Here is a 144,179-nt window from a genome sequence, read left to right on the forward strand (position 1 = left end):
CTAGTCTGGTTGTACGTCATCACGTTCGAATCCGTCGGACTTTGGTGTGATTGTGTGTGGCCAAGTCAGTTCATTCCGTTAGTCTGTCGGAACTGTCCGAAAGACCGTCGGACCTAGTCCCTCGAAAAAAACGGTCATTTGTACGCAGCATTAGACTTACCGGTAACTTACCGGTAACTCTTTTTCTAAGAGTCTTCCAGGACAGCCTCTGAGACATAGGGCTCCTCCCTCCGGGACAGAAAACACATTCACCCAAAAGGTTAAAAGGCAGTCCTCCAGGCCTTCCTCTTCAGTTTCCACAGGAACCGCCGGAAGGCTCTGAAAGACATAACACACTGGCACAACATTAGTATATCCCCTTATACTCCAGCTAAAAAACAATGGGTGGGAAACCAGGCTCCTAGAAAAAGAGTTACCGGTAAGTCTAGGGCGGGACCACTGCCTGGAGGACCTTTCTCCCGAATGTTTGATCCTTATCAGCAGCCAGGTCCAAGCGGTAATGCTTTGCAAACGTGGAGTAGCTGGACTACGTCGCCACTCTGCAGATCTCCTCCGGAGTGGCACCGGCCCTCTCTGTCCACAAAGCTGACACCGCCCTAGTTGAATGTGCCTTAACTAGAGGTGCTTTCCTCCCTGCCAACCTGTATACCTCTAAAACCGTCATTCTAATCCATCTGGCGATGGTGGATTTAGATGCCTTAACTCCTTTGCGCGACCCCTCAAAATTCACAAACAAAGATTCCGACTTCCTGAATTCTTTGCTAATTTTTAAATAAACTAAAAGGCTACGCCTAACATCAAATAAACTAAATCCTCCTTCCTCATCACCCTCTGAGGAGGAGTAAAATGTTGGCAGGATAATGTCTTGCGTTCTGTTAAAAGCAGAAGCAACCTTGGGGAGGAAACTAGGATCTGTTTTAAGCACAACCCTATCCTCCAAAACCAACAAAAAAGGCTCTCTAAGAGAGCGCCTGCAACTCACTCACTCTCCTGGCTGAGGTAATTGCAAACAAAAGGGCTGTTTTTAAGGATACCCATTTAACAGCAGATTTCTCCAGAGGTTCGAAGGGACTTCTTGTGAGCGCACCAAGCACCAAGGTTAAATCCCAGGAGGGACAGGCTCTGACCTTCACTGGCCTGGACCTGAAGAGGGCTTTAAAGAAATTATTTACGAAATAATCTTGCTGCAGGGGGACCTGAAGAAAGACGCTTAAAGCGGCAACCTGGACCTTCAAGGTGCTGACAGAAAGCCCTAATTCCACCTCTGCCTGGAAGAAGTCCAGCACTGCTGGAATACCTGGATCTTCCTGCCTCTGTTCCATCAGCCAGGAATTTACCTCTTCCACACCTTGGTATGAAATGGCCCTGTTCACTGGCTTATGGCATTCTAAAAGATTCTTAATGACCCTTTCTGAAAAACCTTGGGCCCTCAACAGCTGTTCCTCAGATACCACGCTGCAAGCCTGAGGGTCTCTATTTGAGGATGCCAGATAGGACCCTGTGTAACTAGATCCTCCCTCCTCGGAAGATGAATCGGAGGATATATTGCCAATTTCTGTAGGACTGCAAACCAAGCCATTCTTGGCCAAAATGGGGCTATCAGAATGAGATCCGTTGCCTGGGTCTGAAATTTCTGAAGGACTGCCGCCTCCAGTCTTACTGGGGGAAAGGCATAGCATAGGTTGAAGTGCCACGCACTGGCGAAGGCATCTATCCCTTTGGCTTGATTCTGCGAGTGCAGGGAAAAGAACTGAGAAACCTTCTTGTTGCTTTCTGAGGCAAACAAATCCACCTCTGGTATGCCCCAAGTCCTCACCACCTGCTCGAACACATCCTGGTTGAGAGACTATTCGTCCTGTTTCACACACTGGCGACTGAGAAAGTCTGCCAGCAAATTCTGAGCCCCCTTTAAATGCACCGCTGATAGCGAAGCTAGATTCATCTCGGCCCAAGAGAAATTTTCACCCGCTATTTTCTGCAAAGCAGGGCTCCTTGTCCCCCCCCCCTGCTTGTTTATATAAGCGACAACAGCTGCATTGTCTGATCTTACTTGGAGGTGTTGTCCCCTATTATTTTTTGCTGGAAGGCTGCCATTGCCCTCTGTACTGCCAGCAATTCCCTCTGATTCGAGGTCCATCTGGCTTCCACCTGAGACCAGGATCCTTGAGCCTGATCTTTTTCCAGATGTGCACCCCAGCCGAAAGAGCTGGCATCTGTTGTCAGCACCAGAGCTGTTGGTCTGAACCACAACAGATCCCTGTCTAAGTTGTGACTGGTTCGCCACCACCACAAAGTCCTCTTGACCCTTGTGGGTATCGGCATGGGACGATCCAAACTCTGTTGACTACCATCCCAGTAATGCAGCAAAAGAGCCTGCAGCGGGCGCTGGTGGATCCCTGCCCAAGGGACTGCTGGGAAACAGGATGTCATTAAGCCTATCACTCTCATGGCATCTCTGACCTGGGCTTCCTGATTGGTCTGAAGCCGCGCTAGTGCCAGACCTACCTTCTCTATCTTCTCTGATGGGAGAAACACCTTACCCTCTACAGAGGAAATTCTGTAACCCAGATACAGTACTTCCTGGGTTGGGATCAACTGTGACTTGTCCTGATTGATCAGCCAACCAAGAGAACGCAGGAAGAGTAGCTCCTCCTGTAGATCCTCTTCTAGCCGCAGATAGGGCCGGGCGACAAACAGAAGATCGTCCAAGTAGGGGATCACTGCAATGGCTCTGACACGTAGCGGAGCTAGAGCTTCTGCCAGGACTTTCGTAAAGATCCTGGGAGAGGACGCTAGGCCAAACGGAAGAGCCCTGAACTGGAGGTGGAGAATTTCTGAGTTCACCCTTACAGCCAGATGACGTCCGTGTGACGAAACGCGTAGGGCGTGGCCAGGCAGCGTACACCTCGAGCTCAGACGGAGATTGCAGAGCGGGAATTTTAAAGCTGTACACACTACCGCACTTTTAAACTACTTGTTTGTGAGTATTTTTTACCTATTTGCTGCAATAAACAAATTTTTAAAACGGTATCACACTATGGATGTGCCTCTTCTCTACTCTATATAAACGTGGCATATTGCACTCACGGAGGAACGAGGGATCCCTAACCTTTACAGCTGAAGGAAGCCAGAGAGCCGCACAATAGCTAATATTGTGAAAGTTGATCCACCCCGGATGGGGTCCTCCTTCCGGTGAGAGCATAATAATTTAATACCCTTTTAAGCCACCGAATGTGAAGAACACGATTGGAAAACATCACTCCCCTCCTTTTTGCACCTGCGGATTTTTCCGCCACCTAATAGAGACTTGCTTCATCACGTCTAATGTTTACAATTTGCCTGCATTTTTTGCACATCTTTTGCACTATTTTTTGCACGTTTTTTGCATATTTCTATCTCTATTTTTCTAATCCTTTGCATTATATTATTTTATTATTTTATTACATTTATGCTTTATGTGTATGGTATTTAGGTTTCATATTAATTTTATTAATTTTTTATATAGCATCACTAGCAGACTTAATACCAGTTTATACTACCACTGTGATATTTTATTATTTTGTGGCACTTTACTATATTTTTCTCACGGTCATTTTACCAGGTACCACACCTAGTCCCAACTTTCTGTTTCATATGAATTTATTCGCACCTGCACTTTAGCATTGCATATTGCTATAGAGATAAGTATAGCATAAGAAAGTCACAGGATTTGCCATACCGTGATCTATTGCAACTGTTGTGCATTATTGTGTGTTTATTATTTTTTGGATATTTTTTATATATTTTTTGTATTTTTGTTTTTTGTTTTTTCATAATTTTGGTTTTTGAACCAGCACGCTGGTAAATATATATTATCTCTGCCCAAAACTAACCAGCACGTTAGGAATTACTCTCACACATGTGAAAATTGACTAACACATTTAGCACACTTTTGTTCACATATTTTATATACCAACTTAATGGTAACCCCCACATATAGGTATAGCGCCACATCTATTATTTCCCTTTGTTTCTTCACCCTTACAGCCAACCTGAGGAATTTCTGGAATTCTTGGTGTATCAGTACATGCAAATATGCGTCCCTGAGGTTGACTGTTGCTATAAAGCATTCGGGAAACGGGAGGTTCGTTATTGTAAAAATCGACTCCATGCTGAACTGTTTGTACATGATAAACCTGTTCAGGGGCCTGAGATTGAGGATCAACCTGAATTTGCCTGATGGCTTTCGAACCACAAACACGTGGGAATATACCCCCTGTCCTTGTTCTGCCTCTGGTACCCGGCTGATGACTTGATCCAACAGCTCTCCCAACATCAGACTCAGGGCCTCTGCCTTCCCTCAGTCTCTGGGTAACTTGGTTACTAGGAAGGTAGGTGGGGGAATGGCACTGAACTCCAACTTGTAACCGTTTTTTATTATTTCTAATATAAATGAACTTGAAGTTGTCAGGTCACCTTGAGGCGAGGTGACAGGTGCACACCGAAGGATCAGGAGTGCACCGCAAGGTTGTGGACCCTACGGCTGACTGCTGCAGACAGGGGACAGATCCCACTGGGGATAGAGCGTAAGATTCCCCGGGGCGCGGAGTCTAAGAGCCAGCACGTGTTCACCAGAGCCTCCAGTGGTGAGGATGGACTTGGCTGCAACTGGCTCCAGGTCACGACCCCCAGGGTCCCCCAGCTCACACCCACAGTAGGCAACAGGAGGATAGGGATGAGGGACAAAGCCAAGGTCGGGGCCACAAGCAGACAAGAGAATAGTCGGGTACACGCCAAAAGGTCAGGATCACAGGCAAACAAGGATAGTCAAGACACGCCAAAGTCGTTAACGGAAAACAGTAGCAGAGCACACGGCAGGAAACAGGAAGCAGGAAGCTAACACACAAAGAATACACAATGGTTGATCAGCACTGAGGCCTGCAGTGCACAGGTTTATATAGGGCTCCCTGATAGGGCCTGGGGTGGAGCCATGCTTAGAGGAGAGGTTATAAAAACCACCAGGTGGAAGTAGCTGGCTTCTTAGTCTGAAGACATGAGGGAAGGTAAGCAAACACAGGAAGATCACTGCATAACCATGACAGTACCCTCCTTCTTACGAGGCCTCCCCCTTCCCTGCCTGGGTCCAGGCTTAAAGGGAAACTCCAGATGGAACCTCCTTAACAGACAGGGAGCAAAGACCTCAGATGCAGTGATCCAAGACTTCTCCTCAGGACCCAACCCTTTCCAAAGTACGAGGTATTGAAGAATGCCTTTACGGAGCCGGGAAAAAACTTGACTAACCTCGTATTTTAGATTATCCTCAGAGACCGAAACAGAGGTAGGGAGAGGACGAGGGGTCTTGAGGACTAAAGGCTTTTTAGGAATGGGTAGGGGCAATAGAAGATCAGGAGTCTGAGCAGGGTCCCCCAGACCCTTAAAGATGAGTTGGGCATCCATAACCGGACCACCAGACTGGGCAGAGGTCAGTGGATCCCTGAGGTCAGGTTGGTTAGAAAGTGACATGCCACAAGAGTCAAGCTGGGTAGCTGAAACAGAAACAGAATGCAGAGAACCCTGAGAAAAAGATTGAAAACCCCTCCTGGCTGAATGAGGTATTCTATTCAAAGGATGGATTGAGCCTCTTAAATGGGTTTGAACGGACATAGTAGCAGTAGGGTGAGGCTGAATCACAGAAGGTCCTGAACAAGAAGCAGGAAGCTCATTGGGCATGGGCTGGACTGGCATAAGTGGTGCAGAGGCCGACTCAATAGTATAGTCAGATGTAGCGACCATCTCAATCGCATCACAAGGCATAGCGACTCTGGAACTTGCAGACAAGTTAGCCTGGCTGTGTGTCCAAGGGAGATTAGGGACAGGCAAAGGTAAATGGTTATGCGAACTGGAGTGAATGATCGACTCAGGTTCATAGGTGGGCTCCTCATCCAGAGTACCACATGACCCAGAGACTGCACCAGTCCGACTATTGCAGGACGTATCGCAGGGATCGCTATATACAGCAGGAAAATCAGAAGATACTGGGATGGTGGAAACAGGAAGTTTCTCCTTTGGGGTACCCTTGAGTAGGCAGGAAGAGGAACAGGAGGAACCCCAAGCCAGGATCTGTCCAGCAGACCAGTCAACGTGTGGAGAATGGAGCCGAAACCAAGGAAGACCTAATATGATAGGAGATGAAGCCTTAGGTAAGACAAGGAAGGATATCCACTCCTGGTGGAGTGTCCCTACTGACATCTTAACAGGAATAGTCTGGAAGCGGATAGGGCCCTCTGGGAGAACCGTGCCATCAATCGCCAAGACCACCAATGGTGTTGTAAGGGGCAAAAGGGTAAGTCTCATGGAGGATGCAGTTTCCCAATCCATGAAATTGGCAGCGGCTCCGGAATCCAGATGTGCTGAGACCGAACGAGAGGAAGCACCGACATGAAGCAACACAGAAAGGAGAAGACGAGAAGGTGAAGGTGATATTTCAGGGTCTAATACTCCACCTTCCCGATGTATTAGCCCTGAGCGTTTTTCCGGACGAAGAGAACAAGTGTCACGGAAATGACCTTTGGCCCCACAATAGAGGCATAGGCCCAGAGTTCTGCGCCTAGCGCGTTCTTCGGGAGATAACTTAGTCCAGCCCAACTGCATAGGTTCCTCGGTAGGCAGGGGGTGCTCCTCGGATCGAGGAGAAGGGACTGGGGACTCAGGCTGCCTAAAGAACGGGGAGTGCTGGCGTCTTTTTTCCAGGGCCCTCTCCTGAAAGCGAATATCGATCTGGTTACACAAGGTGATGACACTGTCCAGATCAGCAGGAAGGGATCTTCCTGCTAATTCATCCTTCACTCTATCAGAGAGGCCATGTAAAAAGGTTGCAACTAGGGCCTCATTATTCCAGCTCAATTCAGCTGTGAGGATACGGAACTGAAGAGCATACTGTCCCACAGAAGCAGACTCTTGACGGAGATGTAAAAGAGCGCTAGCCGCTGAGGAGATACGACCCAGTTCCTCGAAGATATTCCGAAAAAGTTTCAAGAAATCAGACAGGTTAGAAACCACTGGATCATTCAGTTCCCACAGAGGGGCGGCCCAGGCTAACGCCTAGCCGGACAGGAGGGATATGATATATGGGACTTTTGCCCGATCGGACAGGAAGTTTTGGGGCTGAAGTTCAAAATGAATTTTGCACTGGCTAAGGAACCCCCTGCAAGCCTTGGAGTCCCCAGAGAAACGGACCGGAGCTGGTAGTTGTAATGAATGTGTGGCTGCGACTGATGCAATAGGTGCAGCGGCAGATAGCGGTTGAGGTTGTTGAACCGGGGGTCCTAATGAGGCCTGAACCTGTTCAAAACGGGATGCCAAATCCTGAAGGAATTGCATCACCTGGGTCTGATGCGATTCTTGGGTCTCAAGTCGCCGAACTAAGCTCTGCAATGGATCATCTGCAGGAAGCGGCACGTCAGCCGGGTCCATGGCTGATCAAACTGTCAGGTCACCTTGAGGCGAGGTGACAGGTGCACACCGAAGGATCAGGAGTGCACCGCAAGGTTGTGGACCCTACGGCTGACTGCTGCAGACAGGGGACAGATCCCACTGTGGATAGAGCGTAAGATTCCCCGGGGCGCGGAGTCTAAGAGCCAGCACGTGTTCACCAGAGCCTCCAGTGGTGAGGATGGACTTGGCTGCAACTGGCTCCAGGTCACGACCCCCAGGGTCCCCCAGCTCACACCCACAGTAGGCAACAGGAGGATAGGGATGAGGGACAAAGCCAAGGTCGGGGCCACAAGCAGACAAGAGAATAGTCGGGTACACGCCAAAAGGTCAGGATCACAGGCAAACAAGGATAGTCAAGACACGCCAAAGTCGGTAACGGAAAACAGTAGCAGAGCACACGGCAGGAAACAGGAAGCAGGAAGCTAACACACAAAGAATACACAATGGTTGATCAGCACTGAGGCCTGCAGTGCACAGGTTTATATAGGGCTCCCTGATAGGGCCTGGGGTGGAGCCATGCTTAGAGGAGAGGTTATAAAAACCACCAGGTGGAAGTAGCTGGCTTCTTAGTCTGAAGACATGAGGGAAGGTAAGCAAACACAGGAAGATCACTGCATAACCATGACAGAAGTTGTGTTTGTCCATTGTGGGAGGAAATCCCCCAACCTTCCTCCCACTGGAACACAGGAGTCACTGGGACTTTGAGGTGGTATGAGGAGGATTGAATAATATTCCTCCTCTGCCACGCCCCTTGTGACCCGACCAGTGTTTCTTAGGCTGACCCTCTCTCTCCTGCTCGGACTGTTGCCTAAGGCCTCGAAAAAGATGCTTGCTCTCAGGCTGCTTCTTTTTCTCAGGATAGGCTTTCATTTTGTCCTGGGTACGTTCCAGGGCCTCCTGGAGTCCAGGACCAAAAAGGTGGTCACCTGAGAAAGGCAATCCCCAAAGCCTGAGTTTAGATTCTGCATCTCCCAACCAGGCCTTTAGCCATACGGCCCTTCTCGCCACGTTAACCAAAGCCGCAGACCTAGCCGCAAGCTTTACTGACTCCGCAGAAGCATCGGCTAAGAACCCAACTGCCTTAAACAATAAGGGAAAGGACTTTAACAGCTGCTGTCGGGATGTGCCTGCAGAAATATTTGTCTGTAACTGGGTTAACCAGCACTCCAAATTTCTAGCCACACAGGTGGCTGCAAGGGCAGGCTTGAGTGCAATAGACGAGGCATCTCAAGCCCTCTTCAACAGCACATCACCCCTCTTGTCCATTGGTTCCTTTAGGGATCCTAGGTGATCCAAGGCCAGATCAGTCTTCTTAGAGAGCTTTGCTAGTGGCGCATCCAACTTAGGAACCTTGTTCCAAGGCTGCGCCGCGTCTTTCTTGAAGGAAAATCTACGTTTGAGACTGCTCGAAAAGAACGGTCTCCTCTCAGGGTGCTCCCACTCCAGCAAGATCACTTCCACTAGAGATTTGTGCACCGGGAAAACTCTGGATTTCTGAGCAGACACCCCCTGATACATGAAGTCATGCTTAGAAAGCTGTACCAACTCCTCTCTGATCTCTAGGGTGTCATAGATCGCTTTTAACAGATCCCCCACATCGTCCAATGTCAATTTGTACCTGGACCCTCTGGAGTAATCTTCCTCTTCCTCAGAGTCAGACCCTGAGTCCACCTGGGAAGAGGCCAGTGACTTGGGCTCCCTCTCCCTGTCTTCCCTATCCTCCTGACTGGGCTCAGACAGGGAGGGCAAACTTGCTGCCCTAGATAAGGGCACAGAGGGACCCTGTATCCTATCCATCATTCCTCTAAATGATTTGAAGGTGGATGCAATCTCATCTTTAACTGATGAAAGGATCTTCTGACACTCAGTCATGGAGTCATCCTTAGATAAATTACTAACACATTCGGGGCAAACCGGCTTCTCCCAATTAGGCCCAAGTTTTTTCCCACAGACAGCACACTTTCTCCTTGGAGGCTGTATCTGAGCTCTGTCCTGTGCATTACCCTGAAAGCAAGAGAAAAGACAGAAAACAAACCATGAAAGCCTGCTCCCAACCGTTGCCACCACTGTGCTCGGGGGAAGGAGAGAAGTGCCCAGCCCTTCACCTGTGGTTCCCCACCCAGGGAAAGGCCTTGGCCACAAGGACATTATTCCCTCCCAGAGTAAGCCATGGTCTGCCCTCACTACGCTTACCTGAAATGTGCCAGGGCCAGAAGAACCGGAGTCGACCGCCTGAACTGCTGCAGTGCCCTCCATGGCTCCTCAGTGTCTGTCACAGCCTCTGCTGGATCTACACAGGCTCCGGATGCCCACCAAACCACACATGCTGCTCCTGGAAACTGGAACCTTTTGTTTCCTGGCACCCTCTGAAGAAGCGGTTCTGCCGGAAGTAACGTCACTTCCGTTTGTTGGAACGTGGAAGCCCCTCCTCGGACGCACGCACGTTTGTAACCATATCCGGAACGGACGTCCCGCATGCCTCGTGGACGCCGTTTGTTCTTGGGCGCAGTATGTTCCTTTCCGATATCACCGACCGGACTGTGCGAAAAATGGAGTTAGGGAATCCGCCGATTTTTAGAGGTCCAACTCTCCCCAAGCTTATAGGCAGCGGTGTATAAGCAGCCCTCTCTTCACTGCTCCTAGACAGAGGGGCGCTTTGACTTTATAAAGGTTCACGCATCCATCAACCTGCTCACTGGGCTAATCAACATATGGGCTTTTCAGCTATTACAGGAGAGGAGTCAAGTCTTGGACAGCTGGGAAGCTTTCATGTTTGCTCTGGACGATTATATTACAGTTTCTAAGAAGACCAGTGTTCCCAAGTCTGCTCCTAGTTCACGTGGCCTATGGGTACCCAAGGACAGGAATACTACTCCATGCCATTACAGTATGCCATTACAGTATGTTCCAAGCCATGAAGCCAAAGCCCTTACCCCACAAAGCCTAGACGCTCCTAAGGTCACACACACACCCTCCCCGGGAGACGTGGAACCTATGGAGATCGGGGCCATCTGGCCCAAGCTGTCTCAAGGTGAAAGACAGTGGAGGAGAGGCTGCGGACTCTGTTTCAATTGTGAAATAAGAGGGCATCTTATCTCTCTCTGCCCAACTCGTCCTCCTCAACCAAAGTTTCAGCAAGTGGATACTTCTAGGATCCTTCACGCCACTCCTGAATCTTTGCCTGCTATCCAGCTTGAAGTTCCTGTGCCCCAGTCTGACGTCTCAGTGCCTGCTACCCAGTCTGATGTTCCGGTGCCTGCTGCCCGGTCTGATGTTCCTGTGCTGGTGTCCCGATTGACGTTGACATCCCTGTGCTTGCGTCCCCACTACCTCCTCATTGTATGTATGCCACCATAGTCCATAAGCAGGGCTGGTGCAAGGATCTTTGACACCCTAGGCGAAACCTAATTTTGCCGCCCCCCCCCCCCCCCGCTGCGCCCGACTCCACTTTACCCTGCCCTTGCTACACATGTGACCTATCTGACCCCTACACTGACCCCCTGACACATACACTAATCCACCTGACTCCTACTTCCTGCACTACTCACATCACACTGACCCCTACACTGACCTACCTGATAATTACACCGACCTACCTGGCACCTACACTAACCCACCTGACACCTACACTGACACCTACACTGACCATCACACTGACACCTACACTGACCATCACACTGACACCTACATTGACACTGACACCTACACTGACCATCACACTGACCATCACACTGACACATACACTGACACTGGCCATCACACTGACCATCACACTGACACATACACTGACACTGACCATCACACTGACACATACACTGACACTGACCATCACACTGACACATACACTGACAATCACACTGACACATACACTGACCATCACACTGACACATACACTGACACATACACTGACCATTACACTGACATCTACACTGACCATCACACTGACACCTACACTGACCATCAAACTGACACCTACACTGACCATCAAACTGACACCTACATTGACATTGACACCCACACTGACCATCACACTGACCATCACACTGACACAGGCCATCACACTGACACATACACTGATACATACACTGACCATCACACTGACACCTACACTGACCATCACACTGACACTTACACTGACCATCACACTGACACCTACATTGACATTGACACCTACACTGACCATCACACTGACCATCACACTGACACAGGCCATCACACTGACACATACACTGACACTGACAATCACACTGACACATACACTGACACATACACTGACCATCACACTGACACATACGCTGACCATCACACTGACACGTACACTGACCATCACACTGACACATACGCTGACCATCACACTGACCATCACACTGACCATCACACTGACACATACACTGACCATCACACTGACACATACACTGACCACCACACTGACACATACACTGACCATCACATTGACACATACACTGACCATCACACTGACACATACGCTGACCATCACACTGACACATACGCTGACCATCACACTGACACATACGCTGACCTTCACACTGACACATACGCTGACCATCACACTGACACATACGCTGACCATCACACTGACACATACACTGACCATCACACTGACACATACACTGACCATCACACTGACACCTACGCTGACCATCACACTGACACATACGCTGACCATCACACTGACCATCACACTGACCCATACGCTGACACATACGCTGACACATACGCTGACACATACACTGACACATATACTGACACTGACCATCACGCTGACACATACGCTAACACATACGCTGACACATACACTGACACATACACTGACCTACCTGACTCCTAGTTCCTGCATTACTCACACACAAACTCCCTCCATACAGCTCAATGTAGATCAGGGAAGAACCACCCTCCTCCTTACCTCTGCTCTTTGATGCTTCAGCGACCATAATCAGGGCCTCTCCTCAGCACTTGGTGTGCAGAATTGTTCAGGAGTCCACGCCAGCGCCGTCCACCCGCTCCGCCTCCACGATGTCCCGCCAGGGCCAGGCCAGCGCCGTCCACCCGCTCCACGATGTCCCTCCAGGCCAGCGCCGTCCACCCGCTCCACGGTGTCCCTCCAGGCCAGCGCCATTCATCCACTCAATGATGTCCCCGCCGGGCGGGAGGTCAGCTGACAGACCTCTTAATGCTCCCATCTCCACCGAGCCCCGCCCCATCCGCTGCACTCATAGAGACACACAGCGCCGCTCCACAGGGACAGGCTGGAGCAAAGGAGTCCCTGAGCGGCGCTGTGAGATAAACCCATGTGAGCTTTTGGATTGGATTGGTGGAGCCGGCGGCACACCACAGGGAGCAAGCGATCAGGAGAGGAGAGCTGAGCTCACACTGGACAGAGGCCGTGGTTGCGCCCTAGGTAGTAGTGCGCCCTAGGCGGCTGCCTACTTCGCCTAGTGGTAGCGCCGGCCCTGTCCATAAGCAGGACCTGAAGATTTTTGAAAGAGCCTTACGAGCGACGAAATTCTCTCCAGCTGGAACTTCTAAAATGAAGAAAGCTCAAAGGAACTGAGGTTGTTCCATGCTCTGAGGGAATTCCTCAGTTCTATTCAGCCTGCTTTCCAGTCATGCCTAATTTAGCATGAAGTACTGTGGGTGATACTCCTTTTGTACCTGTCACTACTGGATCAGCTGAGGCAGGTTACCTAATTAGCTGGGTATAAAACCCTGTCTCACTCTGATGGTTTTGGCAGTTCATTTTCTCACGTTTGCCAAGTGTGCCTCTGTCTTCTGTTCTAATGTTCCAAGACTGACCTTGGGTTCAGTCCCTGGCTTTGTTTATCGTTTATTCTGACTTCTGGAATCCCTGACTACGGCTTTACTTCGACTATTCTTTGGAAAATTCCTGTCATGCCCCGTGCACAGTTTCACAGCCCAGGTAGCTTATCTCTTTGTTACTGTGGGCTGTATGTATTTTCAAAGGTGAGCATACATCTCTGCTCCATGGACTACAACCTACGTAAGCCCTTGCAGGTATACAAGGGCAATGCAAAGGGGGTGGAGTCAGGGGTGGAGCCAAATGGGGGGCAAAATTAGGTTTTGCCTAGGATGTCAAAAATCCTTGCACCAGCCCTGCTTGTCCCCAGGCCACCACCTAGTCCAGTCAAATGTAGATCCACCACTCTATTGGCTTCAACTTCTGCCCAAGTCAAGAATAAACCTAAACCCTATAACCATTCTGATTTTCTCCTTATGTCACAGCATCGCTTGTTGATTTGAAATCTGAATGGTAAGGGAAAACTGATCTGGGGTCTGAATGTCCGGGGGGGCTGACTTAAGGTCTGAATGTGAAAGACAGCCTGATCTGTAGTCCGAATTTTCAGTGGGGATGCTCATAAAAATGAACCTAGCCTAGGACAATGAGAGCTCCCTCAAGTGACCTCCAGCAGTCATCAAACCTGTCCTCAGGGCCCACTAACAGGCCAGGTTTTATGTATTACCTTGGGGAGATGCAGACTAGAATACTGCAATCACTGAGCAGCAAATGATATCACCTGTGATGTATTTCAGTTATCTTGCAAACCTGGCCTGTTAGTGGGCCCTGAGGACAGGGTTGATGACCACTTGACTAAAAGCTGCAGATGGATACCGGTGGCAAGAAAGCGCCCTGAGGCGATTCAGTTCGCATAGGTAGCGCTATACAAGTCACTCACTCACTAATCTATAAATCTCTATAGCCTATACTATGACATATTGTTAAAGGAAGAACACAGGAAGCAGGAGGGAGAGCCGACTCTGCCCTCACTAAATTACTAGATTATTACAGAGTTGCAGAGGGGTTTGTGACATACTGATCCTGAACAGAGCAGGTTCACTTTACAAAGTGAGTTTGCAATTTGCAAGAGTAGTTTCACTAAGCTTAAGGAATGTGAAGAAAAATTCTCTTGCGAAGTGAAAATTAATTAAGGGAACATACTCAAATTTTTTTGTTGGCAAAGCTTACCATACACTTTCAGATTCACTCGATTCCCCTATCCTTGCTCCTAAGTAGGTGTTACTAACCTTTTTTAGGGAAACCCTGCCCCTAGGTGGGTACTGTGGACTGGGCTAGTCTATTCCTTTATAGGCCAGGGCAGAAGAACTAGAAAAGAGAGGTTAATGGGAAGTGGTAACCTTCATTTTGTAGGTTGCAGTCTTATGTTGCCTATGCCCTTTGAGGTAGGCCTGGTATGGCCCCAAGGAAAAAGACCTCATCTCAGTTAACCTACAGCAGAGGAAAATTGAAGTGTTGGTCAGAATCCCCGTGTTAAACTTGAGTATAACAGTTTTGCAGATGTCTCGTGGAAAGAGGAAGTGGTGTACTTCTGTACAGGGAAAAAACTTTGTTCATGTTACAGTAAAAGCATTAAAAAGCCTGTGGACATTTCTTTATCTCTGTAGGTGGGCCTTTGGCAGAGAGTAATCAAGATGGTGAAGTTCCTCCATGCAACAGGTGCATGGGATCATGTCTCGTTTCTGTTGCAGGAGAATGATGGGAGGCGCCCCGGGTGGCATGACTGTTGCTGGTGGCAAACTTTGGATCTGCTTACATGCTAAACAGCATGGATGGCTAAATCTGCATTGCCAGCTATTGTGGTCTGACAGCAGCTGACACCAGCGGCTGTCAGAATATCCCAACAGTGCCCAAATCTGATTGAATGCAGGTGCTGTTTGGCCAAGACATTTTCTGCAAAAATGTACTTTTGTTGGGTCAGGTGGTGCCAACAGGGACACCCACAAAACAAATGTCAACCAATTAAACAGGGTTTAGCCTAAATTTCAATCCATATATGGTCAGGTTATGGTCATTGTGTCCTTGGCAATATGGAGATGAAGGGTGCTGTTAAAGGCAAAAATAAAACAAAGGTCTAAATAGACCTCTGATGTTTTCAGCAGCTATAGATTAGGGAGAAAGATTAAGCTGTCAAGTACCTTGTTGGAGATCGAGCTGGAGAGGGGGCTTCTCTTGCATCTGTTGTCAAAAAGAGATGTTAATGGTAACAGGAGATGTAAGGACACAGAGTGCCACGAGGGCTGATGTGGCAGGCAGTCCCAACTTTTGGATGCAGGACACAGATGACCGTGGACCACCAGACAAGGACCAAATGCCAGAACACAGGGACACTTGATAAGAAGATAGGAAAGAAGCCAGGGCACAAGGCAAAGGTCATCAACAGCTGGACAATGAGGTACAGGAACATGATGCAGAAGCATAGTCAGGATACAAGCTGAGGTCAGTTCACAGCCAGGCAGCAAGGTGAATCAGGAAGCAGGATACAGAGTCCAAACATGGGCCCAGGGCACAACAGGAATCCAAAGACAGGTCAAAGGCAGGCTGTATTGTACACAGCAAGGGAAATGTAGCAAGCCAGGTCACAGGTAAATCAGGAACTAGCTGAAGGCCACTCAGAATGTGTACATGTCACAATCCAGCTTAAGGCTGTTTAGCGCCAATAGAAGTGCTGAGGGTGCATGTGTGCACACCAATATGTTTGCACATGCATGCAAATATGCATCTGGCGTAAGCCTTTGTTCAGAACTGTGAGTATGCATGTTATAGTCTTCTTGTTCTAGCACTGGACTTTTCTTACATCGGTGCTTCCATTTATCTAATGACATGCTTTCTTAAGACAAAATTTGTATATTCTGAGTGAGCATGCAGTCTGCCTGATTATTCAGGCCTGCTCATTGTCTAACAGGCTGCTGCTTCTCCCTGTATTCTAAAGTATTCTAGAATTATTGTGGGAGGAAGAGCAGAGTAAGCAGCCTCAATATTTATGGATATCGGGTACCAAAGTGCTGGAGTACAATGGAGAGAGGGCTTCCCTTGCAGCTCAGTTCCAGACTCCCCTGGTGGTAACAGGAGGAGTCTGGCCCAAAGTCACACAGGTTGCCTGCAGAGTTTCTTGCAGAAAAGCCTTTAATGAATCTCCAGTAGAAGTTGGCAAAGCCTACAAATCTTTGGACACCCTTTCTGTCTGAAGGTGCGGCCAGTCTAGTATTGCTGAGACCTTCTCGGGATCCATGGAAATCCCTTCAACGGAGATAATGAGCCCCAAGAATTGAATGGATCGTTTCTCAAAATCGCACTTCTTTGCTTTGGCGTACAAACCGTACCTGCGGAGGGTATTTAGATACCTTTTTGACATTGTCAAAGTTCGAGAGAGGCAGAGAAGATCAGGATATTGTCCAGGTAGATGATTAGGAAAAAGTCAAATTACTCTCAGAAGATATCATTGACCAGCTGTTGAAATGTTGCGGGGTATTGCATAGCCCAAAGGGCATCACAAGGTATTCAAAGTGGCCAAAGTGTTTTTTGAAGGCCGTTTTCCACTCGCACCCCTCTCTAATGCGCACCAGATTATATGCCCCTTCTCAAGTCCAGTTTTGTAGATACCCGGGCTGCTTGGAACCTCTGGAACAACTCCAGAACGAGGGGAAGAGGGTACCTATTCTTGATGGTGACCTTGTTGAGCTCCCGGTAGTTGATGCATGGCCTGAGGGAGTGGTCTTTCTTTTCAACAAAGAAGTTGCCTGCTCTGACAGGTGAGGAGGAGGGACGAATGAAGCCTTTGGCTAGGATCTCATCAATGTACTGTCTTAGGGCCTCCAATTCCACCTTGGACAAAGGGAAGATGCACCCAGGGAGAAGCTCAATAGGACAGTCATATGACTGGTGTGGAGGCAGGGCATTGGCTTTCCTTTTGTCAAAGACATCAAGGTAGTCGGGGTAGACAGAAGGGACTACTTGACTGGTGTCTGTTGCTGGTTGTATGGTCAGGCAAGTAAGGGAGTTGGTTTGACATGGGGATGGCACAATGCTGGTGGCAGTAGTTGGATGAGAAGGTGACCTCCCCTCTGGGAAAATGGGAGATCTGATCACATCAAAATTGAGTTTTGGTGCCCTGTGTCGGTGGTTGTGAGAATAGGGACCGATTCTTGTGAAATAGGTCCTGAACTGGAGTGGACCAATCTGCATTGGTTCTATATCGGTGGAATTCGGAGGAGTAGCGGCAGGAACTGTTGGAGATGGGACTTTGGGCAGTACCCAGGTTGGACGAAAGGTCTGAAAACGCTCAGAGCATCAGTCTCACAGACACCTATGCAGCTGGAAGCTTGGACAAGAGCCTCTAGCGTGGCGGGAGCTGCAGACCTGGCCAGCTCAACCTTGATGGTTTCGGGGAGGCCTATACGGAATTGGTAGTTCAAAGCTGTGTCATTCCATCCGGTATCAGTCAACATGGTAACTGAGTTCAACACCTCATCCTTTCATTCTAGGAGGTTATGGGTCCAGGATTGTTTTCATCAGACAAGAGAGAGATGATGAACCCCACTCGGACAGTCTCTATAGCAAAGGTCCATCAAGCTAGAAATAACCCTCCTGCAGATTCTTGACTGCTTGCGTCAGTGCTGCCATCTGCTGACAGAGGCTTTCAAGCATAGAAGCACCCCTCTCTGCTACAGACATCTTGGCTGTTTGATACCATCAGGTACCAAAGTGCTAGAGGGGAATGGAGAGAGGGCCTCCCTTGCAGCTCAGTTCCAGACTCCTCACTGGAGGTGAAACAGGAGGAGTCAGGCTCAAAGTTGCACAGGATGCCTGCAGAGTTGCTTGCAGAAAAGGCTCAGGAACAAAGCTGATGTGCTGCGGGGCTGCTGCAGGCAGGTGGCACCTGTGAGATGTAGCAGGTAAACAGGGTCATAGAGAGAGGGTAGTCAATACAAGCCAAGGTTCGGTGCCAGGTGGATAGCAGAGGAGACGAGGTTAGGTGGGAGCCGAGGATCACGACAGGTTCCAGGCCAAGGAGATCTGTTAAACAAGCCGAGGTCAAGGTCAAGAGGCAGGCAGGAGACAGGTCGGGAACAAGCCGGGTCGGTAATCAAGAATCACTAGAAACAGGTGTAGAGGGGATATAGTTGTGTATTAAAGAGGAAGTAAACCCTGATGAGTTTACTTCCTCTTTGATTCCCTGCAAAGGTAAAGCATAATGGACTACTATGCATCGCATAGTAGTCCATTATGTGTCACTTACCTGACACAGGAGCCAGCGAAGTCACCGCTGTCCCCTGTAGTCCGGCGCATCCAACTTCTCCTGGGGTCTCGCAGCTCCGCCGCTGTCATTCAGCGAAGCCGCAATGACGTCACTCTTGCGCATGTGCATAGGAGCCGACATGCGCGGCATCTTCGTCGTTGACGATGCTACGCTCAGTGCGCCTGCGCGCCGCTGTCTACGGAGCATGCGCCGTAGACATTGGTGCCTGTCTTCGGGCAAATATCTCCTAAACCGAATAGGTTTAGGAGATATTTCTTGGACCTACAGGTAAGCCTTAATCTAGGCTTACCTGTAGGTCAAAGTGTGTGGTAAGGGTTTACAACCACTTTAATGCAATTAATGTGAAGTACAATGTAAATCTATGGACAATGTTATTCACTAGTATTGGATGCCATCTAGTGACCAAAACTGGAAATGGACTTTAGCTATTTTTCTTTTTTTATGGTGTTGGAAAGATAACAGGAAGTGACTGTGTTTACTTTGGTCATTTGACCTCATCTACCCAGGAGTCTGTGTGACCTACCCACGAACACTTTGATATGCAGTGCATGCTGGGTAGCGTATAAAAGCCATAGCCATATTTGGTCTCTTGGAACCACATTGCCTGCCTGTGCGGAACTGTGTGTAAGGTTATCGGACGCATCGGTAGATATTCACCGCGGAGTGCAAACCAGACTGTTTGCTGGGTGACTTGACGGAGCCAAGAGCTGGTGATCAGACCGATGGGGATCGGAGACGCTTGTTGGAGCAGCAGAGAGCCGGATCTAGTCGGTGGAGTGACACGGAGCATCTGGCCTAATCAGCGGATAGTTGTAGGACTCAAGCCATCACTCAGAACTCTGATCTGATTGGTGAGCGGGTTGCGGCCCACTGTTTAATCTATTACACGTACTTAGACTTACTAATAGGCCTTGCTGGGACCTGTTGTTCCACGGTAGCATAATTTAGCAACTGACACTTAATAGGCTTGAAGCCTGTTTCACTTTAGTACCTAAGTGTGATTACAAGTTTCTGGAGTTATACCTGGAGTGTCCTAAGTTAACTTTCTCTACTTACCCCTTTGGATTACAATTATTTGAGGAACTATTTAAACTAGCGAAGAAAGAAGATAAAGGAAGAAATACAAGTGAGGCCTCACATAGACTTTAAATAAGGGGAGCTCCCAGGTTTAGATAGTAACATACTTGCATGTTATTTATTGTATTTGCCTGTTGACTTATGTTGTGCTGACGTTCTACGTTGGAACGACAGTGCAAACTCTGTACCCACCTATTTGCTATATTCTCAGTAAAAGTATTCCTGTTTAAGAGTACAAGTGTGTGGTTTACTGTCTTTCCCCACCAGGTGGAGCCAGAGGATGCAGAGGGATAGACACAGCTACATGTTTACACTGTACTGTATTATTATTGTACCACATCTGTGCCAAGGGGACAAAGTCATTCAGAAGGGGGGGGGGGGGGTTTCTCAGTAGAGTGCAGGCCCAATTCAAATGAGCAGCTCCTTCGGGGGTCAGTGCTACACAAGAACATCGGTAACAGCTGAGATCAAACAGCACTTCAGCCAAGGGCTGACTTCCTTATAAAGGCCCATGTCTTGTACTGGCGGAGGTGCTGGGTCCTAAATCCCTTCTCATGCTCTGACCGATGCTGGGTCGTAGAGACCTCCTGCTATTGGTACCCTGACAATGGAACTCCAGCCAATCTCTGGGGAGGTGTGCCCAGAAGGTGGTGGAAGAGCCCATAAATAGTCTGAGGCAGGAGGTGCAGAGTTCCTGGGGCCAGTCCTGCAGGAGGAGACCCATTAGCAGGGGTTCTGCCCCTGGGGCAGGACTTCTAGAGGTGCCATCCAGAAGACATTGAGGTCCCAGCTAAGGTGTCAGCTGGGAGGGCAATTTGCAAAAGTTTAGTCCTGGAGTTTGTTTAGATCTGGAGAAGCTGGGGAAAGGTGTACCACGAGAAAGTTGGGAAAAAGGTGTTTCCGCTGTCCTACGTTGGTGTGAGTTTGTATCTCCCTCACTGGAGAATGCCTGGTGGATATCGGAAAGAGGCAACCAATGATCCTGTGGCTGTGTGAGTTATTGACCTGCTGCTAGATGTTAGTGACTGTGTGCAGTATTTGATCCTTTTTCAAAACGTCCTAGTTACCTGTCAGTATTAGAGGCTCTGTGGGACATTTTTGCCTAGTTCAGCAAGCTAGAGAAGAGACCTTAACGTGTTCAGTTGCCATGTTCCCTTCACGCTATGCAAGTCTTAACTAAGGGAAAAGGAAAAAAGTTCACCAGCGGCTCTTTAGGGGGTGAGCTATACTTGACTGTAGAGTTTCTCTATTGACTTTATGTAGACCATGTAGTATATTTAGCTCCCCTTCACAACAGCTTCTAAGAATACAGGATGAACCTCAGTTAAAATATAGTAAATATATAAATTTATCAGTTTAAATAGACTGATGGACCCTCTCTATAAATGAGGAACAGCAAAGCACAATCAGTATGCAGTAACAGCAAGCAGGAAGCACAATGTGCAGACACAGATGCCCCCATGTACTTTCAAAAACGACACTGATACATGTATTAGAATGCAGCACATTCACATGCGCATTTGAAAAGACAGAGGATTCCCTTTAAGATGAACCAGATGGTGTGCGCATTCACGTAGTTCACTGGACATGACAGAGAGCCACCTTACATTGCAATGCTCTTATTTTTGCAAAGTACCATTTTCCTCTTGAAAACTCCTCATTCATGCCCTCCTGTTTCAGGGGCTTCAGTGCCTCCCACTGTGCTTTGTTTTTAAGAAGAATTGAACAGAAGCTTGAAGATCAGTGGGTCACTTGTACATAATGGTCCGGTGGGGGAGGGGACAAAAGGGCCAAGTTCCAAGGAACTCATTTCAGTCTTCATCTAATTTCCTAAAGCAGTTTGCCCAGAGGAAAACACTCATAACAAAATGTTTCTACGAAAGTCAACACGCACAAAGGATTGGCGTAGAAACATTATAGAAATCACATACAGACAGTGTTGCATTCAGAGTCACTGGTGGCCCCGGATTTATAGTGGCAGCACCTATGCTTCACAATGTCTATCCTTCTTATATTTTATCATTCAATGGTAATTTCTGTGCACATTGATGGAAAACCAACTCCTCAGCTGTAGAGGAGGTCGTACAAGGTCTTTATAGGATATTATAGACGTCTCTCAAGACTTTCTGCAGCTTACTGTAGATGCTGCTTAGTCATCATTTTCTCCACTAACTCTTGACAAATGAATTTATGATCCAATGTTGGTCTGAATATAAGGCCTCGTTCTCATGGGTGTACTAAAAGCAGAACTCCACCCAAATGGGTAAGCTCTGCTTATCTGCCCCCCTCCCCCCCCTGTGCCACATTTGGGAGACCTGGTTGTGGCGAGTTTCCCCAGAGGTTTTTTATTGGATGTGTTTTATAGCAGAAAGTAAAACATTTTTTTTTTTTTTTTCAAAATAGTTTTTTGTTTATAGCAGAAAAAATAAAAAGAGGTGATCAAATATCACCAAAAAAAAGCTTTATTTGTGGGAAAAAAAACATCAATTTTATTTGGGTACAGCGTTGCACAACTACCCAAGTGTCAGTTAAAATAACACAGTGCCGTATCGTAAAAAAACCTTCTGTGTGCTGCCCCCAATACTCACCTGAGCTCCTTGTCAATCCAGCGATGTGCATAAGAGCCTCGGCTGTGCCAGGACTCCCTCTCCTCATTGGCTGAGACAGCAGTGGAGGCTGTCAATCACAGCCAGTGAGCCAATGAGGATAGAGCAGAGGATGGGGCTGAGCTGCAGTTCTATGTGTCTTATGGACGCATAGAGCAGGGCTCGGGCGCAAGCATGCACCAGTGCCCCCATAGCAAGTGGCATGCGCAGGTATGTGAAAAACAGTGCAGCGCTTAATGTATAACATGTGACTGAATATAATGAAACAATAAATCAGGAAAAAAAAACTTTCAAAGATAATGTTTCCAAAAAGTAAAACATCAATGATAAACAATACACATGTGCATATTGTGCAATAAACAAAAAATGGATTATTAAACCAAAAGAAGGGTCAAAAAAACACTTTTAGAAGGACAAATAATTATTTAAACTACAGCTTAATGCTGTGAAGCACAAACTTGTGATTAAGTGAAAAAAAATAAACAACAAAATTGAAAAACAAATCAAAACAAATCCCATGCTTTGGATAAATGAAGTGATTTACAAGGCCCCATAAATGTGAGGATATAAGTTCATTAGGTGGAACGTGAATGGAACTTTATAGTTGAACGTGAATGAAACTTTAAAATTGGTCCCAGGTATCACTGGTATAGGTGCTTGACCACGTAAATTCTTTCAATGTACTGTTTAAGTAAGTAGTAAAGGCTTACCAGAGCCACCTTTAGTGTGCGCAGATACGAACTCCCCAACTGTTGGGATCGGACAAGATCGTTCCTCCGACACTCCTCGTGTGAATGGATGACTCGAATCACCTTTCCGGATAGGAAGGTAAAGAATGACCCACACCTTCGGGTGTTCCTTGAACGTTGTCCGTTCCGGTCCGTTCGAAAAATGTTGGCGTGTCACCAAATGGATGAAAAAGGAAAAAAGCGCCCAATCGTGTGATAAAGTCTAAAACACGTGTACTTTATTTTCCAACCAAATAGACGTTGAAAGATACAGATGACTCAATGGAGTCGTATAAAATTGAACGAAGAAAATTGCTAGCAAAAATATAAAATAAAACGGATAAAATTAGCACGAGATGTAGACGTATCTACCCGACGATCGTTTTGTCAAAGATTGACGTCATCAGGGGTACGCCCACACCCTCGTGCTTAAGGTTTAAATAGCCTATGGGTGAGGTAGGGAGCCCTGCCATAGGTGCAGACCAAAACGTCCGTGCATAATGGGTTTAACCCACAAATGACCAGTCCCTTCGGAATGGTTACCACACATGGAAAAGAAGAAAAAGGGAAAAAAACGGTCAACAACCAGTTAATTCAAATAAAGTTCGAGTACCATCATGACTAAATGGTGGGACTCAAATATACAATAGACTAGTAAAAGTGACCACTGAAAAATACAAACAATGAGTCCTATGACAAATCACCTTTGTTTGACAGATGGCCAAATACAATAATGGTGGCTGTCTAACTGTATGCATGTCCCAAAAAGGGTAACCTAGTTCAAAAAAATATACAAAATGTATATGTATGCAATACATGCGTATAGATTACCCTAAAAAAAGAGAGAGGAAAATGACCATAATATTGAGGTGGGGGCCTAAACAGCATTAGCTGCCCACCATCACCCATAGTCCAGTTAAAGAAATACATGGATGAGACATAACCAACAGGTTTAGAAAGAACATTACAATCACTCTATTATCATAAAATATAGTTTACATAAAAGATCATGTAAACTACCTAGCAAACATTGCTTACAAAAATACAAATAATAATAGTGAAAATAGTGTATGAGACCCAGACTGAATACAAAATCAGTACAAAAAAAGGAAAAAGGGGAATATTAAATCAACTGTTGTTAATAAAACAATTAATGTCCCATTCGACGTTGAGCCCCCCAGGGATATGTGTCCCTAATTTATGGATCCAGTTTGTTTCTGCCCTGGAAATAGTGCGCTTAGCGTTACTGCCGCGCCAGTGTGGGGTATATTTTTCTAAGGCCAGAAAGGTGGTACCTCTTGGGTCCCGATTATGTTTAAGATCGTAATGTTTACTAACGTTATGTTTGTCAAATCCTTTACAAATGTTAGTGATATGTTCCCCCAGGCGCACATGTAGCATGCGTACTGTGCGTCCCACATACTCCAAACCACATGGACATCTAAGTAAGTACACAACGCACTTAGTGGTGCATGTGATGAATGTTCGTATGGGGTATGTAAGTCCATTGCTAGACGAGGTGAACTCAGTAAATCTCCTGCCTCGTAGAGCATTTAGCTTACAAGCTCTACATTTCCCACAGGGGTAGAAGCCCTTCAAATCACCAAAAAAAGTGGGTCTAGTTGGGGGGTCCGGGACATTTGGAGCAATCATATTTCGCAAGTTAGTTGCACCCCTAAAGATCACATTTGGTCTATCAGGAAGTTCGGGGCCCAAGATTCAGTCATTTTTGATGACCGACCAATGTTTCTGTAAAATTCTTTTCACAGCCCAATGCTGGCTGGAAAACGTTGTGAGTAAAGAAACTCCATAGTTGTCCATGTTATCAGTCCTGGGTGGTCTCTCAGCTAACAATGTTTGACGTTCCCTACTGTTGACCTCCATTATAATGGAGTCAAGGGACTCACTGTTGTAACCTTTAGCTAGGAATCTCTCTTTTAAGATTAGTACCTCCTTAAGAAAATCCTCATTAAAAGTGCAATTGCGTTTTAAGCAAAGAAACTGGCCCTTAGGGACCGCTGAGAGCCATGACCTATGATGGCAGGAGTCGAGTGGAATATAGCTATTCCTGTCAGTTTTCTTGAAAAACGTTGTGGTAGTTATATTATTATCCCGGATGGAAATATTCAAATCCAAAAATTGGATATTGATGGGGCTTGAGACATAGCTAAGAACTATCCCACGGTTGTTGTTGTTTAAATGGGACAGGAAGAGCTCTGCCGATGAACTGTCACCATCCCAGATAAACAAGATGTCATCGATAAACCTTTTCCAGGTGACTAGTTCCGGAGGTTTGTCACTAAAGACTATATCCTCCTCCCACTTTGCCATGAAGAGATTGGCCATACTGGGAGCAAATTTTGCTCCCATGGCCACTCCCTTCACTTGCAAAAAATGGGTCCCATCATGCCAAAAGTGATTGTGCGTCATGGCAAACAGAAGTAATTCAAGAATATAGTTGCACTGAGTCACCGAAATACTACCATCCTGGGCCAGAAAGTGATGGACCGCTTCATAGCCCAGTTGATGGGAGATAGCGGTGTACAGTGAAGCTACATCCGCGGTAACTAGGAGATAGGTGGGTTTCCATTCAATCAATTGCAGAATGTTGATCACATGTTTGGTATCTCTCAAAAAGGATGGCGTGCCCATCACCAGTGGTTGCAGATATTTGTCAATGTATTTCCCTATACGCGAGGTTACAGAGTCAATTCCACTGATGATGGGCCGCCCTGGTGGATTTTCTAAAGATTTGTGTATCTTGGGTAGAGAGTACATAACCGGTAAACGCGGCGCCAAAGGTACCAGGAAGTCCCTTTCTTTTTTATTTAAAATACCCATATTGAACCCTTTCTCAACCAACTCTTTTAGTTCACCTTTGAATTGGGTGGTGGGGTCTAAAAGTAATGGAGAGTAGGTCTCAGAGTCTGACAGAATCCTAGTCATCTCTTTGGAATATGCGGTTTTGTCAAGTATTACAATGGCACCGCCTTTGTCAGCCGACCGAACTACTATGTCTTTCCTGTTAAGCAATGAGTCTAAACCGGCCCTAAATTCCCGTGTGGGTTGAGCTGGTCTCAATTTCAAACTATTGAGATCCTTTAATACCAGATCACGGAAAATATTGATGTTAGGTGCTGTATTACCAGGAGGATTGAACAAGGAGGCATTCGATAAACCAGAATGCATAATTGTTGAATCCCTAACTAATTGGCGGGAGGGGTTGCTCATAATATATCTCTTAATGTTCAACTTGCGTGTAAACTTTTGAATATCTATAAATGTCTGGAATTTATTTAGATTCTGAGGGGGCACAAACTTGAGACCCTTTCCGAGAGTCTGCAATTCTTCATTAGATAGCTTTTTATTACTTAAGTTAATGACACCACTAATATCTAAGTCCTTCTTCTTTTTGGTGTGAAGACGTTTCCCCCCTCTGCACCCTCTCTTGTGTCTCCGTTTCTCTTGTGTCCCCCCCGAGTGCCCTCCTGAAAACCCTGTTGGTAAAAACTGCCAGCTGAGGGTTGACTATATGATGGACGAAAACCACCCTGACCCCTAGGGGCTTCAGAATGCCCATTCCTGTCATCCCCAAGGGGGCCATATCTATTAAAGGTCTCAACCCTGTAATTGGATCCCAAATCTCTTACATCCGGAGGGGGTCTCCTATCCCTGCTGCCACCTCTACCTTGAGAGAGGGATTTGTTTCCCTGGGAAAAAGATTTACCACCTCTGGATCGCCAGGGTGGAGGGGGCGCCATTGAAGTGGGATATTGGTGATGATTAAATGGAGTTGGATGATGGTGATGATTAAGATTACGTTTATCGACCCTTCCTCTGAAGGACTGGGGATATGGTTGTGATGATGGACCCATTACTCTTTCAGTGTATACTGGAGAGGCCTGACTCATGGGGCCCCAAAAAAGGTTAGAATCACCAACGCCGCCTCCTCTGATTCCCTCAATATGCCCTGGGGGATGTAGACCTGGATCACCCATGGGGGGTGAGGGGGCCAAGTTCTCAGTAGAGACCTGCCATTTAAAGACAACATTGTCTTTATAATCTTTTTTATCCCTATTGTATTTTTTCTTTTTCTTAGTTTTTTGTTCAGTTTCCTCTTTGGTCAGGATAGTTTTTAGGGATTCAGATCTTTGCATATACTCAGGATCATTTTTAAAGGGGACAAGCTTAGTTTTAATCAGACCAATCTCATAATCCAATGAGGCAAGTTTCCTCGATTTCTTAGCAATCAGGAATTTTAAAAACTGAACCCCTGCCTCATTGAAGTATTTAAACCATTCGGCTATTTCCGTGTCCTCCTTTTGTGGGTTAACCTCCCATCTCAAACTCCTGGGAACCATATTTTCCCTTACATATTCCTCCAGATAGGCTATATCCCATTTTGTGTGTAGTTCAGAAATGGTTAAATTCTTCAACCTCAAAAAACAACCGGACAGGTCATCCCTGGAATTCTCATTCCCATCAAAGACTCCTGTGGTGTCAATGACAGCTTGGGATCTATATTCAAAAACATCCATTACGGATGTACCAGCAGCAAATTAGTGTATCGTATAACAGTAAAAAACAAAAGGAGTGAAACTTGCGCTTGGTAAAAAAATTTGTTGATATGGGAAAAATCAATTAAGAAAATAGCAGCTGAGCACAAAAAACCAGATACTAGGTCCAACTAACAGAAATGTGAAAAACAGTGCAGCGCTTAATGTATAACATGTGACTGAATATAATGAAACAATAAATCAGGAAAAAAAACTTTCAAAGATAATGTTTCCAAAAAGTAAAACATCAATGATAAACAATACACATGTGCATATTGTGCAATAAACAAAAAATGGATTATTAAACCAAAAGAAGGGTCAAAAAAACACTTTTAGAAGGACAAATAATTATTTAAACTACAGCTTAATGCTGTGAAGCACAAACTTGTGATTAAGTGAAAAAAATAAACAACAAAATTGAAAAACAAATCAAAACAAATCCCATGCTTTGGATAAATGAAGTGATTTACAAGGCCCCATAAATGTGAGGATATAAGTTCATTAGGTGGAACGTGAATGGAACTTTATAGTTGAACGTGAATGAAACTTTAAAATTGGTCCCAGGTATCACTGGTATAGGTGCTTGACCACGTAAATTCTTTCAATGTACTGTTTAAGTAAGTAGTAAAGGCTTACCAGAGCCACCTTTAGTGTGCGCAGATACGAACTCCCCAACTGTTGGGATCGGACAAGATCGTTCCTCCGACACTCCTCGTGTGAATGGATGACTCGAATCACCTTTCCGGATAGGAAGGTAAAGAATGACCCACACCTTCGGGTGTTCCTTGAACGTTGTCCGTTCCGGTCCGTTCGAAAAATGTTGGCGTGTCACCAAATGGATGAAAAAGGAAAAAAGCGCCCAATCGTGTGATAAAGTCTAAAACACGTGTACTTTATTTTCCAACCAAATAGACGTTGAAAGATACAGATGACTCAATGGAGTCGTATAAAATTGAACGAAGAAAATTGCTAGCAAAAATATAAAATAAAACGGATAAAATTAGCACGACATGTAGACGTATCTACCCGACGATCGTTTCGTCACAGATTGACGTCATCAGGGGTACGCCCACACCCTCGTGCTTAAGGTTTAAATAGCCTATGGGTGAGGTAGGGAGCCCTGCCATAGGTGCAGACCAAAACGTCCGTGCATAATGGGTTTAACCCACAAATGACCAGTCCCTTCGGAATGGTTACCACACATGGAAAAGAAGAAAAAGGGAAAAAAACGGTCAACGACCAGTTAATTCAAATAAAGTTCGAGTACCATCATGACTAAATGGTGGGACTCAAATATACAATAGACTAGTAAAAGTGACCACTGAAAAATACAAACAATGAGTCCTATGACAAATCACCTTTGTTTGACAGATGGCCAAATACAATAATGGTGGCTGTCTAACTGTATGCATGTCCCAAAAAGGGTAACCTAGTTCAAAAAAATATACGAAATGTATATGTATGCAATACATGCGTATAGATTACCCTAAAAAAAGAGAGAGGAAAATGACCATAATATTGAGGTGGGGGCCTAAACAGCATTAGCTGCCCACCATCACCCATAGTCCAGTTAAAGAAATACATGGATGAGACATAACCAACAGGTTTAGAAAGAACATTACAATCACTCTATTATCATAAAATATAGTTTACATAAAAGATCATGTAAACTACCTAGCAAACATTGCTTACAAAAATACAAATAATAATAGTGAAAATAGTGTATGAGACCCAGACTGAATACAAAATCAGTACAAAAAAAGGAAAAAGGGGAATATTAAATCAACTGTTGTTAATAAAACAATTAATGTCCCATTCGACGTTGAGCCCCCCAGGGATATGTGTCCCTAATTTATGGATCCAGTTTGTTTCTGCCCTGGAAATAGTGCGCTTAGCGTTACTGCCGCGCCAGTGTGGGGTATATTTTTCTAAGGCCAGAAAGGTGGTACCTCTTGGGTCCCGATTATGTTTAAGATCGTAATGTTTACTAACGTTATGTTTGTCAAATCCTTTACAAATGTTAGTGATATGTTCCCCCAGGCGCACATGTAGCATGCGTACTGTGCGTCCCACATACTCCAAACCACATGGACATCTAAGTAAGTACACAACGCACTTAGTGGTGCATGTGATGAATGTTCGTATGGGGTATGTAAGTCCATTGCTAGACGAGGTGAACTCAGTAAATCTCCTGCCTCGTAGAGCATTTAGCTTACAAGCTCTACATTTCCCACAGGGGTAGAAGCCCTTCAAATCACCAAAAAAAGTGGGTCTAGTTGGGGGGTCCGGGACATTTGGAGCAATCATATTTCGCAAGTTAGTTGCACCCCTAAAGATCACATTTGGTCTATCAGGAAGTTCGGGGCCCAAGATTCGGTCATTTTTGATGACCGACCAATGTTTCTGTAAAATTCTTTTCACAGCCCAATGCTGGCTGGAAAACGTTGTGAGTAAAGAAACTCCATAGTTGTCCATGTTATCAGTCCTGGGTGGTCTCTCAGCTAACAATGTTTGACGTTCCCTACTGTTGACCTCCATTATAATGGAGTCAAGGGACTCACTGTTGTAACCTTTAGCTAGGAATCTCTCTTTTAAGATTAGTGCCTCCTTAAGAAAATCCTCATTAAAAGTGCAATTGCGTTTTAAGCGAAGAAACTGGCCCTTAGGGACCGCTGAGAGCCATGACCTATGATGGCAGGAGTCGAGTGGAATATAGCTATTCCTGTCAGTTTTCTTGAAAAACTTTGTGGTAGTTATATTATTATCCCGGATGGAAATATTCAAATCCAAAAATTGGATATTGATGGGGCTTGAGACATAGCTAAGAACTATCCCACGGTTGTTGTTGTTTAAATGGGACAGGAAGAGCTCTGCCGATGAACTGTCACCATCCCAGATAAACAAGATGTCATCGATAAACCTTTTCCAGGTGACTAGTTCCGGAGGTTTGTCACTAAAGACTATATCCTCCTCCCACTTTGCCATGAAGAGATTGGCCATACTGGGAGCAAATTTTGCTCCCATGGCCACTCCCTTCACTTGCAAAAAATGGGTCCCATCATGCCAAAAGTGATTGTGCGTCATGGCAAACAGAAGTAATTCAAGAATATAGTTGCACTGAGTCACCGAAATACTACCATCCTGGGCCAGAAAGTGATGGACCGCTTCATAGCCCAGTTGATGGGAGATAGCGGTGTACAGTGAAGCTACATCCGCGGTAACTAGGAGATAGGTGGGTTTCCATTCAATCAATTGCAGAATGTTGATCACATGTTTGGTATCTCTCAAAAATGCGCAGGTATGCTCTGCATTCAGGGCACACAGTACCCTGTGGAATACATAGCCCTGTGCCCCAGCCTGGGCTCCTGCAGGCATTGGCGGGAGTGACATCATTTGCGCCTGTGAACACGGAAGGAAGACTGGGCAAAGATGGAAGCACTGGAGGAGCCATGACAGTGTTGCTCTGGAGAGCTCTGTTTGCAGGTCAGTCTGTCATAATATTAGTCTAGTATATTTTTGGATTAACCTGCATGGGGCCCCAATTTTTTTTGTGCTACTTTATTACCACTTTATCTTTTGCCCCGGACAGCCTTAGGTCTTGTGAGAACAGGATCCTGCATAAAAAGTGATCCATGGTGCATGAGCTATAACCCATTGTTCATGTCTTCATGCAGCATAGTATGTTACATTGCAGTTTGGTGACATCCAGTGTGTTGTGTAAAAATACAGGCATGCTACGTTTTTCTGCACTGCACCACAAATCACACCAGAATTATGGTGTAGGATAGGGCACATAGAAAACAGTTGTTTTCTATGTGTCCCGGTGATGACCTGTGTTTATCCAGCGCAGAAAACTGCAGGTCACTGCAAATAGTGTTAATGAGCCGCGAAAAGTTTCAAACTGCAGTTGACCTTCTGACACGTGCATTTGATCTCTTTAAGTGGGTTTTGCATTTTCATAGACTTGTACAGGAATGAAAAATGATCATCAAACAAACAAAAATCATGACACCGACCCTAAGGAACTCGCCGACTGCGTACAACGATATAGTCATTGTGGCTGATGTAAAAAAAATTGGGAACTTTTTGTTGTAGCACCAACTTAGATCCTAGGCCAACCTTCATCGGAGTATGGTGATAGGAAGTTATAGTTTTCAAATATTTATTGGTTGAAAACAAACAGAATCTCATTCAATGAAATATAAATATCAATATCTCATTCAATGAAATATCAGCAGTGGAAAGTAAGCAGAGTAACAGTTCCTTACAATGGAAGAGTGCTCCCTCTAGTGGTGAATTCTTAGTATGACATAAAAAAGAACATTTAATCTCTGACATTATGTTACATAATAAAACAAAAAGTACAGTTTAAGGTCAAACATGGGAATTGAGTGAGGAGAAGGAGGAATGGAGACATAACCTTTCCAGAGCAGATATTGCAGGTGAATAATACCAGCTGCCAGCTAAATAAAGAAGATTGCTGCTGGAGAGACTCAGACAGATTGTATTTCCATGTAGTAGTGTTTTTTCTATTTGAGCATCTTCACATATCTGGTAATACTGGATGGCAGCTCAGCCGCCAGAGCTTTAGCTCAAAGCCCAAAGTGGACCTTCCTTCACCATAAAAAGCAAAAAGCTTCACCCCCTTTCTCTCCCACAATTGTTTAGTTTGCATATTTTAGATTTTTTTTCAACTTAAAAAAAAAAAAATGTTGTGTGCTGCAGGACAGCACTTCCTCCTCGTCCACTTGAGCAAGAATGAGATTGCCCACCCATGCTGAAGGGATCCGCTGGGCATTGGGACTTGCAGAGTCCTCCAACACATGTGTGGCTTTTCCTGCATACGCACGCAAGGACGCTGCAGTAAAAGGAGGCCTGGGACGTTTCACACATTTCAGAATGTGGGCAGCTGGTGTGTTTTTTTTTTGGAGGGGGGGGGGCGGCAAGCCCCCACCCCTCTGCTGTTTGCCGGTCGGTCCGGCACTTACCCCATGGTGGCACTGATGACAGATGGTACTAATATGTGGCACTGATGACACGTGACACTGATATGGCACTGATGACAGATGGCACTATGTGGCACTGATGACATGTGGAACGATGTGGCACTGATGACAGATGGCACTTATACGTGGCACTGATGACAGATGGCACTGGGGACAAATGGCACTGGGAACAGGTGGCACTGGGGACAGATGGTACTGACAGTTGGCACTGGGGACAGATGGCACTGACAACAGGTGGCACTGGGGATAGATGGCACTAACTGGTGGCACTGGGGACAGGTGGGAGCGGGGACAGATGGCACTGGGGACAAATGGCACTGGGGACAGATGGCACTGGGGACAGATGGCACTAACTGGTGGCACTGGGGCCAGGTGGCAGTGGGGGAAGATGGCAGTGGGGGGCAGATAGCAGCGGGGGCAGGTGGCAGTGGGGACAGATGGCAGTTTATTTTACGTTTTTTTTTTTACTTACGGCCGCTGCAGCCGTTCATCACTCCCTCCTCACATGTCTCTGTGTGAGGAGGGAGAGCGGTGCTGAGAGATGATCTCATATGTTTACATATTAGATCATCTCTCATTGGACATGCCAATCGCGCTGTAAACGGCCGCTGTGATTGGCCGTTTACAGTGATCTGTGATTGGCTGTGTCCAAGGGACACGGCGTACACAGAACTTCCCAATGCACACTCTCAGGAGCGCGCATTGCGGAAGTAAACAGGAGGACGTCTTTCGGCTATAGCGTGGGTGCGAAGCGGTTAACAGAAGCCGGGTTATCGGCTTTCTTCTTCTCTCCTCACGCTGTCAGTACGAGGACCAGCTTGTGTTTGTATCCTGTGATCAGCTGTCATCACATGGATCGCTGCTGTGATTGGTCCTTTACACAAGTCTGGGATCGGATGAGTCCGAAGTACTCTACGATCACAGGGCGAGTTGCCCGTGCGATCACGGGGGGACATCTATATAAGCCCTCCTGGCAAAGTAAGCCCACGCTGAAGCTGTCTTTTGGCTATAACACGGGCGTGAAGTGGTTAAAGTCTAATCCCAAAAATAAAAATATATTCAGTTACAGTTTACAGATTCTTAGATGTGATGACGCATCAGTTTTCTCTTTTTAGACTTTTCCCTTTATTTTCACCTGGTGATCCAGCCAGTAAAGTCTGTTGTTTTTCTATTTCTTTTAACAGACCAAGCTGTCCAGCAAGAGTGGCAGATAGAGGGTTGAGACAAACCGTTTACAACTGATAGGTATTTACAATGGTCAGCTTTTATTTATTTTTGAAAAAATTTTATCCCAAAAGGGAAAAAAAAATCTGTTGCTGCAACTGCTTAAACTCTGGTTTAAAAAACTTATTTTTTTTTCATTTTGCATAGGGTAAGAGAAGGCTTATGACCTGTTTTTTGTTTTTTTTCTGCCATTTGTGTCCCCACTGGGAAGATTTCACCTCATTTCCTGTCCCATAGCTAAAATAGGAAGTGAAAGGAAATCCCCCCAAAGTAAGGGAATCCTTGGTTGTCACTGGAACCGGCATCCCCATTGGAAAATGTCCCCTCTCTTCCTGTTCTGGTGACAACCAAAGTGTGGGATTTTCTTTCACTCTCTGTGATAACGGTAAATCGGACAGATAACTGAAGGTAAAACTTTTTTTTTTGTTTTGGATAGAGTGGAGAGGGATTAAAATGACTGTCGGGTTTTAATACTGTCTGTGCCCCCCCCCCCCCCAATTAAGGATATTCACCCTCTCTATTTGTCCTATTTACTGTAATCACTAAGAGAAAAATAAAAGTCCAAATTTTGGGTTGTCACCAGAACAGCAAGAGGGGAAATCTGCCATGGGGGACACTAATTCTGGTGACAATCAGGTATTCCCTCACTTTGGAGTATTTCCTTCCACTTCCTGTTGTGGCAGTGGGACAGGAAGTGAAGGGAAATCTCAATGGGGACACTGATGGCTAAAAAAAAACAAAAAAAAAAAAACAAAGACAAAACCTGGGTTATAGCCCTCACTTTCTCTATCCAAAATTAAAAAATGTTTTTGCCTATAGTCCTACTTTAACAGTGACGTCCTGTCATCTGTGGTGGCCTTAGTAACCTTCAATATTTAGTAGGATGATTTGATATACAGTTAACTTCCTTCATAAAATCATTACATGGATTTTTGCTTGGAAATCATATGTACATTTCTACACAGGCCCTGTTTGGCATTCATAGCTGTAATTAGAGGGTGGAATGGCGGGCCTGTCCTCTCCTGGGTGATATGAGTCACAGGGGAGTTACCAATCTCTACATGGAACAATTATCTGCAATGTCACAGCTCTCGCCTCTTCCCACTACCAAGATGGCCGCCGCTAATCCTGCGTCCTCTAACGTCATCGCCATTCATCAAAATGGCCGTCCGTGTTCTATGAATGGTTGGCTCAGGCGGCGGATCCTTTGCCAATAGCCATCATGGACGCTGTTAGTGGGTCACCCGAATGTACGTCACGTCGTGACTCCGCCCCGTAACCGGCACTTGGCTACCAGTGAGGAGATGGAGGAGGAGTGAGAGCCGCTTGGCGGAGGGACATGGGGCAACATAGAGAAGAGGACACGGCGCAGCTGATCATCTGTTACCATGGCGGCCCTGCTACTGAGAGCAGGCCTGAGCCGAGGACCTGTACTGCGAGGAGACGGAGTGAGGGGTAAGTCACCTTCTCTGTATGTGTGTGTCTACAGGCCTGTACTTTCCTACACACGAGCGATCACTCCTATACACCCCTACCTACACAGGGGGGGCACAGTCCTATACCTACCTACCTACCTACACAGGGGGGCACAGTCCTATACCTACCTACCTACACAGGGGGGCACAGTCCTATACCTACCTACCTACACAGGGGGGCACAGTCCTATACCTACCTACCTACACAGGGGGGCACAGTCCTATACCTACCTACCTAGGGGGGCACAGTCCTATACATCCCTACACAGGGGGCACAGTCCTATACATCCCTACACAGGGGGGCACAGTCCTATACATCCCTACACAGGGGGGCACAGTCCTATACATCCCTACACAGGGGGCACAGTCCTATACATCCCTACACAGGGGGCACAGTCCTATACATCCCTACACAGGGGGGCACAGTCCTATACATCCCACCTACACAGGGGGCACAGTCCTACACGTACCTACACAGGGGGGCACAGTCCTACACGTACCTACACAGGGGGGGCACAGTCCTACACGTACCTACACAGGGGGGCACAGTCCTACACGTACCTACACAGGGGGGGCACAGTCCTACACGTACCTACACAGGGGGGGCACAGTCCTACACGTACCTACACAGGGGGGGCACAGTCCTACACGTACCTACACAGGGGGCACAGTCCTACACGTACCTACACGGGGGGCACAGTCTACACGTACCTACACAGGGGGGGCACAGTCCTACACGTACCTACACAGGGGGGGGCACAGTCCTACACGTACCTACACAGGGGGGGCACAGTCCTACACGTACCTACACAGGGGGGGCACAGTCCTACACGTACCTACACAGGGGGGGGCACAGTCCTACACGTACCTACACAGGGGGGGCACAGTCCTACACGTACCTACACAGGGGGGGGCACAGTCCTACACGTACCTACACAGGGGGGGGCACAGTCCTGCACGTACCTACACAGGGGGGGCACAGTCCTGCACTTACCTACACAGGGGGGGGGCACAGTCCTGCACGTACCTACACAGGGGGGGGCACAGTCCTGCACGTACCTAGACAGGGGGGGGGCACAGTCCTACACGTACCTAGACAGGGGGGGGGCACAGTCCTGCACGTACCTAGACAGGGGGGGGGCACAGTCCTACACGTACCTAGACAGGGGGGGGGCACAGTCCTACACGTACCTAGACAGGGGGGGGGCACAGTCCTACACGTACCTAGACAGGGGGGGGGCACAGTCCTACACGTACCTAGACAGGGGGGGGCACAGTCCTACACGTACCTAGACAGGGGGGGGCACAGTCCTACACGTACCTAGACAGGGGGGGCACAGTCCTACACGTACCTAGACAGGGGGGGGCACAGTCCTACACGTACCTAGACAGGGGGGGGGCACAGTCCTACACGTACCTAGACAGGGGGGGGGCACAGTCCTACACGTACCTAGACAGGGGGGGGCACAGTCCTACACGTACCTAGACAGGGGGGGGCACAGTCCTACACGTACCTAGACAGGGGGGGGGCACAGTCCTACACGTACCTAGACAGGGGGGGGGCACAGTCCTACACGTACCTAGACAGGGGGGGGGCACAGTCCTACACGTACCTAGACAGGGGGGGGCACAGTCCTACACGTACCTAGACAGGGGGGGGGCACAGTCCTACACGTACCTAGACAGGGGGGGGGCACAGTCCTACACGTACCTAGACAGGGGGGGGCACAGTCCTACACGTACCTAGACAGGGGGGGGGCACAGTCCTACACGTACCTAGACAGGGGGGGGCACAGTCCTACACGTACCTAGACAGGGGGGGGCACAGTCCTACACGTACCTAGACAGGGGGGGGCACAGTCCTACACGTACCTAGACAGGGGGGGGCACAGTCCTACACGTACCTAGACAGGGGGGGGCACAGTCCTACACGTACCTAGACAGGGGGGGGCACAGTCCTACACGTACCTAGACAGGGGGGGGCACAGTCCTACACGTACCTACACACACAAGATAGGTCAGTCCTATACCACTCACCGTCTATACCAGAGAACACAGCCGTGTACATAGAGAGGCACAGGTCCATGCCTACACTTAGAGGTACTTTCTAGGTCTACAGTAGCGAGAGCACAGCCGGTCTATACTGGAGAGAAGATGACTGATGCACACGGCTGTGCCGCTCCAGGTGGGAATGATTGCTCCCTTCAACCTTGTGGTGTGGGTCCAGTCTGTAGCCTGAATAAGAGCCAATGGTTCAAGAAAGGCTGACCGCACTCCCAGGTATGAAGTGGTGATGATTACTTTATTGAAGAAAAAAATCCATCCAGACACATCATAAGACATCATGAGACCTCTATGAAGGCACGGCAAGATTAACGCGTTTCACAAATCAAGGTTCACTTAATCATAAGACTTAGTCACATGACTGAGCGAACCTTGATTCGTGAAATGCGTTAAACTTGCAATGCCTTCATAGGTCTCATGATGTGTCTGGATGGATTTCTTTCTTCAATAAGGTAATCATCATCACAGCATCATACCTGGGAGTGCGGTCAGCCTTTCTTGAACCATTGCTATACTGGGGAGAACACGGCCGTGTACGCGGGTCTGTACTGGGGAGAACACGGCCGTGTACGCGGGTCTGTACTGGGGAGAACACGGCCGTGTACGCGGGTCTGTACTGGGGAGAACACGGCCGTGTACGCGGGTCTGTACTGGGGAGAACACGGCCGTGTACGCGGGTCTGTACTGGGGAGAACACGGCCGTGTACGCGGGTCTGTACTGGGGAGAACGCGGCCGTGTACGCGGGTCTGTACTGGGGAGAACACGGCCGTGTACGCGGGTCTGTACTGGGGAGAACGCGGCCGTGTACGCGGGTCTGTACTGGGGAGAACACGGCCGTGTACGCGGGTCTGTCTCGGGGACAACGCGGCTGTGTATGCTGGTCTGTCCCGGGGAGAACCGGACAGGCTCTGAGGTCATCAGATGTAAATGGAAGCATGCCTATAAATTTACATGAAACATCCAATCGGATCCACACAAGACTGACAGGCAGGCCTGACTGGGACACCCGGGGACAACACGGCCGTGAACGCGGGTCTGTCCCGTGGACAACACTGCTTCATTCCTCCTGAAAAGTGAAAGTAAAGCAGTTGCCTCGGGTATACTTGCATGCCTTGGATATATTATAGAGTACAGTAAAGTTTAGGAAATACATTTTTCTCATTCTATATGTACATTCTGAATGCTCTGGATTGTTGGTCCTCCTAGAAATTATTCTATAGAATTAGATCATAGTGTTATCTCCTTCCACACGGGTGTCCCAGTCAGGTCTGCCTGTCAGTCTTTTGTGTGGATCTGATTGGATGTTCCATGTAAATTTATAGGCATGCGTCCATTTACATCCGATGACCTCAGAGCCTGTCCAGGGAAAAGTCCCTGTTGTCCTCCATTTTTCCAGCCCTAGTGTGACGGGTCAGAGGTCCTCCCATAGACCTAATATGGGTCCAGAAAGTTTTGACAGCAAACGGCTGAACAGACGGATGTCACAAAATTGGTTTCCGTTCTTCTGTGATATATCCGGAGATCTGTTCATGGATTCTGTCTGTCTGGACTGAACACGACTGTTAGGCAGTTGTTCATGCTACTCCCTGCAACAATGTTTCATTCGTTGTGGAAGGTGATGAAATCAGAAGCCATTGTCTCCAGGGTGGATTTGATTTAAATCAAGTCGATTTTAAATCCTTTTTAAACAGCAACTGTCATCTCTGTCCTGCAGTGGCTCCTCCTCTGACCCGCTGTTGACTCACCAACAGTCCCATTCACTTTAATGGAACGGCTGGTGACGCGACAGTGACCTAACAAGGCGAGGGACGTGGCGGCAGTAGGTGAGTGGATGCCCGCTAACAGGCGCTGCCATGATGGATCTGAAATGACAGGTGCTCTATAAATGTAAGGCCCTATTCTCACTGGTAGTACAATCTATAATGTTTACAAAAAAAAAAAAAATGAAGGTTTCCTATTTAGAATAATAAGCTGTCAGGTTAGTAAAACGGCGATATCAGAACCGATTCAGTCATACAGTTTGTAATGTACATCATTTTGAAAAACAATGGGATTAAGGAATGTTCCTGAACTTTGGTTTATTTCAGGGTTACTGTGAAATTGTGTGAATGCATCAATGCGATGCATGCTGTCTCAGCTTGCAGACCTTGGATTCATTGAATGAGTTTACCAAAAAAAAAAAAGTAAATATTGCAGAATATACAGCCTCGTGCTACATAACTAAGCTCAATTCCATGCTGAATAAACTAAGCTATTAATATACACTAAAGAGGAGAGAATATCTCATAAGATTTAGTGACAACAGTTTACTGGCATACAGGAGCGCTGGGTTCATGTTTTGATGTGATATATTGTATACATTCCTGAAATTTTGATTAATATATCCTAAATATAAAATTATCTTTATATTGGGGCCAAAACAACTAATCGATTATGAAATTAATCGATTAATCGGCCACTAATATAATGGGGTTAAAAAAAACTAAAATGAGCCCTTTATAGTACAAAAAGAGCAAATAACCGCTACTGTAAATATTACTTTCACTGCCCCATAGTAAAAAACGAACCCTTACAGTAGCCATCATTTGCTCTTTTTGTACAAATTTTTAACCCCATTATGTTACTAAACACCTCAGGCCTGGGTCACACCTCTGTGTTTTGGTGCAGTGGTCTTGGCTAAGCTGATTGGAAGCTCCATGTTGGGTCTATTGGTGTCCGAATGTAAACAGCATTGGCCTGTGTACATCCAATTACCTTTCATTTCAACCAGATCCAGAAAAAAAATGATTGTGTACTTTTCCTTTTTATTTTTTTTTCTGCCCTATATGTGATGGATCGGAGTTTTTCGAATGTAAACGGAGCCACACCTCCTTACAGCTGGCCCTGCATAGACTTATGAGTCGGGAAAGCTCAGCTTTTTAAATGTATCAAAAAACTAAACGGACACTGATGTCACAAAAGTGACAGCGGTTCTGTTCTGCCAATAGACTGGAGGACTGCTGTATGAAGGGGGGGTTACAGTAGAACTATAGGCAAAAACTTTATTATTTATTTTTTTTCATTTTGGATAGAGCAAGGGAGGATTATAACTTAATTTTTCACAATCTGTGTCCCATTGCAGAGATTTCCCTTCACTTCACTTACTTCCTGTCCCATAGCCAAACAGGAAGTAAGAATAAATCCCACCAGATCTAGTGTCCCCATTGGAAGATTTCCCCTCTATTACTTTTCTGGGGACAACCCAAAATTTGGGAGTTTCTTTTATGTTTACTTTCAATGATAATGGTAAACAGAAAAAAAAAATAGCGAGGGTGAATCTCCCTAATGGGGAACAGACGGCAATAAAAATGGACAGGTGTTCTAATCCTTCTCCACTCCATCCAAAACTGAGAAAAAAAGTTTTGCCTTTTTAGATTTTTTTTTTTTTTTTTCTGTTTATTAACCACTTCAGCGCCGGAAGATTTACCTCCCCTTCCTGACCAGAGCACTTTTTGGGATTCAGCACTGCGTCGCTTTAATTGACAATTGCGCGGTCGTGAAACGCTGTACCCAAATAAAATTGACGTCTCCCCCCCCCCCACAAATGGAGCTTTCTTTTGGTGATATTTGATCACCTCTGCGGTTTTTATTTTTTTGCGCTATTAACAAAAAGAGTGTCAATTTTGAAAAACGTGCATTATTTTTTACTTTTTAACCACTTGCTTACTGGGCACTTAAACCCCCCTCAGTCCCAGACCAACTTTCAGCTTTCAGCGCTGATGCACTTTGAATGATAATTGCGCGGGCATACAACACTGTACCCAAATGAAATTTTTATCATTTTTTTCCCACAAATAGAGCTTTCTTTTTGGTGGTATTTAATTACAGCTGGGAGTTTTATTTTGCTAAACAAACAAAAAAAGATGCAAAAAATAAATAAAAATCATGTTTAATAGTTTGTTATAAAATTTTGCAAACAGGTAATTTTTCTCCTTCATCGAAGTGCGCTGATGAGGCAGCACTGATAGGCTGCATTGGTGGGCACTGATAGGCACAGATAAGGTGGCACCGGTGGGCACTGATAGGCTGCATTGTTGGGCACGGATGGGTGGCACGGATGGGCACTGGTAGATGACACTGATGGGCACAGATATGTGGCACTGGGGTGCAGCACCTTTGAGGCAGATTGTGGGCACTGCTGGGTGGCACTGCTGCGTGGCACTTATTTTTTAATTGTGTTTAGTGATGAGGGGGCAGGTGGGCACTGGCAGGGGGCAGGTGGGCACTGGCCGGTGATCGGCTCTTTTTTTTTATTTTTTTTATTTTTTTTCTCCTTGCGCTGTCAGCGCGAGGAGGAATAATGGCCGATTACCGGCTCCATTATATCACATGATCAGCTGTCATTGGCTGACAGCTGATCACGTGATAAGGGGTCGGGATCGACCCCTTGCTCGGATCGGTGATCAGGCGAGTCTTAGACTCGCCGATCACAGGGGGCGCGCAGGCCGCTCGTGCACGGGACTACGTCAATAGACGTAGTCCCGGCAAAGGAGATCCGCGCTGTAGCCGTCATTCGGCTATAGCGCGGGTCTCAAGTGGTGAAATAAATATCCCCCAAAAATATATAACAAAAAAAACAATTTTTATCCGCAGTTTAGACCGATATGTATTCTACATATTTTTGGTTAAAAAAAAAATTGCAATAAGTGTATATTGATTGGTTTGGGCAAAAGTTATAGCGTCTACAAAATAGGGGATAGTTTTATAGCATTTTTATTATTATTATTATTATTATTATTATTATTATTTTTTTTTTTTTTTACTAGTAATGGCGGCGATCTGCGATTTTTTTTTTTTTATTTTGGACTGTGACATTATGGCGGATACATAGGACAATTTTGACAAATTTTTGGGACCATTGGCATTAATACAGCGTTCTGTGCTATAAAATTGCATTACTGTAAAAATGACACTGACGGTGAAGGGGTTAACACTAGGGGGTGCTCAAGGGGTCAACTGTGTTGCCTGGGAGGTAATTCTAACTGAAGGGGGAGGGGACTGACTGGAGGAAGTGACGGATCGTAGCTAATAGGAACACACTATCTCTCACTCCTGTCAGAACAGGGAAGTGTGTGTTTACACACACTCGTCCCTCTTCCGTCTCTCCTGGTCATGATCGTCTGCGTTTATTGCGATCATTGGCCACAAGCAGCAGCACCCCGCTGCTCCCCCATTGCTCCGGGCACTAAATTACCTTGTCTTGGCACTGGGAGTAGAAATTGGGGTGATGCAAGGTGCGAAGGTGCGGGAATTGGGATGGTCTGAGGTGCGAAGGTGCAGGAATTGGCATGGTCTGAAGGGTGAATGCGCAGGAATTGGCATGGTCTGAAGGTGCAAAGCTTAATATTTAACTTCTTACTATTTGTTTTATAGCATTTCTTTTATTCAAATTTCTTTTCATGATTGAGTGTGAGAAGTTGACTTTTTTTTTTTTTTAATGTAGCTGGCACTTTAAGTTTTTTGCTAACATTTTTCGGCACACTATGCTCCAAAAGGTTGCCTACCCCTGAGCTAGATCAAGGTTTGATCCAGGTCACTGCCAATGTTCATGTTTGGGTCAAAAGTCAGGGACAGTATATATTTTGAGCAGGATTTTTTTTTTTTTGTAGGATAGATTAAAAAAGTAAAATGCACACCATTGTTTCTATGCTGTACTACGGGTACAAACAACTATCATACACATATGTGGTATTGCTGCTATTTGTCAGGAGCAGGAGAATTTTTATTTTGGGTTGTTCTTTCATAGGTTATGATGTTAGCAAAAATATACAGCTAAATTTAAAAAAAAAATACATATTTTTTTTTTTTATCAAAGGAAAACCAAAAATAAAATAAAAAAATCAGAAGATCTTAATTACCATTTACCACCAAAATAAATTTATCCTGAAAAAAACAGTACGTTCCACCCGGTTGTACAAAGTAATGTACAGTTTTACTAACACATGTCAGGGTTGCAAAATTGTGCTTGGGCATTAACATTTGTTTTACCCTTAGGCACAAAGGGGTTAACACTGACCAGGGTGCTTACAATGGTCATCTTTTTATGTAAAACCTTTTTCTACCGTTTGATGCAGTTACAACAATTTGTTAGTCAAGTCCATTTATATCTGCTAATGCCACCTACTCCCCAGATTGACAATGCTGCTTTCCAAAGGTGTCTGCTTTACTACGTCATGTGTGATGCAGGAATGGGTGAAAGATTATGCATGTTCCTGTAACACACAAAAAACATGAATCATTTTTTCAGGTGCATGGTGGTGCCATTAATTCTTAATGACACTCTAATGCACTTTGCTAACTTGTTTGTGAAATCCCAATTAGAGTAAAAAAAACCTCCAGAGACACACGCTGAACTCAAGGGTCAAGGTACATCAGCGTCTGATAGCACCAGACTAATGGGAACAAGACCATAACCGCCAGACCTGTGGCCTGACTGAAGTCTCATTCAGAATTCCTTAGCATCCCTCCCTACCTTTTTAAAGGGGAAGTAAAATCTTCCTTTTTAATTGTACCTACAGGTAAGACTATAATAAGGTTTACCTGTAGGTACTGTAACTATCTCCTAAACTTGCACCGTTTAGGAGATATTTACTAATATTCGCTGAGGTTGTTGGGGCATGAGCACTGAAGGAACGGGGCCAGTTCATGACGTTTCTTCAGGGCTTGTGCCGTGACCAGTGGCACCCATGTGCGTGCGCTGGAGTGCCGTAATCATGGCTCCGGTCAATCAGTGCCGGAGCCCACAAACCCAGAAGTAACTCTGGGAAACGTGGGCCGTGTGCTAGCACCGATCCATGGCTTTGTTTTGAGGCAAGTATTTCATAATGAGCTAGTATGTGATGCATACTGGCTCATTATGCTTTTTTGTCTTGTATGTTTTTTTCTTTTATTGGAGGTTTACAACCTCTTATAAGTATACTCTTACTAATGCAAAAAATAAAACCAAATGGTGATTAAATACCACCAAAAAAAAAGCTCGATCTGTCAAGAAGAAAAAAAATAAAAAATCAGTGACAGCGCTGTGTTAGGATTATTCTTCTCCTGTGATCAGTCAAACTCCAGATGTATTGAAAAGCAGAGCATTTATTTTCAGATGCGCCGACACAAAAGGATGATGCTTACAAGTCAAAAGTTACAGTAAGAATCATACAAAGGGATGTACACCCCACCCCCCTCCACCCCCTCCCCCCACCCCCTCCTAATACCTACAAAATTATACGGTAGCTATAATGCTTCCATTGGCTGAGGAAACACTGATAGCGTGTCTGGTACAAAATGGTACTTTATTGGCTAATTGGTGTTTCCTGTAACTCCGTATATGGTTAAGCCTAATCATCCTACAACTTACTATGGAGTTTGTTAAAACAAATGATAGAGCAAGTTAATACAACAACGTGCTCAGAAGTCATCTTAAAAATCAGTCCCAGGGTTTTTTGTTTTTCTAATCGCATAAACATTTAAAACTTTTCTACCATAACAGCTGAAAGCTGAAAATTGGCCTGGGCAGGAAGGGGGTGAAAGTGCCCAGTAGACAAATGGGCCACAGAAGCGTTGGAAGATAGTAAGGCCTTCCTCTATACACATGGCAAGTATTCCATACGGTTACCCATGGAATCAAAAGGGAGCTATTTTAAGGTGCTTCTTCCACATAGGAAATAAATATTATCTGTAGGGACCAAAAATCTAAACATTCTGAGAGTTATGTTAAAAAAGATTCATTACCTTTTACTAGCCTTTGTGCCAAGTACGCTCTCATTTATGGCAACGCCCCCTTCAGTGCCGTTAATAAAACAAGAAACCATGTGAAATGTTTCTCCCAAAGCCAAAAAGGTGAACTGTACTTGTCCTAACCTGAATGTTTTGTTTGTGTTACTACAACAACTTTTGACAATTGTTTTATCTACACAGTGAGTGTTAGGGCAGCAAATAACAGAATGCAATTCCAAGGTAAAAGCCTGAAAACTTTTTGATGTTTACAGGAAGGAGAAGGTTTCTGCCCCATACATCCCATGGAAAGATATTGGTCCACTCAGAGTCCATGGGGGGGGGGGGGGGGGAGGGAAAGATAATGCGATTCATTCTTCAACCAATGGAGGGACTATTTCAGACAGTTCAGTTCCAGGCAAATCAAAAAGGGCCAGCTGGGTCTACTTGACAATTTAAAAAGGCAACCAAATATAAAAAAATAAAAATAATCCCTGATGTAAGGCTTCATCAGTCTTGGTGTGGCTTTCTCCTTATACACTGACTTCTCCTTGCCTGGAACTGTTGACCTCACAAAAGGGAAATAAGAGATGCATGGACTAGTTGGGTCTACCCTAAGCTTGACTGATGTAGGATTGGTCAGCTGAACCTGGAAGTCCTCATCTCGTCCTTAGTTTATCCACTTAAAGACCAGGCCTTTTTATGACACTTGTTGCTTAAAAGTTAAAATCCATATTTTTTCCTAGAAAATTACATTATATTTTTTAGCAGAGATCCTAGAGAATAAAATGGCCGTTGCTGAAATATTTAATGTCACACTGTGCTCAGCAGTCTTTGAAACGCAAATTTTTTGGAAAAAGTACACTTGAGTGGAATGAATGGGGGGGGGGGGGGGGGGGAGACAGTAAAGGTTAATTTTTTATTTTCTACATAGGTTCCTCTAAGCTAGTGCATTGTTGGTTCACTTACCTTTTCCTTCGATTTCCCTTATAAATGTTGTTTTTCTTTGTTTTCTTTGTCTGAATTTCTCACTTCCTGTTCCTCCTCAGTAAGCTGTTCTGGCTGACTAACCACCAGTTCGGATGATGGTGAGAAGTTTACTGAGGAGAAACAGGAAGTGAGATATTCAGACAAAGAAAAAAAAAAAACATTTAGAAGGGAAATCGAAGGAAAAGGCAAGTGAACCAACAATGCACTAGCTTAGAGGAACCTATGTAGAAAATAAAAAACGAACCTTTACAACCCCTTTAAAGGGATTGTAAAGGTTTGTTGTTTTAAAAAATAACAAACATGTTATACTTGCCTACTCTGTGCAAGGGTTTTGCACAGGGTGCCCCCTCGAGTCGGTGATGTGACGCTGGTGTATACTGTATGTGTGTGTGTGTGTGTGTGTGTGTGTGTGTGTGTGTGTGTATATATGTGTTTGTTTTATTTTTATATATTTAATTTATACCTATAGGTAAGGCTTACCTGTAGGTGCAGTAAATATCTTCTAAAACGTGCACCATTTAGAAGATATTTACTTTTGCATCGCCAGTGATGTCGCCAGCACAAGAGCACTGCGTTCTCGGTGGACCTGTACCTTCCATAGAGGGAGCTATGCTATGGCTCCCGCACATCCTTGCGGTTTGGCCGTGAACCCGGAATCAATGTTGGGTGAAGATTGAAGCCCTGTCAGCAGTGACTGCATTTTCAGGATAAGTCTTTTGTATTGTGCTAGTGTGCAATGCATACTCGTATATTATGACATACATTTGCAAGCAGAAGATTATTTTTTTTTTTTTGTTGATTTACTGTTTTAAAGAGTAATTCCACTTTTGAGAAAAAACATTCCCTCTGGGTGATCTCTATACATTGCAAGGATTTTAACTAACTATTAGATTCCTACCTTTTTGTTCGGCTGTCCATACATTATATAATTTTCATATTCAATTATCTTTAGATTTACCCTCAACTATCTAGTGCAAGGGCCTGTCTGATTGCATAAAGATGGAAAGTGTTTGTTTAGGTTTGACCTCTTAATATTACATGGTTTTGGTAAATCTCTAAGGCAAAGTTAAACAGGAAGATTATATAATGTATGGACAGCCTTATTCTGATTAAAGTGGTTCTGCACCTTTTAAAAAAAAAAAAAAAAAATTTAAAGCCAGCAGCTACAAATATTGCAGCTGCTGACTTTTAATAAATTCACACTTACCTGTCCCAGGGTCCAGCGATGTCGGCTGCAGATGACAAGCGATCGCTCGTCTCTCTGCTGCCCCCGCCACCATCCTCTCTCAGGGAATCGGGAAGTGAAGCATTGCAGCTTCACCGCCCGGTTCCCTACTGCGCATGCGTGAGTCGCGCTGCGCATCTTTGCTGGTCCCCGCTGTGTCCTGGGAACTGTTTGTTTCCCACAACACAACGGGGGGGGGGGGGGGGGCGTCGGTCTGCGGCGGTCTTGTCCCGGAAGTGGGTGCAGATACCTGGGTTATCCGGGTAACTGCACCCCCTCCCCCCTGAAAGTTGCTGATTGTGGCACCGAAGGGGGGGGAGGGATCAGATAAGCGGAACTTCCACTTCAGGGTGGAGGACCGCTTTAAATTCAATTAGCCTTAGGTGCTTCGACTGTCTCTATATGCAATAGATGACAGAGAATAATTCTCCAGCTAACTGAAGCATGTATGGCTAGTTTTTGAATTGGAGAGTTTTACTGTTTATATGGTTGGGAAGATTTTCCCTTCACTTCCTGTACCAGACACTGTGGTTTCTAGGAGACTGAGATTTTCCCAGCAGGAACACAGATGGTAGTATGAGCCCGCGTTCCGTCAGATTAGGCGACCCATCAGAATGTGTAACGGAAGTGACGTTTCCTCGCCGCCATCTTGCTATACCCCACACCCGTCCACAGTAAAGATTCAGTGAGAAGGGAGCAAGCAGACATTGCTACACCCACCAGAGTTTTGCATTTTACACTTATAACAGTAAACTGAGGTTATATAGTGAATTACAGTACTTAGAACTCTGTATGAATGTTTAGATGTTGAATTTTATAAGCAGCAGCGATCCTGCTCATCTCACAGGTTTGCTAATCTGATTTGTGCTTGCCCCTTCCCGCTCTATCCTTACTGTGGGCGAGTGCAGGGTGTAGCAAGATGGCTGTGACGGAACGTCACTTCTGTTAATGCTGACAGGTCGCCTAATCTGACAGAACACTGAACAGAAGTTCTAATCTTCCTCCCCTCTATCCAATGACATTTGTTTTTTATTTTGTGACACTACATGTAGACCCCTTTCACTCTGCCTGTGTTTTTCAGGCACTACAGTGCTAAAAATAGAGCCTGAAAAAAGCTGCTCCATTCACTCCAGTGTGAACACTGGAGCGGTGCGCTGGCCGGGCGTCGGAAAAGTCCTGCCAGCAGCTTCTTTGGAGAACTCGCCTCTCCAACACCGCTGCTCCCCATTGAAATTATTAGGGCAGTGCTGTGATACTGTCAGCTAAAAGCCCCTCCAGCGGCGTTTTGCAGGTGGATTTACCCCTTTTTTCGGCTGCTAGTGGGGAGTTAAAACCGCCCCGCTGGCGGCCGAATAGTGCCTCTAAAATAACGGTAAAACTGCCCTCAAAATAGCGACGCTTTACTGCCAACGCCCGTGGCAGCTCGATGTGGAGGCCCTCTTAGTGTTTGTTAGATTACGTCAATATACTGTATTGCTACAAGAAACCAGTTGGAGCAACAAATGAGATCTGGCTTGGCTTTGCCAGGAGCCTTCTCATACAGGTTTACACGATCGCCTTCCCCGATGACCTTGGTTTAAGGACTTGCAATCCAGTGTGCAGAGTGTGATCATTTGCAATATGAATATTTTCTATATACAGCCAGAGCTTTTATCTGAAAGTTCCCAAAGGTCACCAGACCTCATGGCCAGTGATGTATATCTACCGGTATGGAAGTGTGTGTGTGTGTGTGTGTGTGTGGATTTATTTTATTTTATTTTTTTACATTTTGTTTCTCATTGAGAAAGCTGTTAAAAGAAAAATACTTTTGGGAGATGCCACTCTGATTTCCTGAAAATACTGGTGCCCTGGCCTTGTGAGCTATCACTTCAGTACTTTAAAGTGGTATTAAAGGAGTTCAGCCTGAGGCTGTTTGGCTGTACTTCTCATATGGATCACAGGAGTGCAGTTCGTTTGGCACTTCTGTGACCCATTTTCATCAGAGCCGGCTGAATCTGCTCTCTGCTGAAGTCACAAAATCGGTCCGGGCTTGGCATCATCATGACCATGGAGTCGGGATCCACCCAGGTCCCTGGACTGACACCCGGCTCAGTCTTTCAGCGAGCCGATGAGCCGGCCGCTCCACCCCCTCCCGGGCCCAGCACTCCAGTGAATGAGGAGGGAGCTGAGCGATGTGACCGACAGTCAGCAGCTCTCTGCTCAGGGAACTGTGAGAACTGAGCGATTGGCAGTGATTGGTTTTCAGTGTTAAAGGCGCCGGAGGACAGATGCAGCATCGGACTGATGCTACAACCACCTAAGTAAGTAAAACTTATATTATACCTTATTTTATACTTTTTTTTTATTTTTTTTTTTATTATAGACTTGCCTATAGTTAAAAGTCAACCAAGGGAGTTTACTCCCACCTTAAAGGTAACAGCATTTCAAAAACACCTGAAGGCATGCAGCATTCTTCTGGCTCTGCCTTAGCCCTAATACCCCATTGATCAACTTCATAAAGAAATGCCCTGTGTACCCAAGCCCTAACATCACTCCATAGAAAAGTTATTAAAATACTACAGCCAGTCATTTTAATAACAATGTGATGTCTATGTCAGGAACACAAAGGGAGGATTTACTACTACTGGAGAGCGCAAAATCTGTGTGCAGCTCTGCATAGAAACCAATCGGCTCCCAGGTTTTATTGTCACTGCTTAAAGAGGAAGTAAACCCTGATGAGTTTACTTCCTCTTTCATTCCCTGCAAAGCATAATGGACTACTATGCATCGCATAGTAGCCCATTATGTGTCACTTACCTGACACAGGAGCCAGCGAAGTCGTCGCTGTCCCCTGTAGTCCGCATCATCCATCGTCTCGGTGGGGTCTCGCAGCTCTGCCGCTGTCATTCGGGCGTTGATTTTGTTTGGGTACAATGTCACATGACTGCTTAATTGCCAGTTAAAGCGACGCAGTGCCGTATTGCACAAAATGCCCTGGCCACATCTAATTATGGGGTATCTTTTACTCATTGGATCTGAAGAAGTGTTAGAGCTCTTCCATACGGACGTGTCCATGTTCGGAGCCCATTCTGCTCTGCTGGGATTGCTCCGTCGATGCCCGCTGAGCAGGAAGATGACGGGTCCGTCTCTCCACACTGTGCAGGGACAGACCTGTCAGTGCCGCTCTCCCCTATGGGAGATCGGATGACGGATGGAAAAGTTTATTTTTTTTTTTTTTTTTTTTTTTCCTCCGCCACACTTTTTTGGATCGGAGCGCGTTGGATGTCAGCGGACATGTTGCCGCTAACATCCAACGCTCCATAGAGGTCTATGGAGCGTCCCTTCAGGTCCGCCTAAAAAAAACACAGGCAGACCTGAACGGACAGTTCTTGTGAAAGAGGCCTTAAAAAAAAAAATAATAATTTGTGAAGCACCTCCAGATGTGTGTTTTGTGCGGTGTTTTTTTTTTTTTTTTTTTTTTGAATGTTTCAAAAGATTGTGCTAGACTATAGCCTTTGAAATGACTAGAGCTTTTGTGTTATTGAAAGTAACAATATAGTCACAAAGCATTGCTGTATAGGGAAGTCACATAGTCAGTGGTTCAACCTATGCATTTGTTATTGAGGGCTCTTTCATTGTCATGTTGTCTATTTTTGCTAACGAGTTACTACTAGCAGTATCCACCAGTGGGACACCCTATTATTGGAGATACATTTTTACATAGCAAATTTATTTTTATTTTTTTGTCAGACTTCATTTTTAATATTTCTATATGTTCCCTAGAGCATCAAACAACATATCACATGCTCAATTAACAAAGTGATTCCTGAAATCGGATGCAGCATCCTAGCTTGTGATGGCTCAATAAATGAATTCCCACACTGTGCTTGAATAGAAAAATCTCCGACTAGGGTCGGCTGACATCAGTATTCCTTCAATGTCGGCTTATCTCTCCTTAGTATTCAGTTAGGTTTGGTTTTATTCAGGGGGTCTGATTCATAGCAGGTGGCACAGTTGGCAGATCTTTTTCCTCAATTGATAGTTTACAGTGTATGTCACGGTTTAAAAAGCATTTTCAGTATATCTCTGTAATATATACACACTTCTCCGTTTTATCGCATTTAAAAAAAAAAGCTACAAGCACAGAAAAAATCCTTGGTGTGCCAGAAATGGAGGGCACTCCTAACTCCCGTCACCCCATGTGCATACCTTTTATTTTATTACAGCAAAACCGTGCTGCTGCCCTGAATCCTAATGCCGTGTACACACGGTCGGACTTTCCGGCAGAAAAATTCAGACAGGATCTTTTCATTGGATATTCCGATTGTGTGTGTCTCATCGGACTTTAATAAATACATACATACATACATACATACATACATACATACATACATAAATGTCGCATGACAACGCACCTGTATTATGTTTTTGATGCAGCTTTTGAGTCACATGACCTATAAAAATGCACAGTAAAATCGTGGTAAAAAAAATCACATGCATTTTCGGCACCTTTTTCTCTACCGGCAAGAGGTCAAACACCATTTTCGGCCAAAATTTCAGTGCATCTCTAATGTGAATAAGTTTAACTTTTTTACCAATAGCAGCCAATGGGTGGCACTTGAGACTGCTCTCCATCTTTTATCTCCTGAATGTGAATAACCTAGATTCTGAACAGCTCGGTCAGTGTGGACACAACTTTTGCATTCATTGATCTCCAAATAAAGTGTCTGGCTTTTCATTTGGACTGATACAGCTGTAAAATGAGCTGCTAGTGCTGGGCTTTCCATTTTAGAAAGTGTACTACCAGGCGAGTAATATGGGCGCATCCTGTCTATTTGTAAGATAAAGATGTTAGAAAAATACTGAAAATAATTATATAAAACATCTGTTCAGAAATTCGCAAACATGAGAACAAAACATTTGCCCAAAAAACATAAAAGCTAAAAAAATAATCTCAGTGGGAGGAGCTTTATTTGCATATTAAGATCTTGTGGCTTTGTTATAAATGACGGCAGAGCTCCCAGGATTCTTGGTGTTCTGGCTCTTATACGAGTCATTGGGGGATTGAATTGTTGGCAGAATTCGAAACAGTTTTAGGTTGTGGGAAATCGTTACCGACACATATTTTCTCCTTAGTGCTCAGTGCTCATTCTAGAAACTCAAAATTGTTAACATTTTGCAATCTAATTTACTGACTATTCCTATTTTATTTTTTATTTTTATTTTTTTTAGGTCTCTTTACTGAACGTGTATGTCTTGGTTGCACTTCTCTACGGTTGGTTAATCACAGGTAGGAAACGCTTGTTACATTTTTATGTTTAAGGGTATTGGCTCTTGTACACTATTTTGTTAGAAGGTTAGACCATAAATCCCCTTTCACACTGAAGGCGTTTTGCAGGGGCTATAGCGTTAAAAATAGCACCTGCCAAATGCCCTAAAACAGCTGTTCAATGCACTCCAGTGTGAAAGCCCTCGTCCTGCCAGCGGCTTCTTTGGAGTGGTGAACTCACTGCTCCTCCACCGCTGCCCCCCTTTGAAATCAATGGGGCAGCGATACGTGCTTTGTGGGCAGATTTAACTCCTTTTTGGCTGCCAGCAAGGGCTTAAACCCGCCCAGCTATCGGCCAAATAGCACAGCTAAAACTACGGTAAAGCAGTGTTAAAAATCGCGCCCTTTACCGCTGACACCTTAGGTGGCGCAGTGTGAAAGGGGTCTTAAAAGGGGCCAGTCTGGGCAAAGTAAGTTTCTTGCTTGCTCACTAACCCCCGATCAATTCAAAATCACTCTCCATGCTCTTTGCCATTCCTCTTCTCTGGGAGTTAAACCTTGGGTAAGCTTCATGTTCAAGTTGTCATTATCCTCCTAACCTAATGGTGTTCAGGTCTGGTGATTGGCTGCTCGAGCCCTGTATCAGTGGAGGAGAGGACACATGTTCCCCATACCTGGAATTCACTTCAGTTGCAACGGAGCAACAGAATGGAAAGGAAGTAGCTAGCAAGACGGTCACTCTGCGTAGAATGGGGAAAGGAGCAGGGTCTCCTTAAGCCCTAGTTCACACCAGTGTGACTTTGAAATTGTGCTACTTCAGCATGATTTCAAAGCCGCACATCAGTGCAATTTGCACTGCCTATTTCATTGCTGCTTGCAAATTCATTTATCAGATATCTATGTAAGTTGCAATGAAATCAGTAAAAAGTAGTGCAGGAACCTTTCATAATGTCCGATATGAACAGTTCCATTGCCAGCAATGTGGTGCGACTTGTCATGTAATTTGAAACTGTCAAATCATATGACAAGTCACACTGGTGTGAACAGGGGCTAAACGGAATAAATGCTTGGGTGTGTCCATTCGAATTCTTAATTTTTTATTTTGAGTAGTGTTTTATGAGGGTTTTTTGATCAAGGTGATTATTCCATTCCAAGCCAGGGTAATGGTTGAAAGGCCACTTTTTTTTACTGGAACAAACCTGAATTGGCATATGTAGAATACATTGTTAAAAACATATTATTTAAATGCTTTAATTTCTTTTAAATTGATAGTAAAGGTAAAAATTTAGGTTAAACTTGCTCTGTGTAATGTTTTTGCATAGAATGGCCTCGATCCTCCTCTTGTCGGGCTTGATATGGGGACACTTGTATGTGTGCTCTGTCCTGAGCCCCGCTCCGTAAGACAAAAACAGCAGGGCTTGGCCTCACCCTTGCTCCCTCCTCACTGACACTGATTGACAGCAGTGTTGGCCAATGGCCCCCACTGCCGTGTCTGAGGCAATAAGCAGGGAGAGATCCAGGAGAGCTGCTGCTCTCGTGCATATCGTGGGGGGGGGGGGGGGGGGGGCGAGCTGCACACTGAAAGAATGCATGAAGGTAAAAAATCTTCACCATTTTAAACCATTTTATTTTTTAAACGACCACAGCTAAATGGCATGCAGAATTGGGCTTTGATCTATAACATTGTAAAAGTGCCCATCAACAAATACACCAATATGTGCAATGACCTGGTCTTTCCAATACTGAAAAGACCTTCCAGCTAGAAACTATACTCCAGTACCATTTTTTGGAATAAATGTCCTTCTAAAGAGCTTTTTTGGGGGTTGAGAGACTATCCTACATTTTCTTTATAAATATATCTTTAAGATGAATGTCGGGCAGGGCAAAGCTATCTCTCTGCAATGCAGAAAGGGCACTTGGTTTTCTATAATAGCCCAAAGCATTGGGCTGTCACCATGTTGGGGAAGATTTAGGGGAGTGCTTGGAGTTGGTTCTTCAGATGCTCAGTTATGGATTTTTCAGAGGTGGTGGGTGCACAGCTCCAGTCCTAATGCCTGGGCCTGGCACCATATGCGAGCAATTCCTATTGCCCGACACCCCGTACTGGGCAGCTGATTTAAAATCACTGGCTCCTAACTTTTAGCTGGCTCCTAAATTAAAAAGCCATTTTGCCAAGTCCTGATTCTCAGAAATCTTAGTACTTACTGTAGACATTTACTTTGTATGTTGCTCTTGGCTGTGGTTGGGGTTCTTGCTTAAACATGTATTGGTAACCTTTATGTTCATTTAACTTAATTATTTATTCATTTTTGTGTTTTTCATAAAGGAGTTCTCATATTCGAAATTGCACTGCTGCCCACCCTGTTTACATTTCATTAAGAGACAGGAGTAATGTCTGTTCATGGACTAATAGACCTGAAAGAACATATTACAAAGTCCACAGTCCTTCGCCTGCATGGAGTGTCTTGGCCGGAAGTGGCTCTCTGGCCCCCAAGTACCTGTCTGTCAGAAGTCTTCACTCTTCAAGACCACTTTTTGATGACTCTGTGGTTGAGAAATCCTTGAAATCTTTGAAGGACAAAAAGAAAAAGCTGGAAGAAGGTGGCCCAGTCTATAGTCCAAGCACAGAGGTGGAGACTGTAAAGAAGTCTTTGAGACAGAAGGTCGTAGATGAGTTAAAGCACTACTATCATGGCTTCCGCCTTCTGTGGATCGATACCAAAATTGCTGCAAGAATGATGTGGCAGATTCTGAATGGAGCTATCCTGTCTCGAAGGGAAAGGAGGCAGGTAAGGGAAAAATGAATGAGCTCCGTAATGGTGATTGAAGTTTTACTTGTTATAAAAGTTTGCACTTCATATTAATTAGACTAAGCCTTGCACAGAATAGAAATACTGGCCTGCACCATATTAAAGGGATTCTGTACTAAGTTTTAAAGTATAACCAATGTGTTTAAAGCGGAGGTCCACCCTAAAGTGGACCGTCCGCTCAATGGAATCCTCCCCCCCCCCCCCCTCCGGCGCCACAATTGGCACCTTTCAGGGGGGAGGGGGGTGCAGGTACCTGTACAGTACAGGTATCTGCACCCACTTCCGGGATAGCTCTCTGCGGAAAGGGGCGTAGATTTACGCCCCTTTCCGAAAGTCCCCCGCTGCCTGCTGGGAAACGCACAGATCCCAGAGGCAGCAGGTCCATCCTTATTGCGCAGCACGACTTCCGCATGCGCAGTAGGGAACCGGGAAATTCCCTGATTCCCATACCCAAGATGGGGGCGGCAGCACCCGAGAGACTATCGAGAGATCGGCTTCGGGTGCTGACATCGCGGGCACGTTGGGCGGGTAAACGTCCTTATTTTAAAAGTCAGCAGCTGCAGTATTTGTAGCTGCTGGCTTTTAAAAAAAAAAAAAAAACGGCGGACTCCCGCTTTAATGTAAGAAAACATGCGTTTTACTTTTTTAACCTCTTCCCGCCCAAGGTACGTTATGACGTCCTAGATTTTGCGGTGGGTGCATCTGAATGATGGGTGCAGCTACAGGCATCATTCAGATATCGTCTTGTTTAGCCGGCTATTCCCTACACCATAAGAATGATCATAGCGGCTGTTCCACCGCTTGATCGTTCTTATGGGCAGCGAGAGGGGACGCCGCCCTCTGGTGCTTCTACTGACTCACCACTTCCGTTGGCGAGTCAGAGACCGGATCCGTCGGCCCTGTGACATCATAACATTGTGCCCAGCCTCCGAACAATCATGGAGACTCCAGCGACCATTTTGTCTGCCGGAAATCTCTATGGTCACCATCCGGGGGCCGGCGGATCCTGTCTCCAGCTCACTGATGGAAGCTGGTGACTCTATGATCGTTCGGAGGCCGGTCGCGATATTGTGACGTCATACCCAGCCTCTGCATTCAAACGATTGGCGCTGCTTCGGCTGGGAAGCCGAGATCATTTATTTTTTGATTTCAGGCTTCCCAGCCTAGAGGTAAGATGTGTGGGGTCTTAATGACCCCATATCTCACTGTAAAGCGGACCGATCATGCCATATTCCTATTACAAGGGATGTTTACAAGTGATCAAACTTATATATTTTTTTTTTCTAAATCAACCAAAAAAATATTTAAATCGCCCCTGTCCCATGTGCTCACACGCAGACTCGAACACATACGCAAGTTGCGCCCACATATGAAAATTGTGTTCAAACCACACGTGGGGAATTGCCGCAAATGGAGTGTTAGAGCAATAATTCTAGCCCTACACCTCTGTAACTAAAAACATGTAACCAGTAAAAAAAAAATTATAAGCGTCACCTATGGGGATTTTTAATTACTGAACTTTGGCGCCATTCCACAAGTGTGTGCAATTTTAAAGGGTGACATGTTAGGTATCTATTTACTCAGCGTAACTTATGCAAAAAATTGGGCTAACTTTTAATGTTGTGTTTTTTTTTTTTTTTTTTTTTTAAAGTGTTTGAAAAATTGTTGCACAAATACCGTGCAAGATAAAAAGTTGCAACAACCACCATTGTATTCTCTAAGGTCTTGCTAAAAATAACATATATAATGTTTGGGGGTTCTATGTAAATTTCTAGCAAAAAAAAGATGAATTTTTACATGTAGGAGAGAAATGTCAGAATTGGCCTGCTTGGGAAGTGGTTAATCTCTCTTGTCAAAAAACGTTTTGCAGCCCCTCTCTAAACTTGGTTTCACTTTGTTACAGGATCCTGTCTTTTCTTTGTCTCTTGAATTATGATCCAGATCCCCAATTATCAATTTTCCGTCTTTTTTTTTTTTTTCCAGCTGCATTTTCTCTGTAATTTATTGAAATAGGCCTTTTTTTTTTATTTAAAGTGGTTGTAAAAGATCACCTTGTAAAACAATCCACTCAGTTTTAAATAAAAACGAAAGGAAAAACATTGGTCAATAGATTTAAAAAAACAAAAATTATAAATAACTTTTTTTTTGATGAGTGATCACCTTCCATCTGTTCCCTCTGTTCTCAGCTGCATAAGAGCTAGGGAAAGGAGAAACCGCACAGTGAGCTTCCCAGTGAATGGCTGTGCAGCTGGGGTGTGTCAGGACAAGTCTGATCATTGGAGAAGAGCACACGGAGTTCCCAACATACCTAGGGAACTGACCATGGTGTGCTCTGCTTAGTGTGGTCAGTTTTTAATAGAAAAGCTGAGGGACAGACAGGAAAACAGTGGATTTCACACAAAGGAAACAATAAAAAACAGGAGACTTTCTCATACAAGTACATGGTACAGCAGGCACATATCGGGAATATGAAATGTTGGGGTAGCAAGAAAAGAAAAAAGTTATAAATGAATGTTGAAGAAAGTTGGCATTGATTAGTAGTAGGGCAGTTTCCCTCTTCCTACTCCTAAAAGTACTTTGCAAGGAAAAACTCATCACAATTTCATTGCGTCCCTTCATTATATAGATCAATTTCTTTTGACTCTTGACCATGCTATGGCCAGCTCCTCACTATGGTCTGAGCGGTTGTACGAGCCATGCAGACAGTGAGGAGCTGAGAATAGTTCACTAGCTGAGAGCTTTCTGCTGGATTTAATTGGATGTTTGTGGATTTGGATGATTTTCTGCCTCTGAGCTGTACAGTGATATATGAAAGTGACTCACTGGCACAGATTAGACGTACATGATGAGCCCGGCGCCTTGGATCTAGTGCATACGCCTTTGTTTTGCTGTTGCAGCATTGGTAATATTGTACCACTCATCCGACATGTCTGCACACAGTAGATGAGATGAAATACAACCTCATTGCTTTCTGCAGTAAGCACTTTTGGCTGCCAGACTGTAACAAGATGCCAGCTGTCTGGTGCCATATCAGTCGGCTCAACATTTAAAACTGAGTTTCTGAGTCGCTGCAGATCCGAGGGGGACAGGCAAGGAAAATGGCATTTTAGCTTGCACATGATTGGATGATAAAATTTAGCAGAGCTTCCCCTCACTTCAGATCTACCCCTTAGATTTAGGGCGACTGCACTTCCAAGTACACTTACAGTGCGAAGTGGATTTGCCTTTTGTAAATAACCATCCATGTGTGCATGGACACATAGAATAACATGATGGGGTGTTTATTGACTGTATAAAAAAAAAAAAGTCTGAAGCCAAAAACGGCAACTGTAAAAACGTCCAGTGTGCATGAAGCCTAACGCCCATGAGTGACGCCATCACTGGCTTGGCCAATCAGATAGCCGAAGCCCATGAACCCGCAAAGAATACTGAATGAAGATGGAAGCGCCTTTAGCTGTGACAGCGTGCCGTTGGAGGGCTTAGTTTTCAGGCAAGTTTGTCATAATGTGCTAATATGTGATGTATACTAGCACATTATGACTTAAAGGGATTGTAAAGTAAAACTTTTTTTTTTTTTCTTAAAATAACAAACATGTTTTACTTCCACTGTGCAGCTCGTTTTGCACAGAGTGGCCCCGAACCTGCTCTTCTAGGGTCCCTCGGCGTCTGTCTCTGCTTCTTCCCGCAGGTACTTCTCACGTTCATGCGAGCTCCCTCGCATGGTGAGAAGCACCTACGGACGTGCTCCCGTGATGCAGCCGCCGGCTATAGCCCCCGGCGCGCTGCATTATTGGATGTGATTGACAGCAGCGCAAGCTAATGGCTGCGCTGCCTTCAATCCATCCACTCCAGCCAATCGGCGGCCAGTCTGAGCGGTGAAGAGGACGGCGGGGGCGAGCGCGGGACTTTTGAGGGGTGAGCTAAGTAAAACGGGGTGGGCTGGGGGCGCCGGCACTGTGAGATGTTTTTTCACCTTAATGCATAGATTTACCTTTACAACCCCTTTAAACTGCATGTGGCCCAATTGTGTGTTTTATTTTATTTATTTATTTTTTTTGGATGCAGTTTACTACCGCTTTTAAACCTTGATTTTTAGTTCCACTGAGCATTAAGGAAGTACGTTTTTGGTGCAGGAAAATATAAAATATGTCAATCTTGTATTAGGTTTAAGCTCAAAGGCCAGTAAAAATAAAAATCATCCGCCTGGGGCATTAGCCTGAAGATTACACAGAGCTAATACTCCCTCCCTGCCCCACAGAGCTAGGCCAGTCACACAAATCGCAGCACTCCTAAAGAGTGTGTCTCATACGCCTTTTTATATTTGGAAGTATCTCTGCACATGGCTGCTGCACGGAGTGGCAGGGGGGAGTAAGGGATAGTTATGTGTTGCTGGCGAGGGGTTAATAAAGTAAGCCAGTTGATTTGCCTTTCTACAAATTAGAAATCCACAGGCATGCTAAAAGCGACATATTAATGAGGAATGATGCAACGTAAAGTGAAGCCCTTTTTCTTTTATCATTGTCGTGGACTTGTACCTCTCTGTAATGTGGCTCATGTCTTGCAGTTCCTGAGGATATGCGCTGACCTCTTCCGACTGGTCCCCTTCCTTGTCTTCGTCATTGTCCCCTTCATGGAGTTTCTTCTGCCAGTTGCACTGAAGCTGTTTCCAGAAATGCTGCCTTCCACATTTGAGACCACTTCTAAGAAGGTAAGCTACAGTCAGCATAATTATCCATTCAGCATGTACCCTGTGCTCATTCATTAAATCTATCACTTGAACCTCTTTGTAATAAATATTGTCATATGTACAAGAGATACTTCTTTCCATAAAGCAGTCTAAACAAAAGTAAGGCGCTGTTCTTATGTAAAAAAAAAGTGGTAACCATACCATATGCTCAATAATTAGCCCCTCATACAAACCATGCTCAAAAAAATCAATATTGGTAATGGCATGTGACCATTGAAATCAAAAAGTAAGTAAATTACATTTGTAATGGAAATTTGTAAGTTCTGTATATAATTTATATTCTATTTTATATGTATTGCATAATGCCCTCACTGTGTGCACATGGCACTAATAATGTTTTCAGTACATGTTTGCATTCTTTCGAGTCCTGATTAGAATTGGCCTGCCTATGTTACGCCCCTTGTTAACATAAACGTACAATTGTAATATTAATGTAATACCTACGTAATCCTTGTATATAAAAACCTTCAATTGCGTCATAATAAAGCGGAACAGTTATTTGGAAAGATGCTGAGCATATCTTTTGTGTCTGTTCCCTACTGCAGTAGTAATTATTGATTTGGAACCACTGATCAATATGAGGATAAGAGTTGCCTATCTACAAAATGTCCAACTCACATTCATATGCAAAATAATACAGATCATGTAATACTGCACTAATGCTTTGTAAAACAACCGCAATACAATATTATACAAAAACATATGCATAATGTGATGTGTCCCAAAAATATTCAATTCCAAATTTAAAATCCACTGTGATGGATCAATCTTTATAGCTCATCCTCCATACTATGTGTAAAGAAATCCTGGAAAAGGGGCTAGTGCCCTTCTCCCAAAACAAAGAGGTGCTCCACCATATTTGACAATATACAGTTAGGTCCATATATATTTGGACACTGGCACAATTCTCATACTTTTGGCTATGTATGCCACCAGAATAAAATTTTAAAATGAGACAATACTAATTTATTTGAGGTGCAGACTTTCAGCTTTAATTCAAGGGGTTGAACACAAATATGAAGTACAAATTTTAGGAACTGCAACCATTTTTATACACCGGCTCTAACTGCAGCTGTCATCAGTAGTTTTTTTGTTTGTGGCTCTTTCTGCTCCTTTTTTTTTTTTTTTTGCCTACAGCAAGTGAAATGCATGCTCAATTGGGTTGAGATCAGGTGATTGCCTCGGCCATTGCAGAATATTCCACTTCTTCTTTTCCTTCAAAAGCTCCTGGAATGCTTTTACAGTGTGTTTTGGATCATTGTCTATCTGTACTGTGAAGCGCTGTCCAATCGACTTTGCTGCATTTGGCTTAATCTGGGCTGATGGTATATCTCCAAACACTGCAGAATTCATCCGGCTGCTTCCGTCGCACCAGCATTAAACACCAGTGACCCGGTGCCACTGGAATCCATGCATTGTGCCATAGCACTGCCTCCACCATGTTTTACAGATGACTTGTGCTCAAAGATCATGAGCCGTTTCAAGCCTTCTCCACGCTTTTTTTTTTTTCATATCATTCTGCTACAGATTAGTGCTAGTTTCATCCGTCCAAAGAATGCTTTTCCTGAACTGGTTTGGCTTTTTTAGATATTTTTTGACAAAGTCTAAACTGGCTTTTCAATTCTTCAGGCTTATGAATGGTTTGCACCTTGTGGGGAACCCTCTGTATTTGCTCTGATGATTGTAGACTTTGACAATGATACACCCACCTCCTGGAGAGTGTCCTTCACTTGTCTGTATGTTGTGAATGGGTTTTTCTTCACCTGCGATCATCCACCACTGTTGTCTTCCATGGACGTCCAGGCATTTTGTTTTTTCTGAGCTCACCAGTGCATCGATCTTTCTTCAGAATGTACCAAACTGTAATGTGGCTGCCATCTCTCTGATGGATTGGTTTAATTTTTGAAGCCTTACAATGGCCTGTTTCACCTGCATGGATAGCTCCTTTGAACACATGATGTAGCTTCACAGCAATAGATTCCAGACGCAAATACCACACTTAGAATCAACTCCAGACCTTTTTCTTAATTGATGAAGAAATGCCACTACATGGAGCTGTTCGCCCCGCAGTTAGCTAATGGAGCCTGACATGCATTCCACCAAAAATCGGACGAGACGTCACTGATTATCCACTGCAATAGACAGCGACCTGACCTCTATGCATTTTTCCTACTGGGCATCATCAGGAAGGCTGCCTAGGCATCATCCTCTCTGTAAAAATCTGTCTTGAGTCTGCAGCATCTTTCCCTGAGGCTTTTTATATGAAAAATATCAGAAAAATACATTTTACTAAAAATGTAAAGCAATTTTTCTCGATCTGATAATTTGTATTCCTAATTTGTATTGAGTAGAAAGGTGTAAGGTTGGAAGCTTTTAGGTTTTTATTGCTGTTAGATTTTCTGTTTGGGTAAATTCAGCCTCACTGTTTTTCCTTCTGACTGTTATCACCAAAAGAGAAAAGTGAGGGGGTAATCAAAATTGTTTTTATTTTTACAAAGAACAGGAGGTGAGGGTAAATCTTTTAATGGGAACACCTGTACTCTCCACAACTGCCAAAGAGGGGATGTCCTCTCTCACTTTTGGTGATTCTTCTTCCTTGTTTGGGATACTCCAAATAGCAATAGGAACTAACTGGGTTATAATGGTTCCCTAATCTATCACGAGCTGAAAAATAGTTTTGACTTTATTCCATCATTTTCTATCCTCTGGTCAAAAATATCAGGCCTGCAGAGTTATTTTTATTTATTCTTTACTTTCCTGTGTATGCAGTGAAAGTTTTCCTGATCAGCCTTTTAGGCTTAACTGAAGGCATGTGAAGGTGCGTGTTTTAAGCTATACCACACTCCCTGTGTGCGTTTGGGGCCGTGCACACGTATGGATGTCAACTTGGGAGCAGCGTCTATGTCTATCCAGTTGCTGTGCCCCAATTTACATCAATGGGGATGCACAGAGAATACCTGTGGCTATGTATGTGAGTAAACGCAGCCTTCTATGTGTGTATGCTTTTGTACATCTCATGTGAACGAGGCCTTATTATAACAATTACGTTTTTTTTCTCTTTTCCGGAACATGTGCTTTTCTGTTAATGCAATTCAATGAACTTCTTATTAGTTGGTAGGCTTTTGTACTAATACTGATGGTTTTTACCCTCAGGATGAGCGATTGAAGAAGGAGCTGAGAGTGAAGTTGGAAGTGGCCAAGTTCTTGCAGGATACCATTGAGGAGATGGCACTGCGGAACAAAGCTGCCAAAGGAGATGTGACCATCGAGTTTTCCTCTTTTTTCCAGAAGGTAAGAATATTTTATGGGGGAGATGAGTAGAAATACTATAATAACTGCAGTAGAAAATGTTTTCTAGTTTTGAGGCTTTAGGCCAGTGCAGTTTTGTTGAACCGAATGTATACTGTATATACAGTGCCTTGAAAAAGTATTCATGCCCTTTGAAATTTTCCATATTTTGTCAGCTTAAAACCAAAAATGTAAATGGTATTGGTATTTTATGTGATCAACCAACACAAAATACATAATTCTGAAGAGAAAGGAATTGATAAATGGTTTTCCAAATTTTTTACAAATATGTGAAAAGTGTGACATGCATTTTGTGTTCAGCCCCCTGAGTCAATAGTTTGTAGAACCACTTTTTGCTGCAATTGCAGCTGCCACGTTCACAGCATGGAAGACTCGCTTGGGTCTGTCCCTTTGAATAGATTGCTGCACTGCCTGTCTTATTCACACAAGACGTGCAGCGCAGCCGCTCTGGACAAAGGACTTTTTAAGTTAAGAAGCAATTGCTACACAGTGGGGTGGTCCCAGCAATCAATCACCCAGCTTTAACGTGTATACACCGATCCTGCAGCGCCGATGTGCGGACACTTTTAATCCTTCATTTGGCCACTAGCGTGGGCTAAAAGTGCCCTGCTAGCGCTTGAAAAGTGCCTCTAAAACTAGCAGCACTTTACCGCTAGCGCGGCTGCGCTGTCGGTGTGAAAGAGCTCTTACATTTTGGTTGTAACGTGGCAAAATGTGGAAAATTTCAATTAGATAGCGACTGAAACCTTTGGCTTCCACTGATGTCAATCAAATACCTTGATTGGGGGGGGTTATTGAGCTGCCCTGTCTATAGAAGTCTATCATGGGAGCGAGCCTAGACAAGTGCCCCCATAGAAAGCGGCTTTCTATGGGGGCACTTGCTAAAGAGAAGTAGCCAAGAGCGCAAGCGGGTGACCCCAGACTGGGATGAGGGCTGAGCTGTGTAAAACCATTGCACAAAGCAGATAAGTATGCAATGTTTATTTTAAGTAAAAAATAAATAAATGAAAAATCCGAAGCAATAGGCCCCTTGTACAATTGTGCAAACTGAAAGTCGTGTGACTTTATGCAATGCCTGTGTATTTTTGAGGTCTATGGACCTCAAGTTGCATCAAAGTTGGACCAAAGTAGTGTAGGGACTACTGTAAAGTCACACAGATATTAACATTACTCATTGGAAATCATGGGGTACGACTTGTCATGAGACTTTGCAGTCCAAAGTCGCAGAAGTGTAAAAGGGGCCTAAATATCACTTTTAGACCTCGGGCACACAAAATGTTTAACTCTCCTAGAAGCCAGCATAATTTTTGCAGAAAGTGAGTGTCTGAAACATTTAGAAGCTTGTACAGGAGTCAAGCGTGGGTGTTAATACATTTCATTTGGCCAGAATAAATCTGGCCAATGAAATTAATGCTTGAGCACTAGCTTATAGTAGCATCAAGCATTTAATCGGCCCAAACTCTGCTGCTCCTGGACACACTGGCAGTTTTTTTTTTTTTTTTTTCAGGTTCTAAAAGCTCCTGCCACTAAATACTGCTAAAAGCCTATGTGTACATGGACACATAGAGCCCTTTCAGGCGGGCTGTCTGATCACGTCCACCTTTAATTTTTTTTTATTTCTGGTGGACCTGATCGGACCCCCCATTCATTCCTATGGAGCGGCAGATGTCAGTGGTGACATCTACTAACACCCACCTCTAACTGATCTGATCCTGTCTGCAAAATCCAGACTGATGGTCCTATTTTCCATCAGTCTATCGGATTGGATATGATCGCATTAAAAAGGACAGGTGGCCCATTTTCATCAGATCTCCCCTTTAGAGAATGGGAGTAGGTCTGTATCCACTCTCCAGAGTGAGCTGAGAGGGACCTGTCATATGTGGAGCGGTGTGAAAAGGGGCCTCAGGCTAACGTACGGGGGAGTTTAGAGGCAGGGAAAAAAAAACTCCAGACGCTTCTAGGAGCAGCTGTAAAAACATCCAGTGTGCATGAGGCCTAAAGCTCTGAGCCAAAGGACACTTGATAGTTCTCTTCACTTCTTCCTGGCAGCTACATAAAAGGTTATGTAGGGAGCTGAAGGGAGGGCCGGAGAGGCTGGCCCAGCACAGACAGTAATTAGACACTGTGAGCATGAGAGGGCTATGATGTACAAGGAGGGGACAGTGCTGGGGAATTAAAGCTGCTTACACACGATCGGATTTTCCAATGGAAATGTGTAATGACAGGCTGTTGGCGGAAAATCCGACTGCTTGTACGCCCCATCGCACAGTTGTTGGATTTTCCTCAGACAAATGTAGGATGGCAGGCTTTAGAATTTTCCGTGGGCAAATGTCTGTCAGGTTTTCTGATCGTGTGTACAAAAGTCCAAAGTATAAACACGCATGCTCGGAAGCAAGGACGAGCCAGAAGCGCTTGGTCATGTAAACTAGCGCTCGTAATGAAGAATTAACATTTGTGACGTGGCAAATTATGAAATCTCAAAATGCAGCACATTTTCTCTTCTTTAATGGGATAATAATGAAGCTGCTTTGCTGGTTATATTGATGGAGTTATTGCATTTTAAAAGGCTTTTTTTTTTCCTGGTGATATCAAGAAGATAATTATGCTTGTTGGTATCGTGTAGTTTTTAAGATCAAAGATACAACTATGTTGGTGTCCCTTGTCAATTTTACATTGTATTTTTTTTAAATGTAACCTCCTACTCGCAAACTGTCATTTGAAGTAAAACACTTAGCCAAGTAGTATTCTCCAATTTTTTTTTTTTATTGTGCATAAAAAAAAATTAAAAATAAAATTGGACATGCTATCTGCCAATAGAACTTAACCAAAGTGCATTCTGTGCATCCAAAAATATAACAAATCAAATCTTTATAATTCAACCAAAAAATAAATAAAAGCATGTGTCCTGCTTCTTAATGACTTAAGGGGTCACCAATGCCAAGAGTTGGTAAAAGCAATGGTCCTTCATCCAGAGAATTCCAAAAATCATCCAGATTATTCTCCTGGAGCTCCTGCAGCAAAGGCATATGACATAATTTGTCACAATTTAATAAAGCAACCGATTTTTGATCCAAGAACTCTTCCAATCCGTCCCCCCCCCCCCCCTCCTCTCTTCCTTCCTTCCCCCCTCCTCTCTCCTTCCTTCCCCCCTCCTCTCTTCCTTCCTTCCCCCCTCCTCCCTTCCTTCCCCCCTCCTCTCTTCCTTCCTTCCCCCCCCTCCTCTTCCTTCCTCCCCTCCTCCTCTCCTTCCTTCCTTCCCCCCCCTCCTCTCTTCCTTCCTTCCCCTCCTCCTCTCTTCCTTCCTTCCCCCCCTCCTCCTCTCTTCCTTCCTTCCCCCCCTCCTCTCTTCCTTCCTTCCCCCCCCTCCCTCTCTTTCCTTCCTTCCCCCCTCCTCTCTTCCCTTCCTTCCCCCACCTCCTCTCTTCCTTCCTTCCTTCCTTCCTTCCTTCCTTCCTTCCTTCCTTCCTCCTCCTCTCTCCTTCCTTCCCCCCCTCCTCTCTTCCTTCCTTCCCTTCCCCCCTCCTCCTCTTCCTTCCTTCCTTCCCCCCCCTCCTCTCTTCCTTCCTTCCTTCCCCCCCCTCCTCCTCTCTCCTTCCTTCCTTCCCCCCCCTCCTCCTCTCTTCCTTCCTTCCTTCCCCCCCTCCTCCTCTCTTCCTTCCTTCCTTCCCCTCCCCCCCCTCCCTCCTCTCTTCCTTCCTTCCTTTCCCCCCCCCTCCTCCTCTCTTCCTTCCTTCCTTCCTTCCCCCCCCTCCTCCTCCCTCTTCCTTCCTTCCTTCCCCCCCCTCCCTCCTCTCTTCCTTCCTTCCTTCCCCCCCTCCTCCTCTCTTCCTTCCTTCCTTCCCCCCCCTCCTCCTCTCTCCTTCCTTCCTTCCTTCCCCCCCCTCCTCCTCTCTTCCTTCCTTCCTTCCCCCCCCCTCCTCCTCTCTTCCTTCCTTCCTTCCCCCCCCTCCTCCTCTCTTCCTTCCTTCCTTCCCCCCCCCCCTCCTCCTCTCTTCCTTCCTTCCTTCCCCCCCCCCTCCTCCTCTCTTCCTTCCTTCCTTCCCCCCCCCTCCTCCTCTCTTCCTTCCTTCCTTCCCCCCCCTCCTCCTCTCTTCCTTCCTTCCCCCCCCTCCTCCTCTCTTCCTTCCTTCCCCCCCTCCTCCTCTCTTCCTTCCTTCCCCCCCTCTCTTCCCTTTCCCTTCCTTCCCCCCCCCCCCCCTCCTCTCTTCCTTCCTTCCTTCCCCCCCTCCTCTCTTCCTTTCCCTTCCTTCCCCCCCCCCTCCTCCTCTCTTCCTTTCCCTTCCTTCCCCCCCCCCCCCTCCTCTCTTCCTTTCCCTTCCTTCCCCCCCCCCCCCCCTCCTCTCTTCCTTTCCCTTCCTTCCCCCCCCCCCCCCTCCTCTCTTCCTTTCCCTTCCTCCTTTCAAAAACAAACTGAAATGCCCCAAACTTCTCACTCAAAATTAGCAGGAGCTGCCTAAAGGATGGCTTTTAAAAGCTGAAAAACCACGTAGTACGTTACTACATTCATATTTGTTGGCCGACAATTCCTTGAAGTTTTTGTATGCAAGACGAAATCCAGGCACATGCATTCGGACATAAGTCGAGGTTTTGTCTGCGAGATCCGATCCTGTGTGTACAAGGTTTTAGACCCCATAAACACTTAGATTTTCTGCAGATTTTTGTCTTCAGATTTACCTAAACCATGTAATATGAGGCAAAAGTTTTAATTGGTATACAATCAGGCAGTCACCTGCACTACATGGTTTTGGTAAATCCTGAAGACAAAAATCTGCAGAAAATCGAATGGTGTGTATGGGGTCTTAGGCAGGCAATACATGGCGCAAATTTCTTTCCTGTAACTACGGGTTGTAGGATAGAAGTTTGCACGATTCCCCCATCAACACAAACAGTGCTGACAGGAATCGGCAGTTGTCCTGGCGCGGGTGAGTGAAGCTGTCCCTGCCGGGAGAAGACCGTGAATATCGCTAGCGGCTATAGTCAAATGTTCAAACGCACATTGCAGGTATCTACTACTTCTTTTTTTTTTTTTTTTTTTATATATATATATATAGCCTGTTTTTGGTTTTTTAATGGAATGGAAAAACACTAAGCTTTTTAAAATACTTGATTTTTCTGTGCTTTTACCTGCATTTTTATGTTAAAGTTAACCACTTGGGATCCGCGCTATTGCAAAATGACGGCAATAGCGCGGACCCACATTTTCGGGACTACGTCTATTGACGTAGTCCCGGTTACGAGCGGCCTGCGCGCCCCCTGAGGGGCGCGCGCGGCGCGCTCTGTGATCGGCGAGTCCGTGAGACTCGCCTGATCACCGATCCGTGTAAGGGGTCGATCCCGACCCCTTATCACGTGATCAGCTGTCAGCCAATGACAGCTGATCATGTGATAAAACGGAGCCGGTAATCGGCTAGTATTCCTCCTCGCGCTGACAGCGCGAGGAGAAAAAAAAAAAGCCGATCGCCGGCGGCCGTGTTCGGGACATCAGTCCCGATCACGGCCAGCAATATAAAAGGACACCTGCCCCCTGCCAGTGCCCACCTGCCACCCGCAGTGCCATCCTGAATAAAGTAAGTGCCCCCCTGTCAGTGCCACCCAGCAGTGCCCATAGTGCCCACAGTGCCACCCACAGTGCCACCCAGCAGTGCCACCCACAGTGCCACCCAAAATCTGCCTCAGGTGCTGCACCCCAGTGCCGCCCATCAGTGCCCAGCAGTGCCGCCCATCAGTGCCCAGCAGTGCCGCCCATCAGTGCCCAGCAGTGCCACCTATCAGAGCCACCTATCAGTGCCACCTATCAGTGCCCATCAGTCCCATCTATCTGTGGTACCTATCAGTGCCCATCCGTGCCACCCATCCGTGCCACCCATCCGTGCCATCTTATCTGTGCCCATCTTTGCCCATCAGTGCCGCCTTATCTGTGCCCATCGGTGCCGCCTTATCTGTGCCTATTAGTGCCGCCTTAACTATGCCTATCAGTGCCCACCAATGCAGCCCATCAGTGCCCACCAATGCAGCCCATCAGTGCCCACCAATGCAGCCTATCAGTGCCGCCTAATCAGCGCACTTCAATGAAGGAGAAAAATGACCCGTTTGCAAAATTTTATAACAAACTATTAAAACATGATTTTTTTTTTTTTTTTTTTTTGCATCTTTTTTTGTTTGTTTAGCAAAAAATAAAACTCCGAGCTGTAACTAAATACCACCAAAAGAAAGCTCTATTTGTGGGAAAAAAATGATAAAAATTTCATTTGGGTACAGTGTTGTATGACCGCGTAATTGTCACTCAAAGTGCATCAGCGCTGAAAGCTGAAAATTGGTCTGGGACTGAGGGGGGTTTAAGTGCCCAGTAAGCAAGTGGTTAAGTAAATGGCAAGGCCTTTTTATAATATTCAACTGTAATATAGAGGTTATAAACCTTTACCGCCTGCTTTTGCCTCAGTGGATACAATTTCTTTGTTAGTTCAGTAAACCAGAGGTCACAGAGCACTGTAAGCATGTGAGGATCTTAAGATTAGAAATGATTTCCAAGTAGTCTTGCGTAAACCAGCTGCATTAATCATTTATTTTTGTCTTCCTTTCTGTTTATTCATTTTGTTGTGAAAGAAAGTTCTGCTGTTTTGAAAATGTATTTGCTTCCTGTTTTAAAGAATATTTTCAAGAGCCACTAATCACAGAAAGCGTGTGTGTGTTTTTTTTTTTTTTCCTAAAGTGGGATTAACCTCCCTTGGTTGATATCTATTATAATAAGGCTTACCTACAGGTAGTGCAAATATATCCTAAACATTCACTGTTTTTAGGAGACATTTACTGTACATGCAGCCAGGGACTTCACTGGCCCATGCCCTCTGAAGGAATGGCCACCCGGACCGTTCCAGTGCCCTGTGCCGGACCGAGCCCTGTGCCGTGAACTGTAGCTACTGTGCTCATGCACGGGACTGACATAATTGTGGCGTCAGTCACACAACTGGCATTCACGGCCCAGGAAGGTAGACGGGTGAAGAAAGGACTGCTTGCACCTCTGCCATTTTGATGCTAGAAGGGCTTCGTTTTAGGCCTCATGCACACGAGACGCTGTTAAAGAGGCAGTTGGACACTTTTTTTTTTTTTTTTTTTCAACTGCCCCTGAACTCATTCAATGTTATCCTATGTGTCCATGTACACAGTCTCGGTTTTTGCCGTTTTTATGCAGTTGCGTTGAACCTAGTTTTTCCAGAAGCAAAAAAATAGGTTCAGACGCATAAATTGCCACGTTTCAGATGCTAAACGCGGCACCCACGTTTAGCCGCGTTTGCGTTTATAAGCGTTTTAATGGAACCCAATTTTTTGGTCCTGAAAACTCAGAAATATGATGGAAAACCATAGAAAACAATAAAAAAAAGTTTAAAAAAATGTTGTAATTACTTTATATAATTCATAGAGCGTATTTACTTTGTGATACAATCCCATAAAATCTCTAGTGTTTCCAGTAGCTTGGACAATGAGGAATGCCTCCACTTCTTTGCCCCAAACCCTCATCCAATTTCTAATCTAATCAGTGACTCCACCTAGTCTGGCCAAACCATTGCATTGTCTTTTTCACATAGAAAAAACCTACATACCAATGTCTAGTCAGCCCCAACCCCCCACCATGTTTCCATGTTGAACACCCATCCGTCATGAAACTGAAACTTTTTTCCACAAGCCACCCCCCTTCTCCCAAGCTAGGCTTGTCCACACCTTGGATTGTGATTAGCAAATTGATCATCTTGGAAGACACGTCTCTGAAAATGACTTCCGATGTTACCCAAAACCTATTAATTGAAGTAATTCAGAATCGCATGCAATTATGGGACAAATCCCATATGGCAGAAATAGTTAAAAAAAACATGCTTTGAGAGCTTGGGGAGGGTCTACATGATATCTTTATAAATGCAAACTCGGCATGCAAATGTGGCAAAACGGGCGTTTCAGCTTTTTTTTTGAGCAGAGTTTTCACCGGCGTCTCGTGTGCATGAAGCCTTAAGGCAAGTTTAGGGCTGCTTTGACACTGAGGCGCTTTACAGGCGCTATAGCGCTAAACATAGCGCCTGCATAGTGCCTGTAAAAAGCCTCTCCTCTCATTCCAGTGTGAAAGCCCGAGTGCTTTGAAATCAGTGGGCAGCACCAGCATAGCTGCGCTTTGCGGTCGTGTTAAAAGCGCCCCGCTAGCGGGCGAAAACCTCTGCAAAAACAATGGTAAAGCGCTCCTAAAAATAGCGGAACTTTACCGCCAACGCCCCAGTTTGAAATTAGCCTAACGTGCTAAAACCATTGCACAGAGTAGGGAAAGTATAACATGTTTGTTTGTGTTTTTTTTTAACTGCAGTGTGTAATATAAATGTGTGTGTGTGTGTGTGTATATATATATAATATATATTTGCAAGTGGTTTACCTGGATTATGGCTGAAAATATTAGCCATAACCCCAGTATTCTTTTTTTGCAGCTGGCCTTGTCATTTAAAGCAGTCCGGGAGCTTCATGAGCTGCTAGAATGCTTTCCAAAGTGGGGATAGATACTCGTATGGCCTTGGAGGACCGGAGTGATGTCATGACATTACTTCCAGTCCAAGCCGGAAGTCATTTTTTTAAAATTTATTTATGTTTAAAGAGATTTGGGGTCTTTTTGACCCCAGATCTCTACATAAAGAGGACCTGTCCTCCTTATTTCTGCTACAAGGGATGTTTTAAATTCCTTGTAATAGGAATAAAAGTGATAAAAAAAATAATAATCATTAAAAGGACAGTGTAAAACTAAAAAATACAAAGCAAAATAAATAAGAAAAAATATAAAAGCACTCCCCCTGCCATCCTTTCGTGCTCACATGCAAACGCATATGTAAGTCATGCATGCATATGTAAATGGTGTTCACGCACCACACAAGCGGGGTATTGCCACGAACGTTGGAGCAAAAGCAATAATTCTAGCGCTAGACAACCTCTAACACTAAACCGATAACCTGTAAAAGGCGTTTTAAAACGTCACCTATGAATATTTCTGAGTACCGTGCTTTGTTGCCATTCCATGAGCATGCACAATTTTGCATGACATGTGGAGTGACATGTTGGGTATCCATTTACTTGCCGTAACGGCACCAAAAATGGTGTGTGTGTGTGTGTGTGTGTGTGTGTGTGTGTGGTTTTTTTTTTTTTCATTTAAAAAAAAAAATGGTAACGATTGCCATTTTATTCCCTAGGGTGTCTGCTAAAAAAAAAAAAAAAAAAAGTTTTAAGTAATTTTCTAGCAAAAAATACTGTTTTAAACTTGTAAACAAAGTACCAGAAAAGGCCTAGTCTTCAAGTGATTAACTCAAGTTGCCTACAGACATGTTAGGTTATGTGTGTTTTTTTTTTTTTTTTTTGTTGTTATTAATGTAGGTTTTCCTTTTTTAAATGTTAGGACAGTAATACGATAGCTGCTATTGCTGAGTTGGCTGCTTGACATCCGTCTTTATCCTTTACTTCACGACCTGTGTGAAGGAAAATTGTCTGACAGGCTGATTTCTATAGAACAATATAACCTGATTGAAGCTTTCGTTCTCTAGTCCTCAAACAAGCAACGTTGTTTCTAAAATTTTAGAATGTACTCCTAAAAAAAAAAAAAAAAAAAAAGTCAGAAACAATGCCACTATGAGCAGATGTATGTGCCCCCTCCCTCAGCAGACTCATGCACAGCACTCTTTAGCCTGTGCACTATAGTAGACAGAGTTCAGCTTTCCCGACTCCAAGCGCTGGTGTAATCAATGGTGCAGTTTTTATTTATGGCAATGTTTAATGGTGGCCGGGCATAACAATCAGTGAATGCTCCCCCAAGCAGACCTGCTTGTCAGATACACATCCTGTGACACTGAGAAGTTGGGCCCAACTTCCACTCTGCACAGCATCATGCCACAGGAATGTCACCTTAGGAAACAACTCTACTATCTTATAGGCCCATGTGTATTTTTTTTTTTTATTTCCATAGAGGCACTCGAGTTAAAAAGCAGTGTCAGGGTTTATTTTATAAATTGGATATTTATATCACACTGACAATGTATGCAGTGCTTCACATATTGTACATTCACCTCAATCCCTGCCCTCTAGGAGCTTGCTCTCTAAGATCACTATCTCACATACTATTGCCAATTTAGGAGCCAAATGACCCTACCAGCTTGTTTTTGGATAGTGGGAGGAAATGAGCTCCTGGGGGAAACCCATGCAAGCACAGGGAGAACATACAAACTCAATGCAGGTAGTGTCCTGGTTAGTATTCTAACCAAGGACCCAGTGCTGCAAGGCAGGTGCGCTAACTAAGCTACTGTTTTAGACCTACATATTCTAAAAGCCATATGTCATTGAAGCACTCCTTGTTAAATTGCTTAAGTTACTAAACCCACAACAGTAAAATCAGTCTGTATATGCAGTAAAGCATGCTTGTTATACTCACTGTGGAACTTAAGAGGTTAATTCTCCACATGTGAAAAGACTGTTTGATACTGTCTTCTCTAATCCTCCCCTTTTACTGTCATCAATCAATCTGCTGATAGAACAGAACCATAGGAGGCACTTTGCACATGCTCAGCTTTGTGTATTGCTTGATTTTTGGGAGGGTGCATGTGATCAGCACAGGGCCAAATTCAGGGGTTGTTCAGCCTCATAGGACAGTCAGAGGAGGATCCAAACTCCCTCCTACAAGCTTTAACCAGACACTGATACAGTGAGGGGGGAAAAAGTATTTCATCCCCTGCTGATTTTGTACCTTTGCTTACTGACAAAGAAATTATCAGTTTATTATTTTAACGGTAGGTTTATTTTAATAATGAGAGACAGAATAACAAAAATATCCAGAAAAACCATCCGTTTCCATAAAGTTATAAATTGATTTTCATGAGTGAAATAAGTATATGATCCACTATCAATCGACACAATTTCTGGCTCCCAGGTGCCTTCTATACAGGTAACAAGCTGAGATTAGGAGCACTCACTTAAAGGGAGTGCTCCTAATCTTGGCTTGTTAGCTGTGTAAAAGACACCTGTCAATCAGATTCCAATCTCTCCATCATGGCTAAGACCAGTTGGCTATCCATGGATGTCAGGGACAAGATTGTAGACCTACATAAGGCTGGAATGGACTACAAGACCATCGCCTAGCAGCTTGGTGAGAGGGTGAAAACAATTGGTGTGATTATTCACAAATGGAAGAAACAAAATAACTGCCAATCTCTCTCGGTCTGGGGCTCCATGCAAGATCTCACCTCGTGGAATTTCAATGCTCATGAGAATGGTGAGGAATCGGCCCAGAACTACACAGGAGAATCTTGTCAATGATCTCGAAACTGCTGGGACCATAGTCGCCAAGAAAACAATTGGTAATACACTATGCCATGAAGGACTGAAATCCTGCAGCACCCGCAATCTCCCCCTGCTCAAGAAAGTGGTACAGGCCCATCTGACGTTTGCTAATGAACATCTGAATGATTCAGAGGAGAACTGGGTGAAAGTGTTGTAGTCAGAGGAGACCAAAATCAAGTTCTTTGGCATCAACTCAACTCGCTGTGTTTGGAGGAGGAGCATTGCTGCTTATGAAGAACACCATCCCCATTGTCAAATATGGAGATGGAAAACGACATGCTTTGGGGGTGTTTTTCTGTTAAGCGGACAGGTCAACTTCACCACATCAAGGGGACGATGGATGGGGCCATCTACCGTCAAATCTTGAGTGAGAACCTCCTTCCCTCAGCCAGGCCATTGAAAATGGGTCGTGGATGGGTATTCCAGTATGACAATGACGCAGAACACATGGCCAAGGCAACAAAGGAGTTGGTCAAGAAGAAGAACATTAATCACTTAAGGACAGAGCCTCTTTCTGAAATTTTGGTGTTTTACAGGTTTTTTTCCTAGAAAAGTACTTAGAACCCGCAAACATATATATTTTTCCTAACACCCTAGAGAATACAATGGCGGTTGTTGCAATACTTTGTCACACCGTATTTGTGCAGTGTTCTTACAAGCGCACTTTTTTTTTAAAGAAAAAATACTTATTACTTACTTGTTACGACAAGTAAATTGATATCCAATATGTCGCACTTCAAAATTGCACCCGCTCGTGGAATGGTGACAAATTTTTACTTTTAAAAATCTCCATAGGCGACTTTTAAAAAATTCTACAGGTTACATGTTTTGCGTTAGAGGAGGTCTAGGGCTAGAATTATTGACACAGCCACATGTGTGGTTTGAACACCGTTTTCATATACGGGCTTTGCTCAGGTCTCGGGTATGCTTTCGCTTCTGCATGTGAGCTCGGTGGGACGGGGCGTGGTTTTAAAATTATATATTTTTTGTTTTTAACACTTCTGGGGCAGACCAGATATAGTGAATACAGGGTCCTGAGTTTAGTAACTAAGTGTGTATGTGTGTGTGTATATATAATTTATTAGATTATAGGAGGGACGGACACCTAATTTACCTAACTACCTGATTGATGATTAACTTTATGAAAGGCAACAACCCATTTTCAGTAGAGCTGACCTTTAATAGTATATGACAGCATTATAGACCTCGGGTTCTTCCCTCCTTGCCATGTTACAAACACAAAATGTAGTATCTACGTTCAGACATTATGTGTAACCTTCCTATCCTGACATACTTTCATAGCTTTTTCTTTTCCTGTAGATCCGTAGCTCTGGAGAAAGGCCAAGCAATGAAGAGATTCTGCGGTTCTCCAAGCTGTTTGAGGATGAACTGACTCTGGATAATCTGACTAGGCCACAGCTTGTAGCTCTGTGTAAACTTCTAGAGCTCCAGTCTATTGGGACAAACAACTTTTTGCGTTTCCAGCTCACCATGAAGCTGCGATCCATTAAAGCCGATGACAAGGTAAAGCACTTGTAGTAATACATGATTCTCAGTGATGGGAATTCAATGTCTACACGCTTTGAGAACAGAATCTTAACTGTCACATTTGTATATTTTCTCTGTGTACAATAGCTTATTGCAGATGAAGGCGTGGACACACTGAATGTAAAAGAGCTACAAGCGGCATGTCGTGCCAGGGGAATGAGAGCGCTCGGTGTCACAGAAGAACGGTTACGAGATCAACTGAAGCAGGTCTGAGATAGTTGAAGTTGCATTTGTTTTGCTTGGCGAGATTTCCCCTCCCTCCCCATCCAAACTTTACCTGCTGAAAAAAAATTCTGAGATTCCACTTTAACCACTTGAGTGTGAGGCTATAGATACACCTTCCTTTCCAGAGCTTTTTTCAGATTTCAGTGCGATGATAGTTCCACTGCCAATTTACTCATGCAACAGTACAGCTAAATTAATGTTATATCCTTCTTTTGTTTAAAAAAATAAAAATAAAAATCACTGGTGGTCAGCTGTGTACCTTAACCACTTGCTGCCCCGCCACAGTACATTTACTGTGATAGCTGCAGGCTAAGCCGTGTGTGTATTTATACATGATTGCACCTTTTCTGTGTTCAGAGCGCTCAGTGAGCTCTACCTGTGACAACTGTTACTGTTAAAGCGGGATTCCACTGCCATTTTTTTTTTTTTTACCTGTGTCACTGGTGGGCAATTCCTACAGTGTCTTTGCAGCCACGATCGGCGTCTTTTTAACCCCCGGCGTGGCGATTTCATTGCTAAGGAAAACTTTAAAAAAAGCAGTCCCGCGGTTTCCATTTTCACTGTGGGCGTTTGAAGCCCACAGGCATTTACTTCCTGGATGCAATGACGCTGAGCTCCCAGAATCCACTGCTCCATCTCGCACATGCTCATTGAGTGTCCTCTTTGTTTTCCTTCCTTTTGTCTCGTGTGCTATAGTGGTAATGGCTGATAGAGCTGCCTGCCCACTTTCAAAATGGCAATTTCGGCTTGACTGTGTCCCCCACGGATTCCTGGGAAATAGCAAAAAAAGTTCCCAGGGACCATTGCGAAGCCGATAAACACGCCTACTCCCACGGGAGGAGAGCCTGGAAGTCGGCATAAACATTAAAAATAAAAGGTAAATACTGCATATTATTTTATTTCAATGGTCATAACTGCATCTATGTTCCAAAGCCATTTGAATAAGATGAACTTACAATTTTCTGTACAAAACCGCTTTATCATGTGATCTCTATGATTGGTCACAGCGATCACATAACCATGTAAACAACCTATCATAAATGGCTTTACATTAAACCGCTAGCTGTTGTGCTCTATGCTTGGCCCACAGCCATCACATGGTACCCGGCTACCTGTAACATGTGCTTAGCTGTAGCCAGTCACAGATTACAACCATAAGCGCGATGTTCATGAGTGGGTAACCCATTCATAACAGCAAAAACTTTTGTTTGTAATGTGATTATCGCTGTATTAGCAATGACTGTAAAAAAAAAATCCAATTCCCTCCACCCCACCCCACCAGAGTATTAGTGTCATTACAGTGACAATGAGCTACTCTGATGACAGAATGTAAAAAATGTAATTTAAAAATGTAAAACACTTTTTTGTTTTTCTTACTGTTAACAGTCAGTATCCCTGATCACCGGCTCACCAGTCTTATGATAAAGCTGTACTGCATTGGTGACAGTATGTATAAAATTAAATTTTATTAAATTGTGACAAAAAATTACTTCAAAACTCCTTGCATCCACATCGCTTGTGCGGATGTAGGGATACTCTATGCATGTATATACCCTGCTTACAATTCTATCCTGATGGTAACAGTGGTGCTACAGTCAAGAAGGCCATAGATGATGAAGTTTTCTTTCCTGCAACCTGAAAATCACTAAATTTCCTCACAAACACAGTCAAAATCCTTCCTGTGGAGCCATAGCCGCTGGCAATATTCATATACTATAAATCCGACATGCTGGTTGTAGCCAAGTGGAACAATGGCTCAAGTTGGGTACAATCAGCCTGCCCATAGATGGTATGAATCTCTGCTGAAGCCGAGATTTGAACCAATTATGGCCAGCTTTAATCCTTCATTCTTCTGTACAGAAGAGTTGGAGCTTCAGCTCTGCTAGGCAGATTTCATGGCAAGATAATAAAAATCTCTGATGATAAAGAATAACCAACACTGATTATCTCAAGCAATGCTTGACATCAGGAGAATCCTACTACTATTAATATCAGGCTGTTTTTATGTGCTTAATGAGACTTGCTTTGTTCTAGGAAGATAACTTCTTGTTTTATCTGTCATTACAGTGGTTGGAACTACATTTGAACCAGCAAATCCCCACATCATTACTTCTATTGTCCAGAGCTTTGTATCTCCCTGAAACACTCTCCCCAGCTGATCAGCTCAAAACAACTCTGCAGACTTTACCCGAAAGCATGGTACGTACATCATCAGCCTTTCATGTCAGCAGGGTGCATGTAGATGCTTGGAGTGCTGCTGTCAGTTCAGTCACATGACGAGAACAGGGAAGGTTCTAATAGGAGCCCAAATAACAGCACTTTGGTGATACTTTTATGTAGTTTTCACTTGGTAAAAATGAATTGCCTCAGGACTTTATATGTAAAAGGATTGCTTGTCACCCAGGGGGCTCCGAGTCTGGCCACATAAACAGTGTTGCCACCTGTACCTCCATAATTACCTACAATAAATTGCAGAGATGCCGCATGTTTGTTTATGGAGCTTCAGGATACCTTATTCTACTTGCTGCCTAGTACACACAGGCTGAATGTCGGGATACTTCGCCCGGATTAATAAAAACCTTCCGACAGTCGGCATGTGTGTATGTCAAGCCAGCAGCTGACCGGCTCCCGATCAGTGCTCTCGGCCAATGACTGAGAGTGCTGATCAGAGTGTTCTGGTGGGGGGGGCCGTCCCCCTGTCAGAACATAAAAGCTCAGTGGGGGGTTGCTGTACCAACATCGGATTGTTAGTACAGTGGCTCCAACTTGAGCTGTCAATTTTTAGTGTGTACTAGGCTTTAACAAGGTCATTAAATGGAATCTGTAAGGATGGCAATCTATTGCTGCCTTTTTTTTCCAGTTTTGCATCTGTTACCCACATGCTTAAAGTAGAATTCAAGCTTAAACCTAAATAGCCTTAAAAATATCCCCCACCCAACTCCTTTGCTGACTAACCTGTGTAAGGGCCAGTTCACACCATATGCAGTCCAGTGTGTTGTGGTTTTTTTGTTTTGTTTTTCCCCGCATCAAAAATTCATAGAAAGTACTTGTTTGTTTGTTTTTATGATTTTCAACCAGTTCAACATACTTCGCACCAGTGCTTGCCGTTCCAGAAAATTAGAATATACTGCATTTTTCCTGCACTGGAATGCTCTAAAACGCATGGAACGTACCTAAACTTACAAACGCACAGGAACGCATCAAAAAGTGCCAAACGTGCATGCATAAAAGCACCTGGAATGCATTTTGGACTGCGTTTCTATGGTGTGAACTGGCACTAAAAAATATACAGTATACTTAACCCATTTTCAGCCCAGTCCGGCCACGTGATCCCTGTGTCAGTAAGCAGCAGCTGCAGGGTAGAGGAGAGGGTGTTCGACAAAATCTGGTAAAGCCTGGAGTGTTGACTTCACCTATAGGCGTTGGTGTCCCAGCCATTGTTGACAATCCCTCTCCCCTGCAGCTGCTGCTAACTGACACAAGGGAGCTAGTTCATGTGACCGGACCAGAGTTAGCGGAAACCAGGTAAATATGTACATTTTACAAAGGTAAGTCAACCTAGCTGTGTGGTAGGGGGGAGGGGACATTTTCAATACTTGTTAGTTTTAGCGTGGAATTGCTTTAAAGTATTTAACCGATTTTTATAAGTCACTGCCAGCCCCTCTATTGGAGGCTGCCATAGCACACTATGTAAGTTGTTTTAAAAAAAAAACGAGGCTTGTAAATACTGAATTTAAGCAGTCTTCAGGCCTGTCACCGGCCTGAGCAATCTTCAACGCCAAAAAGGATCACTTCTCATATACAATCTCAATGGCCGCAAACCAACCACGGGAACTGTTTAATCTTGTCAATCAATCAATGAATCCGGTGTGCCTAGAACCCCCAAAAAATGAATCCCAGGATTACTGTGACAAACTGTCGGATTTTTGAATCGATAAAGTCAAAACCATCAGGGAAACAATTTTTCAGAAGAAAACATCCAACCTCAGCCAGGAAATACATAAAGAGGATGTCTGCGCCAATATTCCGTAACCGCCGAAATTTTCACTATCCCCAATTACCGCAGACACCACAAAAAACATCATTAATAAACTTTGTGACAGTACCTCAGCAATTGACATCTTCCCCACAAAACTACTGAAAGAATGCTCAGACATCGTGGCTCCAACCATAACCCACCTCAAAAAACCGATCATTCCACGAAGGGATTGTTCCCAGCATCCTCAAACAAGGCATCAAACTTCTACTCAAGAAACCAAACCTGGACCCACAGGACCCAAACAACCGTAGGCCAATTACAAGCCTCAACACCATTTCTAAGATCATGGAGAAAGCAGTAGTACATCAGCTACAACTCCACCTGGATACTCACAAACTCCTGGACCCGCTGCAATCAGGCCTCCGCCCGGGTCATGGAACAGAAACAGCTCTCAAGATTTGGGATGACGCCCTCGAAGCAGCAGATGACGGAGAGCCGTGTCTCCTCATACTGTTAGACCTAAGCGCAGCGTTTGATACAGTAGATCACAATACTCTACTCGTCCGCCTCACCGAAGTAGCCGGAGTCCAAGACGTAGATCTCCATTGGTTCGCGTCCTTCCTAGGAAATCATTCACAGACAGTGAAACTAGGAAAATTCCTCTCTGAATTTTCGGGCAGTCACCTGCGGAGTCCCTCAAGGATCTCCTTTGTCACCCGTTCTCTTCAACATTTACATTCGCCCACTCCTCCAAATCATCAGATGCTCAGATCTCTGCTTCCACTCTTACACTGACGACATGCAACTTTATTTCCGTATCAATGGAAAAAAAGATCACCAACAACAACATGAAAACTGCCTCAAATCAATAGAGGACTGGATGACCACTAACTCCCTCCAACTCAACGAATCAAAGACAGAGCTTCTTATCTTGCACCCAAATCATAATCCCGTAACCAAAACCATCTGGTCTTTGGGCAGATCATCTCCCCAAAGACCAAAGACAAGAGTCTTGGGGTTATTTTAGACGCACAAATGTCAATGGATGCGCAAATGGGAGCAGTAGTCAGTGGATCTGTAGTTGGAATAATCGTTAATTCACAACTGGACTACACAAACTCGCTTTACATAGGATTACCACAATATCAACTTGCGCGATTACAACTGATCCAAAACACAGCGGCAAGGCTGATAACAGGGAAAAAAAACTGGGAATCCATCTCTCCTTCGCTGAGGAGCTTACATTGGCTAACCGTAAAATATCGGATCACGTTCAAGACCCTTTGCCTCACCCACAAATGCGTGCATAGAGAAGCTCCGCAATACCTAATGGAGAAAATAAATCCTTACACCCCAAACCGCAGTCTTCGATCAGCCAACAAAAACCTCCTCCTCGTGCCCAAAGCCCGGTATAAATCCAAGGGAGATCAGAGATTCGCTGTCCAAGGGCCTCGGCTATGGAATGCTCTACCAATCAACATCCGCCTAGAAGAAAATCACCTGGCTTTTAGGAAAAAAGTCAAGACCTTCCTCTTCTAGCTGATGATCAAAGCTTGTCACAGCGCCTTGAGGCGATTCAGTTCGCATTGTGCGCTATACAAGTATTTCATTCATTCACCTGACTCGCAGTCGATTTACTGCTCTGATGGATGGCTTCTGGGGCGATGACGTGGCCACTCGTCTCCTCCCGCAGAAGCGCTGTCTCGTAGATGTAAAGCAGCTGCGAGTCACGTGACTGGCCTAAAGACAGCTCAAAATCTGTATTTACAATGCTCCTTTTCTTTTTTTTTTTAAAACAACGTGCATAGTGTGTGTGTGTGTGTGTGTGCGTGTGTGTGTATAAAAAAAAAATTTGAGCCAATAAGTGTTCAGACTTCACTGTCTCCATGCTTGTTTTAAATTAAGTGGTTCTAAAGGTAGCAGGTTTTTCTTTTCCCCCTAATGCAGAAAGTGTACCAAGATAAAAAACGTTCTGTGTACAATCCCCCCAAAATACTCCCCTGAGCCCGATCTCAATCCAGTGATGTGCATGAGAGCAGAGGCTCCCTCATTGGCTCACACAAAACGGGGAGGGGGCGAGCCCCGCTCTGTGTCCCTTATGGAAACGGAGCGGGGCTGAGGAATGAGCATTAAGGAGTGCCCTCATCGCAAGCTGCTTGCTATAGGGGAACTCTGCGAGGAGGATCAGGGTTGGTCTGTGCAAATCCATTCCACAGAGCGAGCAAGTATAACATGTTTGATATAAAAAAAAAAAAAAAAAAAAATGTAAACCTTTTTTCAGTCATTTGAACAAGTACTTTAGCATGTATGAGGATAGCAGTGCTGAAGTTTGCGGTTTTTAAAGCTAGCCAACAATGGCTTCTCCTAAGATATCTTCTTGACAGATTCCCTTTAAAGAGACATGCTCAGTAAAAAGCCACATGTAGCCTTTCTATTGGCTAGCATTAATTGAGGGCTTTAGCCTAGACTGTCAAGCTTTTGTTGTGGACTGCTTCAGATTCAGTTCTTCCCCTCCTCTGAAAGGAAGTCATGGTGTATCTTGATAAAAAAAAAATCAATGCTAAGATTTCCCAACCTGCTACCCAGCAATAATAGTCTTAAGACCAATATTGTAAAGTGTGGTTCTACTGTAATCTATAGACGCATCTAACTTGGCTATATTATGATGGACGCATTGAATAGATGTGAGGTTGGTGCTTGCCTGTCATTTCAGTTCTATAGAACATAATTAATAATGACATGTATATTGTAGTATGATGCCAAATGAGGGCTATGTTTGGCACAAAAATGTTTAAAACTATCAGCATTACACTGCAGGAGTTGACCAATTTCCAAAATCTGTAGTGAAATGACAGCTTTTCCATGTTGATGCTTCTTTCTTGATCATACTCTTGACTATCCTGTGGTTTGACTTGTTCATAGACACTGTATGGTTCTATAATGCTCTCTCTCTCTCTCTCAGGCTAAAGAGGCCCAGGTGAAGGTGGCAGAAGTAGAGGGTGAAAAGGTGGATAACAAGACCAAGCTGGAAGCCACTTTGCAAGAGGAAGAGGCGATTAGGAAGGAGAAGGAGATGGATAGGTTGGCCGAGGTTGCCAAGGAAAGCTTACAGACCGCAGCCAAGGTAAAAGCTTACTCTGCTTATTGGATTGTGAAAATCTGTGTTTGCGAGCGACTTGGACACTTAAAATAGTAGATGGGTCATGTAGAACCTCAGTGTACATTTACTGCTCACTAGATGCCTAATACAGGTTTTTATCTATCAGCGGGCTTTAAGATCTAGCATATGTTGAAGTGAGGGCTACTTGTATACACTGTATGTAAACACAACCACAACACTCTTAGTCTTTAACCACTACAGATCCGCGCTATTGCCAAATGACGGCATCAGCGCGGACCTACATTTCCGGGACTACGTCTATTGACGTCGTCCCGGATACGAGCGGCCTGCGCGCCCCCTGAGGGGCGCGCGCGGCGCGCTCTGTGATCGGCGAGTCCGTGAGACTCGCCTGATCACCGATCCGTGCAAGGGGTCGATCCCGACCCCTTATCACGTGATCAGCTGTCAGCCAATGACAGCTGATCATGTGATAGAACGGAGCCGGTAATCGGCTATTATTCCTCCTCACGCTGACAGCGCGAGGAGAGAAAAAAAAAGCCGATCACCGGCGGCCGTGATCGGGACATCAGTCCCGATCACGGCCAGCAATACAGCTGACCACCTGCCCCCTGCCAGTGCCCACCGCCGTGCCATCCTGAATAAAAGTGCCCCCCATCAGTGCCCATAGTGCCACCTACAGTGCCACCCACAATGCCACCAACAGTGCCACCCACAGTGCCCACAATCTGCCTCAAAGGTGCTGCGACCCAGTGCCGCCCATCAGTGCCCAGCAGTGCCGCCCATCAGTGCCCAGCAGTGCCACCTATCAGAGCCACCTATCAGAGCCACCTATCAGTGCCCATCAGTCCCATCTATCAGTGGTACCTATCAGTGCCCATCCGTGCCACCCATCCGTGCCACTTATCCATGCCATCTTATCTGTGCCCATCTTTGCCCATCAGTGCCGCCTTATCTGTGCCCATCGGTGCCGCCTTAACTATGCCTATCAGTGCCCACCAGTGCAGCCCATCAGTGCCCACCAATGCAGCCATCAGTGCCGCCTAATCAGCGCACTTCAATGAAGGAGAAAAATGACCCGTTTGCAAAATTTTATAACAAACTATTAAAACATGATTTATTATTTTTTATTTTTTTGTTTGTTTAGCAAAAAATAAAACTCCGAGCTGTAACTAAATACCACCAAAAGAAAGCTCTATTTGTGGGAAAAAAATGATAAAAATTTCATTTGGGTACAGTGTTGTATGCCCGCGCAATTGTCATTCAAAGTGCATCAGCGCTGAAAGCTGAAAATTGGTCTGGGACTGAGGGGGGTTTAAGTGCCCAGTAAGCAAGTGGTTAAAGAGGGATTCCACCAAAAAAAAAAAATATTAAAAGCCAGCAGCTATAAATACTACAGCTGCTGACTTTTAATAAATGGACACTCACCTGTCCTGGGTTCCAGCGATGCCGAGGCCGATCGATCGCTCAGCCCTCGGCTGCTGCCGCCACCATTCTAGGTGAGGGAATCAGGAAGTGAAGTGAATCGGCTTCACTTCCCGGTTCCCTAATGCGCATGCGCGAGTCGCGCAGCGCAATAGGAATTCTCCGCGCTGTCTCTGAGACCCGTGTGTGTCCTAGCAGACAGCGCGGCAGGACAGGAAATGGCGTAGACTCCCACGGGAGTCTATGCTCGGAAGTGGGAGTAAATACCTGTCTTTGACGGGTATCTCCACCCCCCTCCCCCCTGAAAGGTGCCAATTGTGACACCGGAGGGGGGGAGGGATCCGATCAGCGGAGGTTCCACTTTAGGGTGGAACCCCGTTTTAACATTTCAGGTAATTTCAGCTTATTTCCACTTTTTTTTTTATTTTATTTATCTATAGCTTTAATTGGGCACTTCAGCTGCGGAAGGTTTACCGGCCACTTTTTGCGGCACTGTTACATTTAGCTGACAATTGCGCGGTTGTGCGACGCTGTACTTAAACTTTATCCTTTTGTTTTTTTTCCCCCACAAATAGAGCTTTGTTTTTGGAGGTATTTCATCACCTCTGCATTTTTTTTATTATTTTTTTTTTTTTATGCGCTATAAACAAAAAAAAAAATTGACCGTTTTGAAAAAAATATTTTTTACATTCTGCTATAAAACATACCCAATAATAAAAAATAAAAAAAATCTAATTTGTTGAACAGTTTAGGCCAATGTGTATTCAGCTACATATTTTTGGTAGAAATTTTTTTTTATGACCGAAAATTTTAAAAGTAAAAAATGCACAGGGGAGATTAACAAAAATTCCTTTTTTTTTGTTTATGTAACTGAACACTTCTGATCTGTCATACATGCAGCAGGATAGCATGAGAAGGCTACATTCCTCAGGAGAAAAAGGATCGATCCTGAGGGTGGAGCTTCGCAGTGATTTTGTGCCATCACACTGGCACCAAAGTTTACGTCCCCCCCCCCATGAATTGTGTTTAAATCTGTACTAGTGTGAATAAATCTATTGGTTTGAATTGGAACACGGATACTATTTATTTTGTATAGACTGATGGGGTAGTTGATGATGATCATGATTTTTTTTTTCAGGCGGAGGCACAGGCAGCTGCTGAACTGGAACCTACACAGACGGCTTCAGCATCCGGGCCAGAAGTGGCACCAAGTGCAGCTGACCAAGCTGAAGTGTTAATGGATGCTGCTCCAGTGTTGGAGGGCATTAAGGTACCCATTATTTCTGAAACTTGCATATTCTGTAGCCCATCTTAATGGCGTTTCCTCTGTAGAATTTTTATATGCCTATTTCTTGCTCTCATTGCCGACCTCTTTTCTAAAAATGCTACTTGCCTGGTATTCATACTGACCCAATTTTGTTTATTTTTTTTGGACACTGAGCCAAGTATGCAGAGCAGGACTTCACTTGTTGCTTGGCTGTTCTGGGTCAGAAGCTCAGCAAGTATTGATGTTAATGACATTCAGACAAATGTCTTTCTTAAAATAAGTTCAACGTTGCCTCCATATTTCTCTTGGTAGCAGTTTCCTTTTAAAGGGAGCCTGTATTTCTCTTTAAATCCCCAGAAGGTTTTACCCCCTTAATGACCTGGCTGTCTTTTGCGATACAGCACTGCGTTACTTTAACTGACAATTGGGGGGTCATGTAACGCTTTACCCAAATAAAATTGATGTCCATTTTTTTTCCCCACAAATCGAGCTTTGTTTTGGTGGTATTTGATCACCTCCTTTTTTTTTTTTTTTTTTTTTTTTTTTTTTTTTGCGTTGTAAACAAAAAAGCATACATTTTGAAGAAGAAAAAAACCCAATATTTTTTACTTTCTGCTTTAAAACCTACCCAATAAAAAGTAAAAAAAACAAATTTCTTCATCAGTTTAGGCCAATGTGTATTCTGCTACATATTTTTGGTAAAAAAACAATCCCAAAACATGTATATTGTTTGGTTTGCGCAAAAGTTAGTGTCTACAAACTATGGTATATTTTAATGGCTTGTTTTTCTTTTACTAGTAATGGCGTCGATCGGCGATTGTTAGCGGGATTGTGGCAGACAGATCAGACACCTAACTGACACTTTTGGGACTTTTTTGGGAACCAGTGACTTTACAGTGATCAGTGCTAAAAACATGCACTGTTACTTTACTAATGACATTGGCAGGGAAGGGGTTAACATCAGGAGCGATCAAACGGTTAAGTATGTCCCTAGGGGGTGTTTGCTAACACTGTGGGGGATGGTCTGACTGGATTAAGACAGTCAGTTTGGCAGGAACACAAGATCTTTATCTTCCCTGGCAGAACAGCAATCTGTCTTGTTTACATAGGCGGATCGCCGTTCTGCCTCTTTGGGGAACCATCGCGGTTGGCTGACAGACATCGGGCCCACCGGACCTGCTGATTAGCTCTCCCTTTGTCCATTCAGCACGCCCTCATGCACCCCCAGTGTCTATTGCACAGAATGACGTACAGGTACATTGTTTGTTGCAATAGAGCTGACCTCCCGCAGTAAATCTGTGGTAGGCGTTCGCCAAGTGGTTAGTGGTTTTCACTTTCCTTCACCACCACATTTACCTACCTGAGCCCTCTCAACTATTCGGCTATCGGGAGCATGTGACATGCTCTTCTATACAAGCAGTGCTGAGTGTACTTTCACATTGAGGTTAATCGCCCTCTGACAATTTAGTGGGGTAAGGGGAGTATGGATGGACAGTGGAAGGATGTAGCGATCAGTCCTCCTCCTTTTTATACCTGATTATGAGTCACTTTTCTAAACGGCACATCACAGAGAAAATGATTTCTATCGATTTTTGTGACCGCTCACCCTGTTTAATAGAAAACGTAAGCCGTATGACCACCAAACATTTTTACTGCTATCCATGGCTCTGATATAAAGATATATCCTCACTTCCTGTTCTGCTGAAAACTCTTAGCCAGATGAGAAGTGAGTATAAATAATAAACAGAAAGGCAAGAATAGAAATGCTTTTCTTTAACCGCTTATCCATCGTATAACGTATATGGTCACAAGGCAAGTCTGCTGCGTCAGATCTGTGATTTTACACAGCAGATACTGATCGTCCGGAGCGCACACGGGACCAGTGTTAATTTTGTCTAAAATACGACTATAACTAAAATTACATTTTAGTCAAAAGACTATGATTAAATTTATGAATAAAAGTGGTGTTGTGCTCCGGCTAAATAAATGTGATATACTAAAATAAACTAGCTAATACCTTAGTAGCAGCAGGAAAGTAAGAGATAAATGTTAAACTACGTGTTTAAATAAACTCAGACAATGTGCGTAACCTCTTGGGTGCAATACATCGAATAGTGCTTTTGACAAAAAAAAAACAAAAAAAAAAAAAAACTTAAATCAGGTGATGTACAAAATCCTCCATATAGAATCCAAAATATCAGTGAATCAACGTGCAATCCACATAAATTAGTAAATTATACAGTGTAAAAAATACCTATATTAGTAGAAATAATGCTAAAAATAACGAATGAGATTTATAAGTGCTAGAAGTGCAACTTGAGGGGGTGCAGTGAACAATGGTGATAAATCAAAAAAATGCACAAAGTGCTAATAATAATATTTGGACTCCAAACACAGTGAAGATGTGCTCTAAAACACGGCTCCAATGTAGCTATTAACATAAAAGTTCACTATAATCATGCAAAAAAATGTCCATTCAGTGATAAGCAGAGCGATATCCTGCGTGCCCGGAGAAAAACGGGGAGTAAGTTCCACCAGTGCTCCTGTGCGTATTGTATCCTCACAATAGGTGCAGTAATTACCTTACCTTACTGCTGTAAGGTAAACAGCATTCCCAAAACAACACTTGTTATCCGCTGGTGTGGGTTCAATAAATAGCACAACTCTGGACACTCATTCCACCGTAGGCACGATGTATCATGCAGAGAAAACAAGGGGAACACTCCAATGGTGAAGTACGTATTCACAATTTTATTTAGATACAAAACGAAGCTTGGGTACTCACATTTAAAACGAATAAAAATAAGCACAGTAAAAACGCCACGTTCGTACTTCCGGACGTCACTTCCGGTGTCCTCACTAACCAATTGCGTTCCTACGCGTATCGTCATGTGACTTCATCAGGGAAGTCACATGACGATACGCGTAGGAACGCAATTGGTTAGTGAGGACACCGGAAGTGACGTCCGGAAGTACGAACGTGGCGTTTTTACTGTGCTTATTTTTATTCGTTTTAAATGTGAGTACCCAAGCTTCGTTTTGTATCTAAATAAAATTGTGAATACGTACTTCACCATTGGAGTGTTCCCCTTGTTTTCTCTGCATGATACATCGTGCCTACGGTGGAATGAGTGTCCAGAGTTGTGCTATTTATTGAACCCACACCAGCGGATAACAAGTGTTGTTTTGGGAATGCTGTTTACCTTACAGCAGTAAGGTAAGGTAATTACTGCACCTATTGTGAGGATACAATACGCACAGGAGCACTGGTGGAACTTACTCCCCGTTTTTCTCCGGGCACGCAGGATATCGCTCTGCTTATCACTGAATGGACATTTTTTTGCATGATTATAGTGAACTTTTATGTTAATAGCTACATTGGAGCCGTGTTTTAGAGCACATCTTCACTGTGTTTGGAGTCCAAATATTATTATTAGCACTTTGTGCATTTTTTTGATTTATCACCATTGTTCACTGCACCCCCTCAAGTTGCACTTCTAGCACTTATAAATCTCATTCGTTATTTTTAGCATTATTTCTACTAATATAGGTATTTTTTACACTGTATAATTTACTAATTTATGTGGATTGCACGTTGATTCACTGATATTTTGGATTCTATATGGAGGATTTTGTACATCACCTGATTTAAGTTTTTTTTTTTTGTCAAAAGCACTATTTGATGTATTGCACCCAAGAGGTTACGCACATTGTCTGTCTGAGTTTATTTAAACACGTAGTTTAACATTTATCTTACTTTCCTGCTGCTACTAAGGTATTAGCTAGTTTATTTTAGTATTTTACATTTATTTAGCCGGAGCGCAACACCACTTTTATTCATTATCACTTACTTTGGGGAGGGTTAGTACCCCTGCCGGTGTTTTGCTGCAACCACAATTTTCTTTTGTAGGGCACATAGGTTGGCGCGAGAATATCTTTACTCCCATTCATGATTACATTTATATCACAACAGCTAAATCTGTGTCTGTAGTGCATATTCAAACTTTAAAAGTTTTTTTTTTTTTTTTTTTTTTTTTTTTTTCTATGTGGATGCAGCATCAGAAAGATGCTGCAGCTGTCCCCCACCATCTCGAGCCACCAAACATTGTCAATGGCTCTGTTTTCACAGATCCCCGAGAGGAGAGCTGCTGCCTGTCAGTCATCGTCTCTCCTCTCTGCTTCTCCACGCTCACTGGAGTGCTGAGCTGTGGAGGGGTGGGGAGCAGCCGTCTCAGCGGCTCACTGAGACTGCCATCAATCAAAGCAGCTGGCGGATCCAGATTTGGGAAGTCAGGATGATGCGCTGCCTCGTCTGATTGAAGTGACGTCAGCGGAGAGCAAACTTTAGACTGTTCTCCACTGAAAACAGGTCACGGGAGTGCAAAACAAATCGCACTCCAGTGACCGAGGAAATTCCCAGCCTACAAAGGTCAGGCTGTACTTCTCCTTTTTAATACCATAAATAATGTTATTAGATTTTTACTGTTTGGCTTTTCTCAAGCTATAATGCATTTAAATTGAACTAAACCAGTTAGATTTTAGTGGACTAAAATGTACTGGAGATTTTAGTTGACTAAAATAAATCTAAAATGGCATTTTAGTCAAGACTATAAATTGAAATTTGTCAAAATTAACACTACACATTACAGGGCTCTGCTATGTAAATGCAGAACTCTGTCCTGTCAGCGGGGACAGAGTACACACTGTACTCCTAAACATTTTTCTAGGCTGACGTTTAACCCTTTGATCTTCATAAGGATTAAAGCTTTGCCCTTCTGTCACTTAAAAATAACCATGACCTAGTGATAAAACCAGCAGATGAGGGAGGTGGAATGGTGATCCTAGAGAAAACCGACTACATGAAGGCAGACCAAGATACTTATACAAATCTGCAAAGAGATCCCTCTGCCTCATTTGGTGAAGACCTTCAAACACTTGTCAACAAGGCCAGCACGGATGGTATCCTGAACAAGAAAGAAAAAGCCTTCCTTCTCCGATTTCTACCAGATACAACCACCGGGCCTGTACCAATACATTGATCAGTTTCTCCAATCGTTCAAGAACTACCCTCCTATATCTGTGATTCATCATACCTCCTAGAAATTTTGGCTAACTACTCCTGGGAATCTTCTTAGTTGGCTTTCACTGTATGTCTCTTCTCTTTTTATACTTCCATCCCTCGTCCACCTTTAAAGAAGTTGAGCACTTTCTATCACAACGTTCCCAGGTTAATCATAAGCAAGCTGCTGTGATTTCAGAAGCCATCAAATTTTGCCTAGGAACATGCTTTTTTTTTTTTTTCAATTCGGTCATTTTTACCTACAAACCAAAAGCACCACCATGGGTGCTTGTTTTGCCCCTAGTTACGCTAACCTGATGATGGGATTGTGGGAACAACAACATATTTATCATCATAACCCTTTTGCTAAATACATATCTATTTTTTTGGAAGGTACATAGAGGATATCGTGCTCCTCTGCATTGGCCCCGCTTCGTCTGTTACAGAATTTGTTGAATATTGCAACAATAACGACTATTGCCTATCCTTCACCTATGTCCTCGATAAAGACTTTTTTTAATCTTAAACCCCTGTTCCTTGGCCTGCTTGGGATGTTCCAGTGTCAAAAAAAAAAATCTCTCTGCTCTTTTGTGCAACATGGACAAAAATCCTTCATAACCAATGGAAAAACCTACCCCATCTCCAGTTTCTACCGTTGGTCCACTGACTACATGATCTACTGTCTACAATGCCCTTGCCAATTACTATATGTGGGGCACACTATTTGAAAGCAAGATTTGGCGAGCATGGTCGCGCTATAGAAGAAGGAAAAACCAACTATAGTGTCCCTAGACACCTCAAAGATGCCCATGGCAAATTCACCAAGATACTACAAGTTTGGATCATTGAAAGCATCTCTGCTAACTTTACCGCGGCCGAATGTTTTACGAAACTGTGTGAGAGACCTACTGCATTTTCTTTTTTTCCCTAAACACCCTGACTCCTCATGGACTCAACGAGGAAATATAATTAAACACTGTAATTTAAATCTCTCTTCAAATCATGACCAGCATGAATTTAGCATTCATAAACATCCACAAATCATGCGTCCTTGCAACTATATACACCTCCCAAGTTTCTCATCTGAGAAAATCCACCTTCTACTTTTCGCTGCACGTCCACTATTTGTTAGAGCAACTATAGACCTCCTTCGATATCAACCTGATTCCCCACACATATGCGTTTACACATGACTTAAGATCCATTCCAAAGGAACCCTTGGGGCATTCCATTTTTGAGTCTTTACATACATAGTTTACATGCGTTTATGTACGGGTTTTGACATGCGTTTTTATGCATGGTTCTTCACATGTGTTTACATCTTCTTTGTTGAAAAAAAATAAAAAATGTTTCTATTTTTATTATAACTTCTCACATGCCTCTTATATGCTGTTTTAATCCTTTCACTGCATCTTATGTTTTTCGTCCTTTTTTTGGATCTACTTGGACTCGTCTAAATTAAAGTTTTTCGATTAATTACATTTTTTTTTCCCAATCCATTTTATTATTTCTCCTAAAACTTGTTCATTAGTTGTATTGTTTTATATTTTATGATCCACTTCGTGTGTGTGTGTGTGTGTGTGTGTGTGTGTGTATGTGTGTGTATATATATATATATATATAAATAATATACACACCTCCATTTCTACTGCATGGTGGAGTCCCCTTTCATTTTTGGGTGATATCTGACCATTATTTGTAAATTTTTGTATGATCGAGCCAATCCAGCCATCCGCTCTACATCTCTCCTCCACCATATTGGCCATCTTAGAGCTGCCACCCCAGAACCGCTTGCCTTCTGGTAAGCGTGCAATTTGGTGTTCGGTGCACAAGTGGTGGTGGTGCAATACGCATTAACCCCAGGATCTCCTCTATTCATGCTCTTATGTGTGACTTATAGGACTATATATATATATTTAATTTTATTCACTGTTCATTGGGCTTCTCATCATTTTGTTCATCACACTTATGATCCATTTTTTTGGAACAGACCTATAACAATTTACACTTATTTTTGGATCATTATTTTTGTGTTTCACTTAGTAATTCTTGTCATTTCGTATTCAGTTTGACATGCAGCTGTATAGCGTGGCTACATTTTTCTTACTATATAACGCCCTCTGGAGTGTTTATCCAGTTAATAGTTGGGGTAACATCCCTTTTTTTTTATTTTATTTTTTTTTTTGAATAGAACAACTTCTAGATTTATACACTCCTCATTGATGGGATCATTTCCCCATCTGACAGTGTAAGCTCCGATCTGTGTAGTGATGCATACAGAGGAAGACCTGTCAGTCAAACACCAAGAGGCAATACTCCACTAAGAATCCCGCTCAGGTTCTCTTTAAATCAATTGCACTCAGGATCTCCCTTCATGCTAATGGTTTGATAAAGGGGCGAAACCGTAAACCTTTTTTTTTTTTTTTTTTTTTTTTTTTTTGTAGAATTTTATTTATTTTCATACACAACAAACAATAAAGAAAAACAAAACAACGCAAAAACAGAAAACTGTATATGGCGTGAACATCGCTCAAACCATTGCACAATCTGGTAATCTGGTATACATGTAATGGATATGTGACACATTAAAGGTTAAATGTCTATTCTGCTTAATTGGAACTGATCAATGAACAAAGGGCTCCATTTAGTCTTTCAAGGAGACGGTGGTATGGTACTTTCGGAGCATACCCAAGAGCCCTAAATCTTAAGGAATTTTTTTGGGCATCCTCTGGCTTCATACGTCAACTTATATAATGGTAATGCATGGTTAACGGTAGTGATCCAAAAGCTATAGTGGGTGAGGATTGAGACTTCCAATGGATGCCGAAACCGTAACCCTGCCCACTCCCCCACCGATGTTCTGACATCATCCTCATGGACCAGCTGGGTGGACTGGACCTGGACACCATTACACTGCAAGGTAGGCTGCGTTCCAGCTCCCAGAAACACCAGAGCCTCCATCGAAACAATCGCAGACCGAAGGTTACATGCATGGAAGCCTCTTGCGTCCCAGCTTCCCCCCCGCCAACACTCCATCTTAGCTGTCCTGAAACCCTTCAGATGCTACTGCTTTGCCTCCAACACGCTCCGTTACTTGCCGCCAGCATTGGATGTCACAGATACTCCCCAACACACACTACAGCCATCTCCATTCAAGTAAGTGCATTTTTATTTTTATTTCATTTATTTTTTTATTTTTTCATTCCTCTTCATCCAAAAATGACAATTGACCTCAGATGGAGGCGCCCTCTTTGTATAAACCCTTTGATCGCCCCTGATTAACCTCTTCCCAGCCAGTCATTACAGTGACAGTGCATATTTTTAGCATGGATCACTTTAATGTCACTGGTTCCCAGTAAGTGTCCGTGTCAGAATGTGCACCACAATATTGCAGTCCTGCTATAAGTTGCTGATCGCCGTCATTGCTAGTAAAAAATAAAAATATTCCATTGATTAAATGCTATAACTTTTGTGCAAATCAATGTACGCTGGTTGGGATATACATATTGATCTAAATGTATTTCTTTTTTTTTTTGTTGTATTTGTATTACAGCAGAAAGTAATACCCCCTTTTTTTTTTTTTTTTTTTTTTGGTTTAAAAAAATGGAGATGATCAAAAGAAAAAAGGACATACATTTTATTAGTGTGCAACATTGCATGACCGCACAATTGCCAGTTTTGTGCTGAGCTCCACTGGAGCAATCCTTGCTAGGGCCAGCCATGCAGCCGGATCCATTCAAAGTGTCTTTTTGGCCGAATTGAATGGTACCTGGGCCTTGTATCCGAAGAAACAAGGTCTTTCCTGTAGCGCTTCTCATTTTAGACAGCTGGACCCCGGGATCCAGTACTTTTTGTTAAGGCCATATAGTTTTACTGGTGGAGGTGCTATTACAGGTCCAGGATTGTGGGTTTCCTCGAGGATCCCCAGCTCCTGAGGGTTTAACGGAACCCACTGTGAAGTGTGAAGACTGGGTCTGTTGGTTTACCACAGAAAACCCTGCAGCGGGAAAGTTAAATGGAGTTTTTCTAAGAAATTTTCTTATGAATGTCTCCTTTTTAATTAGTAAATGTTGTCATGCCTATCACCACTGGGGGCTGTATAGAGCACTTACGTCTCATGCTTCTCAGAGAGCCCACGATGTGTCCAGGAAACGGCAGTTTTCTCTTCAGCCGGCAGCAGACCTCTGGTAAGTCAGGGTGTTTTGCCTACTCACCAGATCCCCACCCCCCGCCCCCATGCTGTTTTTTTCTTCAGGGAAAGAGCGCTTAGCAAAAAGCGTGAACGGCATGCTGCTCAGTGGCTTCCAGGCCCCCCTCCCGCCATTTCTGTTCCCATAGGATCGGAGCCCGTTCTCGCGCCAGAAAAGCTTTCTTTTGAAAAGACAGAGGAAGGGCTGTAGTGACGGGGGGGCAGGACGGGGCTTGCCGCATAATTGGTGTCCTCCATCGACCAGTGCGGGGTATGTGTATTTTATAGGCACCATTTTTGCTGTTTCAAGCTGCGGAGGGACATGAGCAAAGGTATATATGAGGTTTGGTGACACAGGCATTGCTTTGACACATTTACTACTGCATCAGGCTGAGCATGAATACCAGCAGCAGAGCTGGACTATTGCTCAAACAATGCATTTATTTAGGGGCCCCCGAGCTCCGCATCCTCTCACAATCTCGATGAGGACGGTGCTGAGGGCGTGGTCTGGGGTGTGTGGCCACCGGCTGACTGGGCCCCGAGTGCTCTCTCTTAATACTCCATTGTGGCTCAATCCCTCCCTACCTGAATTCTACTCTATTCCGGATCCGATTGTGTGGGCGTCGAGGGGCGTTCGGTGTCTACACCACGTTTGTGAGAATGGTGCATTGCTGACATTTGACCAGCTTAAATCTAGGTTTAATTTGCCCAATGTGTACTTCTTCCGATTCCTGCAGCTTCGTCATGCGTTTGGGACTCAGTTTGGTGGTTCACCCCTGACCTTATACCAGTCTAGTATGGAGACGCTTCTACGTCAGGAGTCGCTGCTTAAACCACTGTCCATGATCTACAAGGCTTTGCAGCCCTCGGTTCATAGTGGATTGGAAAAACTTAGGGAATTCTGGGTGGAGGAGCTGCCGGGATTGGATGGGGAGGACTGGGAGGACATTTGGGACTCCCCCTTTAGACATTTGATTTCCTCAAGAGATCGGCTAATTCAATTTAAAATACTGCATAAATTTTATTACACCCCATGTAGACTTCATAGGATTTACCCTGACTCTTCGTCACAGTGCTGGCGCTGTGGAGCGGATTTGGCGGGGTACATTCATATGATTTGGGCTTGCCCCGTGGTTCAACGTTATTGGTCAAGCATACTCTTTTATTACTGAGCTGACAACGATCCCTATACCTCAGACGGCGGAGATATGTCTGCTGGGGTTGGTGGATGCTTTGGTTCCCTCGCGGGCAGTCCGCACATTGCTGGGGCTGCTACTCTACTATGCGAGGAAACTTGTTGTGCTTCGGTGGAGGGCCCCTACAGCGACCCTCACCCTGAGTGCATGGAAGTCATTAGTTAACCTTGCAATACCACTGTACAAAGAAGCATATTCCATTCGGGGTTGCCCACAGAAGTTTCAGAAGGTTTGGAATATCTGGTTGGAGTCTGAGACAACGATTGGGGAGCGGGACAGCCCTGTTGGGTTATCAACCTAATCTATCCAGTAGACAACTCCGGTAAGCTCTCTCTAGGGTAGCGTTTGGGATGCCTGAGTATCCGATTGATGCCCACTTGTAGATCTCTGTTGGTAGACTGCCTATAGTGCATCATTACGCTTAATGTTAATTACTGAGACTTGCATTGCTCCTGTCAATTTTAGCAGCAAGCTATGGGGTTTGGTTGTTGTATGTTCTTTGGGTTAGGCGGATAGTTTTTTAGGTGTTCTGCCTTACCTGTTGTGTTGTATTGTTTGAGCCGGGGAATGCCCCGAGGCTATGTTCTGTACTTTTTCTTTTAAAACGAATAAAAAGAATTTATAAAAAAAAAACAATGCATGCATTCCTTCTGGTAGTACCTCTGCTTTGTGCATTGGGCTATGGTCGGAAGGGAGGTTAAAATCGCCTCAAAAAAGGGCTCTAGAAAGACTACAGTCACTAGGGAGCCTAGACCATCTCAAAAAAGATGGCATCCTCCCCTGAGAGTAATATGGCTGGTCAGAATGAGCTATCAGGAGGGTAAAGGTTTGGAGCTGCTTTTAGCATTACAGCCCCTGTATATATGACTAAGGAGGTTTTTATTTTTTATTTTTATTTTTTTATTTTTTTTTTCTCCAACCATTCTAACTTTGGAGCAAAAAAACAAAACAAAATTGAAGCTTTAATCTCATCCCAGAGTGGGACCAAGCATAACAGGTCCCCATCCATTGCTCAGGACCCTCATGATTAGGAACAAGGGGTGAGAGATGACACATTTTTCTCAAGGGACCAAGATGAGGCTGATGCCTATAGAACCTAGTACGAAAGGATCAGGTTCATAGGAAAGATGGTTGGTACAGTCTCTCACTGAATTGGTCTACTCCACGTTTTTACTGCCAATAAGTGCAGTCAATCGATGAGCCCACTTCTGGTTTGGGTTCACTAAAGCCTCCTCAATCTGTTCATGCTTTTCCTATCCATTCATGGCCAGAAAAGCTTGTGTTCTGAGTGGGAGCACCCAGATAGTTTTTTTTTTTTATTTATATTTTCTTCCAAAAAAGTTTTCAATACTTTATCCTATGGAGGAAAAGTTCTATAGACAATGCTCATATGCTAAAGGATTCAACAGATGAGAAGTTGGAATTCCTTTTTAAAAGCTATATTTCGCTTGCAGCCGCTGGCAGCATATCTCAGTCCTTAAAGGACCGATTTTATGTGGTTACTCAAGATTATTCCTGATCAGCAGGCCGAAGGTTTGGCTGGGATATCAGAAGCATTGTGTTTTACAGTAGACGCTATGAAAGATTCTATTCTCTAGGCCTCACGGCTCATGCTAGGGATGTTACATATGCATAGAATCCTATGGTTGAAAAATTGGTCGGCCAAAGCGCCATGCAAAAGCTCTTGGCCAGTTTCCTATTTTATGGCGAACGGTTATTTGGAGACCATCTGGATAGGTATATCCAAAGAGTTTCTAATGGGAAAAGTTCCCTTTTACCGGTTAACCACTTCAGGACCGCCGTATTGCCAATGTACGTCAACACAATGGCACAGGCAGGCACAATCACGTAAATCTACGTGATTGCCTTCCAGCGGGTGGGGGGTCCGATCGGACCCCCTCCTGCTGGTTACGGCGGTCCGGTTCGCTCCAGGAGCGCTCCGTGATGAGGGGATGGTTTTCGGCCACCCCCTCTGGATCGCTCCTGGCCAATGAGAAGCTTCCTCCCACTGTGTATTGTTTACACAGGAAGGAGGAAGTGATGTCATTCTCCTCGGGGCGGTCTTTTTGACCGGACTACGAGGAGAAGACTAATAGTAAGTGTGCACCAACACTACACTGACATGTAGGTACACACAGGCACACAAACCCCCCCCCCCCCCCCGCCCCCCCTCCCCCCCAGTCACAGTGTCACTGATTGCATTGATCATTTCTTTACTGATCAATGCATTCAGTGTCAGTTGTGACAGTAAAAACTGTCAGGACAGTTAGTGTTAGGTCCAGGGTAGCCCCCTATCACCCCCCAATAAAGATTTAACCCCCTGATTGCCCCTAGAGTTAACCCTTTCACCCCCTTTTGCCAGTGTCACTAAGCGATCATTTTTCTGATCGCTGCATGTGTCGCTAGGTAGCTAGTTATTATTTTAGGTTCACCGCCAGGTTTTTATATCGCTAGGTACCCCGATATACTACCCAATAATGGTTTTAACCCCCTGATTGCCGCTAGTTAACCCCTTTCACCCCCTTTTGCCAGTGTCACTAAGCGATCGTTTTTCTGATCGCTGCATTAGTGTCGCTACAGTCGCTAGGTAGCTAGTTATTTTTTTAGGTTCACCGCCAGGTTTTTATAGCGCTAGGTACCCCGATATACTACCCAATAATGGTTTTAACCCCCTGATTGCTGCTAGTTAACCCTTTCACCCCCTTTCACCAGCGATCACAGTATAAGTGTCACTGGTGACGCTGGTTAGCCAGTTAGTTATTTAGGTTCCCCGTCAGGTTTTTATATAGCGCCAGGGACCCCCATATACTACCTAATAAAAATTTGAACCCCCTGATTGCCCCTAGTTAACCCTTTCACCACTGATCACCGTATAAGTGTTACGGGTGACTCTGGTTAGTTTGTTTTTTATAGCATCAGGGCACCCACCATTTATTACCCAATAAAGGTTTAACCCCCTGATCACCTGGCGGGTGATATCAATTAGGTTTTAGGGTCAGGGTCTGCGTCGCCCCAGGCAGCGCTAGGTTAGTGCCAGTACCGCTAACACCCACACGCAAAGCATACACCTCCTGTAGTGGTATAGAATCTGATCAGATCTATACTAGCGTCCCCAGCAGTTTAGGGTTCCAAAAAAAAAGCATTGTTAGCGGGATCAGCCCAAATACCTGCTAGCACCTGCGTTTTGCCCCTCTGCCCAGCCCACCCAAGTGCAGTATCGATTGATCACTGTCACTTACAAAACACTAAACACATAACTGCAGCGATCGCAGAGTCAGGCCTGATCCCTGCCATCGCTAACGGGTTTTTTGGTAGCATTTTATATTCAAATCCGGAAGGCAGTGCTTGGTTTTCGGGGTCCCGTATGTGGCTAGGCTCCCAAAAAGTCCCCCACATGTGGTATCCCCGTACTCGGGAGAAGCAGCAGAATGTATTTTGGGGTGTCATTTCACATATGCCCATAGCATGTGTGAGCAATATATCATTTAGTGACAACTTGGTGCAAAAAAAAAAAAGTTTGTAATATTCCCGCAACTTGTGGCAAAATATAAAATATTCCATGGACTCAACATGCCTCTCAGTAAATAGCTTGGGGTGTCTACTTTCCAAAATGGGGTCATTTTGGGGGGTTTTGTGCTATTTTGGCATTTTATGGCCTTCGAAACTGTGATAGGTAGTGAGGAGTTAAATCAAAAATTTGCACCCTTAGAAATCCTGAAGGTGGTGATTGGTTTTCGGGGTGCCGTGCGCGACTAGACTCCCAAAAAGTCCCACACATGTGGTATCCCCATACTCGGGAGAAGTAGCGGAATATATTTTGGGGTGCAATTCCACATATAACCATGGCATGTGTGAGCAATATATCATTTAGTGACAACTTTTTGTAAAAAAAAATCTTTTTTTTTTTTTTTTTGTCATTATTCAATCCCTTAGGACAAAAAAATAAATATTCAATGGGCTCAACATACCCATCAGCAATTTCCTTGGGGTGTCTACTTTCCAAAATGAGGTCATTTGGGGGGGGTTTGTACTGCCCTGCCATTTTAGCACCTCAAGAAATGAGATCGGCAGTCATAAATTAAAAGCTGTGTAAATTCCAGAAAATGTACTCTAGTTTGTAGACGCTATAACTTTTGCGCAAACCAAAAAATATACGCTTATTGACATTTTTTTTACTAAAGACATGTGGCTGAATAAATTTTGCCCTCAATGTTTGACTAAAATTTAGTTTATTCGATTTTTCTTATAACAAAAAGAAGAAAATATCTTTTTTTTTTTCAAAATTTTCGCTCTTTTTCCATTTATATCGCAAAAAAAAAAAAACGCAGAGGCAATCAAATACCATCAAAAGAAAGCTCTATTTGTGGGAAGAAAAGGACGCAAATTTCGTTTGGGTGCAATATTGCATGACCGCGCAATTACCAGTTAAAGCAGCGCAGTGCGAAATTGCAAAAAGACCTCTGGTCCTTAAGGTGTTTATTGGTCCGGAGCTGAAGTGGTTAAAGTTTAAGCATTTTTTCATTTAAAACGTGCTTTTTTTCCGTGCTTTTTCTCCGGTGCCAGGGGCATCAGCCTCCAGGCAGTCATGACAGCCTCCACCATCAAGGTAAACCTCGGTTAGTCCTGGGGCCAAAAGAGGACCTGGGGGAGGAAACGCACAAAACAAAATGCTAAAGCCTGCTTGCTTGAGTGGGAGTAAGGCTTCTACAGTTTTCAAGGATCTGGCAGGAACAATGTCAAAACTGATGGGTGGCTTACTCAAATCTCTCTAGGTTACAAACTAGAGATCTGAGGGTTCCCATCTCCTCGTTTTCTCAGATCAAACGTTCCCAGAGGTCCAGTGGAAAAGTCTGTTTTTTTTTTTTTTTTTTTTTTTTTTGTTGTTTTTTTTTTTAGCTTTGGATCATCCCTTGTCTCAGAGTGATATCAATGGTCCCCTTGGAAGAGCAAGGATTAGGGTTGTTATGCAGACCTTTTCACGATTCCAAAACCTAACGGGGATGTCAGACCCATTTCAGATCTTAAAGAGCTTAACTGGTTTTTGAATACAGTTCTTTTCGAATGGAGTCAATCGATCAGTAGTCTCCATCCTACAAGGGGGAGAACTTCTGGCGTCAATCGACATCAAGGATGCTTTTCTCCATGTGCCGATTTTCCCTGCTCACCTGAAATGTCTACGCTTCGAGGTAGAAAATCTTAATTTCCAGTTTGTAGCTCTGTCTTCGGTCTAGCTACTGCACCTCGAGTGTTTACAAGGGTCCTGGCTCCTCTAACCAGGTTAGGGGCTCAAGGTATAATAATACTAGCCAACTTAGACGATCTACTCTTGATAGATCAATTGGTAGCCTGCTTAAAACCAAAGCCTCCTTCATAGATACAGCTCAGAAGAGGATGTTTTTTGCCCCAGGAAAGTATCAATTCCATAAGTTAACTAATTCAGTTGATCAAAACAAAGAAACCTTCTATTTGACTTTTTGAAAAGTTGGAAACTGCGCATTTCTTATGCGCAGTTTCATTCAAGACTGCTGCAAAACAATATCCTGTCAACATGGAACAAGAAGGTCCAAGCTCTGGACTTCCCAATGCGTTTATCCCCCAAAGTACGTCAGAACCTCAATTGGTGGTTGATATCCAAGAATCTTCAAAAAGGAAAATCCTTTCTACTAGTTACCTGGAAGGTGGTAACTACGGATGCCAGCCTTCTGGGCTAAGGAGCCGTCCTGGAAGAAGCGTCCGTCCAAGGGAAATGGTCCAAATCAGAGATGACCTTGCCCATCAGTATTCTAGAGATTCAGGCAGTATGCCTGGCCCTGGAGGCCTGGACACCCAGACTGCACAATTGTCCTGTCACGATCCAATCTGGCAATGCCACAGCTGTGGCCTATATCAATCACCAAGGGGACACGAGAAGTTGTGCAGTCCAGAGAAAGGTGACTCATGTTCTATCTTGGGAAAACAACATTCCTTGCCTATCAGCAATTTTCATTCCAGGGATAGTGAATTGGCAGGTGAACTACTTGAGTCGCCAACAATTGTTCCTGGGAGAATGGTCCCTTCACCTCGACGACATCTTTCTGTCATTATGCCAAAAATGGGGCATTCCAGACGTGGATCTGTTTGCATCCAGGTTCAACAAGATTGACAACTTTGTGTCTAGGACAAGGGATCCGATGGCATATAGAACAGATGCCTTGGTTTTTTCCGTGGGATCAGTTTTTTAATGATCTATGCGTTCCCTCCTCTTCTGCTGCTTCTGCTCCTTCTCGCAGGATCAAGCAAGAAGGGAAGGAGGTGATTCTTGTGCCCCAGGAGATATTGGTTTGCGGAGAATGTAAAAATGGCGGTAGGGGACCCTTGGACCCTACCGCTATGGCCAGACCTTCTCTAGCAAGGTCTAGTATTCCATCCTACCTTACAAACTCTAAATGTAGCTGTTTGGCTATTGAGACCCACATTCTAAAAGATTGTAGGCTGTTGGCTTCAGTAGTTTCTACTTGGTTAATACTAGGAAGCTGGCCTCTGGAGTCATATACTATAGAATCTGGAAAGCGTATGTCTCCTGATGTGAATCCAGGGGTTGGCACCCCAGCAAATATGTCCTAGGTAGAATCCTTGAATTCCTACAGATATTAGTACTCAAGGCCAGCTTCATTTCTAATCCTATCAAGGCCAGATGTTGGCTTTATCAGTGTTTTTTTTCAAGGACCACTTGCTTCACACTCTCTGGTTCATAACTTTATTCAGGGGGTAACGCGGATTAATCCGCCAGTCAGGTCACCCCTGAACCTTTGGGACTTAAATTTAGTCCTGTCGGCTTTAAAGAAGCAGCCTTTTTGAGCCAATACAAGATATTCCCTTGGTCCTTTTGATGGGGAAAATTTTTCTTTGATATTCTTCCTGCAGAAGATATGGCAACAGAGTCGCCTGTTCTTGTAAAGAGCCATATTGGTTTATTCATAAGGATGAGGTTGTATTGCGGCCTCATCCTGAATTCCTACCGAAGGTAGTATCGTTTTTTCATTTAAACCAGGATATTGTTCTGCTTTTTTTTTTTTCCCAGAAGCTCGTTCTGTGGAAGAAAGATCACTGCGTTCTCTTGATGTGGTGAGAGCAGTCAGTCTATTAAGTGTTCGCTCAGATTCATAAAACGTCAATCTATTATTTCTGAATGGATTCGTCAAGTGATTGTTCATATTAAAGCGCACTTCACCAGGGCTGTTAGTGCTTCTTAAGCTGTGCATCACCAAGCCTCCATGGTTCAGATCTGCAAGGCCGCAACTTGGTCTTCAGTTATTACATTTACCAGATTCTATCAAGCAGATGTAAAAGATCATGAGGATATCGCCTTTTGGGTGCAGTGCACTGCAGGCTGCAGTATGACTCTCGTGGTGCCCTACTTTTATTGTCTCCCTCTCTTCAGTTGTCATTGCTATGAAGACATCCCACATAGTAACTACTATGGCTCTGTGTCCCGTGATGTACGATATTATGGCTTGCCTGTAAAATCCTTTTCTTTTAAGTACATCACGGGACACACAGGTCCCTCCCTTCTTTAGTATACACAGGTATTGCTTTGCTACAAAACTGAGGTACTCCCACCAGTCAGAGGGGTTATATAGGGAGTGCACTTTGTAATTTAGGGTGTGCCAGTGTCCATCACCTGAAGGTGGCCTATAACCCACATAGTAACTACTATGGCTCTGTGTCCTGTGATGTACTTCTAAGAAAAGGATTTTACAGGTAAGCTGTTATAAAAATCCTATTTTTTTTTCCTCCTCCCAGAAGCTGCAAGTTTGTTACAATCTTGGGATCCAGATTCCTATATACCCAAATATATCTATTGCATTTTACAGTGTACCATTAACCACTTGCCTACTGGGCACTTTCAGCCCCTTCCTGCCAGGGCCAATTTTCAGCTTTCAATGATGTTGCATTTCGACTGACAATTGTGCGGTCATGCAACACTGTACCCATAAGAATTATTTTTTTCACACAAATAGAGCTTTCTTTTTGGTGATATTTAATCACCACTGGGGTTTTTATTTTTTGCTGAATGAACTAAGACTGAAAATTTGGGGGGAAAAAAACAACTTTTTTTTTTCTTAGTTTTTGCAAACTTGTGATTTTTCTCCTTCACTAATGAGGCGGTACTGACGAGACTGCACTGATAATCAGTGGACTTCTCAATGGAAGTTGCCTACTGCTTGTCATGGGAAGCGAAGGCCCTCTGGTGAGGGTTGTTTTAGTTTTTATTCATGTATTGTTTAAACAACCAAAAAAAGAAAAACTAAACTTTAAAACCTTTTCAAAAAAGTATTTTAACTAGATCATATATTCTCTTCTGTGCTTCCAGCGCAGTATTGGAAAATCTGGTTGTTTGGGGCAACGAGTGCAAGCACTGATAAATTCTGCAAACTTTTTGGTCTTTTTAAATTGTAATACTATCTGTCTTCAGGGTGAAGAGTTAACAAAAGAGGAAATTGACATTTTGAGTGATGCCTGCACTAAGCTGATGGAACAGAAGAAGTTACTGACAAAGGAGAAGGAAGAACTCCTGGAGCTGAAGGATGATGTTCAGGAGTACAGTGAGGTAAGGGGAGTCCCACTGCAAAATCAGGGTTGCAATGTAATGGGTATTACTGTGCATACTCCAAGTTAGTGCTCAGGGGTACAGTGAGGTATTGTTTGAGGTGTAATTAATGGGGGGTGGGGGGGAGGGAAGTATAATTGTGCATGCTTCATTTTGGTGTTCAGGGGGTGCAGTGTTATGGGGCAATTAACTGGAATAGGCTCCCTGGTAGTGATTGGGGCCAGTAACTGAATCGACTTTATGGTAGTGTTTAGAGATGCAATGTGGTGGGGTCAGTAACTGAATAAGCCCATGTTATGCTGGCCTTGCACTATACAAAAATTCGGTCATTAGACCGTTCGTTAATTTTTTCGGCCAGTTAATAGGCACAAAATCGATAATCGCTTGGACGTTTTTGAGCCGCAAAAACGAAGGACAAGTTTGGGAATTTTCTGCCAAACGTTAAATTGAAAGGTTAATGTGTTTCCCGTCTGACCTGTCTGCATTAGGTATATGTAAAAAAACAAACCTAAAATGTATTTATGTCCACTGAACGATTTATCGGTTATTGCACGATGGCACCATCGCTTGCGCTCATGGCCGAACGTTGGTTTTTCGTAATTGGGTTTACCTGCTCTTTTGTATAGTATATGGCCAGCATTAGTGTTCAGGGGTGCAATAGACTCTTGTTATTGGCCAAGATTACCATGCAGGATGGGGGTAGGGTGACCAATTGCAGGTTTGTGTAGTGGAGAAAGTACCTGAACACGTTGGTGTTTACAGGTGCAATGGAGGGGCAGTAACAGAATAGATTCCATGTTAATATTCAGTAAGTGTGTTTTCTTCATTGCTCGCCTTGATTTTAAAGGATTTGGAAGAAATGAAGAAGGAACTTTCTAAGACTGGGGACGACCAGGTGGTTGAAGAATCAAAGGCCAGTAAGAGATTAACCAAGAGGGTTAATCGTATGATTAATCAGATTGATAAGATCATCGTTGAACTGGAGAATGAGGACCTAGTACTGGAAGAGAATGCACCAAGTGGCGTGGCTCCACCTGTTGGGTAAGTGCAGGATGATTGGTGATTGCCATGGAAATATACTATGTTAGTGGCACACTGATATATGCCTCGTGTGTTACATGCCGCTGGTGAGCCAGTGTTGGGACAGGGCTTAGGACGGATAATCACTTGAGTAGGCAATTCCACCTGTATCGCCTTCCGTGTTCACTTACTGTCCTGTAGTGTTGCTAAAAGTACTAGTTACTATATTTTACATGCATGTTTAAAACTGAAATTTAGCTTAAAAAATTTTAATTTCTCTAAAGCTTTAGTGACCTAATTTACCTGTAATAAAGTCTATCCCATGTTATACAGCAGCTGGATCCTGTACAAATCATCTATAGAAGGACTGCCGGTCCTCTTCCTTTTCTTGGACTTTCAGCGCTGTGAGAGTTGAGTGTTGGGTTGTCTGTGAAACTGCAGTGACTGAGCTCCTGACAAGGAGTCACTTTCTCCTTCTCCATTGATAAGCAGAGCAACGGAGAGCTGCCGCAGTGGTTCATCACTCGAACAGCTCTTTCTTGCCGGCTGCGGTAAGGGGCAATGTGGTGCGCAATTCGGAGCATCACGTGGCTAACTTTATTTGAGGTGTACAAGAGTAAACTTTATTCACGGCAATGTACAGCAGCACAATGCACTGTTAACTGTACAGTGCTGTGCAATTCAGCATTTTATCGCAGCTCTGGGTTGCATTGTAGCATGAATGTGGTACTACAATTGTTTCCCGGTGGTCCCTGTGGTGACATATTTTACCATGCTGTAAAATGTCGGTCACTGCATACAGCGTGAATTCATCCTAAAAGTTTTTTATTGTTAAACTGAATGTAACACGTTCTCTGAATAGAGGATAGTCCAATAAGTCGCAGGATTCTCTCCTCTATTTACAGATTGTTTTACATTTAGTGTACACTATAAGGGCTCATACGCACTGCAGTTCAAAGTGGCTCCCCACAGGCTTCTTATTTTTTCTGCCTAGAAACTCCCCTTCATGTTAGCCAATGTGTTCATGCATACTCTAGCTTTTTCAGGCATATGTTCCTACAGGCAGTAAAAAACCCCCACCAAACTCACGTTTTTGAGAGGAGCTAGTGCCCCAAAGAGCTAAAAAAAAAAATATATATGCTCCAACGCGTGAAAAACGTTTGTTTCAGCTTTTTGTTTATATGGTGGTTAAGAAAATACTATCTAGGTTGGGTTATGAGGAAAAACACTTATACTCAAAGGAGCTTCAAAAAGCTCAATAAAAACACATGCACAAAAGTACAAAAAAAAAGCTTACGCTTCTTCAAGCTGAAATAAAAGCTCAAAGCAGCTTTTTATTTATTTTTTAAGCTGTAGTGTGCATGAACTCTAAAACGACTTTTTCAGTGGGGAAATGGAAAGGGCCGGTCCCCACAAGGAGGTTGTTTTACAGAAGACATGCAGCACCAGAAGCTCAGCGAGAGAACTTCTACAGCACAGAAGATTTCTACAGGATCCAGCTGCCCTCACATGATATATACTTGATTACAGGTAAATGAGGTCACTAAAGCTGTAGAGAACTTGATATTTTTTTTGTCTAAATGTCAGCTCAAAGGATAAGATACACGACTTCAGCATGCTCAATTATGCTGAGGTGTGGAGCAGCCAATCCTGGGAGAGCTGGAGAATAAAGGAGGAGGGGGGGGGGGGGGTCTGAAATGCACAGAATGTGTCTCTCACACTAGTGCATGAGATATATGTACATCACCTGTCAGTCACAGCAAGGGGGAGAAATGGACATCTATTTCTGTCTGACCATTTTTATCTCCCTGAAAAAAAGATAAAGATTTCTCAGAGCTGGATTAACTCTTCGTCGCAAGACTGGGCACAGATGACATGAAATCCTATACTGTGCAAGGTGCAAGCCTTAATTTAATTTTTTTTTTTTAATTTGGGTTTACATCCACTTTAAGTATTTTTTTTTTTTTTTTATATACACTTCAGGTTCACTGTAAAATGTTGCTCGTTTTTAAGTATATGATAATCTTTGTTTAAAATCGCTATACACAATAACCTCTTATCATTCTGTGCATGGAAATGTAATCTCTTGAGTAGATGAGGACTGTTCTGTGCTTTCAGAGGAATAGTTGTTATACAAGGTTGTTAAACAACCTGGTAACCTTTTTAAATTTATAAAATATGATATGCCAGCAGCTCTCATAGTTGGCTTTGTCATCAGACTGCACCATTGTCTGAGACAAATATACTGTGCTCCTCATTTTTGGAATGCAGCATTGTCTAAGGCCAACCATACATAGATCAAAATTTGTCCGGTTCAGCAGGGACAGGCTGAATTTCGATCCATGTATGGGGACAGTGGTTGTAGAGATGTCAATCTACAGGGATCCACATGAATCTGTTCATTTTTATCGTTAAGCCCACTGAAAAATAACCACCTATGTGCAGCCTAAGACTACTTACTGTGTTCCTCGTGCTCAAATACTGAATTCTCTGGGACTGCTATACTGTGCTTCTCAGAATACAGCACTGTATGCGACTGCAGTTCTTTGCTCCTTAGTCCCAGGAACAGATCACAGGGCTGTGTTTGGGTTTAGTGCAGAACAGAATGGAATACATTTGAATAGACGTTGCTTAAGCATCCCATTCCTCTTACTCATCTGCTTAGGTGTTTGCATTTACCATCACTCTCTATATAAATTAAATGTAGATTGCCATGTCTTTTTGATTTGGTGTGCATTTCTTACATACCTAAACTGAACAGCAATACCATCAAACGGGGATCTCAGAGTGACGTGGTATTAGTGTAATTGCACTAATTCACGTTTTCATGTTCTTCTAAGCCTGTCTTTTGAAAGTCCCATCTTAAACTGATTGTAAACATACATTTAAAAAAAAAAGTCACATGTACCTGCTCTGTGCAGTAGTTTTGCACAGAGCAGCCCTGATCCTCCTCTGGGTCTCCCTCGGCATTCCTGGCTCTAACGCAACCCCCTAGGCCCCCCAGTTGCTTGTGGGGGCTGGATCTCGAGCCTCATTTGTCTATTGACATACACAGTTTGGCTCAGCCCCATCCCACCCCGTCTCTCCTCGGACTGTGATTGACAGCAGCAGGAGCCAATGGCTCCCACTGCCGCCTTAATGTCCAGTGGGGGGGGGGGGGAGGGTGGGAGAGAGCCACTGCTCTCACGCATTGGTGTTGGATCACAATCAGACTCGGTTAAGTATTTAGAGGGGCAGGTGCTGAACAAAGGTGTGGATTTCTTGTAGAAAACCCTGCAGTTCTGTATGGCCCCACATTTTGCTAGTATTGTGAAATGCTGCAAAGCGCTAGAGAGGGCATGCAGCAAGTACAAGCCCTTCAGTGTCATGCACTTAAAAATCCCTGGGATATTTACCAGCATTGTCAACGATGAAGGTCCATGGATGCAGGAAGTCCTTCAGCTATAACTGTCAAGCACCACCCACCCCCCCATTCTCTTGCATTGGGTGTGTGCAGATGCCATATCTATCTATATAATCTCTATCCCTCCTGATTTCTAATACTGTTCATTTTGGCTTATTAAGGTGTGGGTTTTATATTAAAAAAATAGATATTGGGAGGAAATGGGAACGTTTTTTAGGATTAGTTGGGTTTATCCTGGAATTCTACTTTAACTCTGACTTTCTCATGGGCTCTTTTTTTGAACAGTGTCGTAAGACATTTAAACATAATCAAAATAATTTGAAACAGATGTGCGAGGAGCTTTTACAGGTTAAGGCTGGGTTCACACCGAAGCGATGCGGGAACGCCGCGAATTCGCAGCGTTTTCCCGCATCGCATGCCTCCCGCCGGCAGTTCACACTGCCCTATGCGGACTGCTGGGAGTGTCAGTGAAATATTAATGACACCCCCAGATCAGTTTGCATATCGCAGTGCGATCTGCAAACTCGGACAGAAATTGGATCGCATGGTGTGAACACCCATGCGTTCCGATTCTGCTGCGGACCAAAAAAAGGGGTCCCGTGCGAGTTTGCGGCGGGTGCGATGCGAATTCAGCCATACTATCTGTATGGCTGAACTCGCATCGCACAGAGATCGGATGTGATTTGCACTGCAGTGCGGCGCGAATCACATCCGGTTCTTGCTGCCGCAGCGGTGTGAACCCAGCCTTAATAAGACAGTGCCTTCCTAGTATACCTTTCTTTGCTCGCCTGCCCCTCCATTCCCTTCCTGGAGCAAGGAGATAAATCCCTACATACCTCAAACCAACTTTGGCAGGGTTTAGGCAGCCTGCAGGGCTGAATGAGGGAAATCAATCAATTCCCCTATCCACACTAAACAACATGGGGGACAGCACCCTTCATCACACACACTGGCCCCTTAAGTTTTGCCTACACAGTTTTTGGTGTGTATAACTATCCACTTATCTTTAGCTCATCATGTCCATTGTGCGGAGTGTTGTCTGGCTTTTTGCTCTGTGTATGTTTGTGTCTTTGTAATCACTTTCAGATCTATTGTGACCAGCAATCATCAGAGATCCCTGGCGTAATTGCCTCTACGCACCCCTCACCCTTTTCTGCTTTCTCTTTTTTCCTCTTTTTAATGATGGTAATTGTTTGCTGTATACAGATTATATTTCGCCTTTAGGGAAAATCTAGTCAGCATTTCTGAACTAGTCAACCTCATGAGGCACATTCAAAAGATCCCTGAACAGAAGCTACTGAGGATTGCCGCAGCCCTGGATGAGAACAAGGATGGAAAGATTGACCTGGATGATGTGGCTAAGGTATTTATAGGAATGGAACCATTGATCTGTACTACATAGTAAATAATAAGTAAAGTGCATTGGCATTTAATCCTCTTAGTCTAGCACATCAGAATTGAAATTGGAGACTTCCCCTATGGAGCAAACACCTTTGCGCGTTACGAGTTGCACTGCGCGTCCTAAATGGTCCCCGCTATCTCCTGGGACCTATGTGTTTCCCAGGAGACAGCGGGGGGGGGGGGGGGGGTTTCAGGACAATGGGAATATGTGGGAAGGGGCGTAACACTGCCGTGGGAGTCTATTCCCGGAAGTGGGTGCAGATGCATGTATTACAGATATCTGCACCCCCCTCCCCCTGAAAGGTGCCAGATGTGGCACGGGGGGGGGGAATCAGATGAGCGGAATTTCCACTTTTGGGTGGAGCTCCGCTTTAATAAAAGAGTACTCAGAGTCTGGTAACCAATCGGCTGCTAACCTCAGCTTGTTCAGTTAAACTTTGACAATAATACCTGGAGGCTGATTGGTTTCTATGCAGAGCTGCACCACATTTTTGTGGGTCAAAGAAACAACCAGTATCTATAGTAATTTCAATGCATTTTTAGTGCGCTTATTCCTTTTTTTGTTTTTACTTTTCCCCCACATATTTTTTTATTTTTTTTACACTGCACCATGTTACATTGATGTGAATGGGCACCATAAATATAAAGAAGACTTTCTTCTTTTTAGTAAAATCGGTAAAAGGGGGATACACTCAAACTTTATCTGAGACACAGCAAAAAACAAACAAAAAAGACTGACGTTATTTTGCACGCTTATCCCAAACTAAAAAACTATCCAACACTGAAAAGTTTTGCCTTTTTATCTATATTTTATTTTTATTTCATTTTTCATGTAACTTCCACATTTGACATGCTTGTAAAATAATTGTAGTTGCTATTAAATATAGCGATTGCCTGATTTAAAGTTTGCTCACTCTGGTGGCTAGCTAGTCACATATAGCCACATAGAGTGCATTATCTTCATCTAGTCAGCCAATCATAGACGGTCATTATAAAGCCTACTGTTAAACACAGTTATTGTGTAACACTATATGGTTTTATAATTACTGCGCTATCAAAAATAGTTACACCAAATAAGTGACTGAAAACAAAAATAAGTGTAAACGGCTGCGTCTTTGCTGTAAGATACGCACATCAATATACAATTTTCGAATATCAAGCCACGCTGTAAACTAAAAAAGTGGCCAATATAATATTGAGGCCTTATACAGATGAAAAAGTGAAATAAATATAACTGATCAAATCTTAAATGATTGATTGGTCCATTCAAATTGATAGTCGATCTCCTCCGTGCAAATATCACACACCACACCCACGAATAGTGATAAAAGAAAGGCCTGCCTTCCATCTCCACACAAACTGCCGCTTACCAACTCCTATGGATCTCTTGGTTATAGTAGATCATATGTGCCTATGGCTTGATACCCAGCATGGGCCTTTGATTGCACACGGGTCCAGATCCCAGCGCCTTAGCAGGAGTATAGGGCTCAATCAGGAGGTTATAACAGATGTTTTCCCAGAAAAGAATATAAGAGCTGGTCCCAGGATCCTGCATTCCCCAAATCAAGCAGGGGACCCCCCCCCCCCCAACTACAGCAGGAGGTCTCAATATTATATTGGTCACTTTTTTAGTTTGCAGCGCAGCTTGAAATTTGCAAATAGTGCAGCACTGCAAAGCAGGAAGCAGGGCATGCATATGTAATGAGTACATATGGCTGCCCCACGTACATTTGCCTTTACAAATTACAAGCTTTACTATTTTTGTATTTTATTTTTTTTACCTTTTGCATGCATTGAGAATTTTATATAGCGGTCTCTTTTACGCTTGTATGTGAAAATCCCTGAAACTAAAATCTGTTTTAAGTGATACCCCTGCTGGGTGAAACGCTGGCTGCTTCTATCCATAGCTGAACTCCTGCAAAATGGCTAAATATATAGATGAAATGCATTTATGGGGACTGTTTCACCTTCCACAAAATTTGCATCTGTCCAGACCTACCTTTAACACATAAGACCCCACATCTCACCTCTAGGCTGGGAAGCCTGAAACAAAAATAATGCGGGACATCATAACATCACGCCCGGCCTCTGAATGATCATAGAGACTCCGGTGACCATCTAGTCCACCGGAAATCTCTATGGTAAACATCCAGGGCCAGCAGATCCTGTCTGCTAGCGAGTCAGTAGGAAAACCAGAGGGCGGCGGCGGGGGGTTGCGGTCGTCCCCTCTTGCTACCGTAAGAATGATCAAGCAGCGGAACAGCCCCTATGATCATTCTTACAGTGTAGGAAATCACTGGCTGAAAAAGCTGATATCTGAATGATGCCCGTAGCTGCACCCATCATTCAGATATACCCACACAAAGTCAAGGACGTCATATGACAAACGGCAGGCGGGAAGTGGTTAAAGTGCAACAGCGATGAAAACTGGCCTGGGTAGAAGAGGTGAAAGTGCCCTGTAGACAATTGGGTAATAATTATGGTACCAAAATGAGTGTGTGCTGTAAATTGCCTCAAGCTTTGCTCCTGTTTATTTTTACCAAAAGCTGCCGTTTTGCTGAAGTTGGAGCCCCTGAGCTCCAGTATTCTTTAGCTCGTTAGTCGATCAGCCTCTAGTGACTCTGACTTTCAGCAAGACCTAGAGAACTGAGCATGTGCAGAGCTGAATGAAACCGTATATTACAGGATTTTAAACAGTATACACACTACTTTTTAATATTTTACATATGCTCTTTCTGTGCTTTATGCTACACCATGCTACACCATGCTATACCATGCTATACCTGCAGAAGGAACCAGCCTGAAGTGATCTAGCAGGATTGAATTTTCTGACTAAAGTTCCCCTTTAAACCTATAATGTATTAAGGATTACGGAGCTGCATTAACTTGTGCCTTTTATTTATATCTGTAGTTCATCTTTAAACATTTGGCTAAGTTCTTCTCACTTGCTCCCTCAGGTTGTGGAACTGATTGACAAGGAAGATATCAACATTTCCACCAAACAGGTAGCAGAGATCATGGAGCTCCTACAGAAGGAGGAGAAGCTGGTGGAGAAGGAGAAAGCCAAAGAGAAGGCGGAGAAGGAGCAGATGGCTGAAGTACAGAATTGAACACCCCCAACATATTTCTCCTGATAACATTCATAACGCTGCTACCATATTCTAAGGTTTATTTGCTTTTGAGGTGACTCCCTTGCCGAGCCACATATTCACGACTAACGTTTATACGTGGTGAAATAAAGGCTTTGTTTAAGTCAGCTGCCATCATTCCATCAGCATCCGGCTATGTTTTATTTTTAAAGATATCTTGTTTGAATGAAAACCTGAAGATGAATTGTAAAATCATATAGCACAATATTTTTTTTTATTTTTGTACTATGATCCCTCCATTTTGGTTTAGTTTCGGAATGTTGGCAGAGTAATTGTTTACTGCTAATTCTGCAAACATTTTGGATTTTAAACTTTTTTTTTTTTTTTTAAGGGTTTACCAGTCTAAATGTAGCGTAGACTCCTGCTTCAAGGCAGTATATAGTGGCAGGTTAGGTCTCCCCTGTCTTGTCAGGACTATTCTCTTGTAAATTAAACAAAGTGATCTTTACAAGCACTGCATACTTTTTAAGGGGTGTACCATTATTTTTGTTTAGCTTTAGGCACTTTTTATATTCCCTTCGTACTCAGTCCTGGGAAAAAGCCAGGATCAGGTAGGAAGGTGCTGTATTAACAGCCAGCTGGTTAAAGTGAAGCTCCAGGCTCCTGCAGAAAAAAAAATAGTTTGCAGCTACATATACTGTAGCTGCTTACTTTTAATATTAGGATGCTTACCTGTCTAGGCATCCATCAGTGTCTTCACCCAAGCCGATTTTTCAATTGGGTGCTGCCGCCATCTCCACTAAGGGAAACCAGCAGTGAAGCCATGCGGCTTCAGAGCCAGTTGCCTACTGCGCATGCGGGAAGCACCATGTGCTCTCTGGGTCAGCTACGGAGAGCGGAGGCAGGGGCCGAACTTCTGGCTGAGATACCTGCTCCCCCCCCCCCCCCCCCCCCCCAAAGGGTGCCAAATGTGACAGCAGAGGGGGTGGGGAGGCAGTTAAGTAGAGCTTCCCCTTTAGGGTGGATTTCCACTTTATTTGGTATCACAGATTAGAACATATGTCACCAGAACACTTGATCCGTAACATATACTCCAAACATTTATTGACGCGATCACTTAACAATAAGTGCAAGTTCAACTTCATCAGGCAAGGGGTCCTGTGTGCCCTCAACATTGCGTTTTGGGATATGATTGCTTCAGTAAACATTTGTACTATGTTTTGATGACCCTGATGATTGGGTTTAAATGAGTATCAATGAGCTGCTGCTCTTGCAGGGTTTTATTGAGGAAAGTGACAGGGTCTGCATCCCTTTAGAAGCGATTTCCCTTTGAGAGTATCTCACCAAAAATGACATTTTTGTTGCAGATGTCTAAAATCTGACTTCTTAGTGCAGACTTTTAGGGAAATCAGTGAGTCATTCACACAAGCAGGAAATTGGGTTTCTGGGGAGCGTTCCGTACACTGTATACAGAACGCCTCCAGGTAGCCACTGCATATTACAGAGCTGCAGATTGGAAAGATAATTTTTAATAACATTCTATTATGACTTGTGTAGCAGTTGTATATGATTATATATATATATATATATATATATATATATATATATATATATATATATATATATATATATATATATATATATATATATATATATATTATATATATTATATATATATATATATATATATTATATTTTTTTTTTTGATGCATCCCCTGGAGCCTTGCAGCCATGTGAATGTTTTTTGTTTTTTTTACTTTTTTCAAATAGTGTAACTATAAGAGCAGTTGAAAGCAATATTTAAAAGGTATGTGACTGTTTTGCCTTTACTTCTACTCCAACAACCCCTTTAGCTTTTACAACTGCTAGTACGGTAGAACATCAGTTGCTGGAATTGTTCTGCTGCATTACCAGATTCTGCCTGTGCTGGTGCTGCTAAGTAACTCTGAAATTGTAGATCCTAGGCTAGGTAAAACGGGAGATGTGGCAGAAAGGACCCTTATTGTTATTAAGAGAGGTTGGAAGCAGTGTTTCTGTTTATATTTAGAATGGAAAACCCTTATATTTAACAGCTTTGCTGTTTTGTGTTGTATCTTGGCATTTTTAAAAAAATATTTGATGCTTTAATTTAATTTCACTAAGCTGCCTTGCAGGCAGAGAATGTATTACTGTGGTTTATGCTTTTTGTGAGATTGCCTTCTTACCTAGAGTAGGAAAGTACTTGTTTATCTGAGAAACAGTTCTGTGGTGCTTTGCATAATTAAACATTGGGAATGTATTGTATTTCTATACATTTTAATACAGTAGCGCTTGACTCATTCATAGACCGCCTTGGGTCCAAGCCTTCATGGGACGCACCTTCCCCCAGTACTAAGCTTCTTTTACTGAATGTAAAAATGGACAAATGTAATGTATTTGGCATTTTGACAAGTATACAAGTACAAATTTATTTATGAGACTGAATTTTTCTTGATCTAAAATTGCAAATTTTGTCAGCTAATAAAAATGTCTGTAAACATATCTAATCATGTTGATGTCCAGGTTTGGTAACTCCAGCTTTATGTTTAAAGAACTTCCAGAATAATGGTGGGATACATGCCCTGCAGTGCTATTTCTAGCCGTGTCTGTCTAGACTAGAGTGTGGATAAAATGGTAATAAAAGGAATGCTACCAATTTATAGGAATAAAGAGGTATGTGGCATGTTATCTGCAGAAAGTGTTCATGGAAAAGGTTTATTTTTTTTATATATGTGAGCATTATGTTAGCAGTCTCAAATGTAGAATTAAGAGAGCATTTAGATTTGAACTCCAGTGACTGGGAAGCAATAACAAAAGGTGTTCTTTTACTTCCACTTAATGCTGGTGTACAGTTCTGTGTCTCTTGTTAAAGGGAACATATTTTGCAGCCCCAACCAGCAAATGTGTTTTTTTATTTATTTTTTTAGTTTGTCAAATGTACCTACTGGATTCTGCATACTGCTGTTTGAAGAAAACTTCCTTTGGCAGAAGGGAGGGGAGCCAGGACCTTGGGTTGGCGACAGTAGGGGGAGTCACAGCACAATGATCCAGAAGGATTTATTTAAAGGATAAGTTCACTTTAAAAAAATAAATGCACATTTTTTTGTTGCAGGAGCCTGTAAAGCATTGCACCAGTGATAAGCAAATCGCTTATACTATGCAAGTCTCCTGCAGTCCTGTCAGTGTATTGGCTTGCTTGTACCTCGTACAAAGAAGCATATATATTCTGACAGAGACTCAAGCTGTGGTAGTTCATTAAAAACTACTAGCTGACAGCTGCAAAGTCTGCCAGACCTTCTAGTTTTCATAGGACACTGAAAGAGTTATTTGGGCAGAGCCCTGCTTGGCCTCGTTTAAAAAAAAAACCCAATAAAATGTGACCACTAGCAGACGGGTCGAAGATCTGCACTAGTCAGAGTGGCGGCTGGTCCGTTCATAACAAGTCACAGAATACACCCTGAATATGGACGTAACGTTATGAAAGCCCCCCTCAGCCACCACTTTACGTTTAACGCCTTACCCGCGTCTACTGAAGCGTATACCTGTGTTAGGGAAGTGTTTACCTGCATGGGGATGGATAGGTGTTCTGTGGAGGGACGTTGGCCACTGTTTCCAATTTTGAAATCCATGTGGGTGCATGGCCCCAAACAGACTGTTCTAACTGATCACTGGCAGTCAAAAAATAAAAGCTATTAATGCCTAGGGCACCTAATCTGCCTACTAGTTTGCAAGCAAGTAGCTTGTTAACCCAAGGAAAGGGAAAGTCTGAAACTTGCCACTTAAATTAATTCACATGGGTGCTGTGGCCCACTCAGCACGGACAAGCACCTTGTTTGTGGCCAGAGCTGCATGCAGGTAGCTTGTCCTAATGTGGCATGCATGCATGCATGCAGAGGTGGTCAAGCAGCCCCGAATGCACCCATTTTGTGTTCAGGGCTGCTCACCTGCCCCCGAATACCTGTCTCATTAGGACAGGTGGTTGTGTCTTTACACACGCTGTGTCCCCATAGAGAAACCTAAGGTGCCTGCAAGCAGCTGCGCTGACTGCAAAAAACAAGGCGCTCTTTCATGCTGTATGGACCAATCGCACTCAATCCTTTTAAACTTAGAGGGAACAACCAGGAAGACCAATGTTGTAAAGCAAAAAAAAAGCCATTTATGTACATTATTGAGATCTATGATCTTTTCATGGTTGAATAGGTATATTACATGCACACATAAGGAGCCTCCTTTAACCAGCTGCATTTTTTTCCATTTCTCCCTTTCAGTACATTTCTGTAAACAGGTGCATGTTCTAAAGCTGTAATTCTTCTCCTTATTTTGTGATTTGGCTGTTTTTAGATTATGGTAATGAAGTGTTATGCCAGTTGGCCCCAATTGCTAAAGGCAGCTGTTTCCAGGTAGCGGGCCATAGGTAGTCTGGTAACACTTGGCATAGGTTTTTAAGTGACTTTGTTGAAAAGCCAGTTTTGTGCTTAGTTGGCCCACCACCTATTCCTCTGATCTTCCCTCTCTTGCAGAGTAATGGCCTTCTCACATCCGTCACACTTCTGCCTGCTCCCCCTGCTACGTGCTGTGGCTCCTGCCTCCTGACCCTTTGTCAGTACCATACACAGTAACATAGGGGACAGCAGAATTAAACAGCTTGTGGCAGGGGACATAGGCATCTAGTACGCCTGAAGTGTTGAATATAGAGGGTTTTTTTCAGTTTCCCATGGCTCTTGAATAGAGTGAAGAAAATAACTATAGGCAGCAAGACAAACCCACCAGTATACTCACCTCCACCTTCCAGCAATGCGGCAGTTAAATCCTTTGCTGTCTGCTATCATCTTCTGACGAGTCTCCCTCTTGATTGGCCAGCAGGGGGTGATGTCATCCCATGCAGACTCAGTGAAGTCATTCTGAAGATTCTTCCTCCAGCTCTGTCTGCCTATACCAATGTACGGAGTTGCAGTTGGAGAGCAGAAAAGTATCAATGGACTGAGTGCAGTAATCACTGCACATGTTTGATTGAGAACTAGAAGTTTGCTGCAGTTGTAGATGGGGCTTATAGTTCATTGATTCTTAGATCTCTTCAAAAAATGACTGCTGCTGTGGGGGAGCTTTTTAAGGACAGGTTCTGCATACTCTGAAGAGATCGTTAATCCATTTTAAAGATTTCCATTGGTCAGAAATTATGCATTAATATAAATAGATCTAAAGGTAAAAATGATAATGCAAAGTGGCAGGGAATCTGCAGCCAAAATGTTTTTAGAGTGAGGAAAGGTTAAAAAAGGTTAATGTTGTCACCGAGATGAGGACACAGGGTGGGAGAAGGCCAGGACCTCCGCTGTTTTTGTTGCTGTGGCTCTGTAAGGCTGGAATTGCACTTGTGTTAAGCAGCCCATAGATTATGAAATTCTCTTTCCTTCCACCATCTCGGCCGGACGAACAGGTACTTTTTTTGGCATTAAAATGTATTTTGGTGTGGAATGTGTGCTGATCTATAGTTCTGTGCATAAAGTCTTGGGACTCGTTCACACTGTTTACTTATTTTTTTTTTTACACTTCAATAAAGTAAAAAAACACTTCAACTCTTTGCACCACAGCTTGTGGCAGAGAAATGCTCTGAGGTGAGTTACACTGCGTGAAAATGTTTGCATTTTTATGCAATGTATTGCAGCCACCTTAATACAGTGTTCTGGTGGGAACAGGACATATAGAACACAATTATTGTGTTCTAATCCTTTCTAGGGTAGTTGCGCTTTTGCAAGTCTCCTAAATACCAGAGTGTCTGCTTTCATGCAGTTTTTCAGTCTTGCTAGAATTCAGGTATGATCAATGCTTTTGCTACTCACATATTCAGAATAACTTGAGAATCCCAATCACCTAGGGGAGCACAAGATTCCTCCCCCCCCCCCCAACATACCTTTTAATCTATCAGATTTTAATCTTTGATTTGTAAGGAATGTACACACAAGCATCTCTGCCAACTGCCTTTTAGTAATGGCTGCTTTGGAACAATGCCAGAGATAGAGGACAGGTGGGCTTTTGGGATTTACACTATTGCTTCCATTGTCAATTGTATATCTGCACTGCACTCCAGGAATAACGCAGCTGATAAACTGTGCTGATTATTTTCGTTTTTTTGGAAAGTTGTTGTGTTTTTATTTTTTAATTAAGGATGACTAAATAAATTGACTATCAATAAATTTGCCTTTCATCCACTAATGTATGTTTGTTTGTTTTTCTTTTTTGGTTTTCCATTTTCAAAATGTTACATTCTGTTTAATTTATTACACGTTCACTTGATGTAATTGGCGATACTGTTTGGACGTTCTTTATTTAAAGGAGTGCACCTCATACACTTTACAGTGTACACATCAATTTATTCGGGAAGAACAGGGCAAGAAGCACGATAATTGTACAGGTTAAAAGACATCTGTTGGCTTACACAGCTCAATGCAATCTGAGCTTCCACATACGTTATAAGGTACAAATAACGAAACACCTGCCAGTATGTAGGTGTCTCATGGATTTTCTTTTTTCTCAAATAAAAAAAAAACAGATCTGGGAAGATACCCCAGCGTAGCAGAAGGAATAGATGCTAGTATAGAAGAGGAGGAAGAATAAAAGTCTTGTGGTCACAGTCGCAGGCTGAGGGTCTCAGTTTGTCAAAAATAGGGGAGGAAAAAAAGCTCATCAGAAGGGATCCATCAATAAGCATCACCTATAATCAGAGAAAATTACGGTTCAAGATGCCGTGCTATACAGCTCCCAATCGCAACTCGTCAGGGATAAAAATGTAAGAGGACTATCTTCCAAGCAAACGGTAATCAGGGACTCTCAGCCATTGATTGTATTTGGAAGAGTACTTAAAATCATTCCAGTAAAACAACTTCTGGTTTAAGAGGTCCTGTCTCCAAGGGCTGCCGTAAGGTCCTCCCATTTCCTGGATATCATTTACTCCGGTAAACAACTGTCCCACAGTCAGAGGAAGGCTACCTTTCCAAACACTGGGGATGCAGGCCTTTGCTGCATTTAATAGCTGCAGAAGCAAATATTTCTTGTAACCTTTACATGACACAGCAGTTGGGTGAGGAAAGATGGCCAGAGAGGAGCCTGTTGTGATGAAAGTTTGTAAGGCCGGGCAATCCCAAAAGACATGCAAGAATGTGCCAACCTGCATTCCACATCACCAGCATATTGTGGGATGGAGAGGTAAGTGTTTGGGTTTACTACTGCTTTAAATTTTCAGATGGTATTGAACACCAGCTAAACTGCCCAGTTTCAAAAAACACTTGCATTCCCGGCATGCCGGAAATGCTAACTTTCACATTGGTTGTGCTCTCAACCAAACTTTCATACCATCCAATGGCTGGTTTCATAACTGATCACATGTGCAGCATTATGGCAGTTGAAGAATCATTAGAGGCCAAGATGGCAGCTTCCTTGATGGAAAACGATAGAAGGGGTTACTTCCACTTTAAAAACTTCTTGGTATTTATTACAAATCAACTCCTTATGGGCAAAAATAAACATTCTCTCTTTGCTGTTCTAAAACCCCAAAATCGATCTCTCGTTTCCAAAGGAACCCAGTGTCATCTTGAGAATAAGCAAGCAAAACATCTTTGTAAGAAATTGACAACGCACGTCGCACCAGACCTCCAGTCGTGCAAGTCATGAGGGTTTAAGTCCCTGAAGAACCATTGTGGCACGGCGAGGTAGTGCAAAACATTGGACAGTTATAGCTATCAATGGTGGTCTACCATTGGGACCTCAGCAGCTGCTGCCAATGAGAGAAATCGCCCCACTCCGTACCCATTATGTTGTCCCTTACATTAGGAAGGCTGTTAGCAGCCCAAGCCTGAAACAATACATCAGTCAGTCCAGGGAGAAACGTTTGGTGAGTCAATACTGGGGTCAATGGAGAAGGAAATCCGACAGTTCTTGCAATGTAGGTCCTATAAGCGGAAGTTTCTGAAGAGAGAGTGGTTAGCTGACAAGACCATGGAAGTCCCATCAAGAAAACCGGTGAATTGTCTTGTTCAAGTCACACCCATAGTTTGAATGTCCCAGTCAATAACTTGTCATATGAAATGCTGTACAATATGTGGCAGGGTCTGGCAAGCCCACCTCCCCTCTGTCTTTCTATCTTGTCAGCATGTCTCTACCAATGCAAGGTAATTTACCCTGCCAAACAAAGCGGGTAAACTCAGTCCTAAGTCAACAGAAATACGACTAAGGAATATGAACAGGCAGGGGGTGAAGCAAATGCATGATTCTGGGCATCGCATTCATTTTTAAAACCTTACAGTATCTGACCCAGGATAACACTAGCGTCTTTCAAGAAAGCAAATCTTTATGGATCATTTGTAAAATCGGGAGAAAATTTATTTTCTGCTCAGGTATTTTAATGCCTGAGGGGCCCACCTGAAGGGAAAGGTAGGACGCAAGGCTCTTACTTTATTCTCTGACAAGTTGACATCCAAGACCTCTTATTTTTTAAGGTTTACTTTGAAGTTTGAAAAATTTCCAAATGTCCTTGTACAAGTGATGGGAGATAAACTATTGGATTTGATATATAAAAAGAGTAAGTCATCGTGTAAGCAGCAACTGTGATGGTAAGCCTGGGTTCTGAGACCAATATTGTCGGAGTGTTTACGGACATGCTGCAAAAAAGTTTTGAGGGCACGTACAAAAATCGGAGACAAAGGACAGCCCGGTTGGATGCCTTTACGAATTGAGAAAGGAAACCAATCCGTATTCTCATCCTGGACCATGGCCGAAGGCGTTGCATAAAGTGCCTGGATCCATAGACTCATAGGTTTGGGAAATCCTATCTGTGTAAGGAGAGCCCTCAGAAACATCCAATCCACCCTATCAAAGGCCGTTTCGGCATCTGTTGACAGTAAAAGTAAAGAGGTGGATGTATGCTTTCCCGAGAGATAACGTGGCGTTCTTCCTGGCTTCCTATGGGGGGATCCCATATCATTATTATTTATTTATTTTTTTACATGGAAGCAAAGTACAGTGGCACAGATAATTTGGCAGACATCTTTATAGAACAGTGGAATTCATAACAGTTTGGTTAGCATACATAGTCCTATATATTATATTCCCTGGAGCTTTAATCATGGGGAATTCCCATGATTAAGCTCTGGGGGATAGAGCGAAACATGTTGGGGGCATGGCCTGGTTTGAGTCCAGGCTAAGGTTGCCACTCTTATCACCACTATAGGATCACACGGATGTGTGGCATCAGGGATCACCTCTTTCCTCTTCCAAGAGACTATAAGATGTTCTGCTCTCATTAGCAAAAATCCTCTACCCAATCTTGTATGATGGGCATCACTTTAAAAAAAAAAATATTTTCCTTATGTCCCCTTAAGCCTTAAAACCGAGTGATCACTTGACCACTAATCACTCCGTTTTTGAGTCGACTCTAAGCAGAGAGTAATGACTGTCAGTCAACGGCTCTCTGCTCTGCCCTTCCAGCGTTCGCTGGCGATCGGGCTGTGGAGGGGGTGGTAGCGGCTGGCTCAGGCTCTCCGCAGCACACTACAAGGCTGAGCCAGCTACCTGTGAGGTATCAGGGTGGAATCTGACATTGTTGAGGGTCAGGATCGACTCTGTGACATCGGCCAACAGCTTTATTCGGCTGATTCTGGGTCACAGAAGTGCACTTTTGTGACCCAAAAGAGAAGAATAGCCAAAGAGATTTTACCATACTTTCTGGACCATACTTATGGTCAATAGCTTTGACCATACTCTCTAAAGCCTGATAGCCAGTGTGCTTGTCACATCCTGTGTCGCAACCTGAGCCCCTATCCACCCCTGAGCAGTTTGTTGCATGCATCCAGAAGTGTGACAATGTTAAGGGTGAAGAATTAATTCTTCTCAATGGGCCCGTGTCACACCTGACCCATGTGTGTCACTTATTGTCTGTAGCGTGAAGCTTGATATACATACATCCGCTTCTTTGGAGCAGCATCTCGTGTTCCTCGCCTCGTAAGTTGAGAGCCTTAAAAAAGAAAAGTAATGTAGTGATCACATCTGGAACCAGTAGGCTGAAACATTACATTTTTGTTTCTGTACTTTAATCTACATTGAGATAAATCCTCCCAAACTGATATTTCATGTTTTATATAGATACCGCATTGATGGCTGATTGTATATTTTGGACATTGTGATGATAAAGTAGTTTCACAAGTTCATAGCTTTTGTAAATGGGTCTTATTCTCCCTGTTAGGGAGCACCTGCTCTGCGAGTCCTGTGATGCCATTAATTGTGTATGGCACCTCAGCACACTGTACAGTAGAGTGTGATGCAATGCACCATTTTCCCCTAATTGTCTTTCAGGACAGCCACCTGAGAGACCTTAGCTCCTCCCCTGCTGGCTCCTCAGTTATTTGCGTTTCCTCCAGAGGGGAGACAAAACCTGGAACCAAACCAGGAGAGCCAGGGCGGCTCAGGCAAGAAGTCCTAAAAGGGGGCAGAGGTTCCTTGAACAGGCCAGGTAAAAACGTATCCGGTGAAGATCGCTACCCCCTGCTTCCCTGAGAGCAGATGGAGGTTGGGGGGGGGGGGGCTCCGTTTTCACTACCTAGTGTGGTAGAGGAAGTTAGCCCAGTCAGCGGTCCTACAATGGAAGCAGCATGGTAATACAGAGCCACACCAGGCTTTGGGACCAGAAGATGCTTCCGGTTGACCCGCGGCTTACGATTTTTGGCCGCAGGACATTGAAAAAAGGAGCCAGGTATGTGCTGGAGAGGCGCTGCGATTGTTGTAGAGACAGCACAAGCTCCAGTGGAGTCACCAGTAAGATGTCGCAAACAGAAGGAAGGGACCAGACTGCTCCAGCTGAGGTCAATTCCAGCCACACTAAGGTAAGGGGAACCTAGGGTGGAGCTCTCCTTGCCAGAACCCTCCACCCTCCCCCCACCATGGGATTCCGGGGCGGGTAGGGAAAGAGTCCGGTGTCAGAGGGAGGCTCATGGAGGCCCTGGTGAGGCAAGCCCACATGAAAGAGCTACACACCTGCAGTTACTGCAGAGGGGATGTAAAGTAATACTTTAATGCCTGTGGCTTTTTTATGTCTTGCAAAACAAACAATCCCAGAACCCCCTCATAATTCTAAGAGGAGGTGTCCCTCCTGTAAGGCTACACTTAGGGACTCCTGGGGAAAAACTCTCTGTAAAGAATGCATTAATAAATTAGTACAGAAACATACCACTGAGCAGGGCAGTGAACTAACGGCTTCTGTAGAAGAACTTTCCAGTACATTTGAATCTTTTAAAACTTTTTTTTTTTTTTTTTTAAGGGTCCTTTCACACGGGGCGGATCAGTGCTGATCCGCCCCGTGGATATCCGCTTGCTCAGCGGGAATCGCCGGAGTGATCTCCGCTGAGGAGGCAGAGGACAGGTCCATCTCTGCACACTGCGCAGGGACGGACCTGTCACAGCGCCGCTCTCCCCTATGGGAGATCGGGTGACGACAGACCGCAGTGTCCGTCGTCACCCGATCCGATGACGGATGGAAAAATAGCTTTTTCCTCCGTCACACTTTTTCGGATCGGTGCGGGTCGGATGTCAGCGGACTTGTCACCACTGACATCCGACGCTCCATAGACCTCTATGGAGCATCTGTTCAGGTCCGCCTGAAAAACTGACAGGCAGAGCTGATTGGATCGTCCGTGTGAAAGGGGCCTTAGGCTTTCAGATCCCGCAGCTTCAGCCTCCTCCTACAGCTCAGCAGGTAGTGTTACCAAAAAAGCAAGTATTACCATCCACCAGTGCAGGCCCCCCAGTCGTCTCAAGGTAAGGGGCTGAGGAGGAGCCAGACAGTGCAGCCTCCGGCTCCCAAGAATCTGAAGGAGAGTCTCTAGAAGGGGATTCCAGAAAGTTATCCCGTTACAAACTGTCACTAGAAGAGGACAGTCTCTTGGGGGCCATTTATACCAAATTAGGTATGCAAATTGAAAAGAAACCCTTATCTCTCTACATGACCGAATGTATGAGGGTCTAGGGCAGTAATGGGGCACCTTGGCACCCCAGATGTTGTGGAACTAAATTTACCATGATGCTCATGCACTCTGCAGTGTAGTTGAGCATCATGGGAAATGTAGTTCCAAAACATCTGGGGTGCCAAGGTTCGCAATCACTGGTCTAGGGGAACAGGAAAAGAAAAATTTTCCGGTACAGGAGGTTTTAGTAGAGGCAAGAAAAAAGGAATGTCAAGAACCAGAAAGGAAAACTTTGTTTTCAAAAGTGTTAAAAGGAAGGCTTCCATTCACCGATGATCCGCCGTCAGTTTGGAATAAAACCCCAAAATTAGATGCAGCTTTCTGCCAAGACTCGAGACACATAGACTTGGCCTATCTGACGTGATGGGACAAAAGGATGTACTCTTTCTTAACCACTTGCCGACCGCCGCACGACGATATACGTCGGCAGAATGGCACGGGCAGGCTTATGGGCGTATATATAAGTCCCTGCCTGCCCGCGGGCCTGCGGCGGTCGGCATTCCTTCGAGAGCGATCCGGGATGAGGGGGCGGCCATTCATTCATGGCCACCCCCTCGCGATCGCTCTCGACGAATGGAAACCCTCCGTGATATCACTTCCTCTCCTGTAATGTAAACACAGGAGAGGAAGTGATGTATTCTCTCCTCCGTGTCGGTATTTTTCGTTCCGGCACCGAGGAGAGAGGTTCGGTGAGTTGCACCAACACACCACACATACAGTAGAACATGCCAGGCACACTCACACCCCCCCTTTACCCCCCGATCACCCCCCCAATTACCCCTGCCCCCCCAGTCACAGTGACACCAATTGCTTTTTTTTTTTTTTTTTGCATTGGTGTCATTTGTGAATGTAATAACTGTTAGGGCAGTTAGGGTTAGCCCCCTTTAGTTCTAAGGTACCCCCCTAACCCCCCCCAATAAAGGTTTAACCCCGTGATCACCCCCCGTCGCCAGTGTCACTAAGGCTGGGTTCACATTGCAGCGGTTTGAGAACGGATGTGATTCGCACCGCACTGCAGTGCAAATCACATCCGATCTCTGTGCGATTCGAGTTCAGCCATACAGATAGTATGGCTGAATTTGTGTCGCACCCGCCGCAAACTCGCACGGGACCCTTTTTTTGGTCCGCAGCAGAATCGGATCGCATGGGTGTTCACACCATGCGATCCGAGTTTGCAGATCGCACTGCGATATGCGAACTGATCTGGGGGTGTCATTAACATTTCACTGACACTCCCAGCAGTTCGCATAGGGCAGTGTGAACTGCCGCCGGGAGGCATGCGATGCGGGAACCCGCCGCGGATTCGTGGCGTTCCCGCATCGCTCCAGTGTGAACCCAGCCTAATAAGCGATCATTTTTCTGATCGCTGTATTAGTGTCACAGGTGACGCTAGTTAGGCAGGTAGGTATTTAGGTTCGCCGCAACTTTTTATAGCGCCAGGGACCCCCATATACTACCGCATAAAGCCCCCTGATTGCCCCCTAGTTAACCCTTTCACCAGTGATCACCATATAACTGTTACAGGTGACGCTGGTTGGTTAGTTATTTTTTTATAGTTTCAGGGCACCCGCCATTTATTACCTAATAAAGGTTTAACCCCCTGATCACCCGGCGGGTGTCATTTGTGACTGTAATAACTGTTAGGGCAGTTAGGGTTAGCCCCCTTTAGTTCTAAGGTACCCCCCTAACCCCCCCAATAAAGGTTTAACCCCGTGATCACCCCCCGTCGCCAGTGTCACTAAGGCTGGGTTCACATTGCAGCGGTTTATGAGAACGGATGTGATTCGCACCGCACTGCAGTGCAAATCACATCCGATCTCTGTGCGATTCGAGTTCAGCCATACAGATAGTATGGCTGAATTCGTGTCGCACCCGCCGCACCCGCCGCAAACTCGCACGGGACCCTTTTTTTGGTCCGCAGCAGAATCGGATCGCATGGGTGTTCACACCATGCGATCCGAGTTTGCAGATCGCACTGCGATATGCGAACTGATCTGGGGGTGTCATTAACATTTCACTGACACTCCCAGCAGTTCGCATAGGGCAGTGTGAACTGCCGCCGGGAGGCATGTGATGCGGGAACCCGCCGCGCATTCGTGGCGTTCCCACATCGCTCCAGTGTGAACCCAGCCTAATAAGCGATCGTTTTTCTGATCACTGTATTAGTGTCACAGGTGACGCTAGTTAGGCAGGTAGGTATTTAGGTTCGCCGCAGCTTTTTATAGCGCCAGGGACCCCCATATACTACCGCATAAAGCCCCCTGATTGCCCCCTAGTTAACCCTTTCACCAGTGATCACCATATAACTGTTACAGGTGACGCTGGTTGGTTAGTTATTTTTTTTATAAATAGTAAAAAGTGCTAATGCGCTTCACCTCACTCAAAAAATGTGAACAAAAAGGTGTGTAATAATGAATATGAGTACACTTAAAAAAGCAATTATTTTGTATATGTGTGGAAAAAATAATAAATATATTAAATAAGTGGAAGCAGCCAGGCAATAAATAGTAATCTCAATACTACGTGAAAAATATGTGTTAATAATGAATGCGGCGCTGCCAGCAAACTATACTAAAATATTAAAAAAACACTAAGCAAACAACAAGTGAAAAAAGTGAATCCACCTCACCAAGTGTTCCAATGTGCAATATAGGGCGATATACTAGAAACACTAAAAATAGTGCGTGTATACAACAATCATGAGAAAATAAATATATAAATAATCAAAAAATGATAAAACGTGGCTGAAATAAAATGTGCACATAGATGCAATAAACAATATAATGTGTCGACTTAATATAAGTCCATAGAGTTGCTTCGTGAGCATACAATAAAGTCCATGCAAAAAACGTGATTTTCAAACAAGTGATATTCCAGTAGCCAACTTCAGTGCCAAACAGGTGCACCACCAGTTTCCCCCAGCCTCTCACCTCAACAGCTTAATAAGCAGACTCTGAATAAAGCCAAAAGGTTATTCCTTTCTCCTCCATCCAGCAGATAGTAAATGGCTGAACATTCCTTTCCCAGACTCTTCAGTTATCTCCCAGTACAGTGAGCGGCACGTAGAGTATGAAATAAAAGGACAGGGGGGCTCTCATGTGTAGTAATTCACATAGATAATTTAATAAAATAACTGGTCACTTACATATAGGCTAAGAAAAGCAGATAGCGTCGAAACATCCGAACTTCCGGTCGCGGCCGAGACCGGAAGTTCGGATGTTTCGACGCTATCTGCTTTTCTTAGCCTATATGTAAGTGACCAGTTATTTTATTAAATTATCTATGTGAATTACTACACATGAGAGCCCCCCTGTCCTTTTATTTCATACTCTACGTGCCGCTCACTGTACTGGGAGATAACTGAAGAGTCTGGGAAAGGAATGTTCAGCCATTTACTATCTGCTGGATGGAGGAGAAAGGAATAACCTTTTGGCTTTATTCAGAGTCTGCTTATTAAGCTGTTGAGGTGAGAGGCTGGGGGAAACTGGTGGTGCACCTGTTTGGCACTGAAGTTGGCTACTGGAATATCACTTGTTTGAAAATCACGTTTTTTGCATGGACTTTATTGTATGCTCACGAAGCAACTCTATGGACTTATATTAAGTCGACACATTATATTGTTTATTGCATCTATGTGCACATTTTATTTCAGCCACGTTTTATCATTTTTTGATTATTTATATATTTATTTTCTCATGATTGTTGTATACACGCACTATTTTTAGTGTTTCTAGTATATCGCCCTATATTGCACATTGGAACACTTGGTGAGGTGGATTCACTTTTTTCACTTGTTGTTTGCTTAGTGTTTTTTTAATATTTTAGTATAGTTTGCTGGCAGCGCCGCATTCATTATTAACACTTATTTTTTTTATAGTTTCAGGGCACCCGCCATTTATTACCTAGTCTCACTAGTGTACCCCTAAATTTAGGGGTGTCTACTTTCCAAAATGGGGTCATTTGGGGGGGGTTTGTGCCATCTTGGCATTTTATGGCCTTCAAAACTGTAACGCCCTTAGAAAGCCTGAAGGCGGTGCTTGGTTTTCGGGGCCCCGTACGCGGCTAGGCTCCCAAAAAGTCCCACATATGTGGTATCCCCGTACTCAGGAGAAGCAGCAGAATTTATTTTGGGGTGTCATTTCACATATGCCCATGGCATGCGTGAGCAATATATCATTTAGTGACAACTTTGTGAAAAAAAAAAAAAAAAAAGTTTGTAATTTTCCCGCAACTTGTGGCAAAATATAAAATATTCCATGGACTCAACATGCCTCTCAGCAAATAGCTTGGGGTGTCTACTTTCTAAAATGGGGTCATTTGTGGGGGTTTTGTGCCATCTTGGCATTTTATGGCCTTCAAAACTGTAATAGGTAGTGAGGAGTGAAGTCAAATATTTACGCCCTTAGAAAACCTGAAGGCGGTTCTTGGTTTTCGGGGCCCCGTACGTGGCTAGGCTCCCAAAAAGTCCCACATATGTGGTATCCCCGTACTCAGGAGAAGCAGCAGAATTTATTTTGGGGTGTCATTTCACATATGCCCATAGCATGTGTGAGCAATATATCATTTAGTGACAACTTTGTGAAAAAAAAAAAAAAAAATTAAAGTTTGTAATTTTCCCGCAACTTGTGGCAAAATATAAAATATTCCATGGACTCAAAATGCCTCTCAGCAAATAGCTTGGGGTGTCTACTTTCTAAAATGGGGTCATTTGTGGGGGTTTTGTGCCATCTTGGCATTTTATGGCCTTCAAAACTGTAATAGGTAGTGAGGAGTGAAGTCAAATATTTACGCCCTTAGAAAACCTGAAGGCGGTTCTTGGCTTTCGGGGCCCCGTACGCGGCTAGGCTCCCAAAAAATCCCACACGTGTGGTATCCCCGTACTCAGGAGAAGCAGCAGAATTTATTTTGGGGTGTCATTTCACATATGCCCATAGCATGTGTGAGCAATATATCATTTAGTGACAACTTTGTGTAAAAAAAAATAAAAAAATTTTTTTTGTCATTATTCAATCGCTTGAGGCAAAAAAATAAAATATTCGATGGGCTCAACATGCCACTTATCAATTTCCTTAGGGGGTCTACTTTCCAAAATGGGGTCATTTGGGGGGGTTTTGTACTGCCCTGCCATTTTAGCACCTCAAGAACTGAGATAGGCAGTCGTAAACTAAAAGCTGCGTAAATTCCAGAAAACGTACCTTAGTTTGTAGATGTGACAACTTTTGCGCAAACCAATAAATATACAGTTATTGACTTTTTTTTTACCAAAGACATGTGGCTGAATACATTTTGGGCTAAATGTATGACTAAAATTGAATTTATTGGATTTTTCTAATAACAAAAAGTAGAAAATATCATTTTTTTTCAAAATTTGCGGTCTTTTTCCATTTATATCGCAAAAAATAAAAATCGCAGAGGCAATCAAATACCATCAAAAGAAAGCTCTATTTGTGGGAAGAAAAGGACGCAAATTTTGTTTGGGTACAACATTGCATGACCGCGCAATTACCAGTTAAAGCAGCGCAGTGCCAAATTGTAAAAAGACCTCTGGTCATTTACCAGCAAAATGGTCCGGTCTGAAAGTGGTTAAAGAAGTCTTGGTACTCTAGGGTGGGAAGCCTAAAACCAGCTATGGTAGTAGCCAGAAATGTAGAATTTTGGCTGATCAGATACTGGTCCATATTGAGGAGGGATCTGCAAAAGTACAGAGTCTATCCTTTCCCCATGCTCCTGTGAGGCATCGCTTATATTGCAGATGCATCAGCGGAATCAGTACGGATGGCAGCCAGATCCTCCGCCTTATCCAATTCCGCAAGAGGAGCCCTGTGGTTAAAGACATGGTAGGGGGACTGCACATATAAAGCCAAACTTTGCGGGATTCCATTCACAGGGGACTTGCTATTTGGACCAGGGTTGGAGAAAATGCTGGATTGCACGGTGGATAAGAAAAAATAATTTCCGCTCAAGCGTAAACCAGCCTGGGGTTAGCCACAGCAAAATAAAAAGAGGCAAAGAGGGGACACAAGGTTCCGCTTCAGAGCACTCATGGCCGAAAACAAAAAAAACCTTGGGTACAGAGAGGGAGGGGCAAAGGTGGGGCAATTTCTCACGCTTCTGAATAAGCCTGCAATAAACAATGACAAACTAGTCACAATGGGCGGAGGACTGGGGGCCTTCCTTTCACAATGGAAAAAGATATCCTCCAATCAGTTCATTATTAAGAATTATAGGAAACCGGTATCATTTGCGCCTAGAGGCGATTCAGTTCGCATTGTGCGCTATACAAGTATTTCATTCATTCATTCATTCATTCATTCATTTGGAGTTCTCAAAACCACCCCCAAACAGGTTTTACAGCATCGAACTCCTGAAACACAAGGAAAAGGCCAGAGGATTAATGAAAGCATTAAAAGAACTCAGAAAACAGTCATTACCACAGTACTGATAAAAGAAAGTGGCCAGGGCTTCTACTCCCACATATTTGGGGTACAAACACCCTTGGGAAAGGTCAGGCTGATACTCAACCTAAAACTTCTAAACCTCCAAATTGCTATATGGCTATATGGATGCGTACTTACACATCCCGATAAGGCCTGATTCACACCTATGCATTTTTTGTGCTTTTTGCAGATTTGCACTACAGTCCATGTAACAGGGTTTCATATGGAACATGTTCTGTAGCCCAAACCTGAAAATGCAAAAAGCACTAAAAATGAATATGTGTGAATCCGGCCTAAATCAGAGTTGCCCAAAAATGTTAAGATTGGCCTTTTCTCTCCACCCAGAATTTTTATGAAAATTTTGGCAGAAGTCCTAATGACGCTTTGAATCAAGGGCATATCCATCATCGCCTAGCTAGACGATCTTCTCCTCTTTGCAAACTCTCCCGTAAAATTACTAGAGAACCTGAAGTACACACAGGCATTCCTAGAAAATCTAATTTGGTTGGTAAACAGAGAAAAATCACACCCAAACCCCACTCAGCAAATAATATACTTGGGGTACGTACTAGATGCAGCCCAACAAAGTGTTTCTACCCAGGGAGAAAATAAAGCTCCAAGAGGCGATGAAAACATTACCGGCCAATCAACCATGCTCAATAAGACGAATAATATCAACATTAGGATTACTAACCTCGGCAATCCCAGCAGTACAATTGGCAGGTTTACATTTTCGGTCCCTAGATGTTCACATTAAAAAAGGTATGGGACTGCAAACAAGAGGCCTTAGACACACAGGTTCTGATACCAACACAGGGTAAAAAGATCTCTGTGGTGGTGGAGGAGGTCAGAAAATGTAAAAAGAGGATGGATATGTGCTCCACCAATCACCCGAATAATAACTATGGACGCAAGCGACATAGGGTGGGGAGTACATCTAGGCTCCCAGGTGACACGGGACTTGGAAAGAAGAAGAGATGACAAGATCATCCAATTGGAAGGAGTTGAAGGCAGTATTTCTAACACTCCAATCCCTCCAGAAAGAGTTGAGCGTTCATCACTTACAAGTCAGGTCCGACAATTAATCGCCTACATCAACTAGCAGGGAGGAACAAGGAGCGGAACCCTGTAGACCTTAGCAGAGGAAATATTAACTGGGGAGAGAAAAACGCACTCTCCTTGTCAGCAGTACATTTAAAAGGGGAATTAAACAACGTGGCAGATTTCTTCAGCAGAAAGCGGTTGAGAGAAGGCGACTGGGTATTAAATCAAGAAGTGCTCAAATGGATTGCAAAAAAGTGCGGAACACCTCAGGTAGACTTATTTGCCTCAAAAGAAAGTAGAAAAGTCCAGGTTTTCTTCCTGAAAAGGGAAGATGGTGCACTGGGAGTAGATGCACTAGCACAGAAGTGGGCATTCAACAATTGTTATGACTTCCCCCCACCAGTGCTCCTACCAGCAGTACTAAGAAAATTGCATACAGAAAGCACGTCACTGATTCTCATTGCACCACACTGGCCCAGGTGACCGTGGTTCTCTTTGCTCAAAGAACTTGCTGTAGAACCTCCTTGGTTACTACCAATCCTGAAGGATCTCCTCTCCCAGGGCCCAGTGTATTGCCCCCAAGTGGAAAGGTGGAACCCGACCAACTGGTTTCTGAATAGCAGCTGCTGAAAGCGAAAGAATTCTCAAACCGCTTAATTGGAGACTCGCACCATTTACTAGAGGGTATGGAAATGTTTTAACAGATGGTGTACAGAGAATATATATATATTGTTTTGGAAATGTTATAGATAGGCAACACTTATCCTCATATTGATCAGTGCTTTCAAATTAATAATAACTACTGCAGTAGGGAACAGACACAAAAGATACCCTACATCTTTCCAAATAACTGTTCTGTTTTGTTATGACGTAATTGAAGGTTTTTGTATACATGATTATGTAGGCATCATATTGTACTTTTATGGTAAGAAGAGGTGTAACATTCTAATCAGGACTGCAAGAATGCAAACATGTAATGAAAACATTATGCGTGCAGTGTGCAATACATACAAAACAGAATACAATTATATACAGAACTTACAAATTTCCTTTACAATAAACATATATATATATATATATATATATAAATAAACAATGGGGGGGATAATTATTTGATCCCCTGCAGATTTTGTAAGTTTGCCCACTTACAAAGACACAAAGGTATTTTTTTATCATAGGAGTATTTTTAATGATGGAGGCAGAATATCAACCAAAAATCCAGAAAAAAAACATGATACACGTTATAAATGAAGTTGCAGTTCAGTGTGTAAAATAAGTATTTGATCCCCTACAAACCAACGATAATTCCGGCTTCCACAGAGTGGCTACAGTATGTGCTCATGTGGTACACAGAATAGTCCTGTCAATTTAAGAAGGTACTCCTAACAACAACTCGTTTTGTGTATAAAAGACACCTTTCCACAGATTTTTTCTTCTATTCAAACCTCACCATCATGGGAAAGACCAACGAGCTTGTGAAAGGATGTTGGTGACAAGATTGTAGACCTGCACAAGGCTGGAATGGGCTACAAGACCTACAAGAAGCTTGGTGAGAAGGAAACAACTGTTGGAGCCATTGTTTGCAAATGGAAGAAATACAAAATAACCATCAATCGCCCTCGGTCTGGCGTTCCATGTAAGATTTCACTTCATGGAGTAAAGATGATCATGAGAAAAGTGAAGGATCAGCCTAGAACTAAACGGGAGGAGCTTGTGAATGATCTTAAGGCAGTTGGGACCATAGTCACCAAAAAAGCCATTGGTAACACAATACACCACCACGGATTGAAATCAGTGACGGCTGGTGGTTTTTTTGTCTGGGGGGGGGAACAAACAACTGAACCCCACTCCTCACAAACAACTCAACCCCCCCCCCCCCTGGCTGTTCCGCTGGGCGGTCCACCGGCACTTACCTCATCTAGGTGGAGGAAATCGTCATCCATGGAGCGGCAGCGAGGAGCGGGCATCCATGGACCGGGCGGTTCTTCTCGCTTCCGCTGTGCGTCTCCTTCCTTCCTCCTAAGCGTTCAATAGGATCGCCTGTTCTTTTAGCCAATCAGGTGATGGGTTTCAGTCTCACTTCCTGATTGGCTGGGAGGAGGATCAGTGTTGAAACAGCAAATTTTAATTCGCTGTTGAAAAACACCAGGGTGGGCTCCTGAGTCCATCCTATTTTGAAGCCTATTAGAGCCTATGGCTCTAATCAGGTGCTTAAAAAAAAACCTGGCCGCTGTAATTCATGCACCCGATGCACTGAAGGGGGCCGGATGCATGGGGGTGGCCATGGATAGATTCATGCAATGCAGGGACTGATATACATTCCGATATGCCTGTACTAGAATTTTAATAAACTCTTGTGCTTTGTAACTGGATGTTGCGCAATGAGGTTTGTTTCTTCTTCTCCTTATATGACTTAATTGGATCTGTGACCTGTGGGAAATTGTGAGATACGTATTGGTGTTCCCTATAACAGGTGAAAAGCTGAGCTGAATTTACCTGGAGTGAGGGGTTATAACTCACTGATGCACCTATTGGCCTTGAAAGGTCACAGCTGATTTGGAAGGAGATCACTCGTTTTCTCATATCGTCTTCCAGGACAGCCTTTGAGATATAGGGCTCCTCCCTCCGGGACAGGAAACACGTCAAGCCAATTAAATAAAAGGTGTGGTCCTCCAGGCCCTCCTCAGTTTTTGTGTTTCCTGCCGGACGGGAAGGAGCACGTCTTGGAACTGGTAAGGGGAGCTCCTTCTCAGGGATTTTACCTGGGGAGAGCGCCTTGATGGACCTGACCCTTAGCACCCCTCGGTCCGAACGAAGGGAGGAGAGGGTAGCTTTCAGTCCCCGCTGCCATTTAAACGTTCGGAGAGAACGGGACCCCGATACGCGGCAATCTCCCCCTCGGAGCGCTAACCGCTCGTACCTGTCGGTCGGAGGCGGCGGGAGACGTTCGCTCTACCGACCGGCGTTCGGGTACTGTGAGCGGTGCGTTCGTAAGAACGCACGGCGTCGGGGCGGAGTTTTTGCGCTCTGGCGTACGGAAGTGGGAGAGACGCACTTCCGCCGGATTCGCGTCATCAGGGGGCGCCGCAGGACCCGTTCCAGTCCTTTGGGCGCGGTGGTGTGACTACAGGGTTGCCTGGAGCAGTGTGAAGGCTCAGAGAGACTGAGTGATACACAGGAACCATGGAGAGTGCGGTTGTGCAGGTGGACTCCGGTTCAACAGGCTCCAGTACCTCTCAGGTAAGCTTGGTGAGGGCAGACCAGGACTTACACTGGGGGGTGGGGGGTCACTCTGACCCGTAGCACCTTCCCGGGGTGGAGAACCTGCTGGTGAAGGGGGGCACTTCCTAAACAGACCCTAGAAGCACAGTGGTGTGGTCAGGGGTGGTATTTTAATGGGACCCTGTTTTTCTTTGTTTTTAGGTTAAACAGGACAGAGCCCAGATACCTTTACCCAGAAGGAAATGTGCCGTGTGTGGGGCTAAGTTAGGCACCGGTTGGGAGAAGCCGCTTTGCCCAGATTGTGTCAGTAGCCTGGTAAAAGAGGACTCGGTGGCAGCTTGTCACAATGTTTTAACATCCGTAAAGGATGAGATTGCATCCACCTTCCAATCTTTTAAAAACATGATGGATAGGATGCAGGGTCCTTCTGTCTCTTTACCCAGAGCCGTGAGTATGCCTTCCTTATCCGAACCAAGTCAGGAGGAGGAGGTGGATAGGGAGAGGTTATCCAGGTCATTAGCCTCCTCTAGGACAGAGTCTACTTCAGAATCTGAGGGGGAGGAAGAGGCCATTAGATCAGCCAGATACAAGCTGTCTTTGGATGATGTGGGTGACCTCCTCAAGGCTATATATGACACCTTGGAGATCAGAGAAGAACAGGTCCAGCTTTCAAAACACGACATGATGTATCAAGGGTCGAGTGTAATGAAAGACAGGGTATTCCCCGTCCATAAGTCGCTAGTGGAGGCGATTCTGCTGGAGTGGGAACAACCGGAAAAAAGGCCATTTTTTTCAGGTAGCCTTAGAAGGAGGTTCCCTTTTGAATCGGATGCGGTGCATCCCTGGAACAAGGTTCCCAAATTAGACGCTCCCTTGGCTAAGGTCTCTAAGAAGACAGATTTGGCCTTTGATGATATGGGTTCACTCAGGGACCCTATGGATAAGAGGGGAGATCTGCTGCTCAAGAGAGCCTGGGATGCCTCTTCCATTGGGCTTAAACCGGCCCTAGCAGCTACCTGTGTGGCCAGAAACTTGGAGTGTTGGCTTACACAGTTACAATCACATATTTCTGCAGGTACTTCTAGGCAACAGCTGTTGAAGTCCTTTCCGCTACTGTTTAAAGCGGTGGGCTTTTTAGCGGATGCCTCTGCAGAATCAGTCAAACTGGCTGCTAGATCAGCAGCACTAGTGAACGCTGCCAGAAGGGCCGTTTGGCTTAAAACCTGGTCAGGAGACACAGCTTCAAAACTAAAGTTGTGTGGATTACCCTTTTCAGGGGACCATTTGTTTGGGCCCGGCCTGCAAGAGGCGTTAGAGCGCACGCAGGATAGGAAGAAAGCTTTCCCAGAAAGGAAAAAGAGACCTGAAGGGAAACGTCTTTTTCGAAGCCCCAGGCAGCAAAACCTGCAGGAAAGGGAGGTTCGCCCCAAAAAGCATTGGACGGGTCACAAGGGAAGAGGCAGAGGAGGTATCTTATTCAATCCTCCTCAACCCTCCCCTAAAACCCAGTGACTCCTGCGTCCCGGTGGGAGGAAGACTGGGGAAGTTCCTCCCACAGTGGGAAGCTTCAACCGAAAGTCCGTTCATTCGAGATCTTGTAAGGAACGGCTACAGGTTGGAGTTTGGTTCAGTTCCCCTCCCGAACTTTCAAGTAACAAGGTTACCAAGGGACCAAGAGAAAGCAGAGGCTTTGGCTCTTCTTCTGGGGGATCTGGTGGACCAAGAAGTAATGGTGCAGGTACCTCAGGAGGAGCGAGGCTTGGGGGTTTACTCCCACGTATTCGTGGTAAAGAAACCTTCGGGGAAGTTCAGGTTAATACTCAATCTCCGTCCCCTGAACAGATTTATAAAATACAAGCGGTTCCGGATGGAGTCAATCTTCTCGGTAACCAAATTCCTGTTTCAGGGCTGTCACATGGCCACAGTGGATCTCAGGGATGCATATTTGCATATCCCGATTCATCCGGAATCTCAGAGATTTCTCAGGTTGGCGGTGAGGTTGAACACGGGTGTGTTACACCTCCAGTTTCGAGCTCTCCCCTTCGGGCTTTCAGCCTCACCAAGAGTCTTTACAAAAGTTCTGGCAGAGGCACTGGCCCCATTAAGGCTCAAGGCTATAACAGTGATCCCATATCTGGACGATCTACTGTTCATAGCCCAGTCGGCCCAACAGCTGCAGAGGGACATACAGGAGGCTTTGGGGTTTCTGCGCTCACTGGGGTGGCTGATAAACCAGGAAAAATCCCAGCTGACCCCCTCACAGGAGGTCCTGTATTTAGGATACAGGATTTCTTCAGTGGAAATGAGGGTATTTCTTCCGGAGGAGAAGATCGGCAAGCTAGAGCAGGCGGTAGCCCAGCTTCAATCTGGTCGGGAAGCCCAGATCAGGGAGGTGATGAGAGTCCTAGGGTTGATGACATCATGCTTTCCAGCGGTGGCCTGGGCAAGACATCATCAGCGTCCTTTACAAAGACTCATGCTCCGTTATTGGGATGGCAGGCAGGAGAGCCTGGATCAGGTTATGCCCCTATCCTCGGCAGTCAGGAGGTCTCTTTGGTGGTGGCGGGCCCAGGTCAACCTAGACAGGGGTCTTCCCTGGTCCCCACAAGCTACGGTGGTGGTCACGACCGATGCCAGTGCGCTGGGTTGGGGTGCCCACCTAGAGGGAACCTTAGCCCAGGGTTCCTGGTCGAACCTAGAGACAGGTCGTTCCTCAAACCAGAAGGAACTTCTGGCAGTCTGGAAAGCTATAGAAACCTTCCAGTCCCGGTTACATGGCAGGGATCTGCAAGTTCTCTCAGACAATGTGACAGCAGTAGCCTACCTGAACAAGCAAGGGGGAACCAGAAGCCCTGCACTACAGGTAATTGCGGACAAAATCTTCTGCTGGGCAGAGAAGAATTTGTCCTCAATATCAGCCATTCACCTAAAGGGAACCCAGAATTTCCTGGCCGACTTTCTCAGTCGCCAGAAGATAGGTCAGGACGAGTGGGCCCTCAACAAGGAAGTGTTCGAGGAGATCGTGTCATGCTGGGGAAGGCCAGAAATAGACCTATTTGCAACAGAAGGCAACAGGAAGGTGACACAATTTTTTTCGGTTCACCCACAGGATCGGGCCAGGGGGATAGACGCCCTTGCCAATCCATGGCTGTTTGGCCTGTGTTACGCCTTTCCTCCCGTAAGGATGGTGGCGGAGGTTCTGCAGAAGTTCCGTTCGGAAACTACGGACCTCATTTTAGTAGCTCCTTTTTGGCCAAGGAGACCCTGGTTTGCCAGCATAAAGAGATTGGCCGTACATCCTCCGCTGTTTCTACCAGTCAGGGAGGACTTACTTTCCCAGGGGCCGATCCTGTGCCCTCAGATAGAGAGGCTCAAGCTTGCGGCCTGGTATCTGAGGAACAAATCTTAAGGTCACAGGGTTTCTCAGAGAGAGTGATTAAGACCTTGTTAGAATGCCGTAAACCTGTTACTAGGGCAATTTACGCCAAGGTAGGAAAGAGGTTTAATTCCTGGTTGCGAGAACAGGGGATTGCAAGTCCCGGGGTCCCGGCAGTCCTAGATTTTCTACAAGCAGGGGTAGAACTGGGCCTATCTATCAGCACTCTAAAGGTACAGGTGGCGGCCTTAAGTGTTTTCCTTCAGTCCTCCCTTCAGCAGAATCCATTTGTCAGGAACTTCTTCAAGGCTCTATCTAGATCCAGGCCTGTGAGAATGAAGTCCTGTCCTACTTGGGATTTGGCCTTGGTTCTTAGAGCTCTGACCCAAGATCCATTTGAACCATTAGAGGGAGCTTCACTTAAGTGGATTGTACTAAAGACTGTATTTTTGATAGCGATCACGTCAGCTAGAAGGGTCAGTGATCTACAAGCGCTCTCGGTCAGAGAGCCATTTCTGTTAATCTTAGAGGACAGGGTAGTACTTAAGACTGATCCTAGTTTTCTTCCTAAAGTGGTGTCCACTTTTCATAGGACACAGGATATTATTTTGCCAACTTTTTTCTCAACCTCAGACAAGGATGAGGCGAGATCTTTAAGTTTGTTAGACGTCAGGAGAAGTCTATTGATTTTTTTAGAAGCCACTAAGGTCTTCAGGAAGTCAGACTCACTTTTTGTTAATTTTTCGGGCGCCCGCAAGGGCTGCAAGGCGTCCAAAGCGTCTATCGCCAGGTGGATACGAATGGCGATAGTTAAAGCCTATGAGTTAGAGGGGAAGCAGGCACCCTTAGTTAAGGCACACTCTACAAGGGCGGTTTCCGCATCATGGGCAGAGAGGGCTGGAGCCTCTCCGGAGGAGATCTGCAAAGCAGCAACGTGGTCCAGCTACTCAACGTTCGCAAGACATTACCGTCTGGATTTATGGTCTGATAAAGAGCAGACTTTTGGACGTAAGGTCCTCCAGGCAGTGGTCCCGCCCTGACAAGGTGAGCTCCTTGCTTATCATCTCAAAGGCTGTCCTGGAAGACGATATGAGAAAACCGGAGTTAGACTTACCAGTAACTCTTTTTCTAGGAGTCTTCCAGGACAGCCTGGCTTCCCACCCAAAGTTGTTTAAATTGGACTAAGTGGTGAGGATGTGTATTAACATGATTGTTAGTGTGTTATGTCTTTCAGAGCCTCCCGGCGGTTCTTGGAGTAAAACTGAGGAGGGCCTGGAGGACCACACCTTTTATTTAATTGGCTTGACGCGTTTCCTGTCCCGGAGGGAGGAGCCCTATATCTCAAAGGCTGTCCTGGAAGACTCCTAGAAAAAGAGTTACCGGTAAGTCTAACTCCGGTTTTCTTTCGCTACAAGGACTCTTTGGTGTTTTGATTTTTTTTTCACTCCAGTTAATATCAAGTTTTATGGATTTATATCACATTTAAATATTCACTTTTTTGGTGTTTTGGATTTTTACTTCAATTATCATTATTTTTGTGAATTATTTGTATGGACTTATTATATATAGATATTTATTTATTTTCAATGTATGACAGCGCAACGTTTTGTTGATTTATCTATGCCATATTTAACGGCGGTGACCTTCATGAAGCGCTTGAGGCGGTGCTGTCTTAGCAACTCTGCTAATGGTAAGAATATATATATATATTTTTTTTCTTAAGGTTAGGAAGAACAGTACAGAATATTTTTGCTATCCGATACATCTCAACAACTTCATGCAACAGTCACTCAATTCTAAACGGAAAAAAAATGGTTTGGAGGAAGCCCACCGCCTTTGTGATTAGCACTGTCTTGCAGCTCTGGAGTCCTCAGTTTGAATCCTGGCCACCACAATCTCTGCATGGAGTTTGCATGAACTCCCCATGCTTGTGTGGCTTTCCTCTAGGTACTCCAATGCCCTCCCACTCTCCAAAGACACACTGGTTAACAAGCTCCTGTCTAAACTAGCCCTAGTAAATGTACCGTTTCCCCTGAAAACAAGTCCTACCCCGAAAATAAGACCTAGCGTGATTTGCAGGGATGGCTGCAATATAAGCCCTAGTTAAAGTCCTTATAAAAACGTGTAATCCATTTTGTAAAAAGATTATATAATGCGCAGTGTAGTGTGTCTTTTGTAACTTTATTGCAGAAAACACCTTACTTAAAGTGCTGCTGGATGCTCAGGTGACCTGCCAGAGATTTTCTCCTCTCCTCCTGACTGGCGTCAGTGGCCCCTCCATCTGCTGCGCTCAGGATGGGGCTGATGTCAGTGGGGATCTTGGCCCCTTCCTCTGCAGTATTTGGAGCCGGGAAGATGAGCTCCGGCGGGTCATCTGAGCGCCCAGCAGTGCTGTAAATAAGATATTTTCCACAATAAAGTTACACAAGGATACACACTGCACATTATATAATATTTTTACAAAACAGATTACATAATTTTACAATGACTTTAACCAAGGTTTAATAATGTAATGTAATGTAATTTAATTAATAATGCTGACTCCTGAGTTTGCCAGAGGGAGAGGAGGAGAGAAGACACAGGAACTTTTTAAAAAACATTTTATTGTTTTCCCCCAGGGTTTTGTAGACCATAGAGAGGGGTAAATAACATGGCACAAGCACTGTGCTGTATAACATGTTGTAAACAATCTGTTTTATTTATTTTTTTTGAGTTACAACTACTTTAGGATCGCCATTGTACATACTGTAAATAAATAAGACATCCCCTGAAAATATGCCCTGCTGTGTTTTTGGTAGCCAAAATTAATATAAGACCAGGTTTTATTTTCAGGGAAACACGGGATATATGCATGTGAGATAGGGACAGATGTCAATTTACAGTATGCAAAACTGCGCAAATTGCCGGTGCTATTTAGAATGTATCAACATGTCAGGCCAAATAACGGAAAATTTATATCAAATACTTACCGTAATTTTCCTTTCCTGATAGGCTCCATGGCAGCATACGTGTGGGTAGCCCCGCCTCCACGATTACCCAATAGGACCCAACTCCCATAAATCTTTGCTCCTGGCCACTATCAGTGTTCCGTAACTAGCCGACTCCAGACATTTGGGAGGGAACTCCTGCTGCCATGGAGCCTATCAGGAAAGGAAAATTACGGTAAGTATTTGATATAAATTTTCCGTTTTCCTGAAAGGCTCCATGGCAGCATACGTGTGGGAAATAACTCGCCAAACACACCCGGGTGGGCAAAATGTCGAGCAAAGAACAAAAGTTTATTTAGCATTGTCAACCGACAAAACTTGCAAACCAAAATTAACAGAAGACAGAGCCGCTGGCTCTACACAGTAATGAGAAACAAAGGTATTAATAGAAGACCAAGAGGCCGCTCTGCAAATAACTTCAGGCGCCACATGGCGAGAAGCTGCCCACGATGTTGAAATACTCCGTGTTGAATGAGCCGTTAATGCCTCAGGAGGAGCCAAGCCCTTTGCTCTGTACGCCCTCTGAATGATCTGAACGATCCAGGTAGAGATAGATCTAGCCGAAGCTCGCAATCCTTTATTCTTGCCATGAGGGAGAACAAAAAGAAATTTTGTTTGTCTAAAGGGAGCTGTGACCTCCAAATATTGTTTCAGCGCGTGTCCTACGTCCAGAGGATGAACATCCTGACTCTCTGAGTTTTTGAAAGTGGGAAGCACAACTTCCTGATTCTCATGGAAGACCGAGGTTACTTTGGGATGCGATCCCAACATGGGAATCAATACTGCCCTATCTGGAAAGAAAGTCAGAAAGGGTTCTTCCGAACCTAGATTCCTAATCTCAGAAACTCTCTTGGCTGAGG

General features: G+C 44.2%; 1 protein-coding gene across 2 annotated transcripts; it reads left to right on the top strand.

Moving 5' to 3' along the window:
- The first annotated feature begins 35,027 nt into the window (after positions 1-35,027).
- LETM1 (leucine zipper and EF-hand containing transmembrane protein 1) lies at positions 35,028-114,410 on the top strand. 2 transcript variants are annotated; one of them, XM_077477924.1, is made up of 14 exons: positions 35,028-35,218; positions 52,473-52,530; positions 54,836-55,298; positions 59,884-60,027; positions 63,220-63,357; positions 76,042-76,245; positions 76,357-76,476; positions 78,562-78,693; positions 83,436-83,597; positions 86,155-86,286; positions 105,183-105,317; positions 106,165-106,358; positions 110,947-111,103; positions 114,099-114,410. In XM_077477924.1, the coding sequence occupies exons 1-14, from the start codon at positions 35,152-35,154 to the stop codon at positions 114,249-114,251; spliced, it is 2,259 nt and encodes a 752-aa protein (XP_077334050.1). In that variant the 5' UTR covers positions 35,028-35,151; the 3' UTR covers positions 114,252-114,410. The 2 variants fall into 2 exon arrangements, with proteins under 2 accessions (XP_077334050.1, XP_077334051.1); XM_077477925.1 differs by having other exon boundaries at positions 110,965-111,103.
- Positions 114,411-144,179: the final 29,769 nt, after the last annotated feature.

The sequence above is a fragment of the Lithobates pipiens genome, unplaced genomic scaffold (genome assembly GCF_037356315.1).
Source record: "Lithobates pipiens isolate NorthernLeopardFrog02 unplaced genomic scaffold, aLitPip1_a1.2 Scaffold_13, whole genome shotgun sequence".
NCBI classification, from domain to species: Eukaryota; Metazoa; Chordata; class Amphibia; order Anura; family Ranidae; genus Lithobates; species Lithobates pipiens.

Bases quoted from the DNA above. Each gene is read 5' to 3' on its own strand.
- LETM1 (XM_077477924.1), top strand. From the start codon at position 35,152: ATGGCGGCCCTGCTACTGAGAGCAGGCCTGAGCCGAGGACCTGTACTG. The intron at 63,358-76,041 runs GTAAGAATATTT...CTTTTCCTGTAG, and splicing joins TTTCCTCTTTTTTCCAGAAG to ATCCGTAGCTCTGGAGAAAG. The intron at 78,694-83,435 runs GTACGTACATCA...TCTCTCTCTCAG, and splicing joins AGACTTTACCCGAAAGCATG to GCTAAAGAGGCCCAGGTGAA.